The following is a 117,389-nucleotide window of genomic DNA, read 5'->3' as shown; positions in this document are numbered from 1 at the left end:
TCCCGAGCGGAGGGCGCAGGGCCTTGAAGTAGATAATAATTAATTCCTTCTCTTTTTTTAACGCTGACTAGAGCTGTAATGGCATCTAATCAGGCAGCGGGCCTCTCCGAATAGGAAACCACTAGTGTTGCCTTTTGAAAGCATATACAGGTTTACTGCTGGGAATTTACAAAGACATACACAAAATCATATTTTTTATTTAGCCAGAGTATAAGTAACGTCTTAATTAGGGGATGCAGGCGTTTCCTCTAGGCTTAAATTGTTTTCCTTTGTGCCTTTCTGCAGTAGACAATCACAAAGCCTGAGTAAAATACATCTTCTGGGAAATTTTCTGTGAGTAGAGCAGCAAGGAATATTAACCTACAGCCTTCCCAGAAAGACACGGGCAGGCTTTCATCAATGTGGGCGTTATACTCGGTACAGCACAAGGGTTTATTGGGCAAAGCGGAGTAGGGGTTTGACCCATGAGGATGTTTTCAGGCTCAGTTCTCCAGCTTTTGGCCCATCCTTACCCCACCTTTTCTCCCCACCTCAGGCCCCCGGGGAAGGAACAGAAAGCTTTACCGCTGGAATTCCTCCTCTGCACAGCCCAGGTGGCTCAGTTTTGTTCTGGTAAGGAAGTTAGGGAAACACCGCCCTTGGCAGAACAAAACACAGTTTTTTTTTAATCGAATAACCGTTCAAGAAGCAAGTTCCTTGTGTTTATGCGCTTATTTTTTTTATGTCCTCGCGCCCTAGGCCCGACAGACGCGCTCTGGCAGGGCTCTGCAAGCTGGAGGCTGCCTGGGGGTCGGTGCTGGTCCTGCAGCTCGCTGCTGCTCTCTGCTGCCCAGCGACCCGCCCTCGGCTCAGGGGCAAACCCAGGCAGCCCTCGGCGCAGGAAAGAGCAAATTCGTCGCTCCAGGACTGCGCTAAGTTTTCTCCGTGGGCGCGCAACGCTTGCAGTGTTTTAAGGAGCAGGAAGCTCGAGGCTGTATCGACACGAATATGGGCTGCCCGGCTCTGGAGAGAGGAGGGGGTCCCCAAAGCAGCTGCGAGCCTGCCCGCACAACCACCTTATCCATCTTCTCCCACCAAAACCAGAAATCTGCGTGGAGGAAACTTACAGCCCCTGGCTATCCCCCAGCCAGCAGGCCTGCAGAGTGCTTTCCTCCGCTCTGGGAACCAGCAGGAACTCCACCAGGCTCATCACAGGCAGAAGTGTGCCCTGACAGGGTCTGCTACGAGCACAAAACTCCCTGACAGGGTCTGCTACGAGCACAAAACTCCCTGACAGGGTCTGCTACGAGCACAAAACTCCCTGACAGGGTCTGCTACGAGCACAAAACCCCCTGACAGGTATTTTGTCTTCTGGTGCTGCGCAAACCCCGAGTGTATCCTGTGTATTTGCAAGGGGCTGTTGCTGGTTTTGGCAGCACAAATATCACATTGTCTCCGAACTGGCTTCCTCTGTTCCTGATTTTCGGCAGCGGCGGGCCCTTCTCTAGGAGGAATCTGGGCAAACACAGCACTCTTAGGGGTTTCTGCTGAAGTCCTTCCCCTGCTGTTCTCCTGGGAAGAGGAGAGGAGCTGAGCCCACCTTTCCCTCTCTGCGGGATGCACGTTAGGATTGGGCAACTGCTTGGAGAGGTAAGAAAGACAAGTTTCAAGGCTGCTGTTTTTCCGGTGTGGTGGAAATATCCAGCTGGTGTCCAGTGTATTGAAATTGCCTGCAGGTCACTAGGTTCTCCAGCTGCCCCAGCGTGCTGGGTGAAGCAAAGGGGAGAGGTGTAAGAGGGACCTGGGAGCGGTGCTCTGCCTGCCACCGTCAGTGCACAGAGATTCGCTAAGGGATTTCCAGCAGTGTTCGGGAAGGAGAATGTGCAGCTTGTGGGCTAACTCTTCTAAAGTAGGAACTTTGTTCATTCATAATAAAACAATGCTTAATATTTCTACCAATACTTGACAGTACTCCTCAGCGTAGCTGCGAGGGCTCCTGGCCAGAGCACTGGGACGCGCGCCCGCCCGCTGACTGGGCAGACTGGGGGGCACGGCTGGGTGCTTGGGAGTGCACAGGGGTGAGGGTTGGTTTCAAAATCACTTTCTCCACCTTATAGGAAGGGGAATTGACATTATTTTGAAACAAAGGAACAGCACTGTTACAGTGTTGCAAACTTATTTCCCAACTCGGAAACACCAGGGAAAGGGCGCTGTGTTTAACCCCTGAATGCGCATTTATGATTTCACAGTTTTTGTTACCTTAAACGTCACAGACAGGGGTTTGAATTAAAAAAAAAAAAAAAATGTATTGCATTAAGAGAAAAAGTGTCATAAATTACTGGGAAAGGTATCGTTTGAGTAGTAGAGACTGAAGTGTTAAAATTTCAGGAGTTTTTTCTGTCAACACTTCTCTGACTTTGAAAAATAATTAATATTGCAAAGCATGGGTCAGAGTCTGCTCTGTCTTTGGTCATCCAAAGTTAATGGGAAAAAATGTACTGCCGTGGGTGTAATTACAGGTGTAGCAGGTATAATTACAGGGGTAGTTATCATAAAGATGGATTAGTGCCTCAAATGTAATATTCGTGCTCAGGAGCTGGCATGAACCTCTGGGTTCTTTCATTAGTATGCATTTATTTAAATTAATGCATTTATTTTCATATAAATCTTTATGGCAAAAGATTTTTGGTTATTGCCAGAAAAGCACTCTGCTGTGATCATGGAAAATTATAAATTGTATTGGATTAAATTTTTAAAAGCTTATCAATTTATTCATCTGCAATCCTCTTTCGGGTTGGAACTTGCTTTGATTTTCTTTACTTGCAGGTCAACAAAACAATCGTATTGATTAGTTCCTTTTAAATCAGAGACAGTGACCCAGCCCCTCCAGGGACTAAAGAGGCAATATTTTAGATCAGTTTGAAGTCACACTTGCTGGTCAGACAACTTCAACTTTGTGCTCAGTTTTAAGCACGTGCTTTTGTACTGATGTGGCAGATTGCGATAGTTGCGAGGAACAATTATTTTAGGCATTACATAAAACCTGTTTGTAATCCCAAACTGACTATAAAATTAGTTTAGAAATGGATAACACTGACTGAAGTTTCTTTGGTTTCTTATCGATACAAATCAAAGTCATCTGTACCAAATTTATAATGGACACCGTGTAAGACAGGTGCAACCAGGGGGCAGTCTCAGGGCTGGTTTGGGAGAACGTGCCTCCATCACTTCCGACGGTGAGGGCACTGCACGATGTAGGAGGTGAAGCTCGCTGCTTTTTATGTGCCCCCCAGCCCTATGAAGCTCGCTGCTTTTTATGTGCCCCCCAGCCCTCTCCAGCCCCATGCCACTGCTGTCTGGCTCACCTGTGCAAAACACAGGTTCTCGAAAGCTGCTGAAACCTGAGAACTACCTATTTCCAACTGTTTTCCTCGCTGCCAACAATGGCTTAGTTATTAACCTTCCCGGCTGCCTCTGGAAATCAAACCAGGATGTATATTTTTACGTGGTGCATTTCTTGGAATGGTGTTCATCATTAACTACCAAACCGTTCTGATACTCACCAGGCTGTTGACATGAGGAGGTGTACATAGTCCATTGCTTTGACTTCTTTATATCTGAAATTTAAAAAGCAAAACAATCTTGACATAGTGAATTTAATGATCTGACTTAATATACAGTCTAAAGGAGGAAAGAAATTAGGGGTTAAGTTTACACGTGCTAATTATACCAGTTTAAGCAAATGTATTTCTCAGTGATTTAAATGGGGGAGAGTTTTATGTAGGCAACCTTAAGTTGGCTTATCTTAGCTCAGAAGTGGATAAGATTGATTACACTGTTGGGTGCAAGTCATTTGGTGCTGTTGGGGAGCCCGAGCCCGCTGGCAGCACGGGCTCAGAGCCCCCCGAGCTGCCTCTGGGATGGCCTGAGCCGAGCCGGAGCCTGCCTCCGCGCCTCAGCTCTGCTCCCCGCCACCCCCGAGGCCCCAGCGACACGGCAGCCGTGGATCTCACCGCTCCGGGAAGCTGCGGGGGAGAACCCCAGCTCCGTGCATTTCTTCTGGCAGCCCTCGAGCCGGCTGGCCTCCTGGGATCAGGCAGGGCGACTGTGAACGGGACATACATCTTCTAGGTAATGAAGGGAGCAGAGAGGAGTGGAATAATGTCTCCTCAATCCATCAGGCTCCGTGAAAAACTAAATGAACACCAACGTTTCCTTTTGTCTAATTTTTAATGTTAGCTTTTAAAAGGCATTTGCACTACAGGGGTAGAGGACAGAAGAAATGAAATCCTCTTACAGGTGAAGTAAAACCAGGACTTGGGTGCAAAAGAGCCCAAGTCTTTAATTTGGGCCATTCTTGTTACTTTTTTGTGAGATTTGATTTCTTCAAGTTCAATTTATGAGTGTGCATCGAGGTTTCTTGCATGTGTTTGTCTCTTTTCTATGTGTTATGTCTTTCTTACAGAAATTTCTGATGGCCCAGTAACAAAAATCTGGTCGTTAATGTCATTCATTCCTTAAGAATCATTAGTTGGCTTTGCAGCCTGGACAGGTGTGGGAAACAGGACTCAGTGACTGTAGGTAGGACTTTGTGTATTTTAGACATTCAGATGGATACTCTACCATTAGGACTCAGAAATATCCTTCTCTTACTTCTAAAAGATGCTCATAGGACCAGGTTTGAGGTCAGAAATGCGGACAGAAGCTTACTTGAGACAAGAAGATAAGGGCTCTCTGAGGACTCCTTTTCTGTACCTGGCTGTAGCCCCGAGGGGTCGTTACTCTGCTCCAGAGGATGAGGTGCAAAGCAGGATCTGGAGGGAATCATCTACTGCTCCTGCCACCTGCACACTGCCATTGGAGCAGGGCCCCTGGTTATCAAAGCATTGCTTAACACTCTTAACCTCAAGATCTCATTGCAGTATTTTCTTGACTAAGAAGGTTTTATTTTGCTCCATTTGGAGAGTGAAGAAAAAAAAAAAAAAAAAGCTGCCTCTGGCATAGCTACTGCAATCCCAGGGCTCTGCTGTGCATCGTGTACAGTGTCTTTCACATTTATCTCTAGCAATTACTGAGGAAGAGGCTGAGGAAAAGACTTGTGCCCAGTTGCTGTAGATAGCTTTGCGGAGTGCTACATGTAAAGTCACCTGGCTGACGTGCTGATCTGTATTACAGATAAGATGTAAACTGTGTGCTAAGATAGCTGAAAAAGACAGAATTGAGAATGTTTAAAACAAAACCCAGACTTCTATAGGTGTGCTTGTGCCTCACATGGAAGAAATTCTGACCGTTTCTACTGTGAATGACAAAAGTGGAGCATAACAATTTTTTCAGCCCTTATTTACTTGGTAACTTCAGGTTTTTAAAGTTCATTAACATTTTTGTTCTGCGTGATAAAGCACTGCACAGTGGAGTGCTTTGGGCAAGCCTGCAGTGGATACAGCTCAGTAAATGGAAATTGCCAGAAGAATGCTTTTTCCCTAGCACTTGCCAGCTGAAAAACAAACCCCGATTCTCTGAGTGATGTAAACTAAGGATGGCCTCTTGCTTTATATCCCTTACAACACTGCTTGCAATGTTTTACTTACAAACTCCCACAAAATGTTGCAATTCAACTCTAAAAATAGAAAATGGTTTTATTTATCCAACAGTTCAAAAGCTATTGTTTGCACAGCTCTCGTCAGAGCCACAGCCAATCCTTGCATCTGGAGGGAGATGGTTCCTGGGTTGAACCGAGGAACCGGCTGGGATGTGTGTGAGCTGGTGGTCTGCTCGTCCTGGAGCGGGCTGAGCTGGGGTGAGACGGCCTAATTTTAAGAAGTATTTGTGTGATAAAGGAGCAAGGAAAAGTGCTGAGTTTTTGTCAAAGCTGAAGACAGAGACTTCTGGAGTTGCAGCTGTGGTGGTGCAATCCTGCCCCCCTGGGCAGCTTGGTGCTAAGTGTGATTCCACCCCTCTCCCCCCGGGGAGGTATGTCCACCTGGAGAGATAAGGGCTGCTAATGGCAGTGAATCAGAGCGTTAAGGAGCCTGGCTCCTGCCCCCCCCTCGGAAGGGGTGATCACAGTCCAGCAGCTCCCAACGGTCTGGGCCGACACACCTGTACCCGTGCTGGGATCAGAGGAGAACAAGAACAGTTGCACCTGCATCAAATTCTTGTGCAACTGCTGGAAGATGCCAGAGTGGTTCATTGTTCAAGCTGGGCCCCAGCAAAAACAAATGACAAAAGTCCGTTATCTTGGACCCTATAAATTGCCACTCCAAGTGAGACCCTTTGAGCCCCCCCTGAGCTGGGACACCTCTCAGCTAGCAAAAACCTGAAGGTGTCGGCTGCTGCCAGAGCTGACGAAGGGCCAGGGCCAAGTCAACCCACCCGGGTCTCAATTATCGCCCGTTGAGGAATGCCAAGGCACGGGGAGGATTTGCTCTAAACTCGAGGAGGGAGCTTTTACTTTGAGCTAGCTTCTCTGCCTCCTTCTCTGCCTATTGGTGTGTGGGTATGTCATTTATTTTATTGGATCCAAAAACTTTGTCGTGTGTGTCTGTGTGTTTCCATGTTTTTGTCTTTGTGTATGCGCACACAGATATATACATATATGTATTGATTTAAGATACCGTATAGTAAGTCAGAGTGAATCTTCTCATCTTAGAATCTGTAGATAAGTCGCTATTTTAATTACAACATTTTCCAGAATTATTTTGTATGCATTTAAACTGGTTAAGGATGAAGTACTATTAGTTATTAATAAATTTTGATGTGTTGTTAAATCATCACCATGCTAATACTTCCACCCGCAGCAGCTCTGTGTTTGCAGACTGAGGCACTGTCCCTGCAGTGTCTCTTGCCGACGGGCGCTGCGTTCCCACAGGCTTCCTGACTTCAGCAGCATGCTGGAGAGGTGGAAGGGTTCAGATAAGCAGCCAGGACTGGGGCTTAGGAGAAACCACCCCTGTAAGCGAGGAGTCCATGTCTGAGTAATACTACTGTTTCCCACCATGCGGCACAGTAGGGATGGACAGAAAAAAAAAGGAAAATTCGGGGTCTATAATAGCAAAAACTGAAGAGATTCTGTTCTTGCAGCTTCCTCTCACTAGAAATTTTGTCATAGTTTTGTCTTCTAGGTGTTTCTATGAAGTAAATAGAAGTTTTGTTCTAATGGTTTTCTCAAAGTGCCACTTTATGTATCCTTGTCAAAGGACAATTGAACTGCAGAGCTGGGGGAGAGGGCATGAGAAGTACAGCGGCGGTTAACCACAAAACTGAGTTTCTATGAATCTGGTTAGGAGCCGCACACATTTGTTGGCTTTGCACTCCAGCGCTGCACAGTCAGAGCCCTTGGACTTGGGGAAAACTGGGTTTTTGAATGGAACGTTCCAGATATTTAGCTATTGTTTAAGGGGAAAAAAACCCCATGCCCTCCTTTCTAGAAACTGAGAATACGCTTCAGGATAGGTTTCTGCTTTCCAGTCCTGTGTTTTGATCACTCTGTCATGCCTGTCAGCAATTCACTGACATTCACTGGGAATGGTTCCCAGTCTTCACTGTCAGGAAGATACAAAAAACAAATAAATAGGTCCCATATCCTCTTTACTTATTTTCAGTGTGGGGCTGTTATAAGTATCCTGTAATCAAATACATTGATTTTATCTGTATTTCTTATTCAGTTCTGATGTAAAGGAGAATTTTCAGTGTGGTATGAATATTGAAAATGAGTAATTTTTCAGTTATGAACAGTAGTGAGACACAGCAAGCTAGGGGTTAAAGACGTGCTTTCCATATCTGCAGTGCTTTACTTCTCACATCATACCTTACAGGAGTTTGTAAAGACACCCGGCTTTTTCCCACCCTATTACCATTTCCACGTAATTTCAGAGCGTGGGGTTATCCAGCAATGGCATTCCTAGAAGAGATAAGCTCCAGCGCCTGGCCCTTCACTTACACGTGTCAGGATTTCCATAGAACTTGGTTCCATCTCCTTTGCTAGGAGCAAGTGCAAAGGCTGCTATTTGAAATCCGAACATCCTTCGCATCTCTCTGCCCGTTTCAGTAATTTAGCCCCTGCTTCAGGGGCAGGTCAGTTCAGATTCCGTCGGTGCTGGATGCAGGTCTTTGGCTTAATAATTCAGCTGAAAACGCAAGTCCTCCTCGCAGCATCCAGGTAGGAGGGGAGCTCAGTCTGCGTTGGAGGTGAGCTGGTTTTACACCAGCACGCTTGACACTGGATTTCTGAAAGGGAGGGCTCTGGGTTTTCCGGGAGCTGGTGTGATGACGTGCCTGCACTCAGCTGCAAGCTGCAGTGACACTGCAATGGCTGAGGGGCGGCTGCTGGAGCTTCGCAATGAGCTCATTCTCCCCGGAGGGAGCAGGGTTTACAGTGCATCACCCAGCAACTGCAGCCGTCTCGTGAAATTCATCTCTAGCTTCTCCTCAGTTAGGCTGGTCTGATTCTTCACTTTGGGGGTGTGTACATGGTGAGCAGATTTTACTGTATGGTTGATTTTTTTTATTTTTTTTTTTTTCTTCTCTGTCCTCTAAATGCTTCCTGGGACTGATTGATGAATCATTTCTCATCCGATTCCACTATTCAGAGGATAGAGATGGAAAATATAATCTTATGCAGCAGGGATGGATTATTTTTTTTTAGCCTTTTGCAGAGCGAATCGTAAAAATCCTTTTAAATCTGTCTGCTAGGAACAGCCTACAGGTTTTAAAATGAAGTGCACTGCATACAAGGAATGGTACTATCCTCAGGTAAAGCAGACAAGCAGTGTGCATCATGATGGAGCATGCCTGTGAGGTTAGTTCCTATATGTGTTTATGCATATATAAATATGTACATTATGTGTGCTATATATATCTCTATATGTTACACATTCATCATCTACTACCTAAAGGCTTTGTATAATCCGTTTTCAAATGTCCTGTTTTGCATTCTATGTTTGAGATTCCCCCCCCCCCCCCCCTTAATACCAAGTTTCTCCTTGGTGTGGTTAATAAGCAGAGCTCTGATTTGCACCAGCTTTGCCTTAGGATGCCGGCAAGGCCATGGAAGATAATGTCTCTGCCTTTCATTGGTTAAGCGGGCTGCACCTTCCTGCTCCATTTATTTGTCAGGATCTTCATAGAGTCTCTGTCGTACGTGATTGAGTTGAAATGTCAGGGCCTGTAATCGTTGATAAATCTCCTCTGCAGCTGTAAATGTCGGTGTTTCAGGGTAATACAAGTTATGATGAATTACTGTAACAAAGTAATCTGGTTTCTGTGCTTACTGATTTGGACATTTCCTATTTTCTGAACTCCAATGCATGTACTGTGTATCTTGGGAACTGCTTCTTATTCTATGCTGTTTAACCCATTAGATTATAAAAAGAAAGTTCATTTTTTTTCCCAGCTGCTTGTTCCCTTGGCGGCTTTAAATGTCATTTATCTCATCAAGATTTCTCTTCTTTTCTGTTAATGTGGCTGCTCCTCTAATGACACTGTTTAAAATGCAGACAGAAATTAGAAAACAAATACAGTGGAGTCAGATTGACTTTTGTCTGTTATTTCTCACATCATGATACTTCCAGAGAAATGCGTATAATATAAAAGAGTAATTTCTTGGCAGGAGACATTCACTGCTGTCTAGGCTCGCAGCTCTCAGCTCACATACAGCATTCCTAACCTACCACCTCTTCTACACATTTGCTCTTCTCCATGTGTTTAGGTGCATGGTAGGTGCTTAAAGTATGCTCAGAAGTGGAACGTTTGGTGTAAGGGCTGTCTTAATACTTTACTTTTGCAGTGGACTTTCTGTCTATTTTGTACTGGCTCTTGTCAGCTTTCTGACTAGTGACTACTTATTCTTCACCTGGAAATACCAGGCTGGTAAAAGCTTAGCTTTTGCAGTGGTGAATTAAAAGGCGAATGACACTGGTATGGGATACAAGTCCGCCTTGACTAGAGGAAGTTGCATTTGTCACTAGGGCCCTGATGGAAAAAATAGCACTCCATTTTAAGATGACTTAAGAATGTGCTTAAGGCCCATTGGTTGTCTTGAAAAATACTAGTCTTGAATATATTTGTGGAACTGTGTGCCTATAAATCTTTCCCTTATTATATTCTCTGAAAGTGACAGTTGTCAACACCTCCTACTTGGTGAAGTTTCAGAGTGAACTGTCAATTTATATGAAGAATAAAACTTTGCTTCTTTTTTTTTTTTTTTTTTTTTTTTTCAAATACATCGCTAAAATATTACCTCTTATTCAGGATTGCTCAAATTTGAAATAGTGTTAGCAAATGTATGTTAACAAGTGAAGACCTTTAAGTAATGTTATTTTTTAACACTTTCCTTTAAAACATCTGTTTTCTAAGTTTATCACCTTCTGTGGTACAGTTCTTGTATAATCAACAGTAGACGTTCAGGTTAAATGGAAAAATTTAAAAAAAAAAAGAACATCCTAACAGTTCTACACAAACCAATTGACTGGGATGTAGGATTTGAACACATAGCTATTCCATCCAACAACCCTGGTTGTGAGATTCTAACAGGACTGAGTAATTTTAAGACAGCAGCATTTCTACTGACAGATGTCATGGTAAAAGCAGCCAAATATTATCCAATACTTGAGATTTCCGAATTAAATCATTCCTGTAATCCTATCTTTATTTTGACCACAACTGGCTAGCAGCATTTGTCTGCATGCAAAGGAAAAGGGGAACTTACTTGTCCCTAGAGCCCCAAATGTTGGCTATTATTGGTGGCAAAACACTAAGAAATTTCTACCATTTAGCTAACCTAGAAAGGTAATTTCCTGATTTTCCTTGGCCACTGATGGCCAAATGCTCTGTAGTCAAATAGAACTAAAACCCCCAAAGATCTCATGAATTTAATATAGTCCTGTAGAAATTATTCTAAGGGAGAATAACGTCCTTGTAGATTTAAAGAAAAACTCTTCAGGTCTCTGCAAATCCACAAATCATTGTTTCCAGGAACACATGATTAGAGATTCGTTATTCACTGATGGTGCAGAATCAAGATGTAGGTTCAATAAATTTCATCTGTGTAGCATCCTATATCCTCCAGCATGACCCTCCCCTTTGGACTCCGTAAAAGCCGAGGTAGTGTCTGAGGAGAAGTAGTTCAGAAAGGCTTGAGAAAATGCCTGGAGGACAAAATTTGTTTCCTCGGACACACAGCCAAGCAGCAGGGTGCGGAGTGTTGCGCTGTAAGCCCAATAGATACCCTGCTGTGCTGCTGGTTTTGAGCTATTCCACCCCTCTCACGGTGGGTCGTTTGACCTTGACAAGGTCATGTGCAAACAGGGGCCTTATTGTTCATGGTCCTCGGATGGCAAGTCAGTTTAAGATGCAGAATGTGTTTTTTCTCTCCTTTTAACTAATGGTTCTGGGTTCTCCTTTTCTCCCAGGCTGAGGTACCGTTTCGGGACAGAGCTGGGAGGCCTGCCTGCTCGGTGAGGCTGGCCGCGGGGCTGGGTTTCGGAGGAGGGCGATGCCCCCTGAGCTTTCCCAGACCAACAGGGATGAGGTGTCCCAGGACTGACTGAAACCTGCAGCTGGTCTGCAAAGCTGCTGCCCAAATGACGTTGGACATTGCACGAGGCTGATCTTGTCATAGTTCATAGCCAGAATTTATCCACTGGAAGTAGGTTGGTATTGATTGCAGAGCAAACTGTTAGCTGTGCAAGACTGCTGGGGTGTGAGATGCTGTTCAGGCTGGCCACCGGTCCTGACTCCTCTATCCCAACCCTTTGAAAATCAGTGTAGATGTAATTGATTCAACTTGGGCTGTTAATACCAAAAAGACTTCTCATCTTTTTGCTGACTGCTCTGTTTTGTCTTGCGTGACCCTTAGTTGCATAATAGATGTGTCCCCTGGCACATACTGTAGGTAAAGGACAGCATTAATGAACTCCAGATGGCACATACTATATTTTACCAGGATGTAAATCTGAAACAAACTCCGTATTAATGGCATTTCATTAAAAAAGAAATTGCACACAAAGGGCCTGATTCTGATGCCCCCAAGTCAATGTCAGAAATCTCACCGACTGCAGGGACTCAGGATATGCCCAGAGGGAGAACTTCGCTAAATATCTGAAGTGTCTGAAGATTTATTGATTTGCACTAACTTTTAGTAGCACTCTCATGCTAATATTCCCATGGCCTGACTGAAAAGCTTTTGCTACATTTTGCATTTTAACTATTTGTATATTAAAAAAATTACATGATTCATTTGATATTGGATTATTTTTCTAGCTGTCTCTATAAAAAATGAATTCTAGCCATGGTTTATAATAAGAACGTGTCTAGTTTGGATGAGGACTGTGCTTTTAAAGCACATCTCTTGACGACACCATTTGCATTTTGGTTTGCATGATGGCACGGTCTCAGCATCCACAATCTGGATTCCTTTTGGATAAAACTAAGTAGGAAGGTGTTTTCCAACCAGTAACTGGTGCTCACACCACAGGTTAACACTAGATTTTGAAGTTCCATCAAAATGTTCCATACTGTCATCTTTTTTACAGATAGAGGGTTCATTCTTGTATGTGATATTTTCTTACTCTCTCTGAAAAGAAATATTGGCAAAGAAAGTTAGAGAAACTTGAAGGCATGGTAAAAATCTAATATAACCATCCAAAGGACAGGGGTTTCTTTACCTCAAAGGCTAAGTTTCAGTTTTTCACATAAATAGGGAAAAAACATTCCCTAAATATAGTTGATATGTTTGTGTGTTGAAGCAGACAGTAATTTATAGCCACAGCCTTTGTCACTTTGGAGAATCGTGGAGATTTGTATACTGCAGTGTGGTACCTGAATTTTGCCCTGGTTCAAAGGCAGGAGCTAGCAAGCACCGAGTATTTGGTCCACAGCAGTAAATATCCATAGTGATTTATGAGACGCTGGTTGGCATTTTTAACCTTTACATGTTGCTTGTGTTGTTAGCAGAGTGAAATGATTAGTAACAATGCATTATTTCATTATTGTCTAATATTGTAATTACTTCTTGCATGCTAGGTAAGGCCAGATTGTCCTGACAGTGTTCCTTGGGAAATGTTGGATGGGAAGGCCAATTATATATATGGTTCAGTTCATAAAAAAAAAAAAAAGGTTGGAGTGTACACGAGTGTCTAAGGGAGAAGGAGCAGGATGGGGAGGATGTGGCCGTGAACACGCAGGTGCCGGGGGCGCAGCGACCGCACTCATTGCTCAGCTCTTCCACCCACTCTCCACAAAGCCTTTCCCCGGCTGGAAAATGGGGGTAACACACTGAGCGTGTTGAAGCTTGCCGACAGCAAGCGTTTTGTGAGAGTGAGTCAGGTCTTGCTGCTGTGACTTGCGTGATGATCACTGGGGGTTTCAACATCTCTAGTTTGCATTCAAAGCAAAGTCAGAGGAAGCTGCAGGCAAAGGAAATATTTGCATCGAGTTAGTAAAGTAAAAATACAAAGGGTCTTAAAGGAAAATTTATTAGCCTGATCTGTAGTAATAACAAGTAAATGGAAAATACACTGACTTAACGGTCAACATTAATCCATTTTATCTTAGATAATGCTTGCAGTTGCTAAAAGCCTTTTCTCTCCCATCAAAGCGGTTTGGGTTTTCTAGTGTTTTGAATGGCGGCTACTTAAAAACTTATTTTACTGGTGGATCACAAGTCTTTACTGTATAAGCTATCTATTTTAACACTTGTCCTTGAAGGAAGCATTATGGATTTGGGTTTTGTAAACAAGCACCTGATATTTCCACAAAGAGCTTGGGTTGCCATGGCCGTACCTCGGGGCGCTGCCGGGAGCCGCGGGAGGCTTCCCTTCGCTGCCGTGGGCACCTGCAGCGCCTGGACCTGGCGGGCTAAGGCAGTCTGTCCTGCCGGGTGAATGATTTATTATTTATGTTGCTTGTGGAAGGAGTCATTATACGGTTTGACACTTCCACCTTGTGTCTTCTTTTTTTCTCAGTATCTTATGCAAGGCATTTTCAGGTGCTGTTCAGTTTGCCCACCAAGGCTGTGAAGGGGTGCAGACACCGCGCTCTTCTGCTTCTGTCCTTTTCTCCTCCCAGCTTATTTTTTTTGTGCTCCATAATATAGACTGTAACTTCACTTGGCATTTGTTGTTGAACAGCTCAAATAACCATGGGTTAGGCATTGAGAAAGACTAGTTCACTTAAAAAAGTATGATAAAGGCTTATTGTTATCTCCCAAGATCACAGATAGCAACACTTAGCAGCTCAGCTAGAGAAAAATCAAAACAAGCTTTTGAAGCAAAGGGAGGTATTTCAGTTTAGTTTTCTCTACTTTCCCCAAGCTTTCCTGAACACATGGCTGGTTCCTGGATCTGCACATGCAGAAATTCAAACTCCACATGTTGCTAATACCAGTTGATGCGATTTATAGGGACAAAACCACCACCAAAGACAAAGCTTTGGACTTTGCTGGTTCGCAAGTCTGTAGTGGAAGGGAAATCTCATTATGCTTTGCTTCCCTCAGGATACATTCAAGCTTAGCAGGAGTTAAAAAACTAGTTGTTTGCTCACAGGTGCCCCTCATTACACTGTCAATTAGCCCAGCAGGCTGAGAAGTGCTGACCTGGTTTTAGGCAGCGCCTGGCAGGGGTGTCTGAGGGAGTTCTGCCAGGTCGCTCTTCCTAAATGGAGGCAATTTTGTTGCTTTCTTTGGTGTATTTTTTTTTTTTCTTCACCTCTTACTACAGTGTCTGTGTGTCACTTAAGGCTGGCTGATGGTTTTGGCCTGATAAGGTTTCATAATCACAAATTAAGCAAAATCGTAGTGGAGAAGCAAGCAACCTGGAAAATGGGATATATCACAGATTGGAGGAGGAGGACTGGAAAAGAGAGGAATGCTTGATACACTGCTGGAATTGTCCTGCGTGAAGTAAGCAGCGGGTGGGGGTGTCTGAACTGGCCGAGACAGGCAAAGCAGACGGCACAGAGGGTGGGACAGGAACTGAGTTTGGGTGTCAGACTCATCAGGAGTAGGAGAAAAATATAACTATGCTCTTTTTCCCTCAAAGTTTATTTTGGGTTTTTTAAATTGTGATTTTGTTTGTTCAAAGAGAAAATCTGGAACAGGGAGGTGTGTGAAATGACTTTCTTCAGGAGTTCCTGGTAGCCAGCAGGGCGGCAGTGGCTGGCCAGAATCAGTTTGGTGTTGACAGAGGTGGCACCTCCAAACCCACAGGAGAGTGGGGAGATGAGTAAAACCCGCAGAACACCTGCAGGCAGCCAGAGTGAGCTCTGCTGCTGTGGAATGTGAGGCCTGGTAAAGGACTTGTGAAAATTTGGGAAAAAGCTCTCAGCGTAAAACTTCTCCTCCTCCTCCTTCACTTGCGAAATAGATATCATTATGAAAAATACAATGTGAGGATGCTATTTTTTTTCCTTCCAGAAGTTAAGCTGGGGTTGGGGAATCCCCCTTGTCCTTCTGTCGGTGGTCTGTGCTGGGAGCAGTGGTTCGGTGTGTGAAAGCCCTGGGGATGGCGCAATGAGATAATGCCGGACCTGGTGCGCTGGTCAGCGTGAGTGCAGGCAGTTCGTGCTGGGCTGACGTCTTCTTCCGTAGAGCCCGTGCTGCTGACAGCCTAGGAGAGCTGAGACTCCATAATCTCAATGAAAAGTCTGGCTTTTGCTAGGGAGAAGGAAGCTATAGGTGTTAAACTTTTTTTTTGTGTTTTCACTGCCTTATCACCATCGGTCTCTGGCCCCAGAGAGAGGCGTGTATGGCAAGGGAAGAAGGCAGGCCTTGGGGACAGGGGCTGCCTTGCACTCGCTCTCCAGCGTCTCTAGAAGCCTCTCAGGAGGCAAATCAGGAGTGGAGAGCAGATGTTCTTCATGGCCCACGTTGCATTCCCTTTCCTAGATACGAAGTTGGGCATTTTCTGTGTGTGCCGAGTTCAGGTGATAGAAGAAATTTCTTCCATCTGCTAAAGCTGGAGGCTGGCGAGCTGAGATACTCGAGAGGAGCAGGCTTACACCAGCACTGCGTGCTTCTGGAAAGTCCGAAATGGCTCCCCCAAAGCAAGATGTTTATTTGGTGGCATTGGTCTGTCTGTCGGTGTCAGCAAGGGGCTGGCCATCACTAACAGGTCTGGTTTAGCTGTCCATCTCAACGCAGTAACTGCTTTCCATCCCCCTGCTGCTGCCAGAAACGTTTGGGTGAATTTTACTGCAAGAACAGTAACAGTTATGTGAGGGGGGGGAAAAAGTTGCTGGTTAACTCAGAGTTATGAATAAGCATGTGAAACTAAAGAAAAATAGGTGCTTCTGCTAAAAATATCATTACTTTTATTTAAAAATAAGTCACTCGGTAACTGTGTTTGACACTGAAGAATATTCTACAGGCATGAATGTTTTTCTTCTGCTTGTATTTCTATGTCAATCAACAAACAGTGGTATCAAGTAGTGTTAGTCAGCTCGAGAGTAGATGTTCCTCCTGGGAAGGAATGTCTACATAGAAATAGATGTGCACGTAAATCTCCAAATCACGAGTGAAAGATAGGGAGCAAAGGATGCAGGGGTTTGTTAAAACAACAGATGTATCTTTGGAACAGAGTTGGAAGATATTACTGTATACCAGCACTAAATGAAACCAGGTAATTCAGTTACTAATAAAAACTGTCCTGGAAATTGTGAAGTGCGTTGCTCCTGCCTCCAGCCCACCCTCGGGCTTAGCGCCTCATCTTCTCATTTGCCTTAGCATCCATCATCTCTTCACCCCTTCCCGGAACACCGCCGTTTCTAGGAACGTATGTAGTAGCTCTGGGTGTGATGGGAGAGCACTGGGAGTTTCTTTTGCCTGGTTATCATCATTTTAACCGCCGTGCTGCAGCCCCCGGGCCTGTACCCTCGGCTCCAGGCACATCGTGTAACGTAGGGACGCAGCAGTCCCAGAGCTGGGGCAGGAGTTTTCAGGAGCACTTTCCTGAGTAACTCAGGGAGCGTACGCGCACGCCCAAGTGCCTGCCCGTCTGGTTACCAGTGGGATGAGCCACCCACCCGGCTGCCACGGTACTGGTTACCGGTGGGATGAGCCACCCGCCCGGCTGCCGCGGTACTGGTTACCGGTGGGATGAGCCACCCGCCCGGCTGCCGCGGTACTGGTTACCGGTGGGATGAGCCACCCGCCCGGCTGCCGTGGGACTGGTTACTGGTGGGATGAGCCACCCAGCTGCCGCGGTACTGGTTACCAGTGGGATGAGCCACCCACCCGGCTGCCGCAGTACTGGTTACCAGTGGGATGAGCCACCCAGCTGCCGCGGTCCTGGTTACCAGTGGGATGAGCCACCCACCCGGCTGCCGCGGAACTGGTTACCAGTGGGATGAGCCACCCACCCGGCTGCCGTGGGACTGGTTACCGGTGGGATGAGCCACCCACCCGGCTGCCGCGGTACTGGTTACCGGTGGGATGAGCCACCCACCCGGCTGCCACGGTACTGGTTACCGGTGGGATGAGCCACCCACCCAGCTGCCGTGGGACTGGTTACCAGTGGGAGCGGCCACCCACCCAGCTGCCGTGGGACTGGTTACCAGTGGGAGCGGCCACCCACCTGGCTGCCGCGGTACTGGTTACCAGTGGGATGAGCCACCCACCCGGCTGCCGCGGTACTGGTTACCGGTGGGATGAGCCACCCACCCGGCTGCCGCGGTACTGGTTACCAGTGGGATGAGCCACCCACCCGGCTGCCGTGGGACTGGTTACCAGTGGGAGCGGCCACCCACCCAGCTGCCGTGGGACTGGTTACCAGTGGGAGCGGCCACCCACCCAGCTGCCACGGTACTGGTTACCAATGGGAGCGGCCACCCACCCGGCTGCCGCGGTACTGGTTACCAGTGGGATGAGCCACCCACCCGGCTGCCGCAGTACTGGTTACCAGTGGGATGAGCCACCCACCCGGCTGCCGTGGGACTGGTTACCAGTGGGATGAGCCACCCACCCAGCTGGCTCTGACCATCCCAGGCTTGTCTCGGTGCTGCAGCCACCCAGTGCTGCTCTTCCACCTGCGTGGACTGAGCATGTAATTAATTAATTAAAGAATTAACTTTGAACAAAGCAACTGGCTATTTAAAATAGCCGACCAGAACCCACTCCTAGGTGCATAAACAAATGTAGATGTAGCCCCAAGGAGTAATTCCCTGGGGTACCTGGGAAGAGTTTGACCTTTGATCTTGTTGTAAAAATAATCTTTAGTGCTTGATAATATGCCAAGGTGTTTAGTACTGCGTATGACCTGCATCTTTTGGATTGCTGTGATCAATTTATTAAGTGATGCCATAACAAAAACCAATTACTTTATAATTTTATTTTGATATTTTTTATTTATTTTATTTTTATAGATATACGTACACACATGGAGATAGATATGTATGGCTCTCCATAAAGAGTATCAACTCTTTAGCAAAAGGGAAGTGAAACTGTACAAAAGAGAAGCTTAATTTTTTCTCACAAAGACTTTTTTCCCCGCTATGATCAACACTAAAGACCTGAAAAGCTTTATCTCGTTAAGAACAATAATTACTGTTCCAGGCAAAGGACCCAGACATACACATCGGTTACATTCACTGGCGCAAATGGAGACATTTCCTCACGTGGAAAATAGGCACCAGCCCCCTTTCCCCAGGTGAGCGCTGCAGGAGCAATAGGTGATAGTGTGCAGAACCTTGGATGCTATTTTTAAAAAAGGGAACTTTTGTTTATCAGTGACTTTTATGAAAACTTAGCTTCAGTTTGCTAGCCCAAGGTTGTGATTATGAACATCACTTCATGCATGATTATTTCCTATTAAGGCGACTCATCTATTTCAAGTAATATAAATGCAAACTCAGTTCCCTCAAGTTTCCTTGGAGCTTTAGTTTCCAGGCACTAGCTTGACTCACTTTGAGTCAAAATTTTGAGACATTATTTCAAGTTATTTACAGCCAAAATCAGTTTCATTACATCTACATTTAGGCCATCAGTCATGCAGGAGGAATTAGCTGCAATTCTTTGTTACAAAAATATAGTTATTTCATTACTGTTGTGTTTTCATATGGAAGTTCAAACTGGTTTCTGGATTTGGATCGTGTCCTGCCTACCGCTTGTCTGTAAAGCCTGTATTAAACATCGGAAATATGAAGGAAAGTGAAAACCTGAATAGCCCCAACTTGCCTTGGAGATTAGAATATTGCTTTCTTTTCTTCTATAATTCATAACAGTTTTAGGGCATTGTTTTCCAAAAATGCCTTTGTGCAGTAAATCATAAGCACTTTATGTTGGGCTGCTTTTCAGAAGGGCGTGACTATCTTAATTGCTGTCTCATTCAAGAGAAGAGGATTTGAAAGGAACTTATAGAGCCAAAGCTGTATGTAAAATATCGCGTTTGGCATGCTTACAGTGCCTCTTTGTAAAGTTGAATTTGGATTCTGAAATCTTTGTAAGATCCTCTCTAGGATATAGGCTTTGGAGGTTTTTACTCTAAGTATTGTACCACATCTACTTTGAAGATGAAGCATGAAAATTTATTTTTAGCATTTGCTGCTAAGTCATCAGAGGTGATAAAGGACAAAGAAGAACAAAATTTATAGGCCCCTTTTCTTTGGCAGTAGCTGGCAAACCCCACCCTGGTGCCTGGCTGAGGAAGGAGCTTTCCTCTCCAAACCCTTCGTGAATCGGTTTGCTGGAGCTGGCTGGGCGAGAGCAGGGAGAGCTCCGCTCCTCCTCTGCCTGGGTTTTAGGGTTGGGGTTTTTTGTTTGCTTCTTGACAAAAGGATGGAAGTGCAGCTCGCACGTAGGGCGTGCTTTGTGGATGTTCTCCTAGCCTGGAGCTCCTCGGCTGCGGCTCGGCCGGCGCCGTGCCACGGCTCTGCCGCGCTGTCACCCGCCGCGCCGCCAGCCAGCTGGCCTTGCAGGCTTCCTGGGCTCAGGCTGGACTTCTCTCCAGATTCCTCTGGGATTTTGGTTTTCCACGGGGGGGATAGCCTCTGCTAACACGCGACAGTGAAAACTATTGGCTTTGTTCAAGCTCTAGCCCAGCCGAAACATCTCGGAAATGTTTTTCCTTATTGGGGAACTTCTTTCTCTGTTTGAGCCCCTCCCAAACAGAATACAAACTTATCACTTGACACAGATGTATTCTTGAAAGAAAATGTTTTAAAATAGGGCTTTTAAGCTCTTAGTTTTAATTAAAAGTAAGCAATTCTAAAATTTCAAATGCCATTCTAAAACATTTTCATTTCATTTTTGACATCATCAGCAGCAATTTTTTTATCTCAATATTTTGACAAAGATGACTGAGAAGTAAATCCATCATAAAAATTCTTCAGTCAGCAAAGTTCATCACAGTAGCTGTGTGCTTCAGATGTTGCCTTTTGCCTGTGGCCCTTTGAGATCTTACCGTAAATATAATTTACTGATCTGCAGCAGAATTACTGCCCTTCTGTTTAAAAAAAAATAAAAGCAAGAACATGAGAAGGCGCAGGGCAGGGAAGCAGTCGCAGCCTGCTACAAGACAGGCAGAAGACAGTCTGAAATAAAGCAAAACACATCAAGGGCAGCCGGGGCTCCATAGCAACTGCAGCTGCTCCCATCAGGAGGGATCCAAGTGTTCTGCTGGGCTCGGGGATTTTTAAAGCTGCTGCGTGGGTAAGTTGTTCCTGAGTATATATTTGTTTTCAAAATCTTTTTGGCTATAAGCCCGTTTGCCAGCAAAGAAAGTCCTCTTTTCTTGCAATGCCGCTAGCGAGGGTGATGGTGGGGCTGGGCTGAGTGCCCCTCGCCCGGCCCTTGCCGACTGCGGCTCCCCAATAATTCCCGAGCGGAGGAGCGGAGCAGCACCCCTGCATGGTGGCTCCTCGGCCGGGGGCAGGACGGGCTCTGCTTGCCTCGGGGGCTCGGAAGTACGAGATGGGGGGGGGGAAGGAATGGAAATCCCCAACTGGCAGTAAGGCACAAATACTTGTGTTGTCAGAGACCCGTGAGAAAACTTGTTTTCTTTTCAGTTGATACGGCTGTGTGCTAAAAAGCTGTCAAAGTGTGGGTCAAACCAAAATTTTTTTTTTTTTTGCCTTAACCTGTGCTAGGTAGGAAGGGAAGAAGGGTGATACAAGGCAAACGTTGATCACAGAAAATATCTATTTAGCTCAAATCAGGATATTTTATTTCCATTTTAAGGCTATTGTAAGAAAAACAAAGTAATGGAAATCAAGAGCCAGACTGCTTAAAATGATCAGAGAGGAAGAAATAGAGATGATACAGCCTTTCCGCCTGCTTTTCTCCCCCCTTTCAGAGACAGCACCGTAGCTGGGGTATGGTTAGGGTGAATCTGGCGGCATTCTCTCCTGGCGGGGGGATTCACATTGGTGCCTCCCACCGCTTTGAAGAAAGGCCGGTGTGTTGACTGGCTGCGAGCGGAAACTTTTGCAGCGGGAGGACACCCAAGCGTGCCGAGCGGGCTGCCCAGAGCACTCCCGCGGTCTCCGTGGGGCTTTCAAGCCTTGCTATTTTAAACTGTGGTTCTATAGTGCTTCAGTGCTAATATTGATTCTATTTTTTTTTTTTTTTTTTTAATTCAAGTATTCACCTTATAGTTCTCCCGCATGGCATGAAAATTTTATTATTCTGTTTTCTTACTCATTCACGCATTTGATCCGTTCTAAAAGTCTCAGCTGCACCTTTTATTTCTCATTTCACGCCGGGGACTGCCTCGGCTCTGGGCCAGTGTTTCCGTCGGCAGGGCTGTTTCTCTCCGTAGCTGCTGGTGACAGAACCGGTAGATTTACGGTGGCTGCGGGCGGGTGTTGCGGTCCCTGGGGGCAGGGCTGGGGCTGCCGGTGCTCTTGGTTTCCCGGGTGCCAAGTGACGCTCCGCAGTGCGAGACTGGCGGAGCTGGACGCGGCTTCTGGTGCTCTCTGTCACCGTGCGGGCGGCGGGAGGACGGGTGTCTGGCTGCTGGCCCCGCGGCACTGGTGGGTCACCCCACGCCGGGTGGAAACGCGCCAGCCCCGTGGCAGAAGGCTTTGGGAAGCCCACGGGTCTTCGGGGGGGGGGGGGGGGGGTTGGCAAGTTCTCCTTGTTGCCGCTTCTTACCCCACATCCCTCCTCCACGGGCCATCCCGCGGTACGTGCGGAGTCAAGGCCCTTTATTAAAAGAAATATTTGAAGCGCTCACTGGCAAATACCTGCCGAGCTCTAGTTGATGATCTTCAATAAGTTAATGATTTAAACACATCTGTGGCTGCAGAGAAACGTGAAAATTGTATACTTCTCTTTTATGCACCGATTTTTGGCTGCTGCTGAAGTACTCTGTATCTTAAAAGCCTGGTCATCAGAAGTTTTGTGTCGCTGAGGACTTGATTAAATCCATCAAGATTTGCAGGGTATGATTGGGATTCTGTTGTACTAGCAATGGGAGAAAACCAAGAAAATCCTTATATGTAAATTACATCCATCTTGCTTCTAATTACATAAAGTCTTTTCCTTCAGTTGTTTAATTAAAGCACACGTTTGCTAATTTGTCACAGGCCGAACTCTCAAGCAGTTCTTGGTTAGATGGTTCTGGAAGTAAACTTTCAGCTCTCACTCTCCATAGCAACTGGCTCATCGTTCATCTGAGCAGTTACGCGTACTCATGGTGTTGGGTTCCAAGGGCCAGCTCTTGGGGAGCGGGGAGGGATGGGGCGGCCCGTGGAAGTGGGGCTGGGGCCGTGGGCACCCCCGGCCCCCCAGGACCTTCCCGAGCTCCCTGCGCTGAGCATCGGCCACGAAAGCCGGCCTGCTGCTCCCGCGGAGGGACAGGGCTGCACCTGCAGCCTTTGCTTTGTGCCTTGCGCTTGCTTTGGCCAGTTGTTAGCAGACAGAGTTTATAGTGGCAGTGACAACATCTTGTCTTTGTCTTAAAGTAAGACAGTAAAAATAAACATTGGAAAATAACCCCGGGGAAGGGAAAAATAAAAGTCAGTTCTCTGTTATCTGGTGTAATGGGAATCTGGGACGTCTTGAATAAGGAAAATAATCTTGTAGGATTGATACAGTGGCACTGGGAGCATCCCAGATCCTGTCTGGGAGCTGCTGTGGGTTCACTGGGCTCAGGGGAGCCCTATGCATCCCATATAGCAGCATCTTCTTGGCAGGGACCGTAGAGGGAGAGGAAAACAGATAGGAGCTGGATGGTTATCGGGTCTGTGTCTTGGGGCTGGTGGACAGCTGGCACTGGAGCTGGCCCGGAGCTCTGGCTGTGCAGCATCTCTGGAGCCAGTGCATCATACATTGGAATTGGGGTTTACATTGGAATAGGCTTAGGATTTTAGAATGTTGATTGGTATTTTTTTTTTTTTTTTCTCCTGAGCTGCTGGAGACCACAGTGTGAAGGGTGAGCTGTGCAGGTGGCACAGCCGGGGCAGTACCCCCTGTACCTGCTGCCTCGCTCCCGGGGCAATCCCCATCTCCTCCAGCCTGCCCGGGGGCTCTTCCTCCACCGAGCCCCAGCTGCGGCACGGCTGCTCGCAGATCTGAGGATGTCTGCCGAGGAGCAGCATAACTCCTAGGCTAATAACAAGACGCCACCTTTTCTTTTAAATACAGTGTAGATCGAGGTTGGGAATTTTTTATTTCTCGCTCAGCCTGATTCCCATGCAGGCCTGCATTTGATTTTTCCCCAAAGAAACTGTTTCCTGTTGTCGTAACGTAACCAGATGGGGAGGGTTCAGTGGAAATATCTCAGGAGAGACTGGCAGAGAAGTGGATCCAGGCAGCAGATCCTCCCCGTACTATTGGCACGGTTTGGTAAGTTCCATCTGAAAAATAAAAAGCTGCTCCCTTTGCTGAGTCACAGCCCCCTTGGAGCTGGAGCTGTGACAAGCCGGGAGATGCCGCGCTGCTGGAGTTGAAGCAAAGGTGAGGAGAGGCTGTCCGGAATCCTTCTCGAGTGCATTTCTTGTCTGAAATGTTTTTTTTTTAAATCTCTTTAAAGGATATTGTGAGGTTAATTTGGTCTGTAGAAGTGCCCCGTTTCGTTCCTGCCTCGCCGGGCTGGGGGTTGCGCGGCTCTCCGAAGGCGAATCCCGGTGGTCGCCCCTTCCCTCTCCGGAGGGAGGGCGCAGTCCTGCGCTGGGAAGTGGGCTGCGGCGGTCTCCGCGCCGGCGGGGACGTGCTCTCCCTCCCGCACCCTCCGGCACGGCACGGGCATCGGCACCGCCGCTCAGGGGAGCCCCAACCTGCCGGGGGATGGAGGGGGGGGGCACACGGAGCAGCTCTGGGAAGGTGGCCGGCGTGACTGGGAAGCTTTTCCTTGCGAAGGGAAGGGCAGCTCTGTTTGGTTTGCTCCCGCGGGTGGGATGGCGAGGCGGTGGGTAGCCAGGTGCGCTGCCTCCTCCGCTGCTCGCGTGCACCTTGCGGTAAAGCAGCTCGCGATTCTCTGTTTGGGCGGCCTCTCGGTGTCCTGAGCCTCTTCTGCTTTCCTGGCCTTTATAAATCTCTCCGTAGCTAAGGTCTGGTACTTTTCCAGGCTTTGCGCTGTTGTTTATTTGCTGGAGTTGTAACAGCTTTATTTATACTTGCTTCCATAGCGTCTTTCAGTGGTTCAGATGCACAACCAAAGATTGTTTGCTTTCGGAAGCTTTTTCATCTTCTCAAGTCTACAGAACTGGGTGTCAAATGCAGAGAACAAGTTTGTATGGGGAGGAGGGAGTTACGGTTGTTGAAGGAAAGCCAGCTAGGTTTCCTCACAACAGAGAAGCTGCAGGTAGTCCAGGGCCACAGGAGCATTCACTGATCTCCATTAAAACGTAGCATTTGACATTTGAAAGTAATTCTGGTTTTGTTGAAATGCTGCTAACGTATGTATTGAATAGAAAAAATACTCTTGGACTATTTTGTCAAATATTTACGTGAATGTTTAATTCATGATCACTTCACTTGTAAATTGCAGGTTTGTATTTTAAGCATAAGGACGTTTCAAAAGCAAATATTAAACTTAAGATGCTATGACTGAATATATGTTCTCCGTGTACTTCTCAATGGGCTTTTAAAAAGCAAACCAAGTTGCTGTCCTGGGTGAGCATCAGCACAGGGGGCGGGAGCCGCGTTGGGCTTGCAGGCGTCCGGGTCCAGAGCGAGTGTTTGGAAATGCAAACTTCGCTGCACCATGGGCACCTGCAGCTCCGCTCCTCCTCCCACCCGACCCGCAGCTCTGTCCCGCCAGCTCTCCTTGTGTTCCCCGCCTGGGTCTCTGCCTGACCTGGCCCTGGTGCATGCCCTGCCCCTGCCCGCCGCCGTGGCCTGGGCTCTGCAGTTCCCCGGCTGAGCCGGAGCTGCCCCACTGCCGCTCCTCCCGGCCCCTTTCCCCATCCCTCAGCCTGGGGGCTCCTCTTCCTCGCGTCCCCTCCCCGGCTGCCTCGCCAGGATGCCTGTCCTGTTCCGCTGGCAAGAGCAGCAGAAGAAACTGTCCAAGCAAGGCGAAAGAAGAAACTCTGCCATTTCAATACAGATTTTTTTTTAAAAAAAAGGAAACCAGAAGGACAAATATTCTCATTAAATGGCAGGGCCAAGGCATGTCGTCGTTTCGGTCCTACCGCCCGGCCTCGCCCAGCCTGCTGCAGCTTGGGCGAGGAAAATCCAACTCTAAATGGGGAATGTGGTGCTACTGCACGGGGCGGAGGTCACGGGCTGCTCTGCACTGACAGCCACTTCTCTGAAAGTTCACTGAAGACACATTTTTTTTCTGGTATATTTTGCAGCTAAAATGAATTTCCTAGCCTTGTTTTTTGTTGTTGTTGTTTTTTTTTTTTTTTTTTTGGGGGGGGGGGGGGAGGGTTGAGTTTGTTTGTTTTTTTTTTAACCAACTGATCCATTCTAGCCGGAGCAAGGCAGAGCGGTGTCCTGGCAGGGGCTGGGGGGCTGGGGGGTGGGCAGACCTGCACGGCCTGGCAGCGTCTGTGTCCCAGGGCTGCCCTCTCCTTCCCGTCCTGCAGGGCTGTTAAATACCGTTTCTTGTTTTATTGTGCTCACTGAGGGCAGGGATTTTGTCACTGACTTCAGAAGGAACAGGATCGTAATTTTAATTATACTGCAGTAGCAAACAGTTGTCAAGGAAGAAATATTGTCTTGGACATAGTGCACATATCCTTTATGGCCATGTAAATATTCTAATTCTTTCCTAATTATAGCCTGATTCAGGGCAATGTTAAGGTAAAGTTCTGAGCCTGATTCTGTGCACATGGTGTTCTTTCTCTCAGCCTGTCACAACAAAACGGGCTTAAAATACATGAAACTGTGAACTGTGTTCGTATTCACATTCTCCCCTCTGTCATGGAGCTCCACAGCCCAAAAATGAAATGTGCACCCAGCCTATACTTGGGTCCAACACTTGAGATTTTAGTACAAGCATTTTTAAATGCTTCGAAGGGTGTCAACACTTGTTTGAATCTGGACGGGGATCTCTGAGGTGATGTCAGGGCTAGTTGGGGGCCAGAAAAGCAACCGATCCAACCTGAGTGCAGCTGGGATGCTGCTGTGCTGCTGGACAGCACAAAGGAGATGTAAGGGGACGGTTTTCCTGGTGGGCGCTCTAATTGGGCACAAGTTTAAAAACAGCTGTAGAGCCATGTTAGCCGCGTACCGCGCACTTGAAGCGGGCTGGGATTAAGGTGAGGCATTCCCAGAAATGAGGACAATCTCACCGTCCTCCTCACTGCGCTGTGGGTGGACTGCGAGGCTCCGCCGTCCTGTTTATAGGCTGTAATAAAGCAGCACATTACCCTGCACGGGCCCCACAGACTGAGCGAGCTTGGGTCAGAGCGGCCATCGTCCATCCTCGCGCATCGGAGCTGAGCGGGGGGTGCTTGGGGGTAGAATTAAGAGCAAAATTGTAATCCCGACTGAAACGACGTGGAAGGCTGCAGGTAAAGCGTCTTGATGAGCTTTGCGTTCCGAGCTATTTTCTGGAGAACTCCTGACTATGTAGGGAGAACGCCTTAATGAGTGAAGCAATGTGGAAGCTTAATTATAAGTCCAGAACCGTCTAGAAATTATAGCTATGAGAAATGAAGCTGGATTTTGCTAATTGTATATGGTTGCAAATAAAGTGAAACTGCACACTATAGGCCTCTTAAAAAAAAAAAAACACCGCCACCGAACCCTGTGCGCTACAAAGGCAGGCTGTATGATTTAACTGATATTTCTTTTATTTCTCTTGGCATCCTTCCACAGCCAGAGTATGTGAAAGCTGGAGCAGACTGGGGGGCGAGGATCGGAAGCTGTGCCTTTTAGGGCTGATGTAGGTGCAATACCTGCAGAGTTTAAACCAGTTCTCTCGGCTGTATTGCACTCGCTGCTCCCGGCAGGTCGCCTCGGGCAGTTTGTGTTGCAGGATGATTTCTGCCCAGCGCAGCAGAGGCTCCGGCACTAACCACGCACCAGCCCGGGGAGCGCTCCGGCTCCTCGCTCGTCAGGGATTTGTACAACGGATATTCAAAGCGAGAGTTTCAGAGCAATATGGTTCTGCTCTTGGCGACACTTGGGAGGCGTTTGCAGCAAAACCCGTTGCGCCGCTGCTTCGGGTGCTGAAGCTAAACCCAAGGAGGCTGGTAGCAGAGTTGCTGCCAGGGCTCTTACCGACGCCGTAGCGGGTCGCACCGGGGCTGGACGCTGCTGGCTCTGCCGCCGTCGCCCTGTGCCTGCTGTAGCAGCGCGGCCTCATTTTTCTCCCCCCACCGAATCTGGGTTGTGGTGGTTTGAGCCCAGGAGCGGCAGGACGGCGTAGAGCTGCTGCCAGGCTTTGTGATGCGTGGTACGAAATGGAAAAATTCATCTTTCCGCTGGGAAAATTGCGTAGCTACCTCCTGCCAGTGCCCCCGTAGGGTGGCTTCTCGTTCTTGCATTATTGTGAAAAATTAAATGAAACATACTTTCTTCCTACGTAATATCAGTCATTTTATAACTGCCTGTTTAATGTCTCTTCAAAAAATTCACAGATCCTGATTCTTTTATTACCTGGTTGTACCTGTTATGTTTCTGTTAGACGAATATCAGTGTAATAATTAGTACCTACCACTTATCTTTCTGCAACATGATAAGGCTTTTCACTTTATTCCCCATCGCCTGCTATTACAATCTAATATCTTATTTACCTATCTGGGTACACAACAGATGTCCTCAGTGATGACTTGAGCTTTCCTTCTAAATCTCTGTGTGCAGGATATGTCAAATTGTACTTTTAAATATAGATTATCTTGTACTTTCCCATATTGAATTTCACGTTGCTTAGTTACCTAATTTTCTAGTTTGGGGTTATTGTTTTATTTTTTTTTCATCCTTTTCCTTGCTTTATATTCCTCTCTCATCTTGATTGACCTAAATAATCCTCTACTATCAGCAGATTTTGATATCCCACTCTTTTTTTTTTTTTTTTTTTAATACAGGTTGCCAGCAGAATATCAAACACTGCCAGCCCTAGCTCTGGTCCTTGAAGCTCACAGCTGTGAGCCTCCCCATTTTAGTAGTAATTCCTCCTTTGTTTCTGTCCCCCATCCGTGGCTAGAGTTTCTTACACATCACGTTACTAAATCTTCTCAAGCAGTTCATCACATCGGCTCCAACCCTTAAGCCTACCCTGTGAGACTGAGATTCTGCGTGGTGTTCTCACATCCTTCACACGTTTGCGTGCAAGGTTTCACTGAGGTCATGTCTGCCAGCCCAAGCGCAGCTCACGTTCCGGGCTGTGAAACCCTTTTGCATCACCATGTCTGCTCGGGCATGGACTTCTCTTAGGGTTTGAATGACCTATGCGTATCCGCACAGTTCTTGCATCATTTTTGCCCAAACTTTAACAAACTCGGGTTACCCTGGAGCGGAGCAGCCACAGCTATTGCCGCGTGTTATGTTGCGTGTCTCCCCTCTCCCGGACCTTTGCAGACACGTAGTTCCACCCCTCTGTTGCTGCTGGAGAACTTGCCGGGCTGCGATGCGGGCGGTTGGCAGGGACACAGACCCTGCAGGCAGCATTTCTTGTGCCCTCGGGCACCCCGACTGGCTTCTTGCGGGCAGAATCAGATGCCACCGCTCCCAGTGCCGGCTGCTCCCCGCTCCTGAGAGCAACCATCAGCTGGAAGGTCGGAAGCCAGATGGATGCATCCTCTTAGCTAAAGCTCAGTGCGCAGCAACCCACGTGGGAAACAACTTTCTCAGAAGGAGTAAGTGCGGAAGGCTAAAAGTTTGGAAAATCCTGAACACAAATCCTGGATTAGCCGGATACCACACTGAACAAATAGCTAGGAAAGAGAGAGCTCCTCTGGAGCTGCTTCCCGTTTGTAAACGGGAATGGTTGTGAGAATGCTTTCCCAGTTCTTTCATATAGCGCTTTTCACAATCAAAAGCAAGGCTAGCACTTCTGCAAATCCTCTGCACAAATCTGAGAGGGAGGTACCTGCAGAGGAGGAGGTTCTCCCAGGATAAAACATCAGCAGGCACTGCTGCCGGGAGGTGCCACTCGTGAATGAGTGACTTGGCCACAGAAGCGAACTCCAGCAAGTAAATTTTAGCGACGCAATGGAGAGCATGAGCAGAAGCAGTTACCGAGGTTCCCTTTTTCCTTTTTTTTTTTTTTTTTTTTTTTCTCATTTTTTTCTCCTGGCGCTAGAGAAATGAGAGACTTTTCCCTACAGTTACATACCCTGAGATTTCTCCGGTTCTGTCCCTTCGTCGAACCAGGAGGCCGGCCCCGGGCTGGGCTCCGCAGGTGCCCGCTGACACCGGGGCCAGCGCGCCGCTGCCCGGGAGCGCCCGCTCCTTTCTAACCTCGCCGCTGGCGAGCAGGGAGGCTCAGGAGAGCTCCCGAGGCTGCTGCTCGGGTTAGCTCACCTGTAACGCCCCTGACAGCAGTTATGCAGCTGCTGCTGTGGTGGGGGGGTTTGTGGTTTTTCAGAAATAATTTGGATATTGTTCCCTGGGTGTCTTTTGTGGGCACACGGAGGCCACGCGGTGCTACTGGAGATTTAATCCTCTGTGTACTTTTGTCGTTCTGGGTCCCGGTAGCAGGAGGCTTTGCAACACGGTGTAACTTCTGTTACCTTTCTCACCGTGTACACACACACTTGGTTTGGACGGCCCACTTCCCGAGTTGCTCATTCCAATTATTTTTACATTACAAAAAATTTTAAAATTATATTTATATTCAACATCATGCTTACTACATTTAGTGTAGCATTAAAGGGATCAATTAGTTAAGCTTGTTACTAACTGAAATTATATCTTGAGTATGATAGTGTATACAAACTGTGGTTTTTCATGAAAGTCAGCCTGTCTTCTGGTTGTTAGTCTTGGTTAAAAAAAAATGGAGAGCTCTTGTGATGAAAATAATTAAGGTTTTCCTAGGGGAATGGATCCTTTGACTTCAAATGTTAAAGTTAGATTGAAACAACCCTTACCTTTTTATTCCCCTTAAAAGCCTGAATTATTTAAGAATGGGTCTGGTTTTCCTGTGCTGAAAGGAAGTCTTAAACCCCCTTACTGACCTCTTCCGTGAAACTACAGAGAAATGGATATCTGCCTGCCAAGCAAATTGGGTTGATGCAGCATCTCAAATCAAATCAGCTTAAAAAAAAAATCAGATTATAGCTTAAAAATTCTCAGCCGTGTACATCTGGTTAATGCACAGGCACCTACTAACAGAAATCACCTTGGCAAGGTCAGCAGCAGCGAAACACCATCACGTCGGCGTGGCCGAGCCTGCAGGCGAGAGGCTTTGTCTCATCCCACACCAGCATTTCTCACTCTTCCGTGTTCTCAGCCTTCCTATGTGCTTTCAGCGTTTGCCCTCCTACCTGTTGCTTTGCCTCTCCTTTGAGAAATGTGAGCTTTGTTACTGCAAGGTTTCTTAGTATTTCTGTTTTGTTATCTGGGAGGGCGTTTTGCCCTTAGGATTTTATTCAGTCATCCTCCAGGGGCTGGGTTGGGTTTTTGTTTTTTTTTTTTGCTTGTTTGTTTTGTTTTTAAAATCTTTTTAAAGGTGGATGTTTTCTTTGTAGTTGGAAATATGTATTTAACCAGATGAAATTGGAATATTTCTCCCCTTCTATATAAATACTGCGTACTTTGATACTTGCCCTGGACTGTAGGATCTGTTGGTCCTTGCTTTAGAGTTCGCTTCACAGCACAAGTGTCAGCAGGGTCCTTCTCTGTGCGCCTCAGTGCCCAGGTCAGACTGGGATTTACGGGAGTGTGTCAGAGTTCTGCTCTCCAAGCTGACAGTTTATCTGCCAAAAAACGGTCAATCAGAATGGGCCCTGTACGTACCAACAGCAATACACAAACCACTATCAAAGGCCGATTAACTTACTCATATTTGGTACAGCTATGCCTAAATATGAATTTGCTTTCACATGTAAAACTCTTGCAGGGTGGCAATAATGTTCATGGTCATCTAAGAAACCCTTCCTCTTATTCAGTGTTACAAGGATTGAGTATTATGCTTAAAACTTTATACGCTGCTTTTCTTCAAAGCGCTCAACCAGCTCCACTGTCCTCAATCTCCTTGACCGTTTTTCTGGTTTTTCGTGACATTTCACCTGCACTTGCCCTGGCGATGAGCGGGCGAGGGGGGGCCCCTCTGACCCGTGTCCGCGTGCGGCTCAGGGATGTCACCCCTCTGCCCCTAGAAGCCGGAATTGATCCCGAGGAAAAGAGCAGCGACCTCAGGGCGCTTGGCTCCAGCGAATCGCCCTATTTCCAGCTCCAAGGATAAATCATAACCTGTTTATTTTCTGGCGTTTCTCCTGACACAGCTGCCCTGGTTCTTCCCCCTGCCCGTGGCACGAGGAGGGCCCAGGGGCGCGGGGGGACCCGACGCGTTCCCGGGAGCCGGCCGTGCCCCCGCAGGGCCACCCCTCGCCTTGCCCGGCCGGGGCTCTGCTCCTGCGCCGGGGCCGGAGCAGCAGCACGACACCTCCTCCTGCCCAGGGCTTTCCACCACCCAGGGCTGGGCCCATCGCCGAGGAGGGAATCCTTCCCTTTTAAACGGCAGCTCTGCAGCAGTGGCTTTTAGGTGCTTATTTTTGACTTCTGCGTATATCGGTGACCGGATCGTTACGGTGGATGGAAAGTTTCCTGCTGACTTAAGTGGAGCTTGGCTCCAGTGCCTCATTTGTAACCCAGAGGAGCAGATGGGGAGAGCCTGGTTTCAGCGGCCGTGGGCGAGGCTGCGAGGGGATAGATGCGGCTGCTCCCGATCACATCGCCCTTCTCTAGCATCCTTATTCCTTGCAGAGATGCATTCTTCCCAACGATGTATTGGAGCTCTTGTATGAAGTCAGCTAACAGTATTTTTTTCTTTTTTGCAAATCCTTTTCTGTTTGCTAAGTATTTCTACATTTTCTCTTAACCGTGTATTCTACTCAGCTCATAGCTTAAAATGTGCAGTATCGGTGAGCTGGGTATTTTAGCTTTTTCTTTCTGCACAGTGTTTATTAGCTATGACAAGGCACTGCTCACGTGCTGACTATTGGGTGGATTGTTTAATCTGTGAAAACTTCCAAAATAATTAGATGCGCAGCAGTTCATATTAAACAGTGATCTGCTGTCCCTAAGAGTACTAGTGGTAAACTCCATAGCTTTTCTGATGTTTAAAAACAAACCAAAAAAAAAATTTCTGTTACTTTGTAGCCAAGTGTATAAGCTAAATACAGCAGTTCTGACCTGCTGAGCAATATTTACAAATAAGGGGAGGTTTGGTTTGTTTCAGTGGTGGGTAACCCAGGCCCGAGGTGGAGGTGGTGCGGAGGGAAGCCCTGTCTGGCCGGGCTGCTGACCGGGAGCTGTTTCTGGCTGCTCAGGAGATGGTTCTGGCTGGCATCAAACCTCTGCCCGGCTTCGGGGGAGATGCCCGGCCCATCCCGCGCCCCGCATTATTTTTAGTGGGAGCCAAGCCATTCGTACGAGTTCACACTCAGTAAATTCGCCTGCTGTAGCTGCCACAGGGCCCTGGGAAGCCCCTGTTTAACACAACAGTGAGGACTCGCTGTTACTGACGTTTGTGCTACTGCAGCTTAGAACTGCTGTTCTGACTTGTGAAAACCTTGGCTTTTTTATTAAAACCGGCAGTAGCAACACTCTTGTTTTGTCTGTTGTATCTGTGTATAACTTAAACCTCTTATGCGTGTGTGTCTGCAGCTCTTTCCTTTAAGAAGACAAAATCTTACGCTGTCGTCTCCCAATCTGTTGTGAGAGATGGTGCAAGTACACGGATGAACACCGCTAATTAAAAAGCATTGCTCTCACTGAATCCGGCAGAGCTCTGATATATTGAATTGCCAGCTTCATTCAGGAAGGAATATAAGTCTGAGTTAATAAGCCCCAGAGCGCATAGTGATTTCCAGAACTGCTTTTTATTTCCCTTCCACGTGCCATGATGTTATCACGTGATAGAGATCTGTGTACCTAAAATAATTCCAGCTAATTGTGTGTCAGTACATATAAATCACTGCTGTGTTCGTTATGGTTTTCCCAGCCTAGTTCCGGTTCTCACACCGAGTATTCATTTAGCGTTGCCCACTTCAGGCGTTTAAGAAGCCTCATTGTGCGATACTGAGCGCTGACTCTCAAGTGACGGTAATGCGATATTTGAACAGCTTCCCTTTCCTGAACTTGTTTGGCATCTCTAAATTGGGTATCTCTCTCGCCGTTATCTTCCCCAGCAATGTCCTTGCCAGAAGCTTGCCCGGCGTGACGAGCGCTGTGCTGTCTCTTCGGTTGCTAAAATGCAAAAGATCTCCCTTTCACTAGAATTTACCTAAAGCTCTCTTGGTCTTTCCCAGGGACCACCTTCCCGACAGAGATCACGCTGGGGGGGCTCACGCTTGATTCCATGAGATTTTGGACCTCCGGCCCCGCCGGGACTGCCCTGCTCGGGCAGATGGTTGGGGGAGAGGAGCGGTGTTGATCCCCAGCGCCGTCGCCTTCGGTGGGTACTGCCCCCGGCCCCCCGAGGCCTCCTCACGGTAAATCTCCAACAGGTCTGTTGGTTTGATCACATTTGTGCTTTCTTCATTCCAAATCAGTCTGTGGGCCAAGGGACGTGCTCGCTAGTAAATAAATGGGCAGGGATGGGCTGAAATTAGGGAGGGGAGTCTCAGCAACTGTCAAGAAGAGGTTAATTAAGTTAGGATATTTAGTAATGAAAAATCAGATTTTAAATAATCTGATCCTCATTTTTGGGGGGCTGAAGGAGCAGCTTTTCATTAGAGCTTGATGGGCATGTAGCAATTTGCCACTGTTTCACTTGGAAGATTAATTGACTTTCCATTCAAATTCTTGTCTGTTGCTGTTAAATGTAAATTTTTATCTTAACTTAGAACTGGGCACGCGTATGCTGAGGAATAAAACAAACTGTCAAATAGAAATATCTTTTTTGGATAACCACGGTCAGCCTAAAGAGAGGTTCCTCCTCCCATCAGTGTCCTTCCACCACTGCCCAGTTCCTCAAAGCTGAGTTTGATGAAGATGAGTCATTCTGGAAATTAGTCTTAATTCTGAAATCTAAAGTGCAATGTTTTTGTTGCCACAGTAGAGTCTGTTATTTTCAAGCTAATTTATAAATTGAATAAATCCAAGAACTGAAAATCTTTTATAAGAGTGTTGCAGTTAAATACTGCCTTTTCCACTCAAATCCAGCTGTGTTGCATGTTCATGCAGAAGAGGGTTGGAGAGGCAGCGTTAAATAGTTATTTAGGGATGTTAATAACATGCTTAAAATGTTTCCATAAAGTGCTTTTGGATCATACAGTGCCATCTGTGTTACAGTTGATTGTAGTTAATTATACAGGCATGAATTCCTTGGGAAAACGGATGGCATTACTCAAACAGTTTGTTTGTGATCAAGATAATGGAATGACACAATATTAAACTGATGGAATTAAGTCTGAAAGGCATTCCTGGTTAATAATCCTCCACAAAATCAGTGGAATTATTCCGAGTTGCTCCAGTTTAACTGAGAATTTGTAAAGGTGTACTGCTGTAATATTATTGCAATAACTCCAATGGATTAAAATGGAGAAAAAAAAGAAAAATTAGCTTCCTACATAATAGCCACTATTTCTAATTAATTATTTCACTTTCTGCAATTTAACCGTAAGAGGTGTAGAAGTTAAACAGGTGGCGTACTTTAAAATATACATGTTGAGATTGAGCAGCAATTATGTCTTCCAGTGCTGCAATTGTATTAATCTCTTCTATTTTACTATAAACCATTAACTATTCACATCATTGATACCCAGCTATGTTTTGCATTTAAAAAAACCCCCAACAAACTGTGTAAGGCTTATGATGGAAAATCAGTGGATGGGATTCAGTTGTGCATGTGTGTGCTGCAGACAGGTAACTACACACACACACGCTAAGTCTGCACAGAGGGGTCTGTGTAAACGACATACGTGCAGTTTATAAGCTGCAGGATTTTGCTTGGGTTTTGTAAACACGGTCCAGCCATCAATGAGGGAAAGCTAAATGCAGCTGAAGGATTAATCTTTGAGGAAAAATTCAGGTCAGTCAGGATTTGACATGTGTCTGTTAAAGCTGTTGTTGGAATTGATCTAATCCTAAGCAAAACTTTGGCTAGACTTCCGTCGGCGGAGACTCATTGCTGCATGGTGGGGGCTGGGGGAAGCGGTGTTTGTTATTTCTAATTAAAATCAGACATTTACTTTGTTAACGGTAAGTTCCAGGACTTATTTCACACTGGGAACCGTTGGTTGCTTGGCTTTTTTTTTCCTCCCTTTCGGAAAGTGAGATTTGCTGTGGCCCAGGCGGCCGTTGGTAAGGGAGTGCCCGAGCCCGGCGCCGTGGGTAGCCTGCCGGGGCTTTGCTAGCACGTGGCGGAGCGTGGTGGCTCGGTTTGAGTGGAAACCTTCACGACAGGGCGCTGTTTCCCGGGGAGCATGCCCTGCACCCACGGCAGTGCCCCGAACACAGACCTCTCGCGTCCTGAGCGAGTGCCCCGGGCACCCGAGCTTCGCGTACGCCGCCGCCTTCTGATGGTTTTGGTGAGAAGTTTTGTTCTGGACCTGAAAGTTTCTCAGCAAAAGCGTGGTCGAGCCAGATACGCTCCTTTGGGAGTCTGGGTTGAGTTGCCCACATTTGGTTGAATTAAAAAAGAAAAAAAAAAAAAAAAAAGAAGTGTTTTATCAAAATATTCTCAATTTAATCATTATCTGAACAGCACGGAGAAAAAAATCCTCATGGGATGTACACAGGAAATATGCCACATAACCATACGTACACAACAATACGTCTTGGCAATTACTTCTTGATCTCAGCGCTTTCAAGACTTGCTACCTGCTTGCTGTATTTTTCCATGTAATTTCCAACAGATTTCCTTTTCATATTGCAGCCGAGTGAATAATATTCTGTTTGTGACAAATGTTTTTACGGAAGAACAAAACAAAACAAACCACAAAACCAGCACGTGATGCGATTACATTGGCAGAGCGCTTTGGCTCAGCACGAAATACCTTTTCAGAAGAAAACTAATTTTCTTGCATTCAGATCTACAGACTGTTGAAATCCTAACTGAAAAATTGAGGTTACCCAAGAAAAGCTTCCCCGCATGAGGAAGTGAGAACTCAGCCATAGGCAATATTGTATTTTCTTTCTATTATAATATTTTGAGATGCACCAGAGACTCAGAAAGGTTTGTCTAAACTAAGTATTTATAACAATTTGTCAAAACCAGAAAACAACAATGTTCACAAGGCTGTATCATACATTTGAAATGTTCAGTATTTGCCGGAAGTGTTGTACTTAAGCTATGTTTTGCTTAAAATATGGGTACTCTGGGTAGGGATTTATTAATTTATTTTTAAGTGCAGTAAAACACAGATTTCAGAAACTACTGTCTAGAAAACACATTTTCCAATTAGCCTTGATGTCTGAATTGCAAGTCAGGAGGCAAAAAAGAATGATGGACCTTGCTAAAGGCAGCTTATGATGCATTATTTATGCTATTTTCAATATCAAACATGACAACAATCATATGCATAATATATTCTCCCAGAATCAAAAATACGAAGACCTTTCTGTTCTGTTGAGATGATGTGCTTTAAGATGCTCTCCCTCTGCATGACTCATTGCGGGGAAAAAAAAAAAAAAAAAAAAATGGTAAAAACCCAAAGGTAACGTAACTGGTTTTACAGCAAATGGCTTCTCTGCCCGCTGCTGCCCAGCGCGGGTGGTGGTGGCCGCTCTGCTAGCCACTGGGCCAGGGCCTGGGCTCGGTCCTGCCCCCCCGGCTGGCTCTCGGGGCTCCGCGCTCCCTCGCCACTGTCAGACCCTGCTGCTTGGCCACCTTCCCTATCAGCACAAGTGTGCTGGCTTGGAAGCATCTTTTGCGGGAAGTTTTCCTCCCGGGGCTTGGCAGAAATATTCTTTTAAGACTGGCATTTGCCCACCAGGCCCCAGAGGGCTTTTCTGTGCGCAGACGTACACCAGCAGACACCACTGTCTCTGTATGACAAGGCTGGCACTTCTATTAATACAAATAACTACTTTCACAGTTCCCAGCAAGGATGCTTGTCCTGTCGCGCACACAGAAGCTCATGGCTGTCCCTAGAAAGCTGTCTTAGTCCAGTCTGATCTCCCGTTTTACCCCTGGGAACGGCAACCTGCCATACACCAAAGGGACCTGTAGCTCCAGACAAAAGGTGTAAACCCCTTTCTGGTCTGCCGGACGGTGGACACAGGAGCGGGTCTCTGTGCGTATCGCCGCTTCTTGAAAATGAACCCATTGCTTTCAGGTTTTTCCCTTCCATCTGCACAGCGACCTGGCTGTTTGAGAAATTTTGGTCAAGGGCCCCCCCAGCCCCAAACGATGCCGCAGCCATTTCCCGCCGCGGGCTGCTGCACCCCGCGCCTGGTGCGCTGCGTTCCTGCAGCCAGAGGCCTGTCTGGGGGGGGGAGCTGGGAGCCCCTTCGCTCTGCTCTGTGCCCGTTCTCGGCGGTATTTTCATTCTCCGTGTTGCTCAGCTCAGGGAGAGATGCACCAGAGAGAGCCACAGCCCTCTGGGTGGTGCAGGAGTGCCGGGGGAGACGGGGGGGGTCCCGTGTCCCCACGTCCCCTTGCACCCACCCCGCTGCTCCCGCACCAGAGGGCTGCCGGGCGGGAGGCAGGGTGCTCGGCGCAAAGGGCTGAGACCTCCCCGAGAAGGGCAGAACAGCAGGGGAGTTACTGCACCAGAAACGGTGGGAGTGAACCCTGAGCAAGTGGGCAGTGCTCTGCTACCCGCTTTGCTTCTGTTTATCCTTCCTGCCGCTTGCTTCGGCGTGGAAGAGTCAGTGGTAAGGGAACGGCGCTTGCAGCTTTCATCCTCTGACATGAAGTCTCTGTTTTAAATACCATTGGTTGCTTTCTGCTGGCTTTGCCCTCAAAATCAATGTCCTTGCAGGTGAACAGCAAGCGCGATTATATTTTTTGGTTTACCAGTGGGGTAAATCAACCTGGTCAATAATAACATCTACTGCTCAGACTGCATTTTAATCTTTAAGTTCAAGAGCCTGCAGGCTTCTTTAGTTTAAGTTTCCGGAATGCCTTTGAAACCAATGGAGTTTCATGAATGTAGATTGTCTAAAGATCTTTGTATTGTTACTAATCATTCATTAATTTGCATAGAGCAAAGCAAAATTACAGTTAAGCCATTGAGGCGAGCACTTGGTAACGCCGAGACTCCTCGGTCGCTCCTGCCCCGGGCAGGGCAGGGTCAGCTCCGCTGGCACAGAGGCTCTGTGCCCGGGGGGGAAGCAGGAGCCTCCTGGGTCTCCTCGGGGACCCGGGCGAGGGCACCTCCTTTTCCATCACGCTGGGGCACGTGCCTTGCCAGGCTCGGGAGGACGTGCCCGCACCTCAGCCCGTGCCCCGGGGCAGCTGCCTGCAGGGCCTGAGCTTCGGTGTGTGCGGGAGCCAGGGTAGCCCTTTTCTACCAGGAGGCAGAAGCAGCGTGCTGCTTTCTTGCAGGTCTTCCTCGGAGAACCCTCCCCTGCCTCCCCCCAAGGTTTCCGTGCTGCTGGGAAGCTCGCTGTGCAGAGCAGCTTCCCGTTGTTCTGCAGGTCTCATTGCTATTAGTTCATTTCTGCAGACAGACCGTTACCAAGGCTGATCCAATTGCTATTATCTGGATCGCTTAATCCTTGGATGTTATTCTTGGCTACATTCAAGTTTTGTCATTATGTCCCTTTTCATCCTTAAAGATTTCATTGAAGGAGTCCTCAGCTGATTTCTGTGCAGTTCTTTTTGAAGCAGGCTTATTGCTTTAAGTGCTGGCAAGGGAGCTGATTTTGCTTTGGGAAAATCTCATTAAGGCTTCAGCATTCCAGCGGGGAAGATGTTCCCCACATCAGCCCCTTCGCCCGCGCTGGGCCAGTGGGAGTCTGCAGGATCCGAAAGTCAGTGCTGTCCCCTTTCCTTGCCACCTTGAACTTGCCGTGGGACGCGTGGATATGAGCCCCAGCTAGGCTGGCAGGGGAGAAAGCCTCCTGGCACTGCTGGGTGGGGGCAGCGACGTTGGCTAGTGAAGCCTTGGCAAAGCTTGGCTGAGGGTGGGCGACTGCAGCCCTTCACCTCTCCGCTCCTGGGCTGCTTTTATGGGGCAGCAGGGGATGCCCTGCCGACAATATTCCAGGTCTTGAAAGGGTTCGTGGACCCGTGTGGAGCCACGGACGAACGACACGCCGAGACGGGTTCAGTGTGGGTGATAGAGCATCAACCCAACTTTATTGGTCCGGGTACATATATTTATACAGACAACGCTAATTATTATGCCTACTAGTCACTAGCTGATTGGCTTAAGCTCTAAAGGTCGTGTTCGCACGGTCCACCTACTTGCAGTTAGCTTACAGCACAAGCTTCTCATAACACTAAGTTTCTCATGCCACTATTTCTGATTCCTCTTGACTTGTTTTCAATACACGACAGTACCGTAACACAATGTTTCTCAGACCACTGTTACCATAACACTGGGTTTCTCAGACCACTATTTCCAATTCCTCTCAACCTGTTTTCGACACACCACGGTACACGAGGCCGAAGCATCCTTGACATTCCTCCTGTATCAGCAGCTGCGAGCAGCTGCAGGCAAACCCTAGTGAGGCTCAGCATCAGCCCCTAGAACAGGCTCTGATCATACAACTGCTCGGTGGGCTCAGGACCCTTGTCTCGGAGCCATTCTCCGACAGACCCGCTCAGAACAAACCCTACAATACAAGCGTTTCTTTCTTGTACAAGCCATGCCGATTTTAAACTTCCATTTTTTGGTAGAGAAAGATCAGATTTAGGCAGGTGCTCGGCATGAAACGCGTCCGCTCCTACAAAGAGAGCTTGGTAAGATTTTAAATGCCGTTTAACCGCTGCAGGTGCGAGGACGCGTGGCGCTACAAGCCGAGCTCGGGCAGACGCGCGGGGCCCCCCCCGCGCCCGCCTCGCCGAGCAGCCCTGCCTTCCCCTTTACTCCCGGCAGTTCCAGAGCTCCGTTTTCTGCAATCAAACAGGCAAAAAAACTGTCGTAGCCCCTGTCTGTCAAAACCAATCCTTCTGACTGAAATCACTCTCACGCATCCCTGGATCGTTCAAATTATTATTTGTCCGACGTTCAAATGTAAGCAGTTAAAAGCTTGTATTATGCTGCGTCTCATTTCCCCAGGCTGTGAAATAACCTGGCTCCACCTACCGCATGTTTCATTATAGCATATCATTTCAGAAAATAACTGTAATATGCACAAATGCGTCATTGGTTGCGGTAGGTAGAATCCAGTGCCTCTGGCTATAAACTGCCCCATTTTTTTATCCGTAAAGGGGAAGGGTTTTTAAGACCTCCATTGTATTGTGTCTTCTTTGCACAAAGAAGCAAGAATCCTAAACACGAAGAACATCTACTCCTGTTTATAGGTGTTTCAGGCGATATCTATAAAATGTTATTTATTTATATTTCTTTGACCAAACAAACACAATTTTTCTTATAGTAACTTTAAGGCTACAGAGTCAAGCACCAGACTGAGAAACAACAGAATTCAGACCGTTTGTACTACCTTGGTTTGGTCAACTAATATCAGGGATTTTTTCCCCCCCCCCCCCCCACTTTTTTCTCTAAGTCTCAGCCTCCCCACTCTGACCCAGTGTCGATCTGTAGTGACTGCTTGTCCTGACTGATTTCCAGAGCTCTCAGCAGCTTTGCCCAGCAGCTCCCAGACTCCAGCCACTTCTCTCGGATGCTCTCAGCCCTCTCCTAGCTCCAAATCCCATTTATATATATCCCCCAAGGCAGCTGCCTCCCTCTGCTCTTTTCTCCCTAATGGATGCAGGTTTTCTCTCTTAGAATTCTGGTTTATTATTATTATTATTATTACACAATTACGTTACTACTGTTATTATATTGTTATTTTACTAGTATTATTTATTATTATTTTATTATTACAGCTGGCCTGAACTGCTAAGCCTCATTACTCGTCCTTGCACAGGGAACAGCGTTGCTCTGTTGTGGCTTTGACTCTGAGTCATGATGAATAAACCAAGGCACTGAAGGTCATCGTCCAGAAAGATTGTTATCCACGTTAATAAGGTTAGTATTAACAGGGTTGGAAATGTTTTCCCAAATTTGATGGGGTTTGTGCATTTTTATGGTATAAATTGAACAGATATTTAAAATAAAGATTTACTTCAAACTAGAAATGTAGTGACAGTTAAAAATAAATCCTGGAAATTTTGTGAACTGAGAAATACATGCAATCTCTTCAGGGTATAGTTTCATCTAAGCAAGTCAAAGTTTTCTAGTTAAACGTTTTTTCATTAGATTTGACATTCTTCTGTAAATTTACATGTTGTTGTAAAATTCCTGATCCATTCTGCCTTTTAGTCTGAAACAACAAAACCACATTGTCCTCAGCCTTGGGTCAGAAGTGGGCCCAAGTCTTGCCTGAGAACTCTGTTGAAAGACAGAGCCTCTGTACCACTGGATTTCATACCTCCTCTGTTACTAGTTTTTAGGATCATCCAGTTCTCTGAATATTATTTTGGTCCTTCTCTTTGCTGATGGTGTTTCCCCATTTCACATTACCACGAGTGTGTAACTTTTGTGTGAGCTTGTTAGCTGGTCCTCTAGGCGTTCCATTCATGGTTTCACTCTCATTAATGTTTTCACAGACAATTTTAAAATAAACTTTGATAGTGAGTCAGCTTTGTCCAGAGGCAACTGTTTCTTTGCATGTGTTGCTGTTTATCATTTAAATAGGAATGAACTGGGTTTTCACAGCCACAGTCTGTATCCACAGATTGAAAAACTGCACGAGATGATTATCAAGGAGCTTGTGCAGCAGTGTGGGGATCGTCCTTCCGTAGTGCTTTAACAAAGTCATGTTGTCACAGGAGAAGAGCCATCTGAAAGTGTACAAAGTGTGCAAGAAGCACTGGGGGAACGTCCCTGTTTGGGGAACAGAGCAGCCAGCGCCTGGGGCAGGACAGTCCCACGGCTCCAGGGCTAAACAAAGCCTCCAGAACACAGCCTTCTGCCCAGAATTTCTTGCTATCCTCAGGTTTCTATGAAATTATATCGGTTCGTGCTATTGATGAGCACTGAATTAAACACTGATCAGAGGAAGAATTGACAGCAACCTGAACCTGTTCAGCACAGAGTCATCGAGTGCAAAATATTAATGAACTCTCTGCATCCACAGGTCTAAGAAATGAACCAAGTGAAGTAAGGACAAACTGTGATGCCATCAGCCAAGTTTACCCCGTGCAAACAACTCACAGATCACAGGGATTTAATTTGACTTAATGAATAGGTTAATTTTTTTATTTTTACAGAGAACTCTGTCATTGTTTTCTGAACCATGGGATGGATGCAGCATAAAAATGGCAGTAACAAAAAATAAATAACCATCTTTCTCCCTACCTTAAGCTGTCTGTCTCGGATTGCAAATTCTCTGGAGTGAGTTTGTGTCTTGTGTTATATTAAGCTAGAATATGTTTTTTTCAAGGATTACATTTTCAATAACTCTTATACTCTTTCCCTAAGAGTAGTGATTATAGAGGGGCTTTGAGTTTCATTGGTAATAGGATGTTCTAAATTTGGCACAGTCTCTACAGATTTTAATAATGCTTACCCACTCCAGAACGCTCCTGTTTAGTTTTGGGCAACACCTTTGTTGGAGAATTTTGAAATAAAAATCAACAAATGTAGCTTTTAGCATAGTACTTAGTATTATAGTATCTGTTTTACTGACAAATCTGAGGTTATCGTTATACATTGTCTATGTTGTATAATTTATAAATGTGCTGGGATTAATGGGTTGGCATAAAGTGCAAACTATATTAAGATATGAATTCTCTGACTTTTGGTCCACTTTTGCCTGATGCTCTGCTGTTTAACAGAATGAATTTGCTTGTCTCAGGGTTTTTTTTTCCTTAGATTTAACTCATAACCTCTTTGTGTAAATAAAACTCCTGCACTGTTACCAGACTGAGATAAACCTATATAGTTCTTAATTGCTGTTTCGAAGATGCGCTGCGCACTCCTGTATGGAAAGCTTCTCTTGCCTTCGGGTAATCTCTGCTTGCTTCCGTTGCTTCTTACTATTTTTATTACTTTCATTATTTTCATCGTGAGTACCTGAAAAGTATTTGTAGGAAACCAAACATTTTTTTTTTCCTTAAGACTTTTTTTTTTTTTTTTAAAAAGAACATAGAAATATTCTGCCTATACTGAAAACAGTTTTCCCAGCTGCTGCCGTGACGGTGCCAGGGGCTGGTGCTGGGATGTCCCTCCCGAACATCCGCGTCCTCCGTGCTGCCTGAATTCCAGTGCAAATGAAGTGACAGAGACTTAAATGTGAACTAAAACGTGATGTAAACCTTTTGCTCTAGGCAGGTGTAAACCCGAACAGTATTACACCTGGCAGTGTGTCTGGCTCTCAATGCAGGGAGGAGCCGATGCTTCCTAGAAATGCCTGGGGTCTCACCGAGCCTTTGGTGGGATCCGCATCGCCTGCCCCCCCCGGCGCCCTGACTGTGGCTCTGTGATTTCCCTCCTCCCAGGCCAGGAAGAAGATGTAGTGGGACGGAGGCGAGGACGAGAAGCCCCGAGCGAGCGCTGGGCCCCGCGGCCTCACCATGTCCAAGAAGGGCTCCAGCAGCCGAGCCCGGGGGGAGAAGCCGGACGCCTTGGCCGCCTTGCAGGCAGCCAACGAAGAGCTCAGGGCCAAGCTCACCGACATCCAGATAGAGCTCCAGCAAGAAAAGAGTAAGGTGTGCATCTTTTCCCTCCCTTCTCCCGTTAATTGAAATAAAGCTAGTCTGTTCTTCCTAACCGCCCTTCGCCCCACTCGTGCCTGACCTCTGCCCAGCTCTGGCAATAAATCAGAGTGCATGCAGCTGCAGCTGGCCGTCCGTGGGACACAAGAGGCAACCCCTTTGTTGCAGATTTTTAAATTGTTCTCCCCCAATTTATAACGTGCATACGGGACAAAAGGCCTCTGCAAGGGAGGGTGCTTCGGTGTCACGGCTCCAGCAGGAAAGCTGAGCAGTGAGGATCCCGGTCCCTGGGCAGGCAGGACTCAGCTTGTTCCCGCCGTCCAGGAAGGAATGAAGTTGAAAAATCACGTAGCTAAATGCCAGCAAAAGGTCTGAAAAAAACAAACACCTGCTCAAAACAGATGGCATCATCGTAGTGGTGGGCTGAAAGCTGCCCACATCCTTTGTTTCTCTCGTGACAACTTTTTCTAGTAAATATTTACCTATTGATGAGGATGGCTACACTGAGGGTTTTGAATGCAATTTTGTGTTCTTCAGAAATTCTATTTGCTGATTCTTCTCTTTCACATTTACACTATTTTCATTCGGATCTTATGCTGCTTACAGTTTCCAGATGTACGGTAATAGGCCTCAGCTCTGCCTCCTGCTCTCATTGCCAAAGTTTAAGGAGCCACAGTTTGACCTTGAGCCTTTGACAGAGCGGTGGTTGATGCAGCTTGAGCCTCAGTTTAAGAGCTTGCAGCCATGGTTTTCAGACCGCTTCTCAGTGAGGGCATGAATCATTGGCTTGTTTTTCTCTAATCCTCCAAATTAGTCTCTCCTGATAAACTCTGAGGGTTTTTTTTTTTGTTCCAGAATGTTAATGGAAACGTGCATTACCATGCAGGGACAGAATGATATTCTGCACTTTTCCATTAATTTGCATCATTATTAGGCATCGTATACTATGACTCCAGTTTTTAAGGAAGCTTTAAGGGCGGGTGTGTATATGTATAAATAGAACATTTATTAATCCTTTTGTTGTGAAGCAGCATTTGCAGTTTTAAGACTGAGGACCCTGTTTTCCCTCTCCCTGTCTTCCCCAGCCATTTCTCATCATGGCTTCTTCTGAGTTTATGGTATGGTTTTAAATTGAAATGTCATTTGACCCTTCTGCGGTCAGATACAGTTAGTTATTTGTACTGAATAATTCATTGCTTAAAAAGCAGCCGATAAAACGCAGTTGTTTGGGGCTTCACAGTAGCTGGCACAGAGATTTTTATGCTTTGCATATGCATACGTGCATGGAGCAGCTTGATCTGTGTGCCTGAGCCTGCCAAAATAATGGCTTAGCATCTGATTTCTCACGTATTCTTTTGGGGATGTGGTATGAGAGCTTCTGCAGATACCCAGCTGATAAATAAAGTAAGGACTCAGACTTAGCCCACAAGATACTGGCTAATTCCTAAATGTGTATTAATGTTGTAAACACGAGTCTGTTTCCAGCACCTCTTACCCGCCCGTTCGCCTGGTTCTGGAGCGTACACTTCCTGCAGTGCTTGGATACAGATGGTTACTTCACCTGGGTTTTGTGCTGCTTGCATAAATTTATGACACTTATTTATATTGAGTTAATGTGTGCTTTTTAGGGCACCGAATTGGATGAATTAAAAAGTCCATAACATTGCAAAGGATTATTATTTAATTATAAAAATAGAATACGATGCTAAAATCAGCAGTGGTGCCTAGACTTTCATCCTCGATAACAATCATTTGCAAAATGATAATGATACATTTTTGGTTTTCTTTTTCTAAATATGCAGATGTTTCCGCTTACGCTGGTTTCCAGTGAAAGGGGTTTTATACAAATTTGTCAGGGTTCATTTTCTTATTTTCACAAATTACTTTCTCCTTAGAAGAATTCTCAAAGTTCTTCATGATGTCACAGTTTTTTCTTTGTACTTGCACGGTTTGGTTCTGCAGCGTTCTCATCTGCCAGGCAGGCTTCTGCGCATTCTTAGCAAGGAAACCTGATTATGTCAACTGAGGAAGAGAAATGCATCTTTATTGAACAGAACTGCCCGGAGCATCTTTCCCAATAAACACGTCAGTAAATAAATGCAATGTAGCGACTGATCCACTTCTTGATTTTAGCCTTTAAATATGCCACGGGCTGTTCTGATAAGCAGTACGGGGCAGAAAAGGCCGAGCGGGCAGGGGCTCGGCCCGAAGGGGAGGGTCAGCAGGGCAAACACCGCAGATGCGGCGGCAGACACCGGCGGGGGTATCTCCTGCTGCAGTACCAGCAGCCACGTCCCTAACAGCGTGGGGGTGTCTTTCCCCCCCCCCCCCCCCCCCCCCCGAGACATGGGATCCTCATGTCTAGCCCAGGCAACCAGTGCGGTGCCGAGGGGAGCACGCGCCGGGGCTCGGAGGTGCTCCTGAGGTCCTGCCCGCCGTATTTGTGGTAGATTTAGAATCGCTTTAGAACGGCGGCCCCGAGTCCTCCCGACTGCGCTGCTGACCTGGGGATCAGCACAGGTTTGCTCTAGAGTTACTAGAGATCCCCGCAGGTGCCTGCCAGGCCCCGAGTCCGGCGGCAGCTGTGACCCTGCGTTGAAAGTGTTGGCCATAAACTGTAAAAAACCTTTTCCCCGGGGAAATGTTGTGCAGGGGTTTAGTAATGTGTATTTTCATCACACGGAATGCACCGAGAGGGGATTGCTCTTTTGGAAGTTTACAGCATGAAGGCTGTGTGGCAGAGCTCGGTGACCCTAGTGGTACCTGGAAAGCCCTTAAAAAAGGCACGTTTAATACGTAATGAAGTACTAAATCCTAAAGAATGAGCAAAATGCCAAACGTGTAGGTCTGCGTGTGGCAATACGAACTAGGCTGGGCTTTCTCTCTAAGGCACGGCCATGCAACATGAAGGTCTAACATCGTAAAGCAATCCGTACCATTTTTAAATAATACAGTGGTTTGTATTAATAATTTTGTTGGTTGAGAATACTGCACTTTTTTGATTTTCCTTGTAGGTTAGCAAGTTGGAAAGAGAGAAAAATCAGGAAGTTAAGCAGATCAAAGAGCACGAACAGCATAAAAGTACAGTGGTGGTAACAGAGCTCAAAGTCAAACTTCATGAAGAGAAAATGAAGGAGCTTCAAGCTGTTCGAGAAGCACTTTTGAGACAACATGAAGCTGAACTACTTAGAGTAATCAAAATTAAAGATAATGAAATCCAGAGACTGCAGACCCTCCTCAATGCTGTACGCGATGGGGCTCCTGACAAGGTGAAAACGGTGCTGCTCACAGAGGCGAAGGAGGAGGCCAAGAAGGGGTTTGAGGTTGAGAAAATAAAAATGCAGCAAGAAATTTCAGAGCTGAAGGGGGCTAAGAAACAAGTGGAAGAGGCTTTAACTATGGTCATCCAAGCTGACAAAATTAAAGCAGCGGAGATAAGGAGTGTGTATCACCTGCATCAAGAGGAAATCAGCAGAATTAAGAGGGAGTGTGAGAGAGAAATTCGCAGACTGGTACGTGTTGCTATCTGCATCTGTGTTTTTTCTAACACTTATGTTATAGATAGTAGGTAAATGAAGGTTAGGTGCTGGACTCAGATGAATGAATAAGGACGGGCATTCAGACTTCTGGAGCTTGCTCCAGATCTGGTTTACTAGTAGAGATGTCAAAATGTTTTTTAAAAACTATTGGGATGTCTTGTAAGGAACTTTTTTATCCATGTCAGTGCCTATTAATATTGTTCACATTTCAGACACCGGGAAGGAGGCTCGTGTTACTAACTGGCTAGGGAAATCCTACAAAACAGTTATGTTTCTTGGCCTGTGCTGCTGTTTCCCCACCGTCTGTTCCTTGCTGATCCACCCTGGTCCTTCCCTTTCCCTGCCCTTGCTGGTTCCCGTAAACACCCTACAATGAGCTTTACACAACCCCAAGACGCATCCCATAGTGAGTCCTGTTACCTGTGGGCAAGGACGCCCCTCGCTCGTTGGAGAGGTTAAAATGGATCGTTTTGCTTGGAAATGGGGATAACTCCCCGCAGGAGGGAGCTCCCTGCAAGGGGGGCGCCTTTGCGTGAGAGCCTGGCAGGCCCCCAACGCTTTCTGGGCTTTGGGACCATTTCTTCTCCACCACCACCTCAGACCCTTGCCTTTCGATTCACACGGTGCTGTGAGTGCACAGCTGATTTGCAGGACTGGATCCCTTGACTCTTGCTGCCTTTCCCAAGGACACGGGAACAAATGCGGCACCCGGACCCTCGTGATGCATATTTTGGGTCTCGTCTCAGTATTGGTTTGAAGTCACCGTCTCTTTCTGTTTGCCACGCTTTTTTACAGCATGCAGTGTCTCCGTCCAAACTCATCCATGTCTCTTCTAAGTCGTTATCCCTTGACTATCATCCAAACCCTAAAAAATTCCTTTAAAACCAGGCGATCAGCTCGCAGGCTGGCCCCAGGTGGAAGCACGGCAGTGTAGCCGCGCGCCCTCCCAGCCTGCCTGCTCGGCATCCTCGGCTCCTAACCGCACACCGCTCCCCCGGGCACTGCAGAGTTACCTACCCATTATTTAGCCACCCTTTCCTTCAGAATTTAGGTTGTAAAGTTTGTTTTGTTTTGTTTTGTTTTGTTTTGTTTTTTCCCTCTGGTAGATTATTTTATTTTTATGAAGCAGATATTAAAATAAGTTATAACCAACTATTGATACTCTTCAAATATCCTGCAGTGTAAGTACTTTCTTCTCTGAACATACATTACTAGATGCATTGATTTACTACATCAGAATGAAAGGATGGCTAATGTACATCCTAAATAAACCTGCTGCATCTCATGAAAAGTCCTCACTAATGGCCTCTAATGTGGAAGCTATAAAACAAGTATGTTCTTAGTTATAAGGAATAGAGTGGCTTGATGTTACGTTTTCTAAATTGCGTTTAAGAATCAAACTTTTTTTTTTTTAATTCCTGCTTGAAAGAATCAGATTATCTAACTGTACTAATTAAATTACGTGGTGCCATCATCTTACCAAGCCCTGAGAGCTTCCTGAATGACTTTAAGTACTCTCAGCTCCATTGACTCGACCGTAATTGGTTGCAATGGGAGCTGTTGGCTCCCGGCACCTTGCAGGGAGGGCCCTGGCGTTTTGGGGGGAAAGGCTGGTGCCATGTGGCATGATAAAAGCTCTCCTCTCTATGAAAGTGAGGCAATTCTCAAAACACTTAAGCCATTACTGAACACCGGTGCTTTTTTCCCTTTTTAAGGTAGGAGCCCTCGATAGGTACACTCAGTGAGCCTCACTGGGGTTGCAGCGAGGGGCAGCCCGAGGTGAGCGGGCCCGTCCGTCCCACAGAGCGATGGGGTTGCACCTTCACGGAACGGCTGTGGCAGACATCCAGCCCCAGGTCGTTAAGGGATTCACAGCAGGATTTTCATAGCTCCGTGATTCACATACGATGCACTATTTCGTCATTCTAATCAAGCAGGGAAGGAACCTCCAAGCGAACGATAATTTCACGCCTAGAAAAATACTGCTCTTTTTGTTTAGTCAGAATAGAGAAAGACAAGTTGCGTTCATTCGTGTTTGACTTTTCAGTGATGTGAAGCCCTTTAACATAAAGTAATTTTTTCTAAGTTATTTGTCTCTGATAGATACAGTTTCTCATTTCCGAGTCAAGTACATCTATGCAGGCTTAGTTTATGGAAAATACTTCCACACATAGTCAGACAGAGATTGTTTTAAAAAGGTGATTTAGTACTAATCCCTTATTCTCTTTTCAAATTAAAACTTTTTTTTTTTTTTTTTTTTTTTTTCTGCATTGGACAGACAGGAATACATTCATTGATGTCTCCCTTCAGACTTTTGGAAAAATGTTAGATGGCCTTTAACATAACAGATGTGGTAGGAAGGTGCAGCATTATGCAAAAACGAACTGTACAGCCATCAAATTTACTTCAAGCAATTTGGAGTTTATTTGGTCTGCAGCATCATCCTCTTTTGTCAGATTTTGCTAAGGGAGATGCAGAGTATATACGCTCAGGATTTCAAAATAACCAGCTCTGCCATGAACCTTTGTTTGGTTGACTTACTACAACTTTGAATGAAGTTAAATTGTCACATCAAGCCAAACCCTGTGCCAGGGAACAGACCTTGGCCTCACCAGGTTTCCAAGGGGAACCCCTGCGCTTTTGCCCTCTTCCAGGAGAGGAGATCTTGGCGAAGGCACAGCTGCCTGCATGCTGTACTTATCTCTGGCAGAAAAACTACATCCAAACCATTCTTGTAGTCAAAAGGAGATTTCCCAATGCACCTGCAAGCTGGGGCCTCCCCTGCCTGCGCTCTTGTGCCGAGACATGTTTACAGCAGACCCTACCTACGCAGCACACGGGCTGTTACTGCAGGGGTGTAATATTTGCAGGTGGTAATTCTGGTAATTTTGCACTAGAGGCACACAGAGGCTTGCAGATTGTAACAGCTAACAAGGTGTGAGCTCTCTTTAGAAGCAGTTCCCACTTAGCAGTTCCCAAATAAAAATCTAGCTGTTTATTCTAGCTATTTTTCAGGTGCCAGGGTAATTATTAGTCGTTGCTGCCAATGGCTTAGCTCTAATGCCATACAGCAGAGCCGAGCGCCTTTCAGTTCTGTGAACAGCATAGGAAAGGAAATAACATGTTTCACAAAAATGTATGTTCAAATTATTCTGGCCTCGTGGTTTCTGTTTGCACATATGGCTCGTGCTGTTTGTGTCTGTAAAGTCTGAGCGTGCCGCTCTCCAGAGAAGTACAACTAACCCAGTTACGCTCTCCCTGGCGCAGAGGCTTCAGGAATGTTAATGTAAAAGATGAAAGTCCCTTGCAGATGGTAACAAGTATGGCACCAACCTTCTTTCTAAAGAATTTCTAATTTTAGTAAGCTTTTTTAAAATTTTAATTGGTGCATTTTAAAACAGCTTAAAATACTGTGCAAATGGATTTAATTGCATTCTTATGGTCTCCCACTAATAGCAGCACTCCCTGTGTCAGTGTGTGCACGTCCAGGGAAAACAGCCCTCCAGTCAGGAGAATCCCCTGAGATTAGCTGGCCTCAAATTTTGTTAATGGGGACTAAAATTCAATGAGGTTAAGAGCATTTAAATTTTACTTAAATGTGGACTGGTCTGAAAGGAGAAGTGCTGAACAGCAATGACCACCGCAGCCTCCCTTCCCCCTGCCTCTGTTATAAGGGGACTAAAACAGAAATCGCAAAAACTGAAGAAATGAGATTTCTTAGAGACTGGAAAGTATTCTCAATTTAAGATAAACTCTGACTGATGATGACCACCAAAAGGTGTAATCACCTGCTCTAGTCCCTCGGGTAAGACCACTGTACGTTGATGCCTTCAGGGCTTCCTTACGGTACTGCAGCAGCAGAGGCGCCGGGAGATCAGGCCTCTCGGTACCGCTCCGAACCTCTGCGTTTGCCCGCACGCCCTCAGGTCTCTCTGCCAGGCAGTGGCAAATTGCTGGAGAAGTCTGATTTAAAGGACGGTGTCAGATGAAAAGTGTAGGAAGCTGACTTTCTAAATATTCATTTTATTGGTGATTGATTTAGTCTTTACCTTCTCCTTTTTATTCCCTTATGTGGTGGAAAATTGCCATATTTGGTGTTATAAAGGTATCTCAGCAGTCATCCCATACTGAAAGATAGACAAATTATGCGAGGTGAATAATTCCTTCTTGCAAATGTGGATGTTTTTTCATCATTTGTGGTTTGAACCTCATTTGCATTTATTTATTTCAGCTAAACCTGGATTACTGAAGGATTTTGTCGTATATTAAAAGCTATACAGCATTACTCCTCCATTTTGGAGGATCAACAAACCTCCTAGGTCTGAGTTGCTCCTTTGTGTCTTACAGTCCACTTCTTAAAACATGTTTTTCTCTACAATCCTAAACAAGAAGTCTGCTCCCTCCTGTGCTGTAACCGCGTTGTTGTTGCACTGCAAACGCCGAACACGGGGCTTGGGGGGCTCCTGTACTCCTGGAAGCGCTTTGGACCAGGAGGTGAGGTTTCTGCTTTCAGCAGCGTAGGTCTGGGACAGCACCACCGTCATTTTATGGCATTTACCAGTGGCACTGAGTAGCCACACTGTCCCGAGCACGTCCTGAGCGTTTGTTTTTCTTCTGTATTGAAATAGGGAGAATTTTCCTTGGTCAAAAACCCCCAAAATCTCAGCTTGCTCCTCCTGTGTTGTACCGTATCGGCTGTGTTCCCAGCGCTTGCAGCGGCAGGAATCAGTGTGGGTTTGGTGCTGCAGCATTGTGAGTTAGAAGTGTGAGCACATCAGTGGGGTTTAAACGCCTTGAGTTAGGAACATTAACAAGGCAGCTGCAGGAATGCTACCGCTGCCCCCCTGAGCTATCTGCGAGGCATAAATCGTAGTAGTTGATATAAATGTGCGGTTTCAGAGCAGCAGCTTGAATTACTCCTGTAGAGTATTTGGTAAAAACCCATTAATGCAATCTGGCTGGCTGTTGCTGGTGAGTGGCGTACGTCACCAGGACAAAGGGGCAGCTGCATTTATTTCTTTGGGAGCCTTAAGGAAAAGGATGGGAAAGTGGAGAGGGCAGGTGAGCGTGAGCACCAGGGCCCGGGGGCCAGACATCCCCTCCTGCCAGCCCGCAGACGTGAACCCCGGCTCTCGGGGTGATCCCCCCCTCCTTTCACCTGGGCCTTCTGTTGCCCGCGGGGGTGACGGGGGGCCTGGCAGTCGTGACGGGAATAATACACTTAAAACAGAACCACGCGCCTTTAAACCAGCTGCATGTCAGACGGTGACAGGCGTCGCACCGGGAGGGAATAACAAATCTAACTTTGCATGGGATTACGGTTGCATAATTGGCATCAGCTGTGCTTGCGGGCTGGCTGTTAATTAGCGCTCCCACATAAATATTCATCCCGAGTGGAGGCAGCCTGCTAGAACTGCAGTGGGAATACCCACAGCAGCCTCTCCGGCCGCTGGATGCGCTCCCACGCGCTGCGGGTGTCCGAAGCCCCAGGCCCCCCGGGTGGGGAGGGGGGGTCCCGCCAGTCCCCACCCCCCCCAGAATGAGGCTGGGGTGCGCGACAGCCCGGGGACCGCCGCCTCCTCCAGTGAGTTCCAGGTTGTTTCTTGTCTTTACGTTTGCTCAGTGCTGCCAGTGGTAGGAAGGAATGTGCTAAATGATATTTTTCAGTGAAATGCTTCCTTCAGTTTGTACTATTTCTGCGACGTTGCTAGTTAATAATGGGCTGGAGACATCAAGCTTTTGCGCATATCTCACGGACGTGAATCTAATCATATGAGGGCAAATGTGAATACTGATGTTTCCTTTGTTGTTTATGAAGATCATGTTTAGAGGTTTTTTTCTGGAAAACAAACCATTAGTGAAATACTGTGAAATGTTTTGTGTTTTCTCCAGTTTCTTTGTTCCTCCTCATTTAAAGTGTTGTCCGCGTTGTACCATGTCTTTGTTTTCATACAAACAGGGATCAACTACCCAATATTCTGCTTATTTTAAACAGATAATCATTTGATGATGTGTTACCTTTTCATTTATGCATCCGCTTAGACTTCTACCTGATTAGGTATTTAGGAGAAGGGCTTCAGTGGGCACCTCTTTGTTTCATTCATAGCTAGTAGATTGTTGCCTTAATGGAAATTGTTCAAAGCACCTTTGATAAAATGGCACCCAAGGTACATTTGATTTGCTCCGTTTTACTAAAAGAATCTAAATTTTGCTTAACCTTGAAACACAGTTTCCACGCTGGTATTTATGAGCTGTCCTACATTATTTTTTGGCAAAGGCTGGCTCTTCCCCCGGCAACGGTGCGGGATCTCTCTGGGTTTGTGGCTTGGTGCTTCCTTCCTCCGGCTACCGAGGGGCAGGACCCCCTGGGGGAGCACCTTGGCTCTCGCCCATGACGGGGTGATGATGATGATGATGATGGGGTGATGGTGATGATGACGGGGTGATGATGTTGGGGTGACGATGCACCTTGCCTGGCCTGGGTCGAGACGCAGCCCCCCACGCTGTGTGACCCCATCCCACCCTGTCCTCTCCCACATAATTTATTTCACAGCTGGAAGCTCTCCTCCACCCCCCACCCAAGCACACCTCATGGAAGGAACGTCCCAGGACCGTTTCCGGGTGTGTGTAAATTTCCATCACTTGCTTTTTCTGTGAGTGGGCCATTTTTGCAGTTACTGGAAACAAAGTGCTTTGAGCGATCTGTTAATTCACAATATCATTTTTTTCCAGGTTTACAGGCAAAGCCGTCAAAAGTACCAAACGCAGTTCTCACAAGGCAAAATGTTCTTATTTCAAGCAGGCCACATTTTAAAAACTGATCATTTAAATTAAATGTGTAAAGTCTCAAAATCTTATGCCAGGAATCTTATCCTTGTGGTGTCTGAAACCAGATCAACAGACATTTTAGGGGATGTATCTGATTTCTTTCTTATCATTATCTGTAAGCACATTTGGCAGCCCTGTGGCGTGTGAGTGTAATTAATACTTTATATTCATGTATAATGTATACGTATGCAATCCAGCTGGGAAGAGCCTGCGATTCCGTCGCAGTGCTGTACCTCATCGCAGGCACAGGAGAAGATTTCGGGCTGCGCTCAGTAATTTTTCGTTTTCAGGCGGGGCAGGGGCCGGCCCCGTTTGAACTCTCTAACCAGGCTCTACGGGTCTGATCCAGCGGGAGCCGGGGGCCGTGCGCCCAGCCTGCAGCCCGGGACCCCCCGGCCCCGGCCTTCCACCCGGGCGTGCAGGGGGGCTTTCATTCCACGTTAGCTTTTGGGAAAAATATCCAGCAAACCAGCCTGGAGCACCTGCAGATTCAACGTGCCCGATCCAACAGCGACGAGCGCGGCGCTCAGACCTCGGCGAGAACGGTGCAGAGAGATAGGAGAGAGGAGAATTAGGGGCGGGTGGACGTTTGTCATTTAAGCACTTAATGATTTTGCCTAATGTTTGTTATACGTAAGCAAATCCTTTCGTGGAAGGGGGATAATTAAACAAATTGCTCACACGGGAGACTTTGGAGAAAGAATTTTAAAAGTTCGCATTCCTTTTATATGTTGAAAATGAAAAGGATATTCAGGTTTCTAATATTGTAAAATGATGAATCCAAATTTTCAAAAGGTGATGTCTAAGAAAAATGCTGCAAAATCATTAATATGTTTGCATGAACTAATCCAAATTGTGATATCAATATTAGGGTTTAATTTTTTTTTTTTTTTAAAGATATTCTGAAATGGCACTAAGACTGTGGGTTATTTCCCAATCCCTTTACTGAAAAAATTCCTGCTGAAAAGAGGGATTTTATTCTGGGTGCCCCCCCTCCCCGGGTATTCCTGGGCTGGTGAAGTGTTTCAGTTCATATGTTCCCTGCCAGCTCTTGGGTGCTGTTCCCCCCCCAGGCGAGCGGTGTTGCCTTCTCCGTGCGGCTGCTCGCTGCCCGCCTGCGGGGTCCCACGATGCGCTGTTGTTGCCAAGCCGCTGCCTGCCTGTGTGATTGTGTTCTGTTCTCCTTGTAGATGGAGGAGATTAAGTTTAAGGACAGAGCAGTCTACGTGCTGGAGAGAGAGTTAGGGGTTCAAGCCGGGCATGCTCAGAGACTGCAGCTCCAAAAGGAGGCTTTAGATGAACAACTTTCCCAGATCAAAGAGTCTGATCGGCATCTGAGCAGCCCCAAGCGGGAACTTCCTTATGCAAGTGGTGCAGGAGACGCTTCAGATCATTCGGGAAGCCCCGTAAGCACTTTCACGTGGTTTCACCTAAACGGACGAGCAGAGTGACAAAATGGCACGAAGTGACAGAATCTTGATGAGTGCACCCTCGAGCAACAGCTTTCCCATAGCTGGGCAGGGGAAGCCCCGAGGCACCCGTTTCTTGCTCTCATTCCTTGGACAAACCTTTAAGTTTTAAAATCAAGCCTTGTTATGGGAGAGCTTTTGCTTTTTTGTCGTTTTGTTTTCTGGTTTGTTTGGTTTGGTTTCGTTAGCAGGGTGAAATTTTTCTGTTCTTTTTCTCTTCCTTTTCCTCACTGTACCATACTTCTGCCACCTGCCTTGATTTGACAGCTTGACACAATTTTGCCAACAAATGATGCAAATGCACTTCTAACCAAGTAATGTATGTGTGCTAGCTTTTGGAACCGCTAACAGCGTATTTTGTGAGCAGATGTACAAGGCCAGTTTACAAAGGGAAATGGGGGAAGGTAATCGGCATCCCACGTCCTCCCGGCACACCGCAGCTAGCTCGCGTTTCCGTGCTGCTAAGTGCTCTCGCTTTCCGCGGACCAGAAAGTGAATTAATCACCTGCTGACCTATTCTCCCCTATTTCCTTCCTATAACGCAATATCCAGTACATTAAATTTTAGTCACCCTTTCACAATGGCTTTTTCAAATATACCTACGGCACCTTTCTGCTTTTGCCTTTATTTGCCAACATCAAAACCCCCTCAGTTAACTGACGTATGCGAATTTTATTCATCGCTGATTCTCATCAAGATTTCTTTTGCAACAGCCTTAATTTTTCTCAGTAGAAGTGTAAATGCTTACACATGAGCAAACCAATCTATTTTATTCTTTGTCCCAAGCCTCTCCTGCACCTGTTGAATGAGGAACCCTAGACCTCCCAAAAATGCCACCGGCACTACAGACACTAATTCGCATGTTTCGATTTGCTCCCAACTCCCGCCAAACACGAGAACAAGTCCTAGAGAGGGGGAAAAAGTCTCTCACAATTGTAAATAGATGTAACTTCTCTCTGATTCTGAACGAGAACAGGCCTACCTATACTTCTAGTGATAATTTGATTTAAGCTTTTTCCCTCGGATAAAGTGCTGCCCCTTGGCTTTACGAGTGACCCTTTAGAACCCACTAAGGGCCACAGCTTTATGGAAGAAGAGCTTATCCAATGGCGTAATTGCATGGAATTTCCCCAGTTGTACTTTAGTATTTTTAATATAATTTTCTTACGACAAAGTCCTCTGAGTGGGTGATGTGTCTGAAGCACTCAGTTCAACAGTGGCATACATTGGAAACATCGCCTTGATTTTTGATATTTTCTTTTCTATTTCCAAGTTGACCATTTGTGACCTTGCATTTGCATATACATACTTCTGCATTTGCATACTTTGTTACATTTTCACTCCTAACTTTCCGTTGGTCTCATCCTGCAGCTTTCAGTGGTCAGTTAGGTTACATAAGGTTACACTCTGCCATAAAATGTTTTGAAATGTTTGGATTTGGGGCAAGAAAAAGTTTGAGCTTTGAAAAATATTGATATTGCGTGCACACTGACGAACAGTTATTTGCAGTTGATCTTTGTTTTAGGAACAGCAGTTGGATGAAAAGGATGCCCGGCGTTTCCAACTCAAAATCGCGGAGCTCAGTGCCATCATCAGGAAGCTGGAGGACCGGAACGCGCTGCTGTCGGAGGAGAGGAACGAGCTGGTGAGGGCAGCGGCGAAGCACGGCCGTGACTGCCTGCGAACGCGCTGTCGTGGGGGTGCCTTGCCCCCAAAATACCGAGATATTTTCCCCTCCTGTGCCGTTTTGAAATCATTGCTCGAGCAGCTGGCTCCCCCCCCACGCCCTGTATTTGGCGGTACGCCTCATCACATTCATCTCTGCCTATGGAAGAACGAATTTTTCAGATGGCACCAACTGGAGTTAATTTTATTTATTTTAAAAAATAAATAAATACTTTCCCCAGACGGTACGCTTGTTGCACAGGTTGAATACCTCTTGGAGGAGGGACGATCTGCTTCCTAATAGAAAATACCAAGAGGTTTTGGTCAATTCTGCTTTGCACTAGGAGAAAATATTGATAGTGCGATAGTTAAAGAAAATGATGAATATATCTGATGAAAAATAACAGCTCCAGAGGTGTTCATTCTCTCTTAATCTTTCAGTTAAAACGTCTTAGAGAAGCAGAAAGTCAGTATAAGCCCATTTTGGACAAAAATAAACGCCTTAGTAGGAAGAATGAAGAATTGTCACATGCCTTACGTCGGATGGAAAATAAATTGAAGTTTGTCACGCAAGAAAATATAGCAATGGTAAGTCTCTGTGTGCTCCAGAGAGAACGTGTAATTTAGTGCTCACAGGGCTGGTGGAGGCAGGCGTCGTCCCAAACTTGCAACTTTCCCCTTTCCAGCGCTCGCTGAGATGTGCTGCTGTGCACTGCTGAGCGGCCTGTGGCTGGAACAAGTTTTGGTTTACGCCGAATGTTTTATTTTAGCTTTATGACCAAAAAGCTCCGCAGAAAAAGGGGGTGCGTGAGCTTGGCACATTTTGCTCAGGAGGCTGCTCGGTCCCTGGCTGCTCAGCCTCGGCGTGAGCACGGGTCTCCCCGTGTCACCTCGGGCTTTGGTACCAGAGCCGCCCCGTAAGCCCGAGGCGATCTCCACTTGTGACTCTTCCCTTGTTTCCCGAGGGAATGCTGTCAGTGGGCAGGAGCTGGTAGCCAGCACCTCACAGGTGCTGAGGTTCCCCCCGTGGGCGCTGCAGGTCAAACCCAGAGAGGAGAGACGCCGGTCCCAGCTCTCCGAATCCCTTCTCCCGCGGGAGAGAGCCGCGCAGCTCCCCGTAACGCCCAGCTGCCGCCGCCGCCCGTAGAGCCGCGGCCGGCCCGGCTGGGAAGGCTGCTGCCCTTGGGCAAAGCCGCCTGATCGCGTCCTCTTCTGCCCTGGGGGTCTCTTTTAGAGGCAAAGAGCCGGGACCATAAGGAGACCGAGCTCTCTAAACGACCTTGACCACAGCCAGGAAGAAAGAGAAGTTGATTTCCTGAGGCTGCAAGTTATTGAACAGCAAAATATCATTGATGAACTCTCCAAGGTAAGATATAACACTGCCGCGCTCCGGTGGGGCCGACTAGGGGCACAGCAGATGACAGGGAGCCTAAGCAAGGGGTGCTTGGTGTTGCGTGGGCCCCCAGGCATAGCTTGCATCGGCGTGGTGGACATTTCTATGATTACTAGCAGTTGAACCAAATGGAAGTTGCCTGTGGTGTAGTATTTGGAAAAATCCCCTCGATCTACGTTGCACTTGCAGGACAGAACCGTTGCAGCACGCCCGGTAAAAATGCTGGTGGCCAATCCTGCACCCGCGAGAGAAAACGCCAGGGCTCCTTTAGCTGGAGGTGGCATCAGGGCTCAAGGTTGCTGACTACGGGGGGGATGTTCTGCAGTGTTGTGTTTGGGGTCTTGCTTCTCTGCTGACGTTTTTCTGTGTCTTTGGAAACAAAATAGTGAAATCGTAACACTCCTCAAGAAAATATCTTTTGTTTGTTTGTTTGAAGTCTGTACGTTTACTGACATTGTTTCGTTCTTTTTCATTAGACACTGGAAACTGCTGGCTATGTGAAGAGCGTCATGGTAAGAATGACGTTAACTTCATCCTCATCTTTGTATGCTTTAAACGGCTGTTCATGAAAAGCTTGCAGGGTACAATAATATTTCTTATCATTTGCATCTCCATTCAGGAAGCAAGCTACACGGTGTCTTTCTCAGCATAGAGGTTGTCAAAGGCCGTATCTGCAGAAGTTGTTCACCGGAGAAAAATGTAGTGATAGTGGAGAGGAGAGCTCTGGTGGGAGAGGAAGCCTTTTTTTTGTCACTACTAGGATGACCTCAGAGGCAAATTCAGAGTGGTCACCCTGTCCTGACGGCCAGTACCGAGTGTCCCCCATCTCTGGGACAGCTCTGCCACGTTGAATTTGCATTTATTTTAGCGTCTGCTCACCATGGCTTTGTCTCACCCATACTGGCATGATCTCAGCCACGGCCCTTGCCCGACTCATCCCTTTGTTACTATCAGGAAAGATTTTGCAAAGTTCAGCTGCTAATACGTGCAGATAAAGCACGTACTGTTTTGTTCTTCATTGCCAAGTGTGCGCCAAAGCTTCTGTTGCCAAGCAAAACAAGTATTTGATTTTATTCTGTCACTGCTGCTGATGTTAGGCTTTGCCGTGGGGCTGGTGGTAGTGGCACATTATCAACGTCCCACGGCGTCATCACATCCTTTTACCAAATGGTTAAAATGAAAGTTTATAGAGGTTTTCCCTTTAGAACTTTATTCTTTGCATTCCTGGACTTTGCCTGTGTGTGCAATTCGGAATAGAGACATTTTTTTCCGTACTGTAAAAAATTGACATGACTCTGTGCAGCGTGTCGGAATTTCCACTGACCAGAAACATTTTCTGGCAGCAATAAATGCTCAAACCCTTTTTCAGAGGCAGTGGGAAACCTGCAGATCCTTGGAGAAGTCAGCTGAGCCGGAGGGTGCTGAGTTCAAACGGTCTCTGCGTTTTGTGTAGTCGGGCTGTTACATCCCCAGGGCAGCACCGGCCCCGGCCCCCAGCACCAAGGGCAGGATCTGGCCGTCGTGCCCCGGCGCCCGTGGCAGTCCCCTTGCCTTTGCTGCCGTGATTTTCAGGAATAGAAAGAGCAATCGCCACTTGTGTGCGGTAAACTTGGAAGATGTTGGAGTAAAAGTGACACCTGACCGATGAAAGGCTGGTTATTTTGTTTTGTGGCAGTGGCCAGCGTTGGCATTACTATTGCTTGATCGCCTAATGACTACTGGTACTGACATAGTTAATTTAAATAACAGGTCTCTGAAAACAGCTAACCTGTGTGTCTGATTCTTTCAGGAACGTGATAAGCTATTAAGGTATAGGAAGCAACGGAAAAAAATGACGAGAATTCCCAAGGTAAAAAAAAAAAAAAAAAAAAAAGCTTGTATCCTGACATGCTGATGGGCACGCTGGCTTCCCGGGGTGCTCCAAGCGCCTCGGAGCCACGCGGGGGGAACGTTCTCCCCGGGGGTCTGCAGGAGGGTCCTAACCTTAAATCTGGGTCTCGCAGTCCGAGGACGCTCGTAGGCTGTAGTGGGCTGTTCAGGCAAGATCTGGTGGGGGTAGGGGAACCGCCTCTGCTGCGCATCTGCATGCTCTGCATTTACCCCCGAGCGATCCCGTGGGACTTCAGTGGTGTGAGATTGTCTTAAGATGAGACAGATTTTATGAATTAACACATCTCAAAATGATCTTTTAATGGCGCTGCCTGAAAACATATGTAGGTTGTAAATAATTCATTGTGGAGTTTAAGAACGTGCAAAAATTGCTGGTTACAATAAAGCAACGGTTAGAGCTTAGGGAAAAAGAAAATGTTAGTTAATGAATACTTGGCAGGCTGTTAATACAAATGTTAACACTACCAGCATCATAAGGTATAATGTCAGGGGCCTGAGAGCAAGCTGTGTTCTACACAGAAGGAACTGAGGTGACGCCGGAGCTAATGAATCTATAACTGAGGGATTGCAGTCAGTGGGAGATAACTCCTGTCCTCCTGCAAACGGCAACCTTCAAAGGTTATCCACTGCAAATTAAAACAAAAAGCCAAAATCTAGAAATGTTTTTGCAAATCAACAATTAAAAATACTTTAGGCCTGTGTTTGAAATATCATCCTTGGCTTTCAAGCATTTAAGAGTAAATCTTTCTTTACCACCACTCCTCTCATTCTTTTAGACAGAAAGCAGCTTTCAGTGGAAAAATCGAGTTCTTCAAACTGTGAAAACATTGCCATGGTGATTAACTTCAAATTTTCAAGTAGAACGTTTCTTGCAAACCTAACTTTTCACGTGAAAGCAGCGGCAGTGACAGGAGGGACGTTGTGGTGATGACAGTGGGTTAACAAGGGCACTTCAGCGCACAACTCCCACCTCACGCTGAGAGGAACACACAAAGCGCTAAAAAGGGAGCTCTGCTTAGCTAGAGAAATCGGGGGGGAAATACATGAAAAAGGGGCAGGAGCTCTGAGGTTGTACACTGTGATACCTGGTAATAACCGCGGCAGTTCCGTGATTCGAAGAAGTTTTAGGTACCATTAGAGCAGAGCCATGGGGTGAAAAACCCCTGGGTGTGTACGCATGTAGGGAGCTGGGCCAGTTTTTCCAAAAGCAATAGAGTGAGGATCTCCAATAATGTGGGGCTGCGGTCCCTCGGAAGGCGTGCGTGTGCGGCGCCGAGCTCAGGCGCGTGTCCCCACACCGCGGGGCGGGGGGCGCCGCGGCTGCGCCCGCTCACCCCTTCTCTCTGCCAGAAGCCGGTCGTGGAGACGTTTTTCGGCTACGATGAAGAAGCTTCCTTGGAGTCTGATGGTTCCTCTATCTCATACCAAACTGACCGGACAGACCAAACCCCTTGCACTCCTGAAGATGACTTGGAAGAGGTATTTGTCAAAAAAACAGGTGGTGTTGTCTTTTGAAACCTCGCTCCTAGTTTTTAACGCAATTCCTGGTCTGTTACATCATCCATCTGCCACCTCCGACCAGAAAATTAAAAGTTGACTTTAGCACTTCGCATGCCGGTTAATATCTCTGGATCTCAAGTCTTCGGTAATTTCACAACGTTTAGCCAAGCTGGAAATCCTGCATCCAGAGAATACTGTATTTGTAATGGGTTTATGGGCTGGAGATCTAAAGAGGCTGCGAAGCTGGGTGACCCCAGGCAGATCTGTTCACACTGCGATTTACTGCAGGTTTGCGTGCACGGAGGTTAGTTCAGGTCCTTCTGTTCGTCAGCTTGACCTCGGCGCAGAGTGCAGCCTTAAGCAGAAAAGGTTTGTGTTTCTGGAAGGAGAAGTAGGCAGTCAGGAACAGCACCAGCCCCCAGAGGAAGGGCTGTCTCCCCGCCAGTATATTGAGGTGGCGACTTTCCTGGAGGCTCTGAATGCAGAGCGCACAGAGGCGGCTGGTAATCCAAATAAAATGGATTATTCCTGGTGTTTTGCAGGGCTTCCCTACAAATGCACTCCCGAGTGTGTGTCAGATCACTGTACCGTTACACGTTTCCAGGCTTAACAAGAATCTTGTAATGAACAAAAGATTCCTAATAATGACTTGCAGCCTTTTTCTGGTACGCTGCCTGCAACTTTTCATCTGCCGTTTCACCCGTTCCAGGGGTTGTAATTAGATCTGTTAAAAGGGAACCTGAGGAATTCCTATCTCCATCATAAAAGATACACAGCTGGTTACCAGGTGTGTGCTGCCCTGCAGGGAATCTGAAAGTATTTTTATATGTATGAGCCTATTTATTTTTCATTCTTGTATTGACATTTTTTTCCCTGTTCAGATAGTATGAAGTTTACGCATGCAACCGGCAGTATCATTTCATTTCATGTCGAGTGAACTATTCTGATCAACCTGACATGAAAGCATCCGGTGCTGGATATTGTAAGGAGAGTGAAGAAGATGAAGGGCTCTTTTCATGTTGATGTCGCCATTTCTACAAGTATTAAGTCTAGATTAGAGTTTTAATAATTGAGCGAGACTGTCAGGTTTGGTTTATTTTCCAGATTGGAAACCTTTTGTCGTTTCAAGGAAGTGGTATTTTCACCTTTAAATGTGATGACTTTGCCTGGTACAGTAATAAAGGGCAATTCATTCGTTACTGTATTATATGGATGGCAAGTTCTTATCTTTCCAAGGCGGGGGTAATTCTCTTTTTTTTTTTTTTTCTATATTGCGTTTTGTTGAAGCAAGTGTATGCAGGAGATGTTTAAGGGACAAAAGAGAAATAGTCTGGGAACGTGTGAACAAGGTCTTTGGTACTGTGCTTCCCAAATGGCGTTTTGAAAGTAATCATTTTTGCATTTTTTTAGAGAAAGCCCACTTATATTTATTTTTTAATAATTTCCTTGCGGAAACAAAAACAACTGGTGCAACGCATCTTTGTTTTTAACTCCAGGGCATGGCCAAGGAAGAGACAGAACTGCGGTTTCGGCAGCTGACGATGGAGTACCAGGCTCTGCAACGAGCATACGCCCTATTGCAAGAACAGGTCGGAGGAACATTGGATGCAGAACGAGAAGTTAAGGTCTAAATGGCTTATATTACATGAAAATAAGGATTGTAATTGTGTGGGGGTTTCCAATTTACTTCCTCAGGTTGTTTCCAAGCTAAACTGGGGTCGGGCAGCCCCCGCAGCACGCTGCCGGCTGGGCGGGTGCCAGGGGGGCTCTGGGGTCCGGCACCCCCCGTGCAGAGCTGCTTGGCAGGAGGAACCGTGTTCCTACCAGCTAGTCTTTTCACCTTCAATCCGCTGAAGAGAAATTCAGAGAGAATTTTGATGGGAAATCCTTAAAATTAAGCTCATCTTCTATAAAAAACTAAGACGGCTAGACTGAAATGTATCATACCTGGTATTGAATTCCTTCTGGGTTCTGTGAGGTTACGTGGCTCTTCATAAAATGTTTAGAAGTCTTATAGCTGAGATTCTTTTCCTTAACTAAATTCCGAAGTGTCCTACGCCATTCTGCCCGCCTGTCTGCCTCACACGTGGCTTCCAACAGCTGCCATAAAATGTGACGTTTATTGTGAGCACGCCGCATACTGCCCCGAGCTGGCAGGGCGTCTCATGCGCAGAATTCAAGGGTGAATAATGCAGCAAACAAAAGGCCCCGGATTCCGTCCGGAGCTGACAGTTTGAGGGTGACTAGGAGAGACGTGAGCGCAAAGTCCCAGCGGGGCTCCCTGCGCGCGGTGTGAGCATGGTACCCCGGTAGGTCAGGGTGAGGGTGGCGGTGCTGGGGACCCCCCGGGGGCCGGCACCGCGCACCGCCGGGCTCCGGCCGTCCCAGCCGCCGCCGCCTGCCCGGCCCCCCCGTGGGCAGAAACCAGGCGGCCAAGCTCCTCCAGCGGAATTCCATTTTTACAGCGTTTGGCTTTCCTAGCTCTACAACTGAGTAATTCGGAGCACGAGCTGCTGAGTTCAGCCCCCCCCCTCGCCTCCCAGCAAGCCCCCCCCCCCCCGTTTGTGGGTCACAGCTCACCTCGCCCCGAGGGCGATCCCAGAACCCCGCTCTGCCCTGGGCTGTGAGGGGCTGCACGTGGCAGGAAAAGCCTAACGGAGCAAGACATGCCCCACTTGAAAAGTTGCCTGATTTTACTTTTTCCGTAGTGAAACCAAAAGGGAGAACAGTGCAGGTAATGCAAACGAATAGGATCGTTTCCGTTGTAAGCAACGAGATAAATAGCAGATAATGGTTTGAGGAAATAAAATGTTCTATAAAACAATATTTAACGAATAAACCAGCTAATAATAGTTACATTTATCCTCCAGAAAAGACGTGTAGGAAGGTGATGTATATTTAAATAAGCATGAAGCTACAAATGTAGTGAAAAAGTTGCACACAGCACGGTAAGGCCGTAAGACAGGGCGCTAAATGCACAGGGGGGAGCACAGCCTGCCAGTTGGTAGTGCTACATAGGTAGGGCCTGTTCTGAGCTTTTTAACTCATCAAAAATGTAAAGGAAACAGGTGTGCCCAGAATCGTGGCATAATAATTTTCATTTGTCTTCATGGAGAAGTGAATCTCTGCCTTACACTGGCCTTTTTAAACATCTTGTTCTAGAGTAGGAAGGCTGCTCACTGCAGAGGGGCATAACCAGCCGTTTATATTTTGCTGTCCTCCTGTCTTTCCTAATGGGATGCTGTTTACATTAATCTTGACTTAAGTCTCAAAATTATTATCCTATCTCACAGACTTCTTTTTATGATTAAAGGCAAATGTTACATGCTTGGCTGCAGATTTATTCTGCCAAAGAACAGTAAAAAATATTTGTTAAAAGTATTGGATGTTTTAAGTATTTTCCGTGCCTGTGTTAGCTTTTGCCTTTTAGAGAAAGTTTGATGTCTTATTTTTAAATTTTTCCCTCGTATCCTACAGACACGTGAGCAGCTCCAAGCAGAAATACACCGCTCCCAGGCTCGGATTGAAGACCTGGAGAAGGCCCTGGCTGAGCAGGGGCAGGTAACGCACGCGGGCAGACAGCAGCCGAGGCTGGCAGCCGCGCCTGGCTGGGGTCCCGTGCATGCTGCAGGTGCTGGGGAGTGTTCATGTCTGTACGGGATCCATCCCATAATCCTGGTGCAACTTCCCGGTGGCTGTGTCATTTCATACGAAGCAGATGTACTGGGGAAGCAATTACCGTCCCCGCCCGTGTGTGCTGGAGCGCCCTGCCCCGCCCAGCCCCGATCCCCCCCGATTGGGGGACGTTAATGTAACCTGCCCAGTACTGTTTCAATAAGCTAATTAATTGAAAAGAAAGCGCTTAATACACGTGGTCCAGTTGGCTGTAGGGCGAGTCGGGCTCACGAGGGCTTTCGCGAGCCCCGCTCTGCGTCAGTCCGCGAAACACCAGCCCCGCCCCGAGCCCCCCCCACCCCGTGCCCCCCGCCGTGGCTCCTGACACCAGCGCCCCTTGCCACCCCGGCCCCGCTGCCTCGTCTGCTCCAGCGCCAGGGAGGGCAGCGCGATGCCAGGGAGGGGAGGGCAGCACGATGCCAGGGAGGGGAGGGCAGCACGATGCCAGGGAGGGGAGGGCAGCACGATGCCAGGGAGGGGAGGGCAGCACGATGCCAGGGAGGGCAGCACGATGCCAGGGAGGGGAGGGCAGCACGATGCCAGGGAGGGGAGGGCAGCGCGATGCCAGGGAGGGCAGCACGATGCCAGGGAGGGGAGGGCAGCACGATGCCAGGGAGGGGAGGGCAGCGCGATGCCAGGGAGGGGAGGGCAGCGCGATGCCAGGGAGGGGAGGGCAGCGCGATGCCAGGGAGGGGAGGGCAGCACGATGCCAGGGAGGGGAGCACGAAGCCAGGGAGGGGAGGGCAGCACGATGCCAGGGAGGGGAGGGCAGCGTGATGCCAGGGAGGGGAGGGCAGCACGATGCCAGGGAGGGGAGGGCAGCGCGATGCCAGGGAGGGCAGCGCAATGCCAGGGAGGGGAGGGCAGCGTGATGCCAGGGAGGGGAGGGCAGCGCAATGCCAGGGAGGGGAGGGCAGCGTGATGCCAGGGAGGGGAGGGCAGCGTGATGCCAGGGAGGGGAGGGCAGCGTGATGCCAGGGAGGGCAGCACGATGCCAGGGAGGGGAGGGCAGCGTGATGCCAGGGAGGGCAGCGCAATGCCAGGGAGGGGAGGGCAGCACGATGCCAGAGAGGGGAGGGCAGCACGATGCCAGGGAGGGCAGCACGATGCCAGGGAGGGCAGCACGATGCCAGGGAGGGGAGGGCAGCACGATGCCAGGGAGGGGAGGGCAGCGCGATGCCAGGGAGGGCAGCACGATGCCAGGGAGGGGAGGGCAGCACGATGCCAGGGAGGGCAGCGCGATGCCAGGGAGGGCAGCGCGATGCCAGGGAGGGGAGGGCAGCACGATGCCAGGGAGGGCAGCGCGATGCCAGGGAGGGGAGGGCATCACGATGCCAGGGAGGGGAGGGCAGCGCGATGCCAGGGAGGGGAGGGCAGCGCGATGCCAGGGAGGGGAGAGCAGCACGATGCCAGGGAGGGGAGGGCAGCGCGATGCCAGGGAGGGGAGAGCAGCACGATGCCAGGGAGGGGAGAGCAGCACGATGCCAGGGAGGGGAGGGCAGCGCGATGCCCGCGCACACCTTGCAGCGGGGTGGAGGGGGGAGGGGAGCTGGGAAAGGAGCGCGGGAGTTCGGCCCGTGTCCGGGTGGGCCGCCGGGCGGGTGCCGGGGGGCGCAGGACCCCGAGGATGGCCCTGCGCGGCGGGAGAGGAAATGCACTGCCACAGTCACTGCCGCTGCCCCGAGTCCCGAAGCCCAGGCTCTCTTCGGCATCCAGCGGGCAGCCGGGCCCCCCGGCCCTCATCTGTCCCCTTGCTGTCCCCAGCAAAACCAGCTCTCTGCTATTTTATCAGGCATCTCCTGAAAGTTAAATCTGTGGATAACAGGTCAGCTCCCTTATCAATTTGAAGAGGTATATAAATACTGAGAAAGGATTATGGTAAAGAGAGGGAACAACTGTGTTCGGCAAGAAGTTGCTCTACTTTAAACTCTCACGGACTAACAGTATTTTTTATACCGAGGAGAAAAGTGGGAAGGTAAAATAAAGGAAGAATATTCATTTTCTAATGAAATGTCTGTTTAGTGAATATAAAAATAAGTTTTCCTTGCCAGCAGCTTTCCTTGTAGCTCCACAGGATTTTACTTTCTTAAAAGGAGAAAAACAGGTGTTAAATTAGAAAGTGGTTAAACATTTCAAGGGAAGGAGGAAGTGCACAGCACAGACTGTGTATTTTCAGGAAAAAACCCAAAATGGTTCTCATCATGTAAAAAACTTTGCTGTGAGTGCTTTCTTTGAAATCAGGGTTATCTGTGTCTTAGGGCTATTTGAAGTGTCCGGTTCGGCTGTTGGTGTAGTTCACTGTGCAAACTGTACATAGCTTGTCAAATCATCTCATCCTTTCAGAAAGGATTAATTTGAAATACAATTGAATAATCCACGAAACTGCACTCTAGGAAATTTGGTCTAAATGATAACATGAAGCACATAGCATTCAACCAAACATCTACTGAGCTCCCCCTTCTTCATCCCATCGGGTATTATTAAGAGGTCTTATTTTCGCTTTGATATGTTAAGGCTTACACTTGGTAGTTTTAATTTCTGAATTCTCTGCAGGGTGTCTGCTTTTGCATGACTGGCTCATTCAAGGCTGGCTCAGTGATCTGTCACCTTGGCCTGACCTTGAGATTTCCCTCTGCAGAGCCAGCCCCACTCGAGGTCTCGGCAGGTTTGGGTGCCACTGCAGCTTTTGGTGGGTGTTTTACCCCTGGCTGCTGCGTGCCATTTGGATCCCTTCGGACCGCAGTGCTCAGGTCCAAATATTTGCCGTTTCAACATGTCCTTGCCTAGCTAGGGTTAGAAAATCCTCCCTCGCCGTGTCCCCCAAGCAGAAAAGGCAGGGAACGGTGGAAAGAAAATGCACCTTACAGTGGAAGAGCACGGAGTTCCAAACCGCCTCGCAGGCTGGGTGATAAAGAACCAGGCTCACGTGGGGAACAGGGCGCTGCTGGCTCCGGTATCCAGCCCCCCAGCTGGAAATAAAAATGTTCCCCTGCTGTTTCCTGCTTTTGTCTTACTCTTCCAGCCCCAAAAACCCCAACAAAACAGGAAAACAAAATACCCCAGAAACATAAAATGGTTTTTGAGAACTTTAAAATAGTACTAAGTCACTGACCCCTTACCCTCCCAGCTTACCTCTTATTATTGTTAACCTTACTGATAAACAGTGTGCTGGGTTTGGGGGCTTTTGAATATCCACCCAACTAAGAAATTAGTTTAAAAATAAGGTTTATTTTGTGGAGTGTTCAGAAATAAGTAATTTATATTCGGTATAATTGAAATGTAATGGTAACTGCATAGCTAGAAATATCCCTTTTCATGCAAACAGATCTTTTATCTGAAAGCAGTTTTTTAATCATCGGAGTGTTTCTATTCCATTCATATACTACAGACTTAAAATAAGACAGAAAGGGTGAGCTTTCCTATCCTAGGAAATGACGTAATTACAGTTTCACATGCAATATTATTCCGTCTCTCTTTTCTAGATGTGTGATTCAGTGAAATACTTGCTACTGTGTTTGTGCTAAACATTGCCAGCTTCACCTACAATGTTGGTCCTTTCTTTTTCAAGGACATGAAGTGGATTGAGGAGAAGCAAGCATTGTATAGAAGAAATCAAGAACTGGTAGAAAAGGTGTTCAGCGTTTCTGTTTGTATTATTCAAATAATATTTGTAGCTTAAGTGCTGCAGAAGGCGCAATATTTTAATCTGTATCACAGAGCTCTACTGGAAATAATTCATGTATAAAAACCAGGTCCTTATAGCCCTGCCAGAAAAAGTGGGTTTCTGGCATTGCCCCTCGCCCCGTTTGATGTCCCGGTGTGAGGACGCGGTGGTGGGGAAAATCTCCCACAGCCCCCCGGTGCTGGGGCTGCGGCCCCCACTCATCTCGTGCTGGCCCAGGGGGGTGGGCTGGCACCCCCAGCCTCTTCCCGGGGGGTGGGCTGGCACCCTGGGCCTCTCCCCGGGGGGTGGGCTGGCACCCTGGGTCTCTCCTGGGGTGTGGGCTGGCACCCCCATCCTCTCCCCGGGGGGTGGGCTGGCACCCTGGGTCTCTCCCGGGGGGTGGGCTGGCACCCTGGGTCTCTCCCGGTGGGTGGGCTGGCACCCCCAGCCTCTCCCGGGGGGTGGGCTGGCACCCTGGGTCTCTCCCGGGGGGTGGGCTGGCACCCCCAGCCTCTCCCGGGGTGTGGGCTGGCACCCTGGGCCTCTCCCCAGGGGGTGGGCTGGCACCCTGGGTCTCTCCCGGGGGGTGGGCTGGCACCCTGGGCCTCTCCCCGGGGGGTGGGCTGGCACCCTGGGTCTCTCCCCGGGGGTGGGCTGGCACCCCCAGCCTCTCCCGGGGTGTGGGCTGGCACCCTGGGCCTCTCCCCAGGGGGTGGGCTGGCACCCTGGGTCTCTCCCCGGGGGTGGGCTGGCACCCTGGGTCTCTCCCGGGGTGTGGGCTGGCACCCTGGGTCTGTCCCCAGGGGGTGGGCTGGCACCCTGGGTCCCTCCCGGGGGGTGGTCTGGCACCCTGGGCCTCTCCCCAGGGGGTGGGCTGGCACCCTGGGCCTCTCCCCGGGGGGTGGGCTGGCACCCTGGGCCTCTCCCTGGGGGGTGGGCTGGCACCCTGGGTCTCTCCCGGGAGGTGGTCTGGCACCCTGGGCCTCTCCCCGGGGGGTGGGCTGGCACCCTGGGCCTCTCCCCGGGGGGTGGGCTGGCACCCTGGGCGCTGCACCCGACCTTTCCCCAGCACGGTCGAAGCGTGGCGGATCTCCAGCAGAACGGCGCTAACACGCGTTGCTTTATTTTGCAGATAAAACAAATGGAAGCGGAGGAAGCTCGCTTGAAACACGACGTCCAGGACGTTAAGGATCAGAACGAGCTCCTGGAGTTCAGGATCCTGGAGCTCGAAGTGAGCACGTGTTGCAGCCGGGGTCCTGCCCTGGGCTGCGCGAGCCTCGGCCGGCACACCGCAGCTTTGGGAGCTTGCCCGTGCTTGTTCTAAAGAGCTGCACTGCACCAAACGAGACCAAAGAGTTTGGTACAAAGTGCTAGCAAAAGAGGAAAAAATCCCAAACGCACACCCAGGGATCAGTACTGGTATTCCTGATAGGTGGTTCTGGCAGTCTTACTACTTAGGTAATGGTAAGATCCAGAAGATGGGCTCATGATGTAGGTGTGCATTTTACTATACTCCATCTGTCCTGAAAATGCAAAGAGGTAAAATCTAGAACAGTTCATACATGGGAAAGAAAAAGGAACTTTTTTTTTTTCATTGCCAAAAATCATTGCTGTGTTTCACCTCTTGCTAAACCTGCAGAGAAGGAATCGCGTGGCCTGGGCTGCTCGGTTTACTCCACTCAGCCTTCTGTTTTCTATGTCGTGACCCGTATAAACAGAACCCATAAGCTCTTGGGAACTGTTTCCCAAATTCTCCAAAGAGAGATTAACAGAGCAGCCGCTTACAAGAAAAATGTAAACACTCCTTTTATTTAAACACTAGGTATAAGTGTATAGTTTTGTTCGGACAGATTATGTAGTCAAAATAATAGGTAAGTGGTCATGATTGGTGCCCGATGAAGAAGCACGGTGGGAAAATATTAGTGCTGTTAAGATGTCCATTGGCCCTGCTCTGCAGTGAGGTGGAGGTTCTCCCTGTCAGCCCCGCGCACCCTCCCGGAACACGTGCTCTGGCCAGAGGAGAGGCTCTTGCTCCTGGCTGCTGGTGTAAACGGGTGCGGGGCGCAGGGTTCCTGCGCTCTGTGCACCCCAAGGGAAGCCCCCCGGCCCTAGCACTGCTTCGCAACGCGCTCAGTTGGGGGGAGCCTGCCGAGCGCCTGGCGGGGCTGCCGTTTGTGACACACTGCCCTGGGCCACCAAGCAAATTATTGTCATTGCAGGAGAGAGAAAGACGGTCGCCTGCCATCAACTTCCACCACGGTCCTTTCACAGAGGGGAAAAGCCCTCTCCAAGTCTACTGCGAGGCAGAAGGTGTAACAGTAAGGAACTCTCCATTCGCATTTTCCTTTCCCTACACAAAACCAGATGCTCTGTTCTGACTCCTGGTTTTCCATTTCTCTCTTGTTAGGACATCGTAGTAGCAGAGCTGATGAAAAAATTGGACATTTTAGGGGATAACGCCGTAAGTGTATGTTCCTTTAATAAATTGTGCATGCTTTGGTAAATATTTGTCCTCATGTTAAGTTAGCAAAACCTTCTTGGTTTGTTGCTGCACAGCCTGTCCTCCCAGTGGTCAAAATTCTGGGCTACAAGCTAAGCATTTTCTGGCTTTTTGAGACTTTGTTAACAGCCTTCTGATGAGTGCCATGCAGGATCTTGGTGTCAAAAATTGCTTTCAGTTTTTCAATGATTTGGAAAATATTTTGAAACTTCAGTGTTTGTGTTTTTTTCTGGCCACTGTTCACACGTGGTTTCTTTATTTGCTTACACTGCATTTGCTTTGCTTTTGCATTTTATCAGCTCTGTGTTTTAATTTTGTTTAATAACCCATAAACCTTTGTTAGCAACCAGGATATTAAACAAAAAGTTATGACAGCAGCATGAAAAGAAGCAGCAAATAAGAAATTTGAAAGTATTTCTCCTTTACCAAATGGAAGTGAATAATTGCACATATAGTTATGTATATAGAAGAGATCTGTGCCCTCGTACACTTTTTCCCTGTACTCTCCTGTACCAGCACAGCCCCCGTGGCTGTGAGGGCAGAGGAGAGCAGAGCCCCTCTCCAGCCCAGGCTCTCGCAGAGCCCTCGCCCGGGGCAGGGCTCCTCCCTGGGCTCCCCACCACCGACCCCGGGTCTGCAGAAGGGTCCTCACCGTTCCCCCAGCTCCTCACCTGAGCTGCCCCAGCTCTCCCCCTGCCTCTGAACAGTCCAGATACCAGCAAAACCGCCCTCCCCAGGGCTGTGGGGCAGCCTGGCAGCACCTCTCGTCCACCTCTCCAGTTAGGCCAGTTTGGGTCATCATGTCTCCAGTTAGATCAGTTGGGTCATCATGTCTCCAGTTAGATCAGTTGGGTCATCATGTCTCCAGTTAGGCCAGTTTGGGTCATCATGTCTCCAGTTAGATCAGTTGGGTCATCATGTCTCCAGTTATATCAGTTGGGTCATCATGTCTCCAGTTAGGCCAGTTTGGGTCATCATGTCTCCAGTTAGGCCAGTTGGGTCATTATGTCTCCAGTTAGATCAGTTGGGTCATCATGTCTCCAGTTAGGCCAGTTGGGTCATCATGTCTCCAGTTAGGCCAGTTTGGGTCATCGTGTCTCCAGTTAGATCAGTTGGGTTATCATGTCTCCAGTTAGGCCGGTTGGGTCATCATGTCTCCAGTTAGGCCAGTTGGGTCATCATGTCTCCACTGTCCCCAGTCTCTGATATCTACATGCTCTGCCCCATAAAATCAAGCCAGGAGCTAGTGGAGGACCTGAAACACATTGAAGCAACTAATAATCTTCCCCAGTGCTGCACTTACTGATATTCACGCTGGCAGAAATACCAGGAATCCTAAAATCTTTTGTGTGCGAAGAATAAAACAAAGACATGTATAAGTTTAATCACCAATGAGCTAAGACTGACCCTGCTAATGTGTAGGAAGATAAAACCCATTAACCTATTCATCCCTGTAGTAATGTTGTCTTCAGTGGAATTATTAGTGTCAGGTTAGTCCCGTGCAGTGTGGTTTGGAACACCGTCCCAAACAGGCAACTTGCACACAAACAGAAAGAGAAAAAATGAAAACTTTTCTCCCATTGTCTATTCCCTTTTGTTTCCTCTTGGCTTCTTTACTGATATTAATGATCCCGAGTCTGTAACATTATTTCCTCCTGATTTGTTTTTTTCCCTATTACATAAAACAGCTAGCTGCCAGCTGTTAGAAGTTCCCAGCTCCCGACTCAGATAGCTTTAAGCTAAGAGTAGACCCTTGCTGCCGGGCGTTTTCCTCTTGCTTTCACGTGTTTCACGTCCCAGACCCAGGCACCGGCGGCAGCCGCTGCCCCGTGGCCGCACGCCGGGCGGCTGGCTGGCCGGGAGGCTGGAAGGCGAGCCCGTGTCCCGCCCCTGGGCCAGTCGTTCCACCCTTTCCCGGGCGTTTCCTCACTGACATTGCCATAAAACCCCCTGGCAGCTTCCCCCAATATTCGATATTTCTTTGAGGAAGGCAGACCCTGAGAGAGCACCTCTAGGAGTAGAGCAGAAGCAGTCTCTTTTCCCAATGCACATCGCGCTAAGCTTGATCTTGTCTTGTGTAGCTGTGTGTTTGTTCCCTGCTGGGTAAAAATAGATCCAGTGTCACCTTTTTTTTTGGTAAATGTGAGAATTTTAGAATAATTAACTATATGTATGATAAGAATTCAGCATGAATAGTTACGGTTGTTTTTACAAGTGTTGCGTTACAATACTAATTTTCTTTGCCTTAGTTTATTGTTCCTTGACATACTCAATTTCACATTTATTTAATACAGCAGTGGCCCAAGTAGTGGATTAATAACAAGACATGGGGATTTGTTGTAATTCTGTTCTGCTTTTGGTGCAGAATCTGACCAATGAAGAGCAAGTAGTTGTCATTCAAGCAAGGACAGTCCTCACGTTGGCTGAAAAGGTAATAACAACCACATCGCTCGTCAGTCGACGCGTGTCATGACCCTCTCAGAATAGCTCCCTTGGAGACACTGGTGATGGAAATGATAGCTTCATCACAAAATGCCGTGGTTCTTTGTGTGGAACCACACTAGTTTTCATCAAAACAAAGGTAGCGCTCGGGCAATACAGACAGACATTGCTTATCTTAAAATGTCGCTTAGTTCGCAAAGGGATGTTAAAAGGTAAATGGCCAGGCTTTGAAATAGTGCCTTTTCCATCACCAGTGCATATAAAATAAAAGATGTAATCGTATAGTCAATTTTTCCTCTTTTATCCAGCGGGTTTAAATAAGCACTCGCAGCGTGTGCTGCCACACCCTCACGTCGCAGCGAAAGCCGAGCGCGCAGCCGCGCCTGCCTCCGCTCTTTCGGCTCAGGCCCCTGCTCTCTCTTTCTGTGCACAGTGGCTACAGCAGATAGAAGTGACGGAGTCCGCGCTGCAGCAGAAGATGCTGGACCTGGAGAACGAGAAGGTACCGGGGGCCGCGGGGAGGGAGCGGGCGGGCGGGCGGGAGAGCCGGCGCGTTGGGGCCGCGGCCGCCGCGCTGACGGCCCCCCTCCTTGTGTCCCCAGGAGCTGTTCAGCAAGCAGAAGGGCTACCTGGACGACGAGCTCGACTTCAGGAAGCAGTCCCTGGACCAAGCTCACAAGGTGAGGAGAATCCGTCCTGGCTGATTTTCTTGCTGAACTTACCTCGTGTAATGCGTGTTGTCTGTTCTCGATGGGAAAACTCTCTGCTTTGGACAGCACTGCTCGTGGAGCCACCCGAGGACTAAATGGGCTGAATTTTAAACAAACCCGCTGTACCCTGCACTAACAATTAATTCCTTATGGAGAGAGGTCCTCGGGTTTGGGTGGTCCTTGCAGGATTAGGACCTGAGCATTAATTTATTAAACACAAGTTTTCATTTAGCAGAGGTTTCAGTAAATGACTGATAAGAAAATCATGTTTTCAGTGACTTCTCTTTTCCTTCCAACATAGAGATTTTAGCCTAGACATTTCCTTAGATCTCAGATTACAGTTTCTGTAACCAAAACTGCTGGAGGTACTATGTGATTCTGTAAATTTGAAATGAAAATGTTTTTAGGTCAGGTTCCTCATTAGCTGATCCTAAGCCATTTCAACCATCTTTTCAGTCGTCAGCTGTCTTGTTTCCTTCAGTTAGAGAAAAGTTCAATATATACCCATGAAAGACATAAGTGCATAAATTTTCATATCAATTTATCACACTCTTTCAGTTTCGTTTAAATCTGGAGCACAGTTACACTTTCTGAGAAGCAATGAGTAATTACGCCTCTTTTTGTGGATACCTATTCTCTATTTGTGTCTCAAACCGCTTGGGAGAGCTTTTACTCGGCACGCTTTCTGTTCCTGTAAAGATGATTTTTAGGACCGATTTTGCCAAATGCTGAGCTCTGTCTGGAACCCCCATGTCTAGGCACAGTGGGAACCCTGGAGAATACACAAGGCCCCCTCGCCTGCAGGCTCGGCCCTAGGGCCCGATTCTCACCTGCAGCCTTGCGAGAAGCAGTTTGGTGCAGCCAAGGGCTGAGCCCGTAGGATTCATCTTCAAAGATAAACCCTGAGAGAGGCGACCCCCTGTGTCTTGGCGCGTTCTGAAACAGATCCATAAACCTGAGTTTGCAGAAACTTGCAACAGCAGCAGAGTGGGAAGAGTCATATGGCATCGCTCGAAACTCCCGGCACCGCCCCGGTGCCGGCAGGAGAGCGCAGGGGCGGCACCGTGGCCACCAACGCCGGTTTGGTCAGCAGCCCGTGCAGAGGCAGCCGGGGTTATTTGCATTTTCCTCGATTCTTCAAAGGCATCATGCAAATTGTCCCCAGGCAAAGGGACGGGCTTCACTCCCGGGCACAAAGGCAACCTGAAAAGAGCACGAAAGCTTTGTTCTGCCCCGAAATTAGAGTGGCGACAGCTCTTTTGAATCGTACAATTTGTTTCACGTCCATGTTTTCTTTGTGCCCCTTGAGATGAGGAGCTGCTAATCTTCCCCCGCCAGCAGCAGCCAACAAGATTAACAGCTGTAACCTCTAAGCTTTTTGCACGCTTTTCACCCCTTTGGTTGCTGGCGGGGGATTTCACTCCGAGAAGCACTGGGCTCGCACAGAGACTCCTGACGCTGCTGCTGCTCTGGAGACCGTCAATTCCCCCCCACTCTTCTTTCTTCACAAGTCAATATAATCAGAGAGGGATAACGGTTGTGTAATTGAGGTTTGGGGCCCAACAGAAATCCGTGTTTCAAATAACAGCATTTTGTTGGGACAGCTACAGTTAGCAAGGGTGATGGCGTTATTTTTAAAAGTGAAAGCAGAGTCTTCCTCTGAGGTGGGATCCGATTTTCCCCACGGGGACACCATGGTTACTGCCTTTCAGTCATCGTCACTACCCATACCTCTTGCCATGATGGTATTATTCTTGTAAACGCTCATATTCTTCTGCCCTGACCCTGCTAAACCATAGTAAGAAAACACCACCAGCAGCCTCAGGTGGAAAAACTTGCTGAGTTGAGCTGAATTACCACGACAGACATGCGCGGCATTTTCAAACAGCCCGTCTAGAGGTTCAAGCTGCACTATTGCAGCGTATTCTCCTGAGGCCGCGGGGAGCTCTGCAAGGTTCAGACCCCACACTATTGCACTCATGTTCTCCTCCAGCTATGGAGAGCTCTGCAAGATGCCACCAGCTTCGGAGGGTGTGCAAAGGTGCCATCGAAGCTGGTTTGTCTTTTGCCCTATAGCAAACTTGCTGACAGAGATTTCGGCCTGCTTTAGGCTTGCATGAAGGAAGAGCGTTTATCTTGGACTCTGAAGCAGAAGACATTGTCCAGCAAGGTCACCTGCCCTTGGAGGGTGCCGGGCTCAGTGACCCTGGGGAAGGGTCACCAGCCCATTTCCTACGCTCTTCTACATCTCAAAAAATCTGGCGGGTACATCCGTTTGTGTGCCAGAGGCATTTTCTGATGCAGTAAAGTAAAGCCTTTGTAGCCTGAGACTAGCAAGAACAGAGCCCAGCTACCAGACATATTTTTCTTGAGCATAAAGCCTCTTAGAGCCGGCAGCTCTGCCAGAGGAAGTGCTGGAAACACCTTCACACGGGGCATTCTAAACGAGTGGGCACAAAAAGCTGTAAGCACCCAGCGGGGAGTCAGTCCTTTCTGGCAGGAGGATGAACTGGTGCCGTATCCTCTGCTGGCAACAGCTGGGAAAGGTGAGCTGAGAGACTGAACACTGAATTTAAACAATATCTAACTCACAAAATGAGTCTTTTTTTACGAACCTCCTTTTCCCTTTTCCTTTTCCTCTCTTTCATTTCGCCTTTTCTCCCCACGGCCATCTCCCCACCTCCAGAAAGGAGAAGTTGATACCCACGTGCTTTTTGGGAGGCAGATTAGGCTGAGCGAGGGGCCGTCCCCGTTCCAGTGCTGCCCAGAGCCCACAGCACAAGAGCAGCCTGGACTATTTTCCCCTGGATTGGGTTTTCTGCACTGTCCTGTGCGGGAGGCTCAGCGCACAACCCCTCTGCCGCTCCCGCTGCCTTCCCGGGGTAGGATTTTCAGTTCCTCACAAAATCCTCATCCAGCCAGAGACAAGGTCAAGCTGACAGCCTTATATTGTTTTTGATTAGCAAATTCTGGAATTAGAAGCCATGCTCTATGATGCCCTGCAGCAAGAAGCTGGAGCCAAAATTTCCGAACTTCTTTCAGAAGAGGAGAAAGAGAAACTGAAGAGCGCCGTAGAGCAATGGAAGCGGCAGGTCATGAGCGAGCTCCGGGAGAGGGACGCCCAAATCCTGCGAGAAAGGATGGAGCTCATCCAACACGCACAGCAGGTAGGCACCGGCGCCCGGGCCCGGCGAGGTTTGGGTGGGACGCTCCCTCCGGTGGAGACGTAATGAGCTTGTGAGCACCAGCCTCTCCTCGGAGAGCTGCACCACAAACAGCTGGTCCGGGGGCCAGATTTTGATTTGCCTTGGGTAACCGCTGCAAACAGGGCATTTTGATTTTCATTAGTTTGTCGTGCATAGTGACATTCGTGGAGGACTCATCGACAGCTTAAAACCCAGTTTATTTTTTTTTAGAAGCACGGCACATACAACTTATATCTCCCAAAATAATGCATCTTCTGGATACATTTGTATTTGGTTGGTTAATAAATATTTTTTTATTTGAAATCTGACAGAGAATTAAAGAGCTAGAAGAAAGAATTGAAGGCCAAAAAAGACAAATAAAAGAGTTAGAGGAAAAGGTAAGGTAATGCAGATGAAACAGTTATTGTATGTGCACATGCCCGTGTATTCATTTCACCTTGGCTAAGAGAAACAATCTTGTGAAAAGTTGATGTTTGTTAGCGCAGTGAGCTAATGTGAGAGCGCTCCATGGAACCATTCTGCATTCGCACTAGTCCCTCTGAGGAGGACAGGTTACCAGCTCAGATGGAGCCTTTCCTCCTGTTACCCTTCAGTAAAGCCCGAAACACGGGGCTGGGCAGGGCTGGGGGGTCCGGCTGCCCTGGGAAGGGAGCGACGGGAGCCGCCGGGCAGCTCAGGGCTGAGCCCCACACGCGCTCCGCGGAAGGAGCTGGGAGTCTTTTCTCCCTCCCTCCCATCACCAGCATTCGCATGGGCAAGTAACGCACGTGGCTGGCGTCATCAGGCTTTCTCCAGTCGAGCCATAACTGTTGTATTTTACCCTAAAATTACCCTCATCTGAAACTGTCCAGCGAAGTTGCCAATGGAGAACCTGTTCAGGTACAGCAGGGGCTGAGCTGGACTTCCACCTGAAACTAAACCCAAACCTCAGCGGTGTTGGTTTTGGGGGGGTTTTTTGAGGTTTCAGAAGAATGCAGCTGATTTTTTTCCGTTCCTGTTTTCCCTGAGCCCCTGGCTGGGCTGGGCTGGGCTCTGCTGGGCGGGAGGTGACCCTCCTCTGTCCGAGGGGCGCGGGGGCTCTGGCTGAGCCCAGCCCTCAACCCTCCGAGCTCACTTCACACTTTGTATTTCTTTTCAACGGAGAGTTTTGTTCTGTCTGTAACCACAGCTTATTTCTCAGCTAAACACACTGTAAACTCTTATTCTCTCTCTTCTTTTCCATTTTTTCCTCTCTTCCCTCCCCTTTTCAGTTTTTATTTTTGTTTTTATTTTTCTCTTTAGCTTTCATTCTTTGGTCATAGTCCTTCAGGCCACATGCAAAAGGTAAGCCCCTGGTGACCTTTTTGTAAAGCATCAGAGCCTTTCCCTGGCTACTCAGGCTGCTTCAGCAGCATTGGGGGGGTTCTCCTGGGTGCCCCAGATAACCCAGAAATGGAAATCTCTAAAGCCTTTCAAAAAAAAAATGTGAAACCTGGGCACCAGCAGGCTTAAAACCTTGTCAAACAGAATTTCCTTCTTCAGATGGAAGGGCAAGGAAAGAGCAAAACACAGCAGGCTTAAAAACAAGGAAGCTTTTAGCAAGCCAGGGTAAAGGCCCAGGCTGTGCTCGTCCCTCCGAGGACGTCAGGGCTTGCTCCAGCTGATCCTTGCTGGAAATCCGTGGAATTCTGCTGCCCCTCCTCCCCGCGCGGAGGGGCTCTCTGGCGCGCTCGCCGCCGGGCTGACCCCCTTGCGTGAGCTTGTCCTGCCTTCAGGCTAAGCGACCCGGATGGTCCGGGGACGAACGGGTCGTTTATAAATGTCTTTCTCTCCAAATATCATGCCACAGGGCCCCAGATACTGCCTAAAGCCCTCCCCGCTCCCCGTGTAAATAGGAGGTAACTCGCCAATCTGTTTGTGCTTCCAGAGAGGGCAGCAGTTACCACGACACGGGTGGCATTGAGGGGAACGTTCCCTCTTAGTCATCAACATCAATGGAATCTAACACAAATCCTTTTTTATCACTTGTACAATTCAAACAGATAATTATAAATATAGACCTTACAGAATTTCACGCGTGTTATTTTTGCCCACGCATACTTTGCTTCGATTCATGTTTTTATATCTTTTCTTGTTTCAGCCTACTGAGGAAACTACAATTCCTTCTGCTGTTACTAACAGTGAGACAGCATTGATTACCAAGACAGAAAAAGAGACATTGCCATTTCAAACCCCCCGAGTATCTCTCATATTTTGCTACTGGCGATGGAAGATGCAATCCTTCTGACCCTTTCAGACTGAGGCTGATCTGGGGTACGGGGAAATTTCTGCACAGGTGACGTCTGCACCACTGAAATCTCTGACTGAGCATTTTGAAAAGCTACAACTAAGCCGGCAACGAAGAAAGCCAAAAACCCCCTCTCTCTCCTATAGCCACAGGCTCCTTCCCGGAGCCCTGGCTCTGCTGCTTGAAATAGCTCTCAGCTTTACGTAAGGAGCAGTATACTAATTCAGATAAACTGAATATATTTTGGTTCCCTGCTAAGCAGGTAGTAAATTGCTTCTCTGTAGAAGTGACCGTGTCCTGTTTTATATGTCACGCATTTATATTTGTTATTCATAGTCATTTAAGAATCTGTCTCGAAAGAAGATCTTAGGAAGAGTTCCAGAGGAGTAACTCCCGAAAAGATAAATGTGGACGAAAACCAAGTGTTTTGTTCCAAGGTATTTCTTCATAACACAGGGTATGTCCAGTGGCTTACTGAATATCCCACAAGCCCAGTTTTAGGGAAAAAACGTGAAGCTATGTTCAGGAAGGAGATCAAGTTGTAATTTTTTCGGGAGTCTTCAGTAGACCACGGCGCACAGCACGATGAGAAAAATGGCACAATAATTTATAATTTGCTGTCCCTGAATGCTGACAAAAGGCTTAACATTGTCCCAGCAAAAGTTTTCACCTGGAAAAGAGTGAACATAAAACATTATCCCCGATCTGCACGCTCTGGGCTGGGGGAGGCGGCGAGAGGCAACAGAAGATTTTATCACCGTGAGGCAAGAGAGCACAGGAGGGGCCGGGAAGGAAAACGGATCCTCTAGAAAAACAGGTGAAGGAAGGAAAATCCGGAAGAAATCCCAGGGTGTGATTCAGCCCACGGGAGCTGCAGCCACGCACAGCTGGGGCTGTCGGAAGGAGCTCCCGGCCGCCGGTGCCCGGGCACGGGGTGGAGGAGCTGCCCGTCCCCTGGGAGCAAACCCAGAGCTCCTGGCAGGTAAAGACGACCGATAACTGGAAACCCATTTATTGTAAGATTACACGTGTTATGTAACCTCCTGGACGCGGCTGTTAGTCTCTCTCGCTTAGGTTAAAATGCTTCTGTTGGTAACACAGAGAAAATTTTGACGTTACCAAAGTCTTTATGGAAACAGTATTTATTTATCTCTGTTTTACTTTAGTAATTTAAGTATTGAATTTCAGTATGATATAACCACAAGTGCTAACTTTATGATTTTAGGTCAGTGGTCGCTCTTAACAAAGAATGACTAAGGAGGTCTGTCAGATTAGCTTGAACAGCAAGCAATCCTGCTACTTGTAAAAAATACATATTTTAAATGCAGTAGATGAAAGTATTTTTCATTTTGGAATGAAAAGACAAATAGTATTCAGAAAAATATTTTCATTCACAATTTCACTTACTTTTTTTCACATTTATGCTAGTAATTAGTTATTTGGCTGGTAAACATGATGGGGACACTAGCAGTGGTCATCCTAGTGCTGTTTGAAGCTGCCTTTTTTTTAAGAATATTGAAGAATACAGGAATGTTAAACAGGGGTCCAGAGCCCAGCTAGAGAGCTGGCGAGAAATCGCTGCTCCTGCAGCACGGGGGAGTCTGTCGTGCCCAGAAAGACCAGTGCTTGCTGGGCTCCCTTATCGCTCCCAAAATGAGGGAAAACACTCAAATCTCCCCCAAAAAATAACAATTTGGAATAGAATTCAGTCACTCCTGTGGGTAGTGCTCAGCATACCTCAGCCATCAGGCAAATCAGAGCACTTGCAACACTGCTTGGGGGCCACCTCTTTTTTTGGTTCTGTTGGGGCTCCCCCGGGACTTGTTACCTTGGCTGTAACTTGTTGTACCTCTCACAGCTCATGCATCCCACAGGAATTGTTTCTGATTTAAAGGAAGAATTGTCTCTCTCTACTTCATCCCATTGGTTGCTTTTTTTTTTTTTTTTTTTTTTTTCCCAAATACTTTTTCTAAGCAGAATGTCTATCAGCTCTGAGTTTGAACATCTCTCAGAGCTTAAGGTCTTTGATTGCCGGTTATTGATTTGATGCTCTGGATAAGATTACTGCTTTTGTAGCACTCAGACCCAGGATTTCTCAGTACAGAGGGGTACATGCAGGAAGTCTTAGAAATTATTTGTTTTACCTGGTGCTCGCTGAGGTAATCTGTGCTCGGGGTTAGAGTCGACGGTGCACGCCTTTCCTCAAAACTTGCAGTTGTACATCCCAGCCCTGCTAGTTTTTAGCGAGTGATCCCAGCCCTTCGTGCCTGTCAGTGTCACACCGGAGCCCAAGAGGCTGGCGTTCCCTGGGCAGTAAGAGCAATGAGATCTGTGCGTGTAATAACCCCCAAAAAAAGAACCAAAATGCAGTTGAAGGAGGAAAATAAAAATGCTTTGGACTGTAATTATGAAATGTCTGTCGAAACAACTTCTCAACAGAAAGTTAGATTTCAAGTAGGTGGGGTTTTTTTTCATTAAGAATGCGTGGTTTTGGCAAGAAACATGGTGGTTTTTTTCATTAAGAATGCGTGGTTTTGACAAGAAACATGGTGGTTTTTTTCATTAAGAATGCGTGGTTTTGGCAAGAAACATGGTGGTTTTTTTCATTAAGAATGCGTGGTTTTGGCAAGAAACATGGTTGTTTTTTTCATTAAGAATGCGTGGTTTTGACAAGAAACATGGTGTTTTTTTTCATTAAGAATGCGTGGTTTTGACAAGAAACATGGTGGTTTTTTTCATTAAGAATGCCTGGTTTTGACAGGAAGCATTGATCTCCCTTAAGTGACAAACCAGAAAGCCCTTTGGCCTTCCCAGCCCCACCACCGCCGCCCGTCTCCCCAGGCGCCCCAGCCCCTCCCTGAGCAGATCGAACGCCAGCGGCTCCGTGCGGGGGGTTTGCAGCAGCCGGAGCCCCCCCGGCCGCGGGAGCTGCGGGGCTGGGGGGGCAGAGCCCAGCCAGGGCCCCCAGCTGGGAGCGCCCGGCCAGCAGCTCCGCTCGGGGCACGGCTGGGCGGCACGGCCGGGCTCCGTGCGAGCACCCACCCCCGGCTCTCAGACCGCTCCGCCTGGCGACGTGGAGGCGTTTCCCACGGGTGCCGAAGCAAAAATTAAGTGTTCACGCATGGGGGTGGCGAACACATAGACTCCGAGTTCACGGAGTCGCAGTCTGGCTGGGGTTGTGTCCTGGGTTGAGTTGGAACGACAGGTTGGAAGGGGAAAAAAAAAAAAAAAAAAGCCCCCCCCCCAGTGCCCCCTCCCTGCCCCGGGCAGGGCCCCCTTCCCCCAGCCCAGGGGGCTCCCAGTCCCGTCCAACCTGGCCTTGAACCCTTCCAGGGAGCAGGAACCTGCCCCGGGGAAATGGGAAAAGAAGGGAGAAGGGTTGAGCGGGACTCGCAAGGCTGCGTGCGGCACGGGGTGCTGGGGGCAGCCGGGGACAGTGGTGACACTGGCACAGGAGGCCCATCAAGGTCCAACAAGCGCCTTTTTCTGGTTTCTCTTTGCCTATGACTGTTTAACTTCTCAGCATACTTTTAGTAACGGTTTGATATAAGTGTGTGTGTATAAATACATCTCTGTGAGCTCAGACAGTAACCCATCTATTTTCAGATCTTCTACCCCTTATATTTCTTATACCGATATAAATTCCTTTTATAAGTGGCCTTCACATTTCTAATTAAGAATATACAAGGTATCTCGTACCGTAGGCAGCACTTAGAAATGCCAGTTTCAGATGTTCGGGTTCTCATCTTTTTATTTAACGTGGACAGTGCGTGCGAGCGTGCGCGGCAGGAGGGCGGGTGGCATTTCCCCCAGCGAAAACCTGCAGAGCTCCGGGGGCCGCCTTCTCCTGCACCACGGCTGGATCCAGCCACCCGAGCCTCCTGGGTTCGTAGGTCGTTAGTTTTCTTCAAATTACTTTGTACATTGATTCCAAAATCAAATTGTTCTTTTTCACTGGTGTGCTTTAGTTGTCAGAAGAGGTTGGGTTTTTTTAAGGTCAGCAGTGTGTTTTTCCAGAAGTGATCTGCAGGGGAGATGATGAGCTGCTGGAGCTTAAATTTTCCTGTGATGTTCTATCAGCCGCCTTCTGTACGTATATGTATTCATGCATTTTGAAAGGGGTTGTAAATGGCTTTCTTCACAGGGGTACAGAGACAAGGCTAATGAGTTACATTATTAGAATACTAATTGGCAAGTGTTTGCTGTGCAGGATGACCCAAAACATCTTTGTTTAAAGCGTAGGGGAAATTCAAGCCATCAAGAAGACTCCAGTTGAGCAAGTGGCATTCCTGGGAAGATATAGAGGAAAAGATTCAATGGCTGCTCATTTTTACTGCGCTGCAAATCTTGTGTGACTTGCTTGATCTCAGTAAAGAGCAGAATTTGTCTCAGTAATAATAAAGTGATTTCCAGCAGATTAATAATCTTTGATTTATATAAAAGCGTAGGGTATCTCGCTGCACAGTATTTCTGCTTTAGTGTTTCAGGGGTTGTTACAAACTGAAATGCATAGAAATGACAATGTCAGTCTGAATTTAGAGATGAGATAAGATGAGATGAGATGGAGGTCCTCGGGCAGGAATAACGGTGTCGCTGGTGCAGCTTTGAGGCATGTCTGGGAAAGCTCTTCCATCCGGGAGAGGTCTCGGTTTATGAAGAGGCCGCTATTTACTGTTTTGATAACTCCCCCAGGAAAGCAATTTGAAGCAGACCTGCTGAGATTTTCCTTCTAAGCAGAGTGCTGGGTTTATCACGGCGGTAAGCTTTGGTGCTGCTTCCTGGATGGGTGGGAAGGGGCAGTGCCTGGGACAGCCCCGACCCTCTGCCAGCCAGAGCCCCCATGCCCGTTCCCGTTCCCATTCCCATTCCCTTTCCCATTCCCATTCCCATTCCCATTCCCATTCCCATTCCCATTCCCGTTCCCGTTCCCTTTCCCTTTCCCATTCCCATTCCCGTTCCCTTTCCCATTCCCTTTCCCTTTCCCATTCCCATTCCCTTTCCCATTCCCATTCCCATTCCCGTTCATTCCCGTTCCCATTCCCGGTCTGGGGGGGCCTGACCCGCAGCCTGACTCGCACGGGCGCGCTTGTTCCCGCGGGAAGTAGCGAAGAGCTTTCTGGTGCCCGGGAGCGTCCCGTAGCTTCGTGCACGGCAGCAGCAGTTCTGTGGCGTGTCCGCTCCCCCCGCAAGACCTCGGGGGCTTCCGTCCCACATCTGTCAGAAAGAAATCTGCAGGTGTGGTCCGGGCAGAGCCCGGCGTTCGGAACAAACCCCCACGGAACAAACTCCCCGCGCGCTGGGGCCGCACACGCACCACGGGGCCTCCTGCTTCACACCCGTCCCTTGCCAGCAGCCTAGGGGTTATCCCAGGTAAAAACAACAAATCAGTAATTCTAATCAAAATACACTTTCAGCAGAACTCAGCACAGAACTGAGATTGGCGTTGTGAGAGCCTGGTCCACTGTTTTTGAAGATAATTACTCATTTAATCATTCATTTCCAAAGCACTCCCGGGCATAGCAGACTCGGTTGTCATTAGGTCTGAAGTGTTCTTCTCCTTAGTTTTATCCTTGCTGGATTCCTGTAAATAATAAGGACACATTACATTTTTGTAATGTACCAAACTCAGTACTAGCCTGAAGAATTAATTAGCTGGAAAATCTATTACAAAGTGAACTTTTTTTAAAAAAATTCATTATATTTGTAAATTAATATGTTTGTGTACATAGCCCTATATATATAGACACACACACAAATATATTTTATATGCATAACATTAATCTGCAAGGCTTGCAGCAGTCAAAACCTTTCAGGAAGTTGTTATACTGATACATAATAGGAAAAGAAGAAAAAAATACATATTTTTGAGCATACTCTAGCATAAATTAGCAAGAACCTTTTCTTGGTTCCTGTCAGGGACCTCATCATTTCACTTCTAATAGAGAGCCAAGATGTACAAGACGACACTTAAATATTATCTGGAGAATCAAATTTTGAGCAGAAATGCAAAGTAGCTGATTAAACTTAGTTTTTTCTGACTAGTTCACAGTGCTGATAGGCAGAACTTTTGGGGAATTCATGCTCTTTATTCACAAAGATTTCATGTAGTAGGCCTGAAAAGGTTGTACAACTGTTTGATGGTATCATGTGAATCACCATAGACACGATGCTCCTTGTGGGTCCCTTCCAACTTGAGATACTCTGTGGCTCTACATCGTGGACATCAGGTCTCATTTCCGATGCTATTACAACATGCACCTACAGAAGCGTAAAAAACTGTTGTGACGTTTATGTCTCTTTTGGAGACACCGTCTAAGTGCAATGTGAGCGCGAGGCAAATTTTGTAGGTCAGCGTGACTCCCGGGTGGAAAACCTTGCAATCCCTCTGCGTGCGGCTTTGGGGTGCTGGGGGTGAGAGGGTCAGCCCGGCCGGGGCGGATCGGGCGCGCGACGGCTTCGGGCTGCGCCGGGGCGGCCGCGTGTGCGTGGGATGCCGCTCCACACCTTCCCCAGACCTCTGCTTTCCTAGGGCTGGCGTGTCTCTGTGCTCCACGAGACTCAGAGCGGATCGTCCCGCTGGCTCGGGGGGGGGGGGAGCAGGATGGCCCCTCGCACCTCGGCGCGGCTCCTTAGAGGCAGCTGTAGGGCATTTTGTTCTGTCAGTGCCTTTTCCTGAAAGCAGATTGCCCCGATGGCCGGTTTCCTTCTTTGTGATAAAACACACCTTAGGGATACAGCAAGTCGGTGAACTGCGCGTGGGGTCGGCTGTCAAGGCGATGCCAGCGTGGTTAGCAGTGCTGTGATGGTCACAAGGGACTGTGAAATGTTCACGCGCCGCCAAATCCAAGCAACCTTTGCACCCTGTGCCAAGGGAGTGACTGTACCGTCCTAAAGGCAGTAAGTTCGTGATTCAGCAGGTTTCTGGGAGTGTTAATTGTAGCTATGTTCCCTAAAAACCGCTGTGAAAAGGTCACCTAGGAAAGAGGAGGCTGTTTGCTAGGATGAAGCAGGAGGTCTGTGCCGAGGTGGGGGCTGGCGCCTTGTCCCCCCCCCCTCGCCCCCCCGGGCTGCCCTTCCCCGCTGGGGCTCAGCCCGTGTTTGCTGCGTTAGCGCCGCATTTACGGCTCCGCTACCTTCCTCCCCGCTTGGAGAGCCTCCCTTTTGTAAGAAACTATGAACTAAGGGTATTGTTTATTGAAATTTATGTTAAGCTCAATGTAAAGGTTAGGCGGCAAAAGACAGAAAAACTGCTTATGCAAATAGCTGCCAGACACCGCTTGTGTGAGACAAGATAACCTGTGAGACAAGATGACCGCGTGAGATAAGATAACCGCAATTGCTTACACAAACCAGATACTTGTGCAAGCAGAAGGGGTACTGATCAAAGACAACCACGAATGTAAAAATGTATAAAAAGGAACTGTTTGAACTGATCAGTACGGCAGTTGGCGGAGCGCAGACTCCCCTGCCGTCCAGCGCTGTCTTTGCTCATATTCTACTTGCTATAATTAATAAAATTATAATTGGATTATGATCCATTGTGGTCTCAATTTATAACACTTTCCAACTGTCAGGGATTAACGCCGCAGCCGACCTCCTGCCCGTGACCTGGTGATCTCCAGCAAGCTTGTGAGCAATGACAGGTTGCAATGTTTTTTATTATTTCTCTGTCTCTCGGCGCTGTTTCAGCCGTTTGCTGCCGTCGCCCCTCAGAGCCGAGGTAGCACAAAGGAGGTGAGCCGGGGGGATGTTTTTATCCCCCGCTATGGTGTGTAATTGTGATTTTCGAGCGGCGTGGAAGGACCCGGCCGTGAGCCCAGCGGCGGAGCGCGCCTTGCCCTGTGGCGGTGGAAGGGGAGGGATGCGGGATGCAGCGGCGTGGCCAAACCGCTCCCCCTCGGCGGCGCAGAAAATCCCTTACTGCCCGCCCGGGCTGCGTGGGGCCCCGCGGCACCTCCGCCCGCCCGGGCTGCGTGGGGCCCCGCGGCTCCTCCGCCCGCCCGGGCTGCGTGGGGCCCCGCGGCTCCTCTGCCTGCCGTGCCCACGGGACTCCCCCAAACACGCCGTTCCCGCTGCCCCTGGGGACACCCCCAGCTAGAAGCCTGGTTCCCCCCCGGGCCTCTCCAGCCCCCCCGCCGCGGGGGCAGGCGGGTCCGTCTGTGCCATAAGGGCCCCCAGCCAGGCTACACGCACACGGGGCTTTCGGTAAGGGGCAGGTGCTAATAAAGCTTTTAAAAGCCACATTACTGCAAATATAGAAGACACCTATTTTTAAATCTTTTCTTTAATTGGAAAACAAATTGTTGCTATTAAGGTTTTCTGGGTACCTAACAAGCAGCGATATTATCTAATATTTTATATATAACAGCGTGTAATTATGTTTTACAGCTATCATACCACATTTTCCAATACCATAATGACTGTCTGCCAGTAGATTTGTCTTTTTAAAAAGCATTCTAGCATCATTTACCAATTACGTGAAAAGTACATGTAAATGTATTACAAATTCACTCATAAGCACCATTTACCCAAATGAAATACCCCCAATAATTAGGGGTTAATACCAGCAATTGATGTAAAACAGGTTTCTAAAGGGCAAAACAGTTTTCAGTGCAGGATCAGCCATTATTGTAAAAACAACACGATTAAAATAGATAAATTTAACCTGTTCTGGTGGGAGTATGAGAACTAAGGCCGTGCTTTCACGTGCTTCTTTTTGGATGGTATAGGAGTCACCGAATAGTTTTAATTCTAAAACATTTTCTCGTTCTCTGTTACACAGTGCTTCAAAATCCAACACGGGAAGAAAATGCTGTAGACTTCTTCAGTGCACACACAGAGCTCCCCCACCCGCCCCGGCGCCGCGCGGCGCCGGGCCCACCACGCTCCCCCGAAGGTGCCGACGAGCTCCGGGGGGGCCAGGGCCCCCGGCACAGCGGGTCAGATTCCAGCCCTATAAATATTGATGAAGTGAAATGCTTTTATGCTCGCAAATAGTTCTTTTGCGTAGCATATGTTCACGAGTTTTATCAGCGTAAATGGATAATGTCGGGTCATTTTCCTTGACTATTGTAAGGGGAGGAAAAGCCCAGAATTTTCCAAATCAGGAACGAAACACACCATAAACATATTCACTGGGATACCTTCCGAAAATTGCTCTTAATGCTTAAATGCCAAAATCAAAATTAAGAATTTAGTAAGGAATTAAATGGCCAAGAAAAGACTGTTAATTGCTGATTGCTGAGATTCCTGGAGCCGGTAGCAGGTTACTCATGCCCCAAAAGCTGTTTGGCTGCAGTCGGCCCCATGCCGGGCTCAGGCTCAGGCTCAGGCTCAGGCTCAGGACCAGGCTCAGGCTCAGGCTCAGGCTCAGGCTCAGGCTCAGGACCAGGACCAGGCTCAGGCTCAGGCTCAGGACCAGGCTCAGGCTCAGGCTCAGGCTCAGGCTCAGGCTCAGGCTCAGGCTCAGGACCAGGACCAGGACCAGGCTCAGGCTCAGGACCAGGACCAGGACCAGGCTCAGGACCAGGACCAGGCTCAGGCTCAGGCTCAGGCTCAGGCTCAGGCTCAGGACCAGGCTCAGGCTCAGGACCAGGCTCAGGCTCAGGCTCAGGCCCAGGCTCAGGCTCAGGCTCAGGCTCAGGCTCAGGACCAGGCTCAGGCTCAGGCTCAGGCCCAGGCTCAGGCTCAGGCTCAGGCTCACTCGGCAGGAGCGGGGCAGCGTTGGCCCGTGCTGTCACCCGAAGGGAGCACGAGAGCTGCGGGCACAGCTACAGACACCACCTCGGATAGTCAAACTAGCTTTGCTCACAGCACTTTTTTTTTTGTTTTTTTTTTTTTTTCTGGCAGGATGATGCTCCTGTAGAAACCTTTTAATTTTTGCAGACACTGATTTTTGCTCAGTAGAGAATTAAGCTAGGGAAATTGCATGGGTGGTCTTCAGCTGCTCACCTGGCTCACACAGTCAGGTATCAGCAAAAAATATCGTCTTAAAAAATAGGGTGCATCTTTTCCAGCTCTGGTTGCAGCCGTAATTTGTGTAAGTATTGAAAGCTCCATAACTAGTATTGGCCTGTTCTATAGTTACTGTAAATCACTACAATTTCATTGCAACTAGCAGAGAGTTTCCTCTTTCTCCCCAGAAAAAAAGAAGGGAAAAAAAAGAAAAAAAGAGAGTTTGTCTCCTCTTCCTCACTAGGGACCTGCCCCGTCATCTTCCCCAACATAAAATGTTCACCATTCTATGGAACCTATTTGAATTAAAAGGCCACTTTTTTTTTTTTTTTTTTCCTATTTCAAATGGTTAAATAACCTCCCTTGATATTTCATTCTGCTCATGATTTCTCGTCTTCCTCCTCCCTCCCCTGCAGTAGTTACCAGTGGGTTAACTGCATTTACAGGAATTGGGGTTGAATACGCCATAAATTTACTCGTTCGCGTGGGTCTAGTGGGAGAGGAGGGGGAAAACAAAGAGGAAGCCAAGCCTAGCCCGTTTTCCTTAACATGAAAACGAGATTGCACCTTGTTATTCTCGGCTTGGTGCTAGGTGGGAAGACAGGAGAGGGTTTGCATTCACGCGCCGGAGCGCCAAAGCCGGTGGGTCCGGGGGGAGGCGTGCGGTGCCCCCCGGCCCCGCGCCCGCAGCGGCCGTGCCGGGGGGCCGGGAGCCGCCCCATCGGCAGGGCCCGGGGAGGGGGTCACCGGCCCCCCCGGCCTCGCGGAGGTCAGCCGGGTCCCGGGGCGGGGGGGGGGGGGGGGGCTCAAGCAAACGGTATTGCACATCTTCAGCCGGTTCAGGCTCGCCCCCATGCTTCAGCTGGTCACCGTGAGCAGAGTCAGGTGTTGTGAGGTGTTAAGGCAGCGGGTTGAGTTGCTGCCTGGGCGTCCCAGTTGCCTTTTTTATTGTCCCCCGAGCGGTTGCAGGAGGGGCCCCGCGGGCTCTGGCGGTGTCTGCTCCTCTCGGCCACACGGCCCGTGCTGCGGGGGCAGGTGGCCCAGCCGCTGGGCATCGCCGGGGAGGGACCCGGCGTCACCGCCAGCCTCCGCGTCCTACCGGGGCGTGCGATGGGCAGGAGCCTGCGGAAGGGGGGGGTCGGCTCAGTGGTGTGCTTAAACAAACCCCCCGCAAGTCCCCTTAGTGCCCTTCGCAAAGAAAGAAGCACCCCCCCCCCCTTTATCTATATATCCCCATAGAACCTTCCATTGCAGCCTCGGTAAGAGGCTGTGCGTAATGATAACAGGCTAATGGAGGCAATCATTCCTTTTCCATGGGAAATTTTACCCATCATCTTTGACAAATTGCGCTTCTGGATCGCGCCGCTTCAGTGAAGCTGCGGTTTGCCACAAGCGCTGAATGCTCAGGTGCACAAACATTAGATCTGCATCCATTACCATTTTAGAAATGCTTCTTTCGTCCCATTGTTACATCTTTCTGGGGGGGAAAAAAAAAAAAAAAAAAAAAAAAAAAAAATCTCTGTGGCAGAAGATTGCGTGGTGAGAGAACGATAACTGTGTTCCTTTTAAAATAAGCAAGCGTCAGCCCTCCAGACAGTGCCCCAGACGGCATTTAAGTGACATTTGCAACGGCAGCGCCCGCGGGCTCCCCGCACCATCGTTTGCCGCCACGTAAACGCGCTGTGACTTCCCTGCCCCGCCCCGGCGCTGCCCACCCGGGTGCTGCCTGGCGTGACGCGCTCACCCACCAAACAGCGCGGCACCTCTACACGTCAGTGTTACCTGCCCTTGATTTCTCCCGGCTCTGTGTCTTTTTAGGAGCCGCTTATTAAAACTCTCGGGTTTTTATCTCCTGCGTGGGAGCGGCGCAGCCCCTGTCTGGGGAGCGCTGGGGACCAGCAGGCCGGGCAGTGGGCGGGCTGGGAGGGGTTGAGTCATTGCCCGCACCGGGCGAGGGGGCGGTGAGGTTTGGGGGGAGAAGGGGTCGGGAACGGGGGCTGCTCTGCCCTCCCAGCCCTCGCCTGACCTGTTTGGCTTTGGGTGTTTGGCCCCGGCCGGTGGGATGCTCCGGAGGGGAGGGGCTGCTCGGGAAAGGCGCCTCAGGAGATGTGTGGAGACAGACAAATTTTAAATTCCTTGTTCATCCTTACCGTCATTGTGTTCTGAGTGTCACCTAAAAACTATTAGGGGATTATTGCTTAAGAAAAGTTAATAATATAATGTAAGGTACAGCCCATAGAAAATAGGACATCTAACAAATCATCTTGGTTTTTTTCTTCAAAAAAAACCCCAGCAATTGGACAAGCCTACTCCAACTGTAGACTTAATTGAGAGCTAGCCAGCACAATGCAGCAAACCCCGGGAAGTGGGCATGTCGGAGTGCATGGGACTAAAAATCACGTGTTGGAGAGAAAAGCCCAATTGCAGTTAATCCTTGTGTTTATTTTATTCTGTAGGTACCTGCACCGCTTCCAAAACTTGTGATGCGTTTATAAAGCTATGAAGAAAATCCCTTGATACTGAAATTCTAAAAACACTCCGGATGCTTCTACATCAATCATCTGTTGTAAACCGGACAGCCTGAACAGCAAAGGGAGCTAAACTACGAAAATGTAACAAAATTAAGTGGTCAGAAAAGTGTTCTATTTGTGCTGAAGTAATATGCCATTTTAAGTCAAAGGTTATGGATTTTGATATCAGCATATGATTATATTATAAAAGTGTTTTAAAAAAATTCCAATTCTACCAGACGAAAATACCAATGCTGGGATTACATTGTTGAGCTACACTTTTACTTCTACATTTCATGTTTAAAACATTTTGAGTTCTACTTAAATACTTAATGTCTTGAAGTATTTTATTTGCTTGGAAGAGCTGCGAACACGCCCTGAGGTACCTGCCTGCGGTCTAGGGTGTTCCTGAGCTCTGGCTGCAGGAACGTGGGGTGCTGGCAGCTCTGCAACTGCCTTAACGGAGAGGCCGGGGGCTGCAGCCCCCCCCGAGCTGGGGGGGGACAGGGGGGACACCCGGGGCGCTGCCGGGGCTGGGAGCGGTGGTGACAAGCGCGAGCGGGAGCGGCTCGGGGCCGTCTCATCGCTGGTCGCTCAGGCCCTGCTTTCCACAGTGCGTGTATGGGTCTGGAATTTCAGTTCCATCTTGCCATTAATTAGACTGTCTTTATCATGTGTGTGGGGGGTTGTTTATTTATTAAAAAGCTGACCGTACAGGACAGGCACACGTGTAAATAAGGGATTGTGCTTATGTATATGTTAGTATTTATATGTAAAAAGATATGTACATAGGAAGGGAAAAAAACGGCTGAAAGAATGTTTTCAAAGCTGTTTCTTTCTTACAAAGGCACAGAGAGGAAATTCACAGCAACGTGCTCCTTAATTTCGACATAAGGGTTTTCACTCAATTTCCAGTCACTTTGCGTTTGGTCCCGCTGGGGTTTTGCTCGCTGGGTTTGTACCACGAGCCCTCACCCGCGGCCTGCATCTGCCCTGCAGCCCGTGCCACCCTTGCTCCGTGAGATGAGCTGTGTCAGGTCTCGTTTGCTGTCTTCTCGCCTCGGGGCCTTGCGCATCTTTTGCAAACACGGGCCCAAAGCCACAGGGCCGCGGCGGGGGGGGGGGGGGGGGTGGGGGGGCATTGCCCTAATCTGGGGCTGTCACCCCTCGGTGCGGGGGTAAAACAGCAGAGGAGAGGTGGGTTTGCAGCCTGGGGAGGGGGGACCCCGACCACCCTCAGGCTGGCGAGCTGCCCTACGGCACCTATAAACACCCAAAGGTGTCCCACCTGTGGGCACCTTCCCTAAATCCCCGCGGCCCCTCCAAGCCAGGGCAGGCCATGGGGCCGGGGAGCCGGGCGTGGGGCTGACACAGCCCCCTGGCCACGAGCCGCCGGCGCAGTGGGGCGCAGGGCTGCGGGTGTGCTGGCCGGGGGATGTGGGGTCTCTGCGGGATGTCCCCGGTGCCCGGGGACCCCGGGTGGGAACGGGGCCGAGCTGAAACCCCGCAAACCACGCCGCGCACTTCGGGCGCCTGCACGGCCGGGCTGGCGGGGGCCCGTGGCTCTTTGTGAAAGCGTTCTGCTCTAGAAATCTCTGTAGCCTTCAGTGTACCCTCGAGTGCCTTACACAGCTGGTGAGCAGACCTCCTGGCCGCGAAGGGGAAGGGGCCCAGCTCCCCGGGCAGCCCGGAGCCACGGCCCCGCGCCGGGCAGCCGCGCTACCGCGGGAACGGCTTCAGTTCAGACTCAGGAAACCGTATTGTGAATATGTGTATTCAACCCTGTACTTACCTAATGTACATTTTATAAAAAGGAACTATTGTAAACTTATGCAAAACGTAAACCAGAGAATATGTTTGGTTTGTTTTTTTTTTTTTGTTTTTTGTTTTTTTTTGTTTTTTTTTTTTTTTTTTCCAATGGCCAGTGTGCCGTGACTTGTGTTCTCTACCATAATCCTAACAACCATATCCTAAATAAGTAATGTTTGGTTCAGTGCTGAAACAGTAATTGACAGGCCTGAAGTAGGGCTGCATTGATCAATTACAGAATTTTACACATATTTTTGTATCGTGATTCATATGATATATATCAAGAGACTTTCTATTCATTTGTAAAATACATAAATTATTGTAAGCTTTTAATAAAAAGATCTGTTTTAAACCTTCGAATGGGGTAAATTGTCGTGGTACTTTCCCCAGGTTGCAAAAGGGAGGCCTTTGACCAGTTACTGTAACTTTGCTGATTTTTGTTTTGCAATGCAGTAACTTTTTAACCACTTTTTAAGCGCCACCTGAAAAACTGACCAAATCGTGAACAAAAAAAAAACAAACAAAACCAAAAACAAACAAACAAACACCCAGAAACCTACCCTGGCACACCCACGGCAGGGTGACTTCCCTCCTCCCGAGCTCAATATTCGCTTTTCCCCCATCCCCGTGGCCCCGGCGACCCCGGGCTCCCTCCCGCCTCGGCCAGCGGGGACCGGTAGCCCTCTCTCTGTGGCGAGTGCCCCGGGGCGAGCGGGCGGGGGGCCGGGGGTGTCTCCTTGGCGGGGGGCGGCTCTCCCGCCCCACCCGGCTGCCGGGCCGCGGGTGGGTGGCCGCGGGTGGGCGGGCGGCGCTTGGTCCCTGCGCGGCTTTTAACGCGCGTCTCGGCTCTCGCCCGGGCGAGCCGGCCGCGGGAGCGCAGCGGCACCGGGGAGGGAGGAGAAGGGAGGGGAGGGGAGGGGAGGGGGTCCCCGGGCCCCCCCCGGCCCGCAGCCCATGTCGGGGCGGCGGGAGGCGACGCTGCCCGCCTGCTTCGCGGGGCTGGGCGCGGGTAGTCCGCGGCCGCGGCAGAAGCGCGGCGGGATGTTCTGCAGCGTGGAGGACGCCTTCGACAACAAGACGCTGGACTTCGCCTCGCTCGGCGCCCCCGGCCCCGCGACCCCTGGCCCCGGGCTCCGCCACCCCCCCGGCCCCGGGCCCGCCGCCGCCCCGGGGGAGCCGCCGCCCGGCTGCCCGCAGGTGAGGGGGGCGGGCGGGGGGGCTGCAGCCCGGCGGGGAGAGCCCCAGCCCCGGCCCGGCGCCCTGAGCCCCCCGGGGCGAGCAGTGGCCCTCGCCGCTTTGCGGAGCTCCGGGCGGAGCCGCCCTGACCGAGACCCCGGGGGAGGACGGCCGGGGGTCCTGTCCCATCCCATCCCATCCCTTCCCTTCCCTTCCCTTCCCTTCCCTTCCCTTCCCTTTCCCTTTCCCTTTCCCTTTCCCTTTCCCTTTCCCTTTCCCTTTCCCTTTCCCTTTCCCTTTCCCTTTCCCTTCCCTTTCCCTTCCCTTTCCCTTCCCTTTCCCTTCCCTTTCCCTTTCCCTTCCCTTTCCCTTTCCCTTTCCCTTTCCCTTTCCCTTTCCCTTTCCCTTTCCCTTTCCCTTTCCCTTTCCCTTTCCCTTCCCTTTCCTTTCCCTTTCCCTTTCCCTTTCCCTTTCCCTTTCCCTTTCCCTTTCCCTTTCCCTTTCCCTTCCCGTCCCAGCCCCCCGGAGCCCCCCACCCGGGGAAGCGGCGGGAAGGGGCCGGCGCACCGGCCGCTTGCAGGGGACCGAGCGGCCGCTCCTCCTTCGGGGGGTCACAACTTCCCCCGGCCCCCGCCCCCGCCCGCGGCTGCCGGGCCGCTCCGGGCCCGCTTGGGGCTGCGGGGACCCCCCCGGGGGGCTCCGCTCCGTGTCCCCCCTCCCCCCCCGCCCGGGCTTTGTCTGCAGCGGCGGGAGCGCGGCCCCGGGCGGGCGGGCGGGCGGGGGAGAGGCGGGGGGCGCGCACGCACGCGGGGGCGCGCACACACACACACAGACACATCGACAGACGCGCACAGACACACGCGCGAACACACGCGGACGACGGCGGAGCGCGGCGGGAAGATGTCGCACCCGGGCAAGAAGAGCATCCCCCGCATCACGGTGAGGGGCGGGATCCCCCGGGGGCTGCGGGGCCGGGGCGCTGGGGACGGGGCTGCCGGGTTCCCCCCCCCCACACCCGCCGGCGGGGCCGGTGATGGAGCGGGGCGGTCCCGCCGCCCGTGGGGCCGGACACGCGGGGAGCGCTGCGGGGGGTGCTGCCCGCCGGGGCGTGTGTTGCCGAGGGCAGCGCTGTACCCCCCCCCCCAGCCCCCCGGGGGCGCACACCCCCCCGCCCCGCCGCTCCCTTTGTTGGCCGCGGCCCGAACCTCCCCCCCCCCCGGCGCCGGCGCTTTGTCCGGGGTCCCGCCGCCCCCGGGGGGCTGCCGGGGGACAAAGGCAGGCGCGACCCTCACCGCGGCGCCGGGGCTGCCCCGCTGCCTCCCTAACTTTCCTTGGGCGCTGTCTGGGAAAGGCTTTTTCCTTTTTCTCGCGGAATGGGTTTGCCGGAGTGGGGGGAGCCGCTGCTCGCCCTGTCCCAGCCGCCGGCCCCGGCTCCGCTTCTCCCGGGCGCGGCTCGGGCGGGCGCCGGATCGGGCCCCTTCTCCCGGCGCCGGGCTTCTCCGCGGGAGGAGGGAAATATCTCTAGAGAGTGATGCGCTTCTTCAGTGTTTGTTTTTCCCCCCCTTGTTTTGCTGGCTCATGGCCGAGTTCCCCCGAAAACATCCCGGTGGAGGGGGGAGCCAGTGACGAGCTGCGTTAGTGGGCTGCGGGGGGAGAGCTGGGGCGGCACGGGTGGGGGGGGGGATGAAGATGGGGTAAGGATGAGGATGAGGATGGGGATGGGGTGACGATGGAGGTGGAGTGAAGATGGGGTGAGGATGATGATGGGTGAGGATGAGGATGGGGATCGAGTGAGGATGAGAGTGAGGATGGGGATGGGGTGAGGATGAGGGTGAATATGGGGATGGGGTGAGGATGAGGATGGGGTGAGGATGAGGATGGGGTGAGGATGGGCCCCACGAGGGGAGGGACTGTAAGACTCTCCCATGAGGCACCCAACACAGACGCTTCTTTCAATCAATTTTGTGGGACAAGGAAAACAATAAAGATGCAGTAAAAGTCTTCATAGGTTTTAAAACACAATGCAGTTCTTTAATAGTTTTTTGGGGTTTTTTTATAGGCCAGTGATGCTCTTTAAAACGAGACCCCAAAATGTTTTCCAGGCTGTTTAGCATCAGCACACGTTGCTGTAAGTCATCTCCACGTGCTCTTGCATCCCTCAGTTGTTTTTGTGCTGAGGCCAAGCTCTTTGTCTTGCGCACTTTAGCCTTGGTAATCATTTTTCTACCACCAAAGAGCAGGAAAGGAACCCTTTTAAATCAGGCTGCAGTTCCACATTTACATAAATGCCACTGCTTTCTAATTTTTCTGGTTAAAGATTCTGCAAATCTGACACCTGTATCAGTGTCTTGCTTTGAAGTGAGGAAAGTCCTTGAGGCATTATATGCCTCCAGCTAGACTGTGAAAACAAACAAATGCCAATAAATTACCAGGTTAATAAGCTGCACTTTGAAGTGCCCGTAGCTGGGGCTGACGGGGGCGCAGGTCGGTGGAGGAGCTGCAGGATGGTGCCCTGCAGACCTTGAAAACTGCGGAGAAGCTGGGTCGATCCTGAACACACCCTGGGGGTGGCAGGTCAGAATGAGTAAAATAGCATCTAAAAAGTGTTGTGGTCTTTTTTTCTGTTAGAGTGACCAGCTTCTAATCAAAGGAGGAAAAATTGTCAACGACGATCAGTCATTTTATGCGGACATTTATGTGGAAGATGGTTTAATAAAGTAAGTTAAAAATTTATATTTCATAATACCATTTCCGAGCATGATACAGTGCCATAGAATTTGAGCGAGTTTCCTTTTCATCATTTTTCTCATGGAAATACATTCCCTTTTTGGAAAACAAGGACAGCTTTTTAGAATAGTGTCAAGCAAGAGCTAGATTAGTGCAGCTGTGCAGCTGGGAAGAGGTAGATGTGCTGTGCGCCCAGCGGTGAGCTGTGCGGGGCGCGCGAGGAGCCGGGGGAAGCGCTGCCAAGGCGCCCGGGGAGCGGTGCTGAGCCCGGCCTGGGGAGCTCGGCAGCTCCTGAGCCCAGCTGGGTCCCCGAGGGAGTGGGGGGCTGGCCCCAGGCTGCTGGGGGCGATGGAAATGGGAGTGGGGATGGGGATGGGCATGAGGTGGGAATGGGGATGGAGATGGGATGGGGGTGGGATGGGGATGGGGATGGGATGGGGATGGGGATGGGAATGGGGGTGGGGATGAGATGGAATGGGATGGGGTGGGAATGGGGATGGGATGGGATGGGGATGGAATGGGGATGGGGATGGGATGGGGATGGGGATGGGGATGAGATGGATTGGGGATGGGAATAGGGATGGAGATGGGATGGGGATGGGATAGGATGGGATGGGGATGGGGATGGGATGGGGATGGGATGGGGATGGGATGGGGATGGGATGGGGATGGGATGGGGATGGGGATGGGATGGGGATGGGATGGGATGGGGATGGGATGGGGATGGGATGGGAATGGGGATGGGGATGGGGATGGGGATGGGATGGGGATGGGATGGGGATGGGATGGGGATGGGATGGGGATGGGATGGGATGGGATGGGATGGGATGGGATGGGATGGGGATGGGATGGAGATGGGATGGGCCGGTGGGGTGTCAGAACCCGGCTCCACTCCCACAGGCAACCGAGGACGACGCGTCCCCCCCCGTGCGAGGAGGCCTGGGCAGTGCACGCGCGTGTGCCCGGTGGTGTGCCCATGAGCAGCGCTTCCCTGCATCTTCACTTGGAAGTTGCTGCCAATGAACAGGCGACCTTAATATCCTTTCCAGACAAATCGGAGAAAAGCTGGTTGTTCCCGGTGGTGTAAAGACAATCGATGCCTACGGCCAGATGGTGATGCCGGGGGGGATAGACGTCCACACCAGGCTGCAGATGCCCGTCATGGGGGTGACCTCTGCTGATGGCTTCTACCAAGGCACCAGAGCAGCCCTGGCAGGAGGCACCACGATGATCAGTAAGACGGAGCAGCGTTCCAACAGACCGCTAAGTAGAACTTTGTGTAGCAAAATGCACTGGGCCCCTTATCATTGCAGAGGTTATTTACCCTCATAGCAGGGAAATGTTAATATCTGCTGTAGAAATCAGAGCATTACAGACCTAATTAAAACGCATTATGTGCTTGTCAGAACCCCCTTCTGTTGCTACACACATATATTAAAAATGTATAGCTGTTCCTGCTTTACCTCATAAGAGAATAAAATAGAAGAACACTTTAAACAACTTTTAATATGTTTTTAATAGCTTTGCAAGTGTTTTCTTCTAAGAGTTTTTCAGCTTTGTGAGCATGGGTTCCATTTTTGTGTTAATGTAAACTAATTTTGATTGCCGTTTTGTTCTTGTTCTGGTCCCAAGGCCCACGGTAGCATGTGACTGAAGGACCAGTCTCAGCAAGTCCTGGCACAGCTCTGTGCCGATCTCTGGGGGGAATAGGAACAGAGCTGAGGGAAGTGCCTCGCTGGGGGGGCTGGGGGGGGGCTGCCTCTGGAAAATGCCCAGGGGAGCTGAGCAAAAATGTGCAAGGACGTGCTTTGGTCACCGGCCTCTCAGCTGCTGTGCTAGGTAGGCTGTATGGAAAAAAAGCGTAATAATACCCATAACTTGGAATTCGTTTGCTCCGTTTGTGTCACTTTATCCGGGAAGTTTATTATCCTTCGTCTTCAATCGACGCTATAAAAGTGAATTGGAATTAAAACGTCTCCTTTTCGCAGCAGTAAGGTCTTGCAGGAGCACGTTGGTGGCTGCTGCTCCCCCCCAGGTGTGTCTGCAGCCCGTCGGCGGGCGGGCGTGCTGACGCTGTGCAGTGTTTCCCCAGTTGACCACGTCTGCCCGGACACTGGGACCAGTCTCCTGGCTGCCTACGAGCAGTGGCGCGGCGCCGCCGACAGCCAGGCCTGCTGCGATTACTCCCTGCACGTCGACATCCCTCGCTGGCACGAAAGCCTGAAGGAGGAACTGGAGGCCCTGGTGAAGGACAAGGGTAAGGGCAGAAAGGGCGCCGTTCTGGCAACAACCCACGGCCCCCCACGTCGCGCGGGTTGCACAGGAGCGAGTCGCCGCAGGGTGAGCTCTGGTAGTTACGGCTGCTCCACCGTCCTCTCGCCCAGCGACAACTGGGGGTACGTGGAGGCTTGGAGCTGGGGCGGGGGGGGGTACGGACACCGGGGTCACGCCGTAACATCGCCGTCATGGGCTCTCCCCTTTGGGCCACGTGCTGCCCAGTCCTGATCGTCCTTTTTTGGAAACTAAAGGGATGGTATCGGGCGCCCTGATTCAGGCTGCCTGATGGGCAGGATAGGGAGGACCCGGAGCTGCTCGAGCGGGGCCAGAGGAGGCCACGGAGATGCTGGGGGGGCTGGAGCAGCTCCCCTGGGGGGCCGGGCTGAGAGAGTTGGGGGGGTTCAGCCTGGAGAAGAGAAGGCTCCGGGGGGACCTTCGAGCGGCCTCCCGGGGCTTAAAGGGGGGGCAGGAGAGGGGGGGGGGGACTCTGGATCAGGGGGTGGGGGTAGGATGAGGGGGGATGGTTATAAACTGCAAGAGAGTGGATTTAGGTTGGATTTAAGGCAGAAATTGTTCCCTGTGCGGGGGGGTGAGGCGCTGGCCCAGGGTGCCCAGAGCAGCTGTGGGTGCCCCCTCCCTGGAAGGGTTCAAGGCCAGGTTGGACGGGGCTGGGAGCCCCCTGGGCTGGGGGAAGGGGGCCCTGCCCGGGGCAGGGGGGGGCACTGGGGGGGCTTTGAGGGCCCTTCCAACCCCAGACAGACTGCGATTCTGTGATTTAAATAAAAACATTCAAGATGGGGTTTATAGAATGAAGCGAAGCTTTAGGTGTTCTGTAGAGATCTCTCTCATGTCTATAAATTCCTGCACATCCTGAAGTACCCGCTGAACACAGCTTACTGGAAAGCAGGTCATGCAGCAGGAATTCATGCATTTCATTAATAACTTATTACCATGGTTGGAACTACATTTTGCTTTCAGATATGCTAATGTAGAGCTAAATGACTTCAGCGTAATTTGCAGTCTTGCAAGCAAGGGCTTAATTGGTCAATTAACATAGAAATTTGCAGTGAATTTCCTATTAAAATACAGAGTAGCTGAAATAATGCAGCTATTTCAGACTTATACCGGGTATTTTTCATACGTATGTTCCCATGAGATGCAGTTTATTTGTAATTTGATCGTGGTTTGGGATTAGTTGCTGCCTCTATGTAAAATACAGTAGCAATTCTCTGGCTTTGACTTGGTGCTTCATGAATCATCTTTTACATTAGAAATACAGTGTGCAATGCTGTAGGCAAAGTGCTGCCCATCTATTTCTCTAGCTAAATAGCAGTGCATGAAATAACAGTGCTCTGATATTAGAGAGCCACACCTTTTGCTGTAATTTAGTCTTAGCAGGAATACATTAATTCAAAGAGAGTTATCAGAAAGAAGTTGGGGACAAACCATAAATTGAACCCACCTCTGGCAGGAAAACTCAGCTTGGGAGCAATGCATTTGATTCTGGGCATTCGGAGCAAATTAGGGAGAGTACCTAAAATCAGAAATGGACTGTGGGGTTTTCTTTTCTTGGTTCATCCAGAGATAGGGGTGTATTGTCTTTCGTGGCTTCTAAGCTTTGGGGTTCAGTTCTGGTAGGGGCAGTTCCCATTTCAGCCCTTAGCTTCGCTTTGCTTTCAGCCTAACCCTAGCCTAACGCCTAACACTAGCCAGCACAAGCCCCCCCGGTTCGAAAGCCCCCTGCTCAGCCCGTACCTGGTCTCCGAGTTCTCTGCTGGGACAATAAACAGACGTGTCGTTTTGTTTTTCCCAAGGTGTGAACTCCTTCCTGGTGTTCATGGCTTACAAAGACAAGCTGCAGTGCTCCGATGCGCAGGTAACGGCCGGCGTCCGCTGGAACTCGTCGCCCGCCCTCTGAGCACCAGCTGTGCTTTGTCTGACGCTGGGCAACCCCCCGTCTCTTGGCAGATGTATGAGATATTCTGCATCATTCGAGACCTGGGGGCCATTGCCCAAGTGCATGCTGAAAACGGAGACATCATCGATGAGGTACAGCATTTCTGTTCAGTTAAAGGTTGACGGGAGTATTTTGATTTAAGGCAAAGCGCTGGCGTTAGCGGATGGGCTGTCGTGTCCGGTGGAAGGTGGAGCAGCTTTTGGCTGCCCGTGGGTGCTGCCAATTCAGTGGGGATCGGTCCAGGTGGGAGAAGGGGCAGCTGTGACCCCTGGTTGCTCAGGGGGGTGTCAGTGGGGCATCACCCGCCCCCGAGCTCGCCCCGAGCTCCCCGGTGAAAGCAGAGCAGCACCTGGGGCCAGCAGCACCCTCCCAGTTCCTCGCACGCCCGTGGGCTTCCTCGCAGACACCTGCACAAGGACTGGTGAGTGGTTCCCAACAAGAGCCTTCTGGGCCTTCTTAAAGGGTGATGGACGGCCTTAAGTGATACCGTGTCACATTATCTATCTGGTTTAGAAGTCTCGAGTACTTGGGAAAATAAAGAGCTTTGCATCATAATGTACATTACACTTGCCAATATTTATCTCCAAAAACGGCACTCAGGAGCTTCCTTGGTATGGCAGTTTTTTCTCATGTACATTATTTTTCCTTTTTACCTTTAGAAAAGAAAAATCTTAGATAGATACTGCAATGAAGTGATGCAAGGTAGAATTAGACTTTCTGTTTCCTTCAAGCTTATGGTCGTGCAAGTGTTAGTGTTCAGTCTGGTGTGGAGGGCGAGTTTAAAACGAAAGCAGGAGCCCAATCCTCCAAATGAGCTTATTTGAACAAGCAGGGTAGAGGCTAATTCCCACCTCCCCGGGATTTTATCTGAGAACCCTTTTCTTCAGCTGGCTGTGAAACATAATGTGATCACAAGAAGCTCAGTATCTTCAAAAGTATTTCTTTAAACTGCCATCATGACGACACTCAGGCCCTGAGGACAAACCCAGAGGGGATGTGCAACAAGAATACAGAGAAATAAACATCCTCTAAGAGCAGGATCCTTTAAAGCCTGCGCGGTCTGGTCCGTAGACTTTAATAATGTCCCTGCGTCTAATGCCAGCTAAGCGGGAGCATTACATGATACAGAACATCACAGAAAGGAACGGGATGAGGGACTTGCTGCACATCTGCTTCCCAATGCAGCGTGAATAACCTGGGGGCAGCCCAGGGTTTGTTCCAGCCTCTGTCACCCTGGGATCCCAGCCAACATAGGCACCACATCCAGCCCAGCCTTGGAGGAAGCTGCAGTGGGTTTAAAATCCCACCCCCTCCAGCCCCGTGGCTGGGTTTGGAGTGGGGAAGGTCCAAAGGGGCTGTTGGGACACAGCAGGTCCCAGTCCAGAAATGTTTCCACAGCGTGAGGGGGGTCTACCCGGAGGCAGCTGCAGCACCTTGTGGGGTGTCGCGGGTGCAAGTGGCATTGCCTAGTCGGGTTCGGGGATCCCCATCACCCTGCAGGTACTGTGCAAAGGAGTTTTGTGTCCCGCGTTGCTTCTGTTCATATCCCTGACGGCTCTTTCGTTCACCTTCGTCCACCTAGGAGCAGAAGAGGCTGCTGGAGCTCGGGATTACGGGGCCAGAAGGGCACGTCCTCAGCCGCCCCGAGGAGGTAACGGCTCCGGCCCCTCTGCAGAGCCCCCCGGGGCTTTTGCGGCAGCAGGGGGGCCCCGACACGTTTCTGCCTGTGTTCTGGTGTCCGCAGGTGGAAGCGGAGGCGGTGTACCGTGCCATCACCATCGCCAAACAAGCCAACTGCCCCTTGTACATCACCAAAATAATGAGCAGAGGAGCAGCAGATGTCTTAGCTCAAGCGAAGAGAAAAGGTAAAGCGTTGGTTCGTATTTGCACATTAATTGAGCTGAGTATGTCCAGGAATATCATTGTAGCTGCAAGATTTGAGCACCCGTTATCACCCCAGGTCTATCACATTTTGCAGGTGATAAAACTTGGTGCTGTCTTTTCTTCACAGAGCGTGCCAGAGCTAATTGCTCTGAGCTGGAAAGATTGGAGGAGATGTGCTTGAAACTTTGACACCTGCATCTCAGTAGATGCACCTGAAAAATAAGGAAGTAATTCACTTGCAATCATTTGCCATGGGCTAAATGAAAAACGGGTGTGGAGCAAGCTCCAAATGCAAATTGGGGGTGGAGTGGGAAGGGCTGGGAGCAATCCTGCCGGGAGTAGGGCTGAGGGCCGTGCCCAGGGGCAGGCGGGGGTCCGCAGCCCCCTCTGCCCCCAACCAGGAGACTCTGCTTTGATTTAGGGGAAGGCGCGATGGTTTGTAGATATAAGTGTATGTTTGGTCCAAGGAGAAAATAAATAGGTTCAAAACTTGTTTTGACAGCGTTTCCTGGTCGTATGGGATAAACTGAGGGGTTAATGTGAATTTAAAAAGCTGAAGTAGTGGAACTGCTGAAGCTGAGTGAAACCATCTCGTGGCATTAACCGCAGTATTTGTCTGCAGCGTGTGAGAAGAGGCTGCGGGACACGCGGCGCGTTTGTGCTTATCAATTTCTTGCTCTGCAGGCGCGGTTGTGTACGGAGAGCCCATCACCGCCAGCCTGGGCACCGACGGCTCGCACTACTGGAGCAAAAACTGGGCCAAAGCTGCAGCCTTCGTCACGTCCCCCCCCATCAGCCCGGACCCCACCACGCCGGGTCATCTCACCTCCCTCTTGTCCTGGTGAGTCCTCGGGTGCCCCAGCGCGTCGGCCGTGTTTGCCTCCCGCCTGCATTGCTTCAAATGCCATTGACAGCAGCAGCATCGCCTGCAGAGCTGGGGCTGGCCGGGGGGGTCGCAGCCCCTGGCCTCCCCGGCTTGGGCCCCCCCCCCCCACCTTCAGCAATGGGTGACAGTCTCCCTGTTCCTGGGGCACCCCCTCTTCTCCCGTGCCTGGGCGCCGCAGGGTGCAGCAGCACAGCTGCACGTCAGCCTTCCCCTTGATCTTCTAATCAGAGTAGGAGAAATAATCAATCCTTGCTCAAAGTTTGTCGAACTTATGGAAAAGTTGTTGCACTTTTCCTTACCAAAAGAATAAATTTTGGGGTAAACTTTGAGCAAGGAGCTGGGTGACTCTTTCAAAAAAAATCTAAATTATGCTTTGGTGAAGCCAGGTAATAGTTACCAGATTTTCTGTGGAAAACTCGGGCTCACGCTGCCTGGTTTGCCCTCCGGGACTGGAGGGAGGGAGGGAAGGTGCAGCGTCCCGTGGGGTGGCCGGGACACCCCCAGGACAGCCCAGCACAGGAGGGACGGTGGCTGCTGCCGCCCTGCCTCGCTGCGTCCCGGGGAAGCCTCCTGCACGCCTTCAGCGTTAAAGAGAAGGGTTTTATCAGAAACAACACTGGGCATTTGCAAGATTTTAAAATGTGTGAGACATAAGCTTTTGGGGCACGCCGCTGTGCAGGGAAGCGCAAACCCCGTGTGCCCCAGCGGCTCCGCTGGCCGGAGCAGCACCAGGCAGCAAAGCTCCCCCTTAACTGCGGCTTAGCGTGGGTGCAGGTAGGAAAATCAGGTCCAGAAGGAATACACAAAGGATTTTTGAAATGGGATAAGAGACGTTTATGGATCTAGATAAATGTTAAAATTTGCATTCAATATATACCTTAAAGAAGAAATAAAGATTTCTTAGGATTCCCTGAAATGTGATTTTTTTTTTTTTTTTTTTTCCTAGAAGGATAAACAGTTGTTAACAAAAGTGTTTCATGTTAGTATATCTTACATAGTATATAAAGATATCCCAATGCATTTAATATTTTCTTAGAGGCGGCGGTGAAACGCAAGCATAGTTCAGTCTGGCAGGGCTCTGACCCAAGCCTGGAGCTGTGCTCCCCGGCTCCTCCAGCCCGTGCACGCTCAGCTCTCATCCTGCCCTGCCTGCCAGCACAGACCCAGTGCCCTCACCCGTGGTGTATGAGAGCACGTAACCTTTGGCTGTACCCGCGACCCGGGTTTATTTAACCATATCTTTGCTTTAAAAGAATCTCGCTTTAAAATCAACCTTGCTTGGCGAACCGTTTCCTAAAACAATTTGAGGTCCAAAAGGATGGTACAAGGTTAAAATGTTGGCTTACATAGTTAAAATAATCTCCGGTTTAGGAGAGAATATAAATAGTGCTTCTGTTTGCATCTCTGAGATGATTCCTGCGCTTAGTTCCTGTAGCAGTGAGCTGCCCCAATGTACCTGTACAAATTGCCTTTTAACTCGACTTCTGTTGGCATTTGCGGACCGTACGCCGCCCGCCTTCCCAGCCGGTGTTGGTGCGGCCGCTCCGTGCCCACCCGCCCGAGCACGGAGCCCACGAGCCCTCCTTGCCACACGCAGTGGGTGGCTTCTTCCCGCGGCGTCCCCGGGCAGGGGAGGGGACGCGGGGGACCGCCGGGTGCCCCCCCCCTGAGCTCCTGCTCCTCGCTTCGCCTTAGCGGGGACCTGCAGGTCGCGGGCAGCGCTCACTGCACCGTCACCACCGCCCAGAAGGCAGCGGGGAGGGACAACTTCACCCTCATCCCCGAGGGCACCAACGGCGCCGAAGAGCGGATGGCGATAGTTTGGGAAAAGTGCGTGGTAGGTACCGAGATCAGGACGACTCCTCGCGAGGCTGCGGGTGCGAGCGCACGTGAGCAGTGCTTGGGCTAGGCGATGTCGGCGTCCCCGTTAAATCAACGGACCGGGAGGGCTGATGTTGGCTGGAGTGCTCCTTCACGAGGAGGGAAAATGTGGTGCTCGCATGCCTTCGAAGTGCCTTCAAAGGCTTCGGCACCGGGATCGCCCGCCCCGCTTTCACTCAGTCACGAGAGAAAGTCTCTCCAGTGCGTTTTCCTAAGGGTAAGACGCGCCGTGCCCCTTCCCCGGTGCCTGCAGGAGGCCCGGGGAGGGGGCTGGGCACCGGGTGTCTCTCCCGTGGGGGCCGTGGCCATGGCCGTGCCTGCCCGGTCACCCCAGGCTCTGCGGAGCGGCACCCCAGGGGCACCGAGCCCCCCTCCCTGCACCCCAATATTCCTTCACCGAAATATCCTTGACCACCTTTAGTGAATGTGTGACGCCTGTACAGCTGGACCCCTCCAGTGAAGGTCTTGTTTTTCAGAGACCTTAAACTTCAGAGCCCGGGGAAAAGAAAACCCATCTATTGTATCATTTAGCCAACAGAAACAAGGCTCGGCCCCCCCCACATCTCCCTTTCCCCCCTAACTCCAGCCCTTTGTTAAACTGTGGATCCTCGCGTGGTTGGACTCTGCGATTTCTTCTCCCATCGTGGTCCTCCTTCCCTTCTCCTCCCCAGGTCCCCGGGAAGATGGACGAGAATGATTTCGTCGCGGTGACCAGTACCAATGCTGCCAAGATCTTCAACTGCTACCCCAGGAAGGGCCGCGTCGCCGTGGGCGCTGACGCAGACTTGGTTTTGTGGAACCCCAAAGCTACTAAAATCATCTCCGCAAAAACCCACAATCTGGTAAAATATTTTTAAAATTCTTTTCGCCATCTGGTTTTAGAGTCGGAAGAGAGCAGTAAAGCAAGATATTCCTTCGGATCAGGAAGATCAGATCATTCAGTGAGGGAGGAGCTGTTTATGTGGATAAAGTGAAAAAGGACCTTGCATTTGCTTTTTGAAATACAAGCAAGAGAAAATATCTGTTGGTTACTGTCAAGGGTAGGATTGTGACTGAGCAGCAGTGACTAGTCCGAGTCCAATGCATCCAATATGGACATTCTAAGATCAATCTATTCGCTGTGGACTAGAGAAATGTAAGTGCTGAACTCCTTCTAAATGTTAAACTATTAATCTAGGTGAATATATCAGCATCCTCCCCAAAGACCAGAGCTGTTCCCGTGCAGGCTCCGCGGGCGCTGCCTGTCCCCAGGGGTCACTCACACAGGAGAGATTCAGGTGCATTTTAACGGCATTTTAACCGTGGCTTTCCAGGCCATGGACATCCCCAAACTGATTTCTAACGTGAGCCTCAGACAGAACGCTGCAGTTGAACGCAAGAGGGGCGGGTGAGGTGTTGTGAGGAATGTTGGTGATAGAGCTGATTGAAGTTAATGTAGAACCATTTCGCCCAAGTGGTTTTTTTACCAAACTGTTTTTTATTGAAGGAAATTGTCACTATGATTGAAATATTCAGGTGTTTTCTTGAAAAAACAGAAATGGGTTTTCCTTATTCCAGAAAACTCACTTTTGCTTTTTTATAATCCCGCATTTTTTCACCGTAAACTTTGGTTTTTGTATAGTTTGTTAGTGACAATAGTGGAAGCATTTGAAGAAAGTGGCACAATTTTGCGTTTCACACAGAACAGAGCTGGCTTTCCATACCTGTTTTGGTAGGAGACTTGCAGTGACTTGGAAGAAACAACAAAAACCTCTGTCCCCAAACAGAGAGACTAAGCAGGGCTCGTCTGGGGCATAGAGAGAATTAATTGCTCACGTACAGTAAAAGCCTAGTTTGCTCCAGGGGTGCTCCATGTCTTTTGGGCAAGCAACAAGTGTTTTGAGCCTTTAGTTTCTCCATTCCAGTTTGCTTTAGTTCATCCAATTAGAAGAACCTTGTTGTTTGAAATAGGAAGGGTTGGTTAAGTACAACTGACGGTGCAGAAGGAGCAATGTACAAAAATGAGGGAGGGTGAAGGGGGGTTATAACTGGCTAGACTGTCACCTTCTCTTCTTAAATCTTAACCTTGTTGAATATCTTGGTTTGTTGTTTCCAGAACGTGGAGTACAACATATTTGAAGGCACAGAGTGCCACGGGGTTCCCACCGTGGTCATAAGTCAGGGAAAAGTTGTTCTTGAAGATGGAAACCTGTGTGTCACCCAAGGGTCAGGCCGCTTCATTCCTAGAAAGACGTTCCCCGATTTTGTTTATAAAAGGATAAAGGCAAGAAACAGGGTAAGGAGAATTTTATTTGCCTTAATCCCATATTTTCATTGCAATCTCTCTGCATTATTGTATTGCAGTCACTGCTATGGCAAGCCTGCTGATGGAATAGGCAACAGAAACAGGAATATCACTAATATTATTTCTAGGTCTTGGAAATTTATAATGTTGTCAAGGAACTGCTTTGGTGTGTGGCTTGGCACATTAACCAATAATGCCTATTTTGGTATTAGAGCTAATAGTGCCGGAGTTATTAGTATTACTTGCCTGTTACAAAGTTGCAGAGCAAAAATATGACTTCTGGCAAATTTGGAGGTGTTTGGTTTGTATTGAGGTAGAGGGGAGGAGTTCCTCTCCCAGCTGCATTAGAACAGTTTATGTTACTGTATTACCAGTGTCCGCGCTGCTCCTCTCAAAGGGCAACGGCTGCAGCGTTCTGTACTTGCTGGGAATACAAGAAGATGAACCCTGCAATGTGCTAGCACAGCTTGTTAAGGAGATAAAGACATGCAAATATTTTAAAAAGATTCTTAACAGCTCTGCCCTCCTCCCCTTTTCCATGTGTTACTTTAGACAGTTTCGTTATGCAGTGTAGATGAAGATAGAGCAGAAATCATTAACCCCAAATTACCTGCAGAGGCACCAGGGGCGCTGGCAGCTGCGGCAGGAACCCCCCGCTCCTGGGGTGCCTCTGGGTGCCTGGGGGTGCTCCTGGGGTGCCTCTGGGTGCTTCTGGAGTCAGGTCCCTGGGGGATGGGGATGGATGGGACCCCAGCGGGTCCCTGGGGGATGGGGATGGATGGGACCCCAGCGGGTCCCTGGGGGATGGGGACGGATGGGACCCCGGCGGGTCCCTGGGGGATGGGGATGGATGGGACCCCAGCAGGTCCCTGGGGGATGGGGATGGATGGGACCCCGGCGGGTCCCTGGGGGATGGGGATGGGGATGGATGGGACCCCGGCAGGTCCCTGGGGGATGGGGATGGATGGGACCCCGGCAGGTCCCTGGGGGATGGGGATGGGGATGGATGGGACCCCGGCGGGTCCCTGGGGGATGGGGATGGATGGGACCCCGGTGGGTCCCTGGGGGATGGATGGGACCCCGGCGGGTCCCTGGGGGATGGGGATGGGGATGGATGGGACCCCGGCGGGTCCCTGGGGGATGGGGATGGGGATGGATGGGACCCCGGCGGGTCCCTGGGGGATGGGGATGGATGGGACCCCGGCGGGTCCCTGGGGGATGGGGATGGGGATGGATGGGACCCCGGCGGGTCCCTGGGGGATGGGGATGGATGGGACCCCGGCGGGTCCCTGGGGGATGGGGATGGGGATGGATGGGACCCCGGCGGGTCCCTGGGGGATGGGGATGGGGATGGATGGGACCCCGGCGGGTCCCTGGGGGATGGGGATGGATGGGACCCCGGCGGGTCCCTGGGGGATGGGGATGGGGATGGATGGGACCCCGGCGGGTCCCTGGGGGATGGGGATGGGGATGGATGGGACCCCGGCGGGTCCCTGGGGGATGGGGATGGATGGGACCCCGGCGGGTCCCTGGGGGATGGGGATGGATGGGACCCCGGCGGGTCCCTGGGGGATGGGGATGGGGATGGATGGGACCCCAGTGGGTCCCTGGGGGATGGGGATGGATGGGACCCCGGCGGGTCCCCGGGGGATGGGGATGGATGGGACCCCGGCGGGTCCCTGGGGGATGGGGATGGATGGGACCCCGGCGGGTCCCTGGGGGATGGGGATGGATGGGACCCCGGCGGGTCCCTGGGGGATGGGGATGGATGGGACCCCGGCGGGTCCCTGGGGGATGGGGATGGATGGGACTCCGGTGGGTCCCTGGGGGATGGGGATGGATGGGACCCCGGCGGGTCCCTGGGGGATGGGGATGGATGGGACCCCGGCGGGTCCCTGGGGGATGGGGATGGATGGGACCCCGGCGGGTCCCTGGGGAAGGATGGTCTCCCCCGTGGCACAGCCCGGCGGTGGGCAGCCATCTCTGCTCCGTCTGTCGGTGCCCCATATTTTTTTAACATAAAGGCAGGAGTTTGGTAAACACGAGCCTGGGTGTGCAGCGGGCTGCAGTCCCTGCTGTGGTGGGACGGCAGCGGTGAGGGCTTGGTTTGCTTGGTTAATGAGTTTGGCATTTTGCAAACAACCCGGCAGCCGGCCCGTGCCAGATCTCCATCCTTGATTTAACCGGAGCTTTCAACAAAAGCTACGGTCAAAAAGAGCGCTGGAAGACATTGAGCAGGGTATTTTCTTCACGAGATATGCAGCACGATGAAGAAAAAGGTCATGTAAGAGAAAAATTTCTACAGAAAATGCTTTATATGTCTTGATAACCCATCACTCCGTGCCTTTTGAATTTGAAACCCAGCGCTTTCTGTCTTCAAAATGTGTCCCTTCCGACCCTGTGGCTGTCGAAGGGCTGTCACTGCTTCTCCTGGGGGGAGGAACAGCCTTTGGCAGGTCCGTGGTGAACCCCGGGGAACGAGGTCGTTAGGGCTTGGGCTCTGCCGTGAGCCCATTCCCCTCGCAGGCGGGGGTGACGGTCACACCGGGTGACACGGGCTGGGGCACCTCGCCGAGCCCCTTTTCGGGGGGGGGCAGGAGCTCTGCCCACGGGGTGCGGGCAGCATCCTTTGGGGGTGGGACGAGCCACCAGCTGCCTCCGCGCTGGGCTCTTTGGGGGTGCAGTGTCCCCCAAGCCCCCTCGGCTAAGCGGTTAAGTGCAGACAGAAGGAAGTTGGTCCCGGTTCTTGTTCGCCCCGGCTTAAAACCGTGCCTCACGCCTCTGCTTGCCCCCCCGCAGCTGGCCGAAGCCCGCGGTGTTCCCCGGGGGCTGTACGACGGGCCGGTCCATGATGTCCTGGCCAACGCCAAAGCCGTGGCCCCCGCCGCCCGGATCGCGCCCTGCGCCGGCAAAGCCCCGGCCCCCCCCGTGCGCAACCTCCACCGGTCGGGGTTCAGCTTGTCTGGTAAATCGGGGGGTCCCCTGAAAGGCGGGGGGGGGGGGCTGGTTTGCATGGGTGTCACAAAGTCCCGGGCTTGTGTGAGTGGCAGGGCAAAGCTGGGGAATAGAAACTTAATTTTTTTGCTCAGTAAAACACAATTCTTACTGTTGCAGCAGCCTAGGGACTAAATGCAGCGCAGAAATCTGTAGAATGTTTTACAGTGTCTGTGTAAAAGCGCTGATGGATGTCTATCACACAGCCTGGGGGGGGGGCGGGGGGGGAGTAGAGGGTCCCTGGAGGGTGGAGGCTGCTCTGATGAGGAGGAGGAGGATGAGGCTGGTGTCACCCTGCGCTGCCACGGCTGTCACGAGGTCGGGACTCCAGCCCCAGCTGCATCCCCTGCCACTCAGGGGTTAGATGTGGTTGGTTTTGTGGAGATTAACCAAATTAACTCCATTTTCAGGAACCAAAAAGGTAAGTTCTTCAGTCTTTACATTTAAGCAGGCAGTGATTCAGCATCGCTCGGCTCAGTGTCCTGCAGAAATCTGCCCGGCAGCTTTAGGGACCTTCTGACATAAAATGGCTTTTGTAATTTTCTTTTCTTAGCTGGTTGAGATCAGATGGATCACGTAGTGTTTGATAAATGTATAAGGCCCCACATTTTATTAGATAGAGACTGATTATTTATAGGAAAGCCACTTACAATGTTTTCCCATAAGAAGCGATAAAAAATATAGACGTTCGGGCAAATACAGCCATTCCAAACTGTGCCATGATAACACAGCGACCAAAACGATAGCTAACGCAAAAGCCTGTTTCCCACGCAGGGGCCGCTGTGTGAGTGTTTTTTTTGGACAGCGCGCCCCATGCCCGTCCTCTCCCCCAGGCTCGCAGGCCGACGACCACATCGCCAGGCGCACGGCTCAGAAGATCATGGCCCCGCCGGGCGGGCGCTCCAACATCACCTCGCTGTCCTGACGGGGGTCCCGTGTGTCCCCCCCCCCCGCCCTCCCCGGGGCCACCGGTGTGGCTGTCCCCACCCCAGGCACCGCCGGGGACGGTGGGTCACCCTCCAGCTCGGGATGCAAAATTAGTTAGTCATCAGCTGCCCCTTCTCGTAGGTAGAAAGTAGAGTGACCCCCCCCCCCCCCCCCCGGGGAGGTAGCGCTCCCCTCTCCACCCGCCCGCTCTGCATTTCGTCCCTGCCCCCCGGGATGCCCCTCTGCGCGCGGGAAGAAGCGGGGGGGCTGCGTTTTGGCTGGCAGGGCCCCCTGCCCAAGCAGCAGCGGCCGCCCTTCCCAGTCCGGAGGGCGTTTTAACCGCCCCCCGCTGCCGAGTCGCTGGGGTTTGGGCTCGGTGGCTGCGGCTCGTCGGCCCGCAGAGCCAGGCATGAGCGTGCCCGTCGGCGGGGCCGTCGGGCAGGGCGGCTGTGCGTCCGTCTGTCCCTGCCGCGGGGTGGGGGCCGGTGCTGGCGGGCGTGCCGGTGGTCGTTCTGTTCCGCTTGTTTTTTAAAGATTATTTATACACCTTTTCAAGAACCAAGTGTAAGTCTTAGAACCAATAACAAGGCTCGTTTGAAGGCCAGTCGCATATGATAAACTCTTTTATAAAGGTTATTATAGTCTGTTTAATATATTTAAAGGTATGTATAGTGAAGGTGAACCTCTATGCCACAAAGCTATGCATGTACCTCCAGCAGAATGGCTCGCCGTTCCTCTTCTGTTCCTTGCTTTGAGTAAAGTTTGTCGGAAATCATAAAACTGTAGAAGCGGTTGATCCATCTGAGTTGATGTTTGTGTTTTCCTCCTTTGGGTTTTCATGCATGAGGGTTTGCAAAATCAATTCACGCCGTGTAGGTTCCTGCACCCCCCTTTGATGAGGAGCCTGTCGGGGGTGCTCGCTCAGGTTGGGGGTCACGCAGCTGGCCTGCCCGCCGAAAGCCCTCGGCTTGCAAACGAAGCTCAAATTCCGGGAGGGCGGTTTGGTTGTCCCCACTGGGTCGGCACCGCGCTGCGGCCCGTGGCCGCGGGGGCAGCGCCGGGGTGCAGGTTTGCCTCCCGCTTTGGTTCCCAGCGCTGGCTGAGAGCGGGGGGCAAGAAAGGGAACACAAGAGGTGGGGGAACACGAGGAAGCGTCGGCTCCCAAGGTGGAAGCCAGACTCGTATCCAGCGGCAGCTCTGGACATACTAGTTCAACACGAATGAATGTATTTAAACCAGGAAGGGATTTTTAATATTTTTTTTGGTGGGGTTTTTTTGACTATCTGATCTGATCTACAGCTCATAGAGTAATGTAGTGATCTCTAGTAATTTCTGCACCAGAGATATATGGAATGCATTTGTTCTTCTATTTTATATTTCATTTTAAACAAATCATTTAAAGTCACTTGTTGGTTTTCTCTTTTTCTTGTGATTTCACCAAGACTACTGAATATTTATTTTCTTTCTAAATACAGTTTTAAAGTGATGGCAGTGAAAACTACATAACGAATGGGAAAGATCAAAGTTCCAGTCTGCTGGCAGTGACCGCTCCCAACTGCCCAGACATCCATGGGGGGACAGGGATACCCCCAGCTCGGTAGCACTCAGCAAGGGAAGTTCTGTGAGCGCTCTCCTGGCAATATCCCTTTTCCAACAGTCTGGCTCGTTGGTGAAAAGGGTGGTGGGAAGCCCAGCCAGCACCAGAGGCACCGGCCCCTCGCCCGGCATCGCCCTGCAGAAGTGGCTCTGGTCCCTCCAGCCCCCGCGCCAGCCGAGGGCTTGAGTCCCCCTTCCCCACGGAGGGAGGCTCTGCAGGTGTTTCCTCGTGGGGGATTGAGGCAGGGGGACAAGAGTGTTTCTGCAGCTCCCCCCGTGCTGGGAGATGCCGGGCAGAGCCCCGGCAGAGGAACCACCCGGGGCACAAACACCATCTCTGCTTGGCCTTAATTCCTTCAGACAGCTTTCCTGCGGGCTCCGGGTCGGGCACACCCAGGCTGCCGTGGTTTGAGCCCAGGAGGCAGCTGAGCACCACGCAGCCGGTCACTCACCCCTTCCCCCATCACGAGTGGGAAGGAGAAAAATGAAGCAAAATGGCTCGGGGGTGCTCACCCTTCACAGGCAAAAGACAGACTCGTTAGGGGAAGAAAAGAAAACCTCGCTTTAATTCAAACACTAACAAAACCAACAACAGAGCTGCAGCGATTCTGGTGGTTTAAGTCTTTCAACTTTTCCACCCGCCGTGATTAAAGGGCTGCGTGGGGGGGAACTGGCCTCCCCACTGCTTTCACCTCCCCCCCTCCCCGTACAAGGGGTGAGTGACTCGGCTTGCCAGGCGCCCCGTGTGCCCCTGGCCCCCCCGGGGACACGCAGGGACGCTGGGAGGGGTCACAGCAGAAGCACCAGATCAGCCCCAGCGAGGTCGGGCTCTGCAGGGAGAGCCACGGCTCCTACCGTGCTCGGCCTCGGTCCTTTAGCGCATCTCCTGAAGTCAGGAGGAGCCTCTGCAGGTGCTCTCTGCACCGGGATGAGGCGAGCCAGCACACTGCGCCCACAACCATAATAACTAATGCCAAGTACTGATGAGGGATGAAAGAGAAAAAAAAAAAAAAAAAAACGGAGACCTCCTGAAGTTCCCTGGGGCCGTTTTTATCGAGTTTAAGATACAAAATCCGGGGCTGTGCAGTGAATCACTGAACAGCAGCGAGCCGCAGCGGTCGGTGCCTGGTCCCTGCCAGGGGCATCCCGCCCGGCCCTGCCCGCTGCCCCGGCTCAGCCCTGGGCACCAGCCCTCTATTATTTTATAATTATAATATATAATATATATTATATTATATATATTACATATTATATATTATATATTATATTATATATAATATATAATATATATTATATATTAAATATAATATGTAATGTATATATTATAATTATAAAATAATATAATATATAATTATACATACCCTCTAGCTGGTAAAACCGGAGCTGCAAAACCTCTGGATTCAGCTGGTCCCCTCGTAACGCCTGTTTTGCAATTTTTAAGGCGCTGCGTTCCTGCAGCTCTCGTCCCACCCCCGGCTCTGTGTCCCCGGGGGGGCTCCGGCTGCGCTCAGGAGGTTTTGGGGGTGCTGAT

The 117,389-nt window shown here is 49.6% G+C and overlaps 2 protein-coding genes across 32 annotated transcripts; both read left to right on the top strand.

Annotated features, from left to right (window-relative positions):
* Positions 1–1,341: 1,341 nt before the first annotated feature.
* On the top strand, positions 1,342–99,149 carry JAKMIP3 (Janus kinase and microtubule interacting protein 3). 30 transcript variants are annotated; one of them, XM_032992401.2, is made up of 27 exons: positions 8,303–8,450; positions 33,778–33,975; positions 41,418–41,559; positions 44,034–44,243; positions 47,264–47,761; positions 55,807–56,022; positions 57,611–57,730; positions 58,192–58,338; positions 58,985–59,116; positions 59,620–59,655; positions 60,933–60,992; positions 62,384–62,512; positions 64,030–64,158; positions 66,011–66,094; positions 69,777–69,839; positions 71,005–71,103; positions 72,092–72,190; positions 72,280–72,339; positions 74,738–74,803; positions 75,248–75,316; positions 75,417–75,494; positions 78,488–78,691; positions 79,042–79,107; positions 80,012–80,053; positions 80,850–81,978; positions 93,407–93,562; positions 99,074–99,149. In XM_032992401.2, the coding sequence occupies exons 4-25, from the start codon at positions 44,109–44,111 to the stop codon at positions 80,994–80,996; spliced, it is 2,679 nt and encodes an 892-aa protein (XP_032848292.2). In that variant the 5' UTR covers positions 8,303–8,450; positions 33,778–33,975; positions 41,418–41,559; positions 44,034–44,108; the 3' UTR covers positions 80,997–81,978; positions 93,407–93,562; positions 99,074–99,149. The 30 variants fall into 30 exon arrangements, with proteins under 30 accessions (XP_032848289.2, XP_032848292.2, XP_032848293.2 ...); XM_032992402.2 differs by lacking the exon at positions 99,074–99,149 and having other exon boundaries at positions 62,387–62,512; positions 93,407–94,594; XM_032992407.2 differs by lacking the exon at positions 99,074–99,149 and having other exon boundaries at positions 64,030–64,122; positions 93,407–94,594.
* On the top strand, positions 96,194–115,060 carry DPYSL4 (dihydropyrimidinase like 4). Of its 2 annotated transcripts, none has more exons than XM_042786708.1 (14): positions 96,194–96,466; positions 99,074–99,162; positions 100,222–100,406; positions 101,265–101,429; positions 103,264–103,325; positions 103,418–103,498; positions 104,989–105,057; positions 105,151–105,271; positions 105,975–106,131; positions 107,872–108,013; positions 108,729–108,899; positions 110,153–110,332; positions 113,141–113,306; positions 114,169–115,060. In XM_042786708.1, the coding sequence occupies exons 1-14, from the start codon at positions 96,224–96,226 to the stop codon at positions 114,258–114,260; spliced, it is 1,923 nt and encodes a 640-aa protein (XP_042642642.1). In that variant the 5' UTR covers positions 96,194–96,223; the 3' UTR covers positions 114,261–115,060. The 2 variants fall into 2 exon arrangements, with proteins under 2 accessions (XP_042642642.1, XP_042642646.1); XM_042786712.1 differs by lacking the exon at positions 96,194–96,466 and adding an exon at positions 97,243–97,384.
* Positions 115,061–117,389: the final 2,329 nt, after the last annotated feature.

This window comes from Tyto alba, unplaced genomic scaffold (assembly GCF_018691265.1).
Source record: "Tyto alba isolate M040663 unplaced genomic scaffold, T.alba_DEE_v4.0 Super-Scaffold_1, whole genome shotgun sequence".
Taxonomy (NCBI): Eukaryota; Metazoa; Chordata; class Aves; order Strigiformes; family Tytonidae; genus Tyto; species Tyto alba.
This window is presented reverse-complemented; position numbering and strand designations above follow the sequence as displayed.

Coding starts and splice junctions, on each gene's coding strand:
- DPYSL4 (XM_042786708.1), top strand. CDS start 96,224: ATGTCGGGGCGGCGGGAGGCGACGCTGCCCGCCTGCTTCGCGGGGCTG. Junction 99,163..100,221: donor GTGGAAGATGGTTTAATAAA/GTAAGTTAAAAA, acceptor TATCCTTTCCAG/ACAAATCGGAGAAAAGCTGG. Junction 113,307..114,168: donor GTCGGGGTTCAGCTTGTCTG/GTAAATCGGGGG, acceptor CCTCTCCCCCAG/GCTCGCAGGCCGACGACCAC.
- JAKMIP3 (XM_032992401.2), top strand. CDS start 44,109: ATGTCCAAGAAGGGCTCCAGCAGCCGAGCCCGGGGGGAGAAGCCGGAC. Junction 75,317..75,416: donor TGGACCTGGAGAACGAGAAG/GTACCGGGGGCC, acceptor TTGTGTCCCCAG/GAGCTGTTCAGCAAGCAGAA. Junction 75,495..78,487: donor CCCTGGACCAAGCTCACAAG/GTGAGGAGAATC, acceptor GTTTTTGATTAG/CAAATTCTGGAATTAGAAGC.